The sequence below is a fragment of the Glycine max genome, chromosome 15, assembly GCF_000004515.6.
Source record: "Glycine max cultivar Williams 82 chromosome 15, Glycine_max_v4.0, whole genome shotgun sequence".
NCBI lineage: Eukaryota > Viridiplantae > Streptophyta > Magnoliopsida > Fabales > Fabaceae > Glycine > Glycine max.
Genome location: NC_038251.2, coordinates 3870685 through 4012563, shown reverse-complemented (window position 1 = coordinate 4012563; position 141879 = coordinate 3870685). Strand labels below are relative to the sequence as shown.

General features: G+C 31.1%; 17 protein-coding genes, 1 long non-coding RNA gene, 1 other non-coding gene and 2 pseudogenes across 22 annotated transcripts; 15 read left to right on the top strand and 6 right to left on the bottom strand.

Moving 5' to 3' along the window:
• Window positions 1–511: 511 nt before the first annotated feature.
• On the top strand, window positions 512–1952 carry LOC100170712 (NAC domain-containing protein 104). The gene is made up of 3 exons (XM_003547543.4): window positions 512–735; window positions 1048–1322; window positions 1576–1952. The coding sequence occupies exons 1-3, from the start codon at window positions 573–575 to the stop codon at window positions 1711–1713; spliced, it is 576 nt and encodes a 191-aa protein (XP_003547591.1). The 5' UTR covers window positions 512–572; the 3' UTR covers window positions 1714–1952.
• A 7654-nt stretch (window positions 1953–9606) lies between these two features.
• LOC100786745 (phosphatidylserine decarboxylase proenzyme 2-like) lies at window positions 9607–18179 on the top strand (annotated as a pseudogene).
• A 1249-nt stretch (window positions 18180–19428) lies between these two features.
• On the top strand, window positions 19429–20431 carry LOC100789419 (60S ribosomal protein L44). The gene is made up of 4 exons (XM_003547541.4): window positions 19429–19578; window positions 19810–19989; window positions 20078–20152; window positions 20238–20431. The coding sequence occupies exons 1-4, from the start codon at window positions 19576–19578 to the stop codon at window positions 20295–20297; spliced, it is 318 nt and encodes a 105-aa protein (XP_003547589.1). The 5' UTR covers window positions 19429–19575; the 3' UTR covers window positions 20298–20431.
• Window positions 20432–21509: 1078 nt separating this feature from the next.
• Window positions 21510–24834, bottom strand: LOC100812794 (putative clathrin assembly protein At1g03050). The gene is made up of 3 exons (XM_003547024.5): window positions 24644–24834; window positions 23592–24306; window positions 21510–22982 (listed from the first exon to the last, which is right to left on the bottom strand). Exons 2-3 carry the CDS (start codon window positions 24238–24240, stop codon window positions 21841–21843), a joined length of 1791 nt encoding a protein of 596 aa, XP_003547072.1. The 5' UTR covers window positions 24241–24306; window positions 24644–24834; the 3' UTR covers window positions 21510–21840.
• Window positions 24835–26675: 1841 nt separating this feature from the next.
• Window positions 26676–29937, bottom strand: PRX3 (peroxidase 43). Of its 2 annotated transcripts, NM_001361043.1 has the most exons (4): window positions 29583–29937; window positions 29220–29402; window positions 28895–29057; window positions 26676–27233 (listed from the first exon to the last, which is right to left on the bottom strand). In NM_001361043.1, the coding sequence occupies exons 1-4, from the start codon at window positions 29781–29783 to the stop codon at window positions 26809–26811; spliced, it is 972 nt and encodes a 323-aa protein (NP_001347972.1). In that variant the 5' UTR covers window positions 29784–29937; the 3' UTR covers window positions 26676–26808. The 2 variants fall into 2 exon arrangements, with proteins under 2 accessions (NP_001347972.1, XP_025981383.1); XM_026125598.2 differs by lacking the exon at window positions 29220–29402 and having other exon boundaries at window positions 26747–27233; window positions 29583–29891.
• Window positions 29938–36312: 6375 nt separating this feature from the next.
• LOC100785163 (serine decarboxylase 1) lies at window positions 36313–40719 on the top strand. The gene is made up of 6 exons (XM_003547539.4): window positions 36313–36525; window positions 37105–37457; window positions 38777–39008; window positions 39098–39291; window positions 39388–39524; window positions 40029–40719. Exons 2-6 carry the CDS (start codon window positions 37130–37132, stop codon window positions 40593–40595), a joined length of 1458 nt encoding a protein of 485 aa, XP_003547587.1. The 5' UTR covers window positions 36313–36525; window positions 37105–37129; the 3' UTR covers window positions 40596–40719.
• Window positions 40720–42265: 1546 nt separating this feature from the next.
• LOC100500486 (cytochrome b-c1 complex subunit 6-1, mitochondrial) lies at window positions 42266–45245 on the bottom strand. Its single transcript, XM_003547538.3, has 4 exons — window positions 45077–45245; window positions 44171–44255; window positions 42636–42725; window positions 42266–42554 (listed from the first exon to the last, which is right to left on the bottom strand). Coding segments are annotated over exons 1-4 (210 nt in total). The 5' UTR covers window positions 45079–45245; the 3' UTR covers window positions 42266–42521.
• Window positions 45246–51532: 6287 nt separating this feature from the next.
• On the bottom strand, window positions 51533–55440 carry LOC100811713 (vacuolar iron transporter homolog 4). Its single transcript, XM_041009875.1, has 5 exons — window positions 55307–55440; window positions 55094–55189; window positions 54852–54951; window positions 54649–54741; window positions 51533–52640 (listed from the first exon to the last, which is right to left on the bottom strand). The coding sequence occupies exon 5, from the start codon at window positions 52632–52634 to the stop codon at window positions 51978–51980; it is 657 nt and encodes a 218-aa protein (XP_040865809.1). The 5' UTR covers window positions 52635–52640; window positions 54649–54741; window positions 54852–54951; window positions 55094–55189; window positions 55307–55440; the 3' UTR covers window positions 51533–51977.
• Window positions 55211–57041, top strand: LOC102662515 (ethylene-overproduction protein 1). The gene is made up of 2 exons (XM_014768344.3): window positions 55211–56461; window positions 56675–57041. Exons 1-2 carry the CDS (start codon window positions 56208–56210, stop codon window positions 57039–57041), a joined length of 621 nt encoding a protein of 206 aa, XP_014623830.1. The 5' UTR covers window positions 55211–56207.
• Window positions 57042–57085: 44 nt separating this feature from the next.
• Window positions 57086–58933, bottom strand: CYP71D10 (cytochrome P450 CYP71D10). The gene is made up of 2 exons (NM_001249236.2): window positions 57998–58933; window positions 57086–57750 (listed from the first exon to the last, which is right to left on the bottom strand). The coding sequence occupies exons 1-2, from the start codon at window positions 58916–58918 to the stop codon at window positions 57139–57141; spliced, it is 1533 nt and encodes a 510-aa protein (NP_001236165.1). The 5' UTR covers window positions 58919–58933; the 3' UTR covers window positions 57086–57138.
• A 2660-nt stretch (window positions 58934–61593) lies between these two features.
• LOC100778206 (actin-101) lies at window positions 61594–64521 on the top strand. The gene is made up of 5 exons (NM_001358096.1): window positions 61594–61769; window positions 62399–62468; window positions 62596–62989; window positions 63251–63864; window positions 63987–64521. Exons 2-5 carry the CDS (start codon window positions 62409–62411, stop codon window positions 64050–64052), a joined length of 1134 nt encoding a protein of 377 aa, NP_001345025.1. The 5' UTR covers window positions 61594–61769; window positions 62399–62408; the 3' UTR covers window positions 64053–64521.
• A 2057-nt stretch (window positions 64522–66578) lies between these two features.
• Window positions 66579–69416, top strand: LOC100811190 (fructose-1,6-bisphosphatase, cytosolic-like; annotated as a pseudogene).
• A 1475-nt stretch (window positions 69417–70891) lies between these two features.
• On the top strand, window positions 70892–72326 carry LOC121173605 (uncharacterized). The gene is made up of 2 exons (XM_041009874.1): window positions 70892–71196; window positions 72087–72326. The coding sequence occupies exons 1-2, from the start codon at window positions 71002–71004 to the stop codon at window positions 72219–72221; spliced, it is 330 nt and encodes a 109-aa protein (XP_040865808.1). The 5' UTR covers window positions 70892–71001; the 3' UTR covers window positions 72222–72326.
• Window positions 72327–79143: 6817 nt separating this feature from the next.
• On the top strand, window positions 79144–83071 carry LOC100810649 (WAT1-related protein At1g68170). The gene is made up of 7 exons (XM_041009873.1): window positions 79144–79795; window positions 80050–80112; window positions 80815–80931; window positions 81039–81288; window positions 81560–81718; window positions 81954–82105; window positions 82589–83071. The coding sequence occupies exons 1-7, from the start codon at window positions 79602–79604 to the stop codon at window positions 82785–82787; spliced, it is 1134 nt and encodes a 377-aa protein (XP_040865807.1). The 5' UTR covers window positions 79144–79601; the 3' UTR covers window positions 82788–83071.
• A 9484-nt stretch (window positions 83072–92555) lies between these two features.
• LOC100810120 (WAT1-related protein At1g68170) lies at window positions 92556–98266 on the top strand. Its single transcript, XM_003547020.5, has 7 exons — window positions 92556–92912; window positions 93617–93679; window positions 95709–95825; window positions 95991–96246; window positions 96450–96608; window positions 96873–97024; window positions 97712–98266. Exons 1-7 carry the CDS (start codon window positions 92722–92724, stop codon window positions 98016–98018), a joined length of 1245 nt encoding a protein of 414 aa, XP_003547068.1. The 5' UTR covers window positions 92556–92721; the 3' UTR covers window positions 98019–98266.
• Window positions 98267–107580: 9314 nt separating this feature from the next.
• On the top strand, window positions 107581–109992 carry LOC100809587 (WAT1-related protein At1g68170). Its single transcript, XM_003547019.5, has 7 exons — window positions 107581–107867; window positions 108047–108109; window positions 108240–108356; window positions 108507–108771; window positions 108876–109034; window positions 109151–109302; window positions 109400–109992. The coding sequence occupies exons 1-7, from the start codon at window positions 107665–107667 to the stop codon at window positions 109653–109655; spliced, it is 1215 nt and encodes a 404-aa protein (XP_003547067.2). The 5' UTR covers window positions 107581–107664; the 3' UTR covers window positions 109656–109992.
• Window positions 109993–113347: 3355 nt separating this feature from the next.
• On the top strand, window positions 113348–116419 carry LOC100305956 (uncharacterized). Its single transcript, NM_001364414.1, has 3 exons — window positions 113348–113527; window positions 113837–113887; window positions 116042–116419. Exons 1-3 carry the CDS (start codon window positions 113404–113406, stop codon window positions 116068–116070), a joined length of 204 nt encoding a protein of 67 aa, NP_001351343.1. The 5' UTR covers window positions 113348–113403; the 3' UTR covers window positions 116071–116419.
• On the top strand, window positions 115881–115954 carry TRNAV-CAC (transfer RNA valine (anticodon CAC)). Its single transcript has one exon. It is a non-coding gene; the product is annotated as a tRNA-Val (tRNA).
• A 5398-nt stretch (window positions 116420–121817) lies between the features above and the next one.
• Window positions 121818–126187, top strand: LOC100814578 (tubby-like F-box protein 8). 2 transcript variants are annotated; one of them, XM_006597274.4, is made up of 6 exons: window positions 121818–122166; window positions 122493–122555; window positions 123072–123503; window positions 123640–123727; window positions 124652–124784; window positions 125244–126187. In XM_006597274.4, exons 3-6 carry the CDS (start codon window positions 123156–123158, stop codon window positions 125956–125958), a joined length of 1284 nt encoding a protein of 427 aa, XP_006597337.1. In that variant the 5' UTR covers window positions 121818–122166; window positions 122493–122555; window positions 123072–123155; the 3' UTR covers window positions 125959–126187. The 2 variants fall into 2 exon arrangements, with proteins under 2 accessions (XP_006597337.1, XP_006597338.1); XM_006597275.4 differs by having other exon boundaries at window positions 121917–122166; window positions 123155–123503.
• Window positions 126188–129233: 3046 nt separating this feature from the next.
• On the top strand, window positions 129234–130850 carry LOC121173604 (uncharacterized). Its single transcript, XR_005888764.1, has 3 exons — window positions 129234–129745; window positions 129967–130053; window positions 130184–130850. It is a non-coding gene; the product is annotated as an uncharacterized lncRNA (long non-coding RNA).
• A 1731-nt stretch (window positions 130851–132581) lies between these two features.
• On the bottom strand, window positions 132582–139235 carry LOC100809041 (protein FAM135B). 2 transcript variants are annotated; one of them, XM_006597272.4, is made up of 15 exons: window positions 138625–139235; window positions 138455–138540; window positions 137473–137627; window positions 137301–137362; window positions 136972–137166; window positions 136795–136849; window positions 136410–136625; window positions 136177–136310; window positions 135607–135799; window positions 135416–135475; window positions 135081–135326; window positions 134360–134618; window positions 134063–134268; window positions 133761–133811; window positions 132582–133144 (listed from the first exon to the last, which is right to left on the bottom strand). In XM_006597272.4, the coding sequence occupies exons 1-15, from the start codon at window positions 138804–138806 to the stop codon at window positions 132854–132856; spliced, it is 2391 nt and encodes a 796-aa protein (XP_006597335.1). In that variant the 5' UTR covers window positions 138807–139235; the 3' UTR covers window positions 132582–132853. The 2 variants fall into 2 exon arrangements, with proteins under 2 accessions (XP_006597335.1, XP_006597336.1); XM_006597273.4 differs by lacking the exon at window positions 136795–136849 and having other exon boundaries at window positions 136980–137166; window positions 138625–139233.
• Window positions 139236–141879: the final 2644 nt, after the last annotated feature.

Sequence of the window (141879 nt, the reverse complement as noted above, 5' to 3'; positions counted from 1 at the left end):
CATAAATAGATACACTCGGAGAGGTGGGACACCCTAGTTCAATTGGCCTAAGACCAAACCCATCTTAATGTATGCCACATTGACAACTGCAGGTGGATGATGTCAGCATGAAGTGTGATGATGACCCATGCCATCAAAGTCTTTCATTTAATTTAATAAATAAAAAGAATCTGTTGCCACGCAACACTCTGTCCCTCCAACACACTTTTGTAGATCCCGTTTAATTTCTTGAGCAAGTATTATAGTATGTCTATCTATCACGTTCCGTTATCTGCCGCCTTGCTTGCTTGGAGTTGAGTGCTGTCGTGCCAAAAATAAAATTATCAATTATTTGATGAAATGTATGTTTTGTACGTGATTAACGCCATCTTCAATTTCACGTCAGACCATATATATATATATATATATATATATATATATATATATATATATATATATATATATATATATATATATATATATATCAATTTATTTATTTATATCTATTCATTAATTCCTACCTTCTCTCTTTGCACTTTAAATACCATCCTTTCCAAACCCACCTTCATCCTCCCCTGCCTCTATTTGCTTCAATGGGAGATAACAATGTCAACCTTCCACCCGGGTTTCGATTTTATCCCACAGATGAAGAGCTTGTGGTCCATTTCCTTCACAGAAAGGCATCTCTTTTACCTTGCCACCCAGATGTCATCCCTGATCTTGAGGTCTACCCATATGATCCATGGGAACTTGATGGTACCACTCCTTGCTTTGGTTTCAACTTTCATTACACGCCTCTTTGTTCCATGCCTGCCATTTTGAACTGTTAAGAAATTACTATTGTATGGTCCAGAGGACCATGCAATATCCATTAATTTTCATATGACACGTATGAAAGAGTTAATAAAATTTAGTTACGTATGTGTTATGAAAAGATTAATTGAAATTATATGATCTAGAACCATATAATAATTTCTCATGTTTCAGAATAGATGCCAAATATATGGCTAATTAATTTGGTGTACTGTAGGTATATATGCATGTTAATTAATTTTCATCTGTGTACAGGTAGAGCTTTAGCAGAGGGGAACCAATGGTACTACTACAGCAGAAGGACACAAAATAGGGTCACTGGAAATGGGTATTGGAAACCAACGGGAATAGAAGAACCAGTGGTTTCAAGCACAAGCAACAAGAGAGTTGGCATGAAGAAATATTTTGTGTTCCATGTGGGAGAAGCCCCTGCTGCTGGTATCAAAACCAATTGGATAATGCAAGAATATCGTCTATCAGATTCTTCTTCCTCTACCAGATCATCCAAAAGAAAATCACAACCAAAAATAGTCAGTATACATATTTTCATACATAATCAGGAAGCACATCAAACATGAACTCTTCTTATAGTAAGAAATGAGAATTAAAAATATAAACTATTAGCTAATACATAAGTGATTAAAATTAAAAAAATACATATAACTTTTTTAAAATAGCTAGTCGTGTGAACAGTTACCACTGACGTATATTCGAGTTGGAAAACTATTGTACAACACATTGATTTGATTGCTGATTTTATTTTTCCTTTTGTGTTTGATTCAGGAATACAATAAATGGGTGATATGTCGTGTTTATGAGCGCAATGGCGACGATGATAATGGAACAGAGCTGTCGTGCTTGGATGAAGTATTCTTGTCATTGGATGATGATCTTGATGAAATTAGCTTACCAAATTATTAGCTATTAATGCAAGTGATCTAGCTAGCTAGCCGCAGTATACAACTGGATAATTAATTAAAATAATTGATGCTTGTTATATATATATCGTTGATGCTATTAATTTACGAGCCATAGTTAAATCCAGTGTAGGTGGCATTGTAATGATCAGTGAAATGGGTTTTCATAGCAGCCCTTCAAGTGGGGCACTATGTAAAAAATTCATGGCCAAACAATATGTAGTATGACGTTATGCTTTTTCAGATCCCACGTCACTCACTGGCTACCCCCCTCAAATTTCTTTGCCGTTTCTTCGGTATATATGGACACGTACGTCGATAATTGCCAGCTCAGTATCCATTCTCAGCCATTAATATATATATATATATATCAATCAACCTGCAAATCCGGATAAGATGCATTTAGTAGTAATATTTACGTATTTCATCACATAATCTTCACATCACCACTGTTGCATGAAAATTTCGTGCACTTAAAGGTATCCTCTTAAATCTAATAATAATGGGGAAAAAAGGGAGAACGAGATTTCAACAACAGAAAAAAAAATGTTAATAACACTCTTTTTTATTAATTATATATTAGATAAAATTACTTGTTAGTTTTACAAATGAAAGGTGTGTATTCAAATTATTAAACTCACCTGAAATTTCAATCAATAACAAAAAAGAATTATACGTATAAATTAATATTAAAGACGTGAAAAATTATAAAGAGATAGTAGAGCAAGAAGTGTAATTGTAATAGGTGATTTGGTGTAATGAGAGATGGATAGAGAGGAATAATGAATATGAATGAGATATTTACATTGTTGGAATATCTAGAAAATATTACTCAAAACATATATTCATGAAACGTGAGAAGAGGAAGAGGAGACTGTGGAGCCCAATAAGCACACGCTTGCAACTGAGCATTGGGCAATAAACTACTTAAGTTTTGTAGCTTTTGTCTACTTTGATGGTATTTGGTAGCTAGTTGTCTTAATTGGGTCACGATGCCAAGGACGATTTCCTTTTTTTTTGTTGTTGTTGTTATTTTGCTTTTCTTGCATATATGGGTGGCTGCTTAGGGAAGCATCAAGTCATGTGTGATGCAAGCACTCGCATGCTTCAAGCCCCAGCACGAGCACTATATTATATTATATGCATATATTGTCACCAAAGAGTGACAAACCATTCCATGATGCTTACCTTATTCTCATGGGGTTACAATGATTCTGAGTGCAGGGCTGTTTCCTTTGAGTCTCAGGTTTCTGATTGGTGGTTACCTTGTATCTATGCCTACTAATTATTGGTGTAGTTACTGTGTAACCATTATCACAGTGCCTGTTAACAGATGTAAATGGTACTTCTGGTACCCATATCATATTTTTATATTTATATATATACAAACTTTATTGGCCGATCAAAGAAACTTATTCTCATGGGGTTCTCTCTTCTCGTCTATATCCACCAGAAGTGAAGAGATAATTATGAGTAAAGGCATTGTAATTTAATGACAAAGCTGCCCGTAAATTTGGTGAAGAATGGATAAAAAACAGATTGAATCCAAGAAATGGTTGGTTATCTTTAGCATTAATCTAATACTATAATTGACATGATATGACACCATTATTTTGAAGCTAGTAAAATTTTGGGCCGAACGAAACCAATCATATATACTGTTTTTATAGAATTTGCACTTCGTCACTAGATCGAAATTAAAGCATCATTCAATTGCTGGGATCATCTTTAAAACATTAATACATTTCAAACATTATAAATAAATAAAAAGGATCAGTAACTGAGCTTTATATGTAGTTTTGCTTATATAAAGTGGGAAGATGCACTTTAAGTACACTCATTCACAATTATTGATTAAAAAAATTAAAGGTTGAAAATTTTAATAAAATCAAATATATTATAAAAAAATTAAAATTAATTATAATCTCAATTGTTGATTTTGTAATTAATAATTTTATTCTCTTGTGCACTTTCTTCACTTTAAACTAAAGACGTCAAATCTTGCTATAAGATTTTCCCTGCTTTCATGTATTTATATTTAATATGTCATCAAAGTAAATGATTTAATTTACTTCATTGTTAATATGAAACTGTATATTTATATTTAATGATATATTGCTACATTATTTAGAAAGTTTGATATTTCATATGATTTTTAACATAATTACTGCAGATAACATAAATATAAATTTTGTTAATAATATAAAAATAATTACATTAATGATGCATCAAATGAACTTTAATTAATAAGCTCTAGTTTAAGAACTACTCTCTTAATTAATCCAAAGGATCAAAATTGGTGGAAATATGTGAGGATATATGAAAAAGTCAAATATTCTAATCATAGCAGCTAAAAAAACAATTTCTAAAGATTTTTTTAAAAAAATATAGTGGTATTGTCCCATCCAATAAGCATGCTGCGCTTCGACGTTTGTGTTGTTTCCACGAGTTCATGTCTATCATAATTCACGAAAGAACTCCCTCCCACCCTTGTTTCTTTTTAAGTTGTAATATTATAATTAACTATACATTTCATTGCTTAACCAGATCGTAACCACTGAGCCTCTTAATCATCTCACCCGTGCTTGCTTAATTGTTAGCCTGCCCATGCGACTTTTGGTTTTGGAGAGAGAGAGAGAAAAAAAAGTGGCATGTGGTTTTGGCTACTTCAAAGCTTATTCCCAATCTCACATAAACTATATGCTCCCGATTGTACGTGGAAAGTTGAAAATGCCAAATCAAAATTGGACGTTATAATGATTGCCCAAGTCATGAAACCTTCCCAATGGGCCTAATTTTCAACTTGTTCATAAAGCTTTGGTTGATCGCAACAAAATTTATGTATATAAATAAAAGGGGAAGGCAGGTGTTTGACATGTACCCATCTATCCCAATGTTGGCATTTGGCTTGCTTGTTTCTTGGTATGATGATGATGATGATTTTTTTTTAACATTGGCATGAGAGAGCAACTAGTGAGAATTATTGTGAGGCCAATATATACCTATGTAGCTTTCGAATGAAGTTAATTATACCAATCGATCCATGCAACCATCAAAAGTCAACAAAAAGGTACAAAATAAGTCAACCCCACACAAAATGAATCGAAAGGGAAAAAGGCAATCAAAATTGAAAATCCTCTCAGTTTGGTTGCCAAAGGAAGAGAACTTGTCGCATAAGTGATCAAATTTCAGCACATAGAGGAAATAATAAGTGGAGAAAACTGTCTTGTGCTATGTGCTATGTGCTGAGAGTTCATGAATGAACCCGGCCAGTTGAAGGGAATAGAAAAAAGGATTAATACATGATAAAATATATAAAGTTCCTAACGTTAACATATTACTTAATTTGTCTCTCTGGCCATACCGGAGTAATCATACACCAGAAAAATATTTGGTTGACATAAAAATTGCTTCAATATATGACAATATGAAGACTAGTGGATGACGTATGAGTGACCACACAACTCACAAACCAGTTGCTTTTACATTTAAAAACCAATACAAGATAAAAATAGAATGCGATGATACATGAACACGGAATATTTATTTATTTAAATCCATATTTAATTGCACTATTGTAGGAAGATATGGAGAAATTGGAAGCTTAAGACACGTGTTTAAATTATCATTAGTCAACTCACTTCCGCTTTACACAGGATTGTTATACAAATTTATTAATATTAGATGTAATAAGTATTTTACATACCAAAACAAATATTTTTAAATATAATCAGTTAATTAATTAATCAAAAGAAATTTATATTTGGAACATATTAATATTACTCATTGAACTTTGAAGTGACAAAATGACTTAAGTTTTCCAAATTTATATTTGAAACATATTATTAGTATTACTCATTGAATTTAGAAGTGGCAAAATATGACTCTCTTTTTTTTTTTTTTTCAGAAAGTGGCAAAAATGACTTAAGTTAGCTAATACTTGATCAATGAAATGTAAAGCATGAATATTAGATTTGGAACGCGAATTAAATACGAGTCATTTTATTCTCGTTCCAAAGATTTTCTTTCTTTTTGTCGTCGTAGAAGCGATAATGACTTTTTCAGTCACAAGTACCTCTTCTATCACAATATTTGATTATAAAATTCAATTTAAAATATATATATTAAAAACATATGTTAACCATAAATTATAATTTAACCCATTATTATAATTTATGGCTAACATAAAATAAATCCCAATTTCATGAGTAAAGAGACTAGTTAAATTTAATGAAGAGGACATGTCTGAACATTAAAACAAGAAAAAGGGATAAAACTGTTTTTTCAGTATAAATTAACAATTCAAATTCATTAAGTTTTGCAAATTATTTTTTGTATTTTATTAAGACAAATGTTTTCGAATCCTCTAATATTATTTTGGTTTGGGTATCAGAACAACATCACCTGAAGTGATTCTGTTGAGAAATAGAATAATGTTTTTAAGTTACTATCGACACAAAACATAGTAACGTATATTTATATGGGGTTTTCTAACTAATCTATTTAGGATTGATTAAAAAATTAAAAAGAAATTTTTTTGATTTGGAATTATATCCAAGTAAATTTAAAGTCATAGATGATGACATCTTTACGCATATTAATATATATATAAAAAATTCTCTTTCATTTTCTTAATAGTGCTCTTACAACATTAAGTAGAATTTATATATATCACATTTAGTGCCTAAAAAAGAGTTACACCATCATTTAGAACGCGACAAAGTAACATTAAACAATCGAAACCCTGGACAGATGCTAGCTCCAGGTACAAGAAAAAATCATTCTCATAGAATAATGCTAAAATGAAAATTAAAATGCACAAAATTCATGCATGTTGCAAATTTATTGAGATTTCAGATACCGCATAGAAACATTATAGGCTTCATGTCCCTCCAAATCCTTGATTTTGCTTCAGAATCAATCTAACATGCAGCCCATACATACAACATAAATACATAATTTTTTTTACTCAATCCACATTTTCATTAATTAAAAAACAACATAAACATAGAAGATGGTCTTACTATGTGCCTCTCTAGGAGATGGTAATTGACAATTCCTCATGACAATCTAGACAAGTAATTTCCCGTCAAGTAACCGAGAATTAACACAAGACGAATGAAATTCATAAACATACATCTCAAAAAATAATTGAATTGACTCTTCATTCTTAAATTCTTTGGTGCAAATTCATATCCCCACACGAGAGGGGGTAAGACTCTCATGACTAACTCAGCAATATGTGCTGTAGGGGAAAAACGAAATAGTTGTACGTTTTGACAAGGTTTCCTTTGTTTATCCGCCGACTCAACGTCTCCGATTTGAGATTCTCCCTCCAGATATCGAGGAAATACAGAGTATAATAGTATATCCAAGAACTACAACCCAATAGGCGACACAAACGCACATAAATCCCACAATCTGAGATTACCGTAATCACAAGTAGAATCGTAATCATATTAACAAAGAAGCCCATTAGCATCATCTGGGCAATTTCACAATACGACATGGACATTAATTGGGAAATAGTGTATGTATCTAAGCTGGGAATACAAAAGAAACATAAATGTAGGGAGGAGTGAAGAAACTGATTCTATTCTGAATCTTCTGCATGTGAGTTTAGGTTAATTTATATTTGTTTAAAATGATTACAATTTGAAATCTCTTGATAAAGTGATTATTTCCCTTTTTTTTAATGGTTAACTTAGAGTAGATACAAATTATCCTTTTGATTATCCCTATCTTTTTTTTTATCGCTTAACCTTTCTATAACTGGACTAATTTTTTTTTCCTAATAAAATATCTATATTTATTTCTTTATTCATCCATTAATTACGTTTTTAGGGATTATTATTATTATTATTATCTTATATTTATTATTATTTTATTTTCTAAATTGAATTTAAGATTTTTAAAAAAAATTCTCAAATGGTTAAATATAATCTTGTATTACAATATAATTATGTATTATAAATTTAAAATACAATTTATATGTTTAAAAATATAACCTTGTATTATAATATAATTTATATGATTAAAAATATTTTCCCACTATTATATAAATGAGAATAATTGTCTCAGCTGTGAAAAGCTACTCTCTCTCCCTATTTATTTTTTATTTGTTTTAATCATTAAAGAAATATAATACTAATAAAATTTGATAAAAAATTATTTTCGTTAATAATCGAATTTTGACATCATCGGAACGATTCTATCCTAACTCCAACATGTTAATCATTTGTGTCAGATTACTTGATTGACTAACACAAATTATAATTATTTTTTTTAAAACACTTATTAAAGGTCAGACTTTAAGTTATTAAAAAAATATTTTAACATTAATATATTGATTATTCAAGTAAATATATTTAATAGTAATGACCATAGGCAATAAGTATATAGAATGAAATGAATAAAGGCTTATTAAGAACCGGATTCTCCAGCACAATATAGGAAGGAACAGATTTGTGGTCACGAATGTTTTGAAGTTAAAATACACTAGAAGTTGAGAGATCATTATTGGGGTGGAATTATCCAGATTTTTCTTCAGATATGTCCTGTTCTTGATCATGGTTGAAAAATAAAGAAATAAGAAGGAAATGCTTCCTATTATCAATTATTGATTTAAGAATATCATCATTTGGTTCTTTGGATTCTTTGCATGATCATTAAAGAGATCAACCTTCCATCAACTCATCAAGGATATCTTGAAATAGGTGTTTGCTGTTTTATGTTGTAATTTTTTTTTTTGGTGAATTCATTTATGTTGTAATAATATTGGAAATATTTGCTTATATATACTGACTTTATTCCATTGGTTAAAGCTTTGCAATTTTATCATGGCACCAGAGGAGCAAGGCTGTCGAAATCCAAAATAAATATAATTAATTGGGCATAGGTATATCATAATGAAAGCTTCAAATAATCATCAAAATAATATGACATAATTGACATATAATTTCATCTTTTAAACACGTGAGTTAATACAAAAAAAAAACTCTCTTTTGAACTCAATTATAAGAATTTTTTTATTGATTTAAATATACGAAATTTTTAATTACTTTTATCCTATTAATTGATGATATCATCTCAACAATTAAATTGATTGTTTTTATTCTTGATATCAAATGTTATAGAACGACACTTTTTTTAAAAAAAATGCTATTTTTATTTTTGAAGACGGGAAATATGCTCAAGATGCTAGAAATAAATTTCAGCTGGCTAGGGAGAATAACCAAGCGGGTCAAGGGTGGCAAAAACCTTCTCCAGATTTTAATTTCTCAAGTGTAATACTGATGTTGCAATTATCCCCCAAAGTGGTAAACACAGGTTTTGGCTTCTGTATTCCAGATGAATCAGGCTCCTTTCTTCAGGCCAAAATTGGTTGGATCAAGTCAGTTATGGAAGCTGAAGAAGGTGAAGCTTTTGCACTTTTGCGAGTAATGCAATGGATTGCAAACTGATAGTTGATTTGATAGACAAGAAGGAATCCAATTTGTCAAAGAATATATTGAAGGATCGTCCTAGTTTTTGTGTAGCTTTTGCTAACAGAAAGGCCAATAATGCAGCACATACTTTAGCTAGGAAGTCTGTTACTTTTCCTAATCCTTTTATTTCCCATTGTATTTCTCCATGTATTGCTATTATTGCAATGGAAATGATATGAGGTACTTCAGTAAAAAAAAAAATGCTATTTTTGAATGTGACTAGTAGAATTAAATCAAATTAACTAAATTTTTTAATCAGTACAAGTATTAGTTAATTTTGTTTGTATTTAAATTTAACTTATCTTTTAAAAATTTGAAATATTAAAGAATAAAATTGAAAAGAAGAAAGGATAGTGTATGAAATGAAATATGAAAATATCTGAAACTGAAACGATTGAATTGGGTTTGCTTACGTGGAGTGCACTAAGGGAAAAAAGCACATTCAATCGTGTATTGAGTTGATGGTTGAATATTTTGTGAATCCCAGAATGGTCGCCATTGCTGACCAAGCCTCAAGCCCTCAAGCCTCAAGCCTCAAGCCATGGGTCACGAGCACTCCAAGTTGTCGGAAGGAAAAGGATCGCGTCGTGCTCGCTTCAAAGAGCGTTTGCGTCTTCACTTTCGCCGCCGCAGAAGCGGCAATGGCTCTTCTGGTCACAAGCTCCTCAACGCCGATGACTTCGCCGGAATCGCTCTCCTCGCCCTCCTTCGCGTGAGCAGGCACATTACTAATTTTTTTTTTAAAATTAACGCAACTATCTGATTCTTCTACTTCTTAATTTGTTGTAGGCGGAGATGAAGTTCAAGGATAAATGGATTGCGTGCCTTTCTCTCGGAGAACAGACTTTCCGTACCAACACCTCTGACCAGTTAAGCTTTTCTTCGTCTTATCAATCAATCATGTTTCATTGATTCTGTTGTGTTGATTTTGTGTTATTGATGATGGTGCAGCACAGACAAACCACTTTGGAACTCTGTGAGTACTACTTTCAACAGTGACTATGCTTTCCTTTCATTGTTAGTTATTTAGTGACTCAGGGGGGGGGGGGTTGGAAGACGTGCACCATACGTACTTGAAACCTGTTTGAGTAATTGGAACTAGAACAGTGTTTCGTCTATGTGACTCATATTTTCTTCTACAGGAAAATAAACTTCTTTTGGAAAAGAATGGAGCTCATGTTGCAAGAATTTCTGTCTTCGAGGTATGCTCTAAGATTAGGACCTTCTCTTTCAATATGAGTTACCCTCAAACATTTTTTTTTGGGGGAAGATATGCCCCTTTTGTCGGACTAAAATGAATGTTGCTTGTTTTGGATATTTCTGCTGCATTTCAAGGGCATTTTTTTTTTCAATCTATATGAACTAGAAGGGAAAAAAATATGATCACGGTTGAATCCTGATTCTTGTGTATGGAGAAAATTAGGTTGAGAGGGGGCAACCCACCTTTGAGTGCCTTCAGATCCCCGAAGGTGAACAATTGGGGATACTCCTTCCAATCACATGTGTACCCCCCAATATATCTATAATAAAGTTTTTAAACTGTCTTCATTCTGCATCTCCTGTTCCCTAATTTTTTGTGCAATTGTTTTAACTTTAATACTGCATCTAAGTTTAATATTTTCTCTCCCTTAGACCAACAAAATGTCCCGCAATACTCTTGTTGGATACTGTGAGGTTGATCTACTTGAATTTCTGACCAAGGTGAGGAAATTAGAAAACATCAGTATGTCACTGATTTTAGAATTGTTCATTTATTGGTTTGTTCCATGCTGTTTCAGCATTATTAATTTTACACACTTTTGTTGTGAATGATATGATTGTGCAGGACTCTGATTCTGACGTCGAGGTATTCGACCTTTTAGATCCATCAGTGCCTGGAAAAGTGGTTGGCAACATTTCCATTTCATGCACTGTAGAGGTAAATGCCCTATGATATAAATTCTATTGTTGTTTATAATAGGGATTTCTAACAATAGTTAGTACAAACTAACAGGATCCAATTGAAACGGAGAAAGGCTTCGTTAGACGCATTTTATCTATAGTGGTAAGTTTTATCTTCCTCTGTTTTCTGATAACCCTTGCCTAATGTGGGCTTAAATAAAAGACATGATGGTAACACATGGAGTGATGATGTATAATTTCATTCCTGTACATGAGGATACTGATATAGTGATCTGAAACCATATTGTGCCTATGGTTGTTACTGAGTCCTCGTTCCAATATTAACACACATTTTTAACATGTTGTACAAAGTGCTATAGCTGGTTGAATACATATAAGAGTATTTGAAATCTACAAATCAAGGAAAGCGCAACATGTAATTCATTGTTGTCTAGATAATTTAAATATACTGAGCTCATGTCCTCTAATATTTAATATCAACCTGAGAAGTGATGTTTTATGCAGGACTACAATGAAGATGGGATGCTTTCACTTTCTGAATTTTCTGACCTGATTGATGCTTTTGGTAATCAAGTTGCAACCAGCAAGGTTCCTACCTAAGTAGTTATTTTGCACTTCATGTGTTCCTATTACTTTTTATTGTTGAATTATTTGCTTTTTAAATTATCTTTAATTTGTTTTTGTACCTGGATTTGGACTTTGATTCATATTTTCTGTCCTATTTTCAGATTCTATGGTTTATACTTTCTATAAACTAATATCATCTTGAATGTTAAAACTTAGAACCTTGAATTTGGTTATATTGAAGTCCAAATATTCACTACAAGCTGTTGAGGGACTCATGGTTGAAATAATGAATCTTTACCCTGTGAATCTTGAAATGAAGTTACAATATAATATCTAGTTTTATAATTATATGTATACACGCTTTACTCTGTCGTCAATACATTATTTTTCAACAGAAAGAAGAGCTGTTCAAAGCAGCTGACAAAAATGGAGATGGTGTTGTAAGCATGGACGAGTTGGCCTCCCTTCTTACTTTTCATCAAGAACAGTAATGACCCATCTAAATTACAAGATATAAAAGTTTTAATTTTGTATGCCTATTGTTGTCTTTTGCTCGAAGTGCCTCTGTGTTTAGTAATTTAACTGGTATCTCTATATCATTATTTGTGATTTGATGATTTATAATTATAATGTTTGACTTACTTTGAAGTTTGTTCTATTCTTATTTGCTTAGCTAGCTTCTGGTATTGCAGGGAACCATTATTGAATTGCTGTCCTGTGTGTGGTGAGGTTCTTCAGATTTCTGACAAGTTGAACAGCATGATCCACTTAACTCTTTGTTTTGATGAAGGGACTGGTAACCAGGTGATGGCTGGAGGATTCTTGACAGATAAGCAGGCTTCATATGGGTAAATTTCTGCAAGTTTAGGCATTGAATGATAGGGTATGAGAGAGAGCATAAGCTTTATTGACCTAATGGATTATACCCTAGTTTTATGGACTATAGTTATGTAATTTGTATCATAAGAAAATAAAAATCACTTTTGTATAGGTGGTTCTTCAAACTGAGTGAATGGGCGCATTTCTCATCTTACGATGTTGGTATTCGATCTGGATCAAGTGCATCCCATATTCTGGTATACAATATTTTCCACCAATTTCCTTTTCTTTTATTTAACATTCCAATTATATTTATATGATACATCAGACATGAATGTATGCTTCAAGTTATATCAGGATGTACAGGACCTCATGAAATTCCTTCTTAGGTTGCTAATTACTGAGTTTGCCCATTCACATCCACCATAATTAGAAAAAAGGCTTCCAGGCTTATTTACTAACATCTATGATTCCTGGCAGCCTTTTCATGCTATTTTACCAAATATCAAAATTTGTCTTGCACAACATTTTTTAAAGTCTTGAGAATTTGAATTGTATCGGCCTAACATCTCATCAAGGCAGATAAATAGAGATATCCTTAGGGTATGTTTGGATGAAGGAATTGGAATTATAGCTTAGAATTTTAATTTCAATAGCAATGGAAGTAAGGGCAGTGGTTGGGATGTTGTCAGTGAGGGGGAATTGACAATTTTTAGAGTGTTGGTTTATTGGAAATGACTCAAGGTAGTTACTATGTAATTCCATGGAATTGCAATGCAATTAGGATCTAGGCTTCTAATTTTAAAAGAAATTCCAACATAGAAATTAGAAAATACGATCAAATTCCAATTCCAATCTCCAATTCTATGGCTCAATTCTGGTAGTTTTAATCCTGTATTTGTACCTCCTCACCCTCTCAACTTGTTATTTAATATTTATTTATTTCTGACATTAGGTATATGATCGGAAGTCTCAAAGGCTTGTTGAAGAAATAATTGACAAAAAAATTGTATTGTCCATGAGAGCCATTTATCAGTCAAAAATAGGTCTTGGCTTAATGGACATAGGTATGAGTTTTTATTTTATTTTATTTTATTATTATTATTATTGAAAGAAGCTCTTGGCTACAGTTATATTTAGCTTTACCTGTCACCACTCCCTATTGTGGGCTCTGTGGCAATTGCTGAGGTGTTGTTGTTAGTAGAATTAATGCTATGAAAATATTGCTTGCTAAAAACTGCTGTACAGTTATATTTAGCTTTACCTGTCACCATTCCCTATTGTCGGCCTCGTGGCAATTGCTGAGGTGTTGTTAGTAGAATTAATGCTATGAAAATATTGCTTGCTAAAAAATGCTGTACAGATATGTTAGATCTAGCTGACATTTCTTTAAGCTGATTTGGTGCATTATAAGTAGATTACAAATGATGAAAAGTCCAATTAATTATTAGAAAAATATTTATCAAAATGCACCCTTCTGGCATTTGGGTCACACTTCAAACCTGGGCTTTGTAGCCAATATGAGATTCAGAATGGATTTGAATAATTTTTTCCTTCTTTATTGAGTTAGTTTATGTGTTTACATGAGTGAATCTATCATATGCAGGGGTGAAGGAGCTCTTGCAAAGCATTTCTGAAAAGCAGGGAGCACGAATGGATTCACCTGAATCATCTGCAGATATACCAAAATTTATTAGATCTTTTAAGGTGTAACAATGCTTGTTTTATTTCTTTGTGGATTACATACTTTGATTTTGACATATGTAAGTTTGTAGTTGTGTAGTGCTTCTTGATTCTAAGTTTCAACCACTTTTTCATTCATTACTGTGCCTCATATTTCAGCATTGTGGTTTTTTTTTTGGGATGTACTCCTTCTGTTTTTTACTTTAGTTCTTTGTGCTGCACTTGTGTTCCTATAATTACACTTACACCCTTCTTATAAAAGATGTAACTATTGTGTTGTAGGATCAAATCAATTTGGTTGAAGTCAAGTATCCACTGGAACACTTTAAGGTGGGTCAAACTTTGTAACGAGTTTAAGTTGATATGTTATTGATGCATAATTGCTCCTGAACACTCTTTGACCATGTTAGTTATGTAGGATGCTTTGCCTGTTCAATTTGATTATGCTGAATCTAATGGTGTTTCATCATATGCATACAGTCTTATGTCTTAATTTTGATAAAATTAAATATTATATGCTACCAATTTTTTTCAACGAACCTTATCGTTTCTCCTTTGTTTGCTTAAGCTATAGCCATGCTTTTCATTACTGTGACTGTGACCTCCAAACATTCCTGTGGTTTTTTTTTTTGAAAAGCATTCCTGTGGTTAATGGCTTTTATTCCGAATATAATATGTTTGACAATTACAGTGAATATAGCATTGTGTATTATCTTTTTACTTTAGTTATTTTTGAAATCTTCTGTTTACCATAATCCATATGCTTTTGTGGGTTGCATTTTTAATTGATTATGCTTGAGTATTAACTTTTTAAGTTTGTTTTTTCCCAGCCAGTCATGAAACCAACAATTTGAATACTTTTTTTAGTTTTCATACATATGCATGCATTTTATTATATGTATGTCAAACTTCCCTCCACCCTGACCATTTAAGTTACTTCTTGGTTTCAGTTAGATTGTTGTAGAATCCCTACTGCTTTATAGTTGAATATATCTTCTCTATTGATCCCAGCATAACTTGATCGAAGGGGGAACTGAAAGAATTTGTTTTCCATTGAGCTAGCAACGTGCATTTTTTTATTGTACAAGCAATTGGTGTGAACTGTGAAGATGAATGAAATTTCAGGGCAATGCCTGTGCTGAAAAGAATGTAGGACTTTATGATGGTAGTCATTATCTTGTTACATAACACCTATCTTAAATTATGTTCTGGGCAGACGTTCAATGAATTTTTCATACGAGAGTTAAAGCCTGGTTCAAGACCAATTGCTTCTGCTGAACGTGATGACATTGCTGTATGTGCTGCGGATTGCCGTCTTACGGCGTTTAAATCAGTTGATGATAGTACAAGATTCTGGATCAAGGTATTTTTTTTTTTCTTTCTTACAATTCTTAATTGAATATGGAAGGCTTCTAATCTCAAAAAAGCTGTTTTTTACAATATATGATAATCAAATTTTGAAATCTGCATTTAAGACATTTATCAGACAGAATCTGGAAACTGTTTCTGATTTTCAGGTTGGACTTGAATAAAAATGATACAATTATGACTTTACTCATTGAACTTGGGCCTGTTTGACTCACCTTACTTTAGGACAGAGGTGTGGGGGGAGGAAATGGTTTTGCAATTAGGAGATTATGATCTGAGGTTTGTATTTGTGATGTTGCTGTTTTGCATGAGTTCAAGCTTGATAGGTAACATATGAAACAATTTAGATGCTTAAACAATTTCTTTTTTGGTGCAAGCCGGTTGAACAATTCTTAATGATGAAATGACCATACTGTTTGTGGTAACTAGTAGCTACTACTATGTTCACTCATTTTATTTCCAAGAGGTTATAAATTATAACTTAATGATATAAAATTAAGCTAAGCCCATTGATGAAATTATTGCCAGCTAAGGAAAATTAGATTCCCTAAAATATCGGAATATATCTCATTCTCTTCTCCTTTAATCTTTTCAACTTTATTTATGTATGCCAACTGAAGTGCTTTTGGGATTATTTGTTGTTACTTTTAGGGTTGAAGGTTTTCAGTTCAAGGTCTTTTAGGGAAAGAAATGTGTTCCAGTGCTTTTGTTGATGGAACAATGGTGATTTTTCGTTTGGCACCACAGGTATTTGTTGCTCTCTTTCAATGTCATTTTAATTTTGTATATAATTTGATTTCAAATTTTAATTTTAACATATATTTGTTGCAGGATTATCACCGTTTCCATTTTCCAGTATCAGGAATTTTTGAGCAATCTGTAGATATCCCTGGATGCTTGTATACTGTATGTGTAATAATAACTTGAGGGAAATGATATGTCATATATATTGTCTATTTTCTTCTGTTAATTCTCAGTTGTGTTTCCCCCCCTATCGTGTTCTACTCCTCAGGTGAATCCCATTGCTGTAAATAGTAAGTACTGTAATGTCTTCACGGAGAACAAGAGAGTTATTTCAAGAATTTCAACTGTAGATTTTGGAAAGGTTAGTCATTGCAATTAATTTGTGTCTGAATTCTTGAGTTCGGGACTATATCCTGCTGAAATTTATGCCACATGTTTATGAAATGATATGAGTTACCTATAATTTATTGCCATTTTAGCTTATAGTTGTAGACATGTATTAACCATTATCTTATAATTTGGATTCAGGTGGCATTTGTTGCAATAGGAGCTACAATGGTTGGTAGCATTACTTTTACAAAGAAAAAGGGCGATTATGTTAAGAAGGGAGATGAGGTTTGGCAAGTTACAGTTGATTATCGTTTTTCCTATCTTATATGTTGCCTTTGTTTCTAAGTGGAATTTGTTTGTTTAATTTACAGTTTGGATATTTCTCATTTGGTGGAAGCACCGTAATTTGCGTTTTTGAAAAGGTATGTATTTCAGTTGGTTATCTTTATTTTTTAAGTAATTCTTTAGTCCTATTGTAAGAATGTTGGATATGGTCCTGTTCCTGATATTGCTGACCTTGATTTATATGTTTGGTACGATCTATCCACGGGGCACCTATAATTGATGCCAAATCACAAAACTAATATGTTTTACCTTTTAAAATTGTAAAAAGAAGCCTTTATTGAGTAGAATTAAAATATTTTACTTGAATCTATAAGTATAAACTATTTATATAAAGGCCAAGCTTTACAATGTGATATTGAGATTGACGGGGATGTCGCAAATGATTCTTTAAAATTCAATTTTTGATAGGATTGTACAAAATGAAGATGGAGTTGATGAGTTCAAGCTTACTATACACGGTTTCATTGAATTTTTTTAATTTTTGATTGCTTAATAGTTCAACTAATAAATAGATAAATAAATAAGAAAACATAAACCTAACAGCAGGATGTAGAGAGGGAAATATCTTGCTTTTAAACTCACATTTTTAGCAGCTGAAAATATATTTGCATATAGAATCAGTTAATTCAGTTCGAATCAATTGTGAAAAATTCTTCAAAAATATTAACTTTTTACAAATATTAATTAAGAAAACGACATTACTGAAGTGCACTATTTCTTTAAGTTATAGTTTTTTTAATGCAACAAATATACAATTGATTTTAATGAGTATATTTTTTCGAGTAAAGTAGTCAAGTTTATTTCCATTTTAAAAACTTCATCTTTAGTGAGCTTTAGATTTCGATTGAGATTGGAATATATGAACCCAGTGAAATCCATTTTTTTTTTTTTTTGCTATGCAGAATTCAATTGCAATTGATGAAGACCTTTTAGCAAATAGCGCCAGATCACTGGAGACCTTGGTTTCTGTAGGGATGAGATTGGGTGTCTCCACGAGGAAATTGTCTTGATATCTAGGAAATGTTGAAATTAAACTCTAATTTCTTTTAATCATGAATCATAGGCTAATCATGGGAGATGTTTTCCCGATTTGTAAAGTGAACCTTTTTCAACATTATTGTATGGTATTTACTCTAGCTGGCTCTATGTTAACTTAGAATTCTCCGGTTTGATCTATTTAGAAAAATCTGGGATATGCTTAAGCTATATAGAAATCCAATCTTCATATAAGGAGTAATGATGCCTGAGCAAACTTACAACCACCCGGCCCCCATCGCATATTTCCATCAAGTAGTGTAGGCATGAACATATTTGCGTGTCATTGCATAACCTCATTATAACTTGTTTAATGATTATAATTTTAGATTGAATATATCATCCACATGGGTGACATAAATAGAAGCAATTTGCATCTTTGACATTTGCTTAGTTTTTGGTGATTATTCTGTTGGTCATATCATTTGTTTTACTTCCTAAAGTAGTTGAGGATCTGAGATCTCAAAGAACGGCTTCTGAAATGATATTGTGAACATATCATGGCATTGTAAATTTAACCATTTTCAAATTTAATTTGCTTTATCACTTTCAAACTTTTCCTTTATATATATATTCCCTTTCTCTAAAGTCATTTTTATTGGACCTAAATTTGGGGTCAATGGTCAAAACCTGGGCTTATTAGTAAAACTACAATGTATCACTATTTTTTTATCCGATATCTATTTTTTTTTTTTTGCACTGTTTAATTTATTTACTGAACATTACATTATATAGTCTCAATTAACTTAGTTAACCTAATTTATCTGTACCTGTTTTTATTTAATTTTGCTTATACAAATTCTAAAAGTAATTATTTATGAACTCATGCAAAATTTATTAAAGAAAACACTTGAACAGAAAATAAGCATTCTCCCTATAAAAAAAGGATAAAAAAAATAAAGAATGTTAATGTGTTACTAATGAAATAAAATCAAATATAAAACTGATTAAGGGACAGATTTCAAACTATGGAGCAATTAGTCCCTATGCTATTCACTTGGTTGATTACGTTATAAGGAAGCAGCTGGATAAGCATATTTGGATTTATGAAAAAGAACTTATGTATGGTAAGAATTTATGTGAGTTTACGTAGAATGCATCGATGGTATAAAAGTTTTTATATTGTCAATCAATAAAAATAAAAAAAATTTATGTATGCTAATGTTGCTGATTTTTATAATAATTATTTAAAAAAATATATTTGTGATAATTTTATATTATTTGATGGTGTAAAAAAAATATTATCCTAACAATGCATAATATTAAACTCAAAAAATATATATACAAGATCTACAATAGAAAAACTAATACATCTATTTAGTATGAACTTTTTTAGGACTTAAAAGAAGTACTATTAACAAGGATCTATTGTAACTTGAGTGGATAAAAAGGGGCGTTGGATAAAATTGGGCCTTATTAGTAATTTTTGAATAAAAGAAAGCCCGGTCCAGTCCAGCCTCGTTTGCCTCCGTGTAACCCTAATTCCCAAAGCCATTAAAACGCATTGCATTGTCATTCGTTGCCTCATTTTCGCGGCGCACAGCAGAACTCTGCTTCTTCGGATTCCGATCGCACGCGCCGTCACCATGGTAACCTTCTCTTCCACTGTTATTCATCCGCAATGGTTAACATTGTTATCACCATCTCATCTACCCTAGGCTTTGTATCTGGAGTTCAATTGAATTTTGCTAAAGCCCTAACTAGCTAGCTAGCTAAGTGAATTAGGTTTGATTGAATTGGTTATTGGTTATTTGGTCATGGTTGCTATGCTGGAAAATGTTAAAATGCTTTTTTCTTTTGTTGTTGTGAATAATAAATAGGTGAACGTTCCGAAAACAAAGAAGACATACTGCAAGAGTAAGGAGTGCAGGAAGCACACGCTGCACAAGGTTACCCAATACAAGAAGGGTAAGGATAGCATTGCTGCCCAAGGAAAACGCCGTTATGATCGCAAACAATCCGGTTATGGTGGACAAACTAAGCCCGTCTTCCACAAGAAGGTTCGTTGGTTAAATATTTCGTTATAAGTGCATAGGAATTAGGATCTTTTTTTTTTTGCTGACAAAAATATATTTTTATTTAAAATAGGCTAAAACCACCAAGAAGATTGTTCTGAGGTTGCAATGCCAGGGTTGCAAGCATGTCTCCCAACACGCTATTAAGGTTAGTATATGGAAAGCAATGGATGCTTTTTTGGTTCCATGTGGTGTGTGGCTAATGGTTGTTAGTTCCTGTCTATGTTGTGCAGAGGTGCAAGCACTTTGAGATTGGTGGTGACAAGAAGGGCAAGGGAACATCACTCTTCTAGTTTGAGAATTAGGATTTAGAGCTTTATGTTTCAGCAATGTTGGAATGTTTTGTTTCTCTCTGGATTTTTTCTGCTAGTTATATTTTATTATTTTGCAACACCTTGTTATTGAGAAATTAAAACTATTTTGCTCATTTCATCGATTGCAATCTCTATCTATTTTTTATACTTTTGATACTACTACTATTCTGTTGCTTGGGTCAGTATCAGCTGCTCTCGGTTTACATGAAAAATCCCCTTTCGGGTGTAGTAGATTTTTATATTTTTTATAATGGATAGTAATTTTATAGTAGTACTACAATAAATAAAAATATTTGGCATTTTATGATAGAATCTGTTTGTTCAGGTTCAACTTCTGAAGAAAAAAATTGAAGTATATTTCTGATTTGATGTTGCAATTCTCATGGAAATCGCTTATTTGGGATGTAGAGATTGCCTTTATTCCTCTTTTGCTTTCGTATAAAGATGTCTTCTTGTAAAGTTTGGGACACTCGGGGATTGCTAATATTTTCTTTTTCTTGTGAATGTTTTAAAGCAATTCTTATTAACTCGTAATAGGTGGTTTTCCTTATTCCCTCACGTTCTAAAGTATCAACAATTCTAAAATATTGGTATTATTATTTTAACACTATTATAATATACTAAAATTTGTTGAATGTGTCTCACAATTTTCATAACACCTGCAACTGTCGTCTGTTAAACAGACCATAGCAAGAAACCAAAGAAGGTCCTTATTTTTGTAACAATCCCGCTCACTAAATATTTTTTTCTTCAAACATTTTTAATTTGTGTTGTCAAATAATTTGTAATTTATATTCAATATTTTTAATGGTCTAATGTTTTTTTTAGATTTGTATTTTTTATAGAGAATAAAAAAATTGTCAAAAATAGAAGGAAAAGTTGACCCAGAAAAGTTTAGTAAGTCAAAATTTCTAGAGTTTTTTTTGTCACAATTTTTAGTGTTTGTTGTTGTGTTAGTGTGTGCATTGTGATGTGATAAATTTTGTGATTTAATTATTTAATGTTATTTATTTTGTGACAGTAAAAAATCATAAAGAATTATGCAAGCAACCTTTTTTTAAAAGTATTCAAATACAATCACTTAAGACACTAAAAATGCACTTACAAATGATTTTAAATTGAAATGTAATAACGGATAAAAAAAATCTAATATATAATATGTTAACATTAATTAGATACATGGATCAAATTTAACTAATCTAATAAAAAAAGAACTCTTAATAGTAATTTCCTTTTTTTTTTGGGTGAATTAATAGAAATCTACTTTTAGTATAGAGGGAAAAGTAAAGACGGTAGTTTCTTATGATTTGTGCGAACGGGAAGATAGTGCGAACAAATCATTACTTCATTAGCGACTACTTGCTTTCTGAAGTGGGCAAAGAAAGACAACAATACCATTAGAATTTTGTGAATGGTATTGGCATTATTAATCTTTAATTTCATACTCTAATAAAAAAGATTGAAAACAAGTGTTTCTAATGGGGCGGGTAAGCCCCTCAAAATAAGGAAAAACCTTTCCTAGTTAACGATAATAGTTGCCATAGTTTTGTGGATAACCTCCTGTGTAAGAATTGTTATTATTGTTGTTGTTAGAGTGTAATTTTGCAAGTGCTGCTTGTCCTTGCATGCCATCCTTTGCATATTGCTGCCACATCATCTGTTCTTCAACCAAAAACCTCTGTTTCTTCTCCATCTCTGACATTTGCACGTAAGAAGGAGGTGCCACAGCCAATGAAGCTGCAAATGGATCTGAACTAATAGAATCACTACCACTCCTTGATGTTGGTGGAGCTGGCAGTGCAAGCATTGAAGGTCTTCCAGCTGAACCAAGTGCCACACTACTAGCACTTCCACTCACCCCGTACCCTTGTCCTTGCATGGCTGCATTCACTTCTCCTTGTTTATACATGCCATCCAACAACAATGTATCAAAGCCACCACCATATGTTGGCTTTTGGTTGGACAAGTTGGTTGCTGATTGCACCAGTGTTGTTTCCCAATCTGCTGCTCCTTCATCAAATGCGTGCCACGGAAGTGCTTGTGTGGCACCTGTTGCTGCTTCTGGTACTGCTCCATCAAACAAAGCCAATGCTAGTTTCTCCCCATGTTCTTCACTTGTCATCATATCATCGCCTAAATTCAACAAATCTCCCTCTGTCTGCACAACTTTTCCTTCCTTTGGCTCCTCCTTCACTTCTTCAACCGCTTCCTCGTTGATTTCCTCTGGTGGTGGTGGTAGTGCATTGGTTGCATTAACATCCTCTTCCGGTTCTGGTTCCGGTTCCGGTTCGTAAGCTACTTCTTCTTCTTGGGTCTTATATTCTATTGCTTCAAGTTTGTTGCTTTGTGCTAAGGCGGACTTGTCCTTGATAAACTCTTCCATGACCTCTAACTTCTTAAGTGTGACCCTTTCAATCTCAGGGTACTCAGAAGAGCGTGCAATTCCAATGCTCTTGGACCATCCAAAAAAGAGGTCTAGCTCATCAAACTGCTTTCCAACACGGCAGAAAATGTCATACACCTTAACACAGTCTGACACTTCCATGTCAGGGAAGCGATCAATTAAGATACTAAGTATTTCTGATATATCATAATATATCCTAAAACTCTCCTTCACAATCGGGTAGAGAGCCACTATCACAATTCGATGGTTCTTTGCACCTCCTGTTGCATTCAAATAAATAACCATGAGATAAATTGCCTTTATATGTGCATGTAAAGTGTAGACAATAAGAGAAATGATAATCACACTCTCTCTTGTACTTTCTTTCTAAGATTATGATTGATTAAAATTTATTGAAAATTATTATTTTTGATAGATTTTGCTTCTTATTTAATTATTTTTTCTCCTGATTTTATTAAATAAAAAATAAAATCTATCAAAATTGATAATTTTCAATAAATTATAACCAATCATAGAAAATTATTTTTAGAGAAAATACTGTTAACATTTCTCAAATAATAATTAGAAAAATTGAGATTGTCATTCATCACAGTGAAACAAGGACGTGAGGTGATTAATTTACATACATGAATGAGAATATTTGATTAAATAAAAATGTTTAATCAAGATGAAAGATAATAAATGATGCATTTTGAGTGATAAAAAAGGTATCGACAAACTAAAATGCAATTCCATAGATGCTTTCAGCGGTGTTCTCTGATAGAAATGAGAGTTTCATTTGAGTAATACATGTAGTAAAAGTTTGTATTAAAGATCAACATTGATTAGTGAGATGAAATTGTAATTCTGATAGGAAAGTAATTACAAACCTGTGGGGCGGCAAGCTAAAAAGCGCTCAAGCAGCAATTGCAAATGCTGCATTTTGGAAAAGATTTGGTCTAACTTCATGTCACGCACTGGTGTGGATCTCACAATGATTTCCTTTTCTCTTTCCCTTTCCTCCTCATCTTCATCTAAACCATACATGCTGCGCATTCCACGCCGGCTTTGCATCTTGTACTCAAGCCTTTCGTCTAGATACAATGCATATGTTCGCACAAATGCAGAGAAGTCCCAAGAATCAGATTTTGAGTTGTCACGAAAATCAGACATGTTGAGAAGGCGAGTCCCGCGTCGAGTTGAAAAGAAAATTTCCTGCTCATAGGCAGGATCACCTTCTAATAGCAACCTTTGAATCAAAACAAGTGTTTTCAAAGCCACTGTCCAGCTCTTTGTCTTGTTGAGACGCCTTGTGAGGGTATTAACACATGCACTGATGAATGCTCGAGAGTAACATGTTAGGCTCAGAATTTCCCTTATGTGCTTCTCTTCTGCTGGGTATTCATCGTGCCTTGTTGCCTTCACAATCGCCACATCAAGGTCAGCAACTGAGGTGCTGCTTCCCACCTTCGCTAGGCTTATGCTTGTTTGATCCTTCACTGCCCCAAGGGCTCTTCTGAATTTAGAGCTTGGAGCCATGCTTTCTCTACCTAGATTTTCTTCCAAACTTGCTTAATCTATATCACCCCATCAATTTACTACTCCCTGCAAATTTATTAAATTAGTTTCTCAAGTGTCTTAATATTAACATAGTATTTCAAATATGATAAGCTTTGATTTAAAAACAATAATAAATGTAAAAGACCGCCAGAATTTATACTTCTACCGGCATTAGTTTAATTGAAGGAAAGAATTAAATTGGTGTATTTTAAAAAATTTAAAGAACAAATTAAATCTTTTAAAATGATTTGAATGATAGTTAAATCCTTTCAAATATGACAAGTTTTGAATTAAATCTATGAAGGTATTTATAAGAAACACAAAATAAATCTGAATAGAAAAGTGTTATATAGTAAGGGATGATGGAAAAGGGGGACCCTACCTGCTTGAAGAGGACCAGAGGCAGTAATTAAGATTTCTGAACTGATAATTATTGTGGCACAAGCACTAATGTTCATGAATTTCTTTGCACATTTAAAGTGCATTTTATGTTTAATGCCAGATGTTTAGAGGGAAATGAAAAAAAAAAAAAAAGGATGAGGAAGGAAAAGAGAGATAGTTGATTCTATCCATCCTTTGATTCCTCTTCCCTTTCTTCTGTTGCTGTATCGGGCAAGCATTACAACCCAAGCTCAAATTGGCTATGCACTGTCCCTTTTCGTTGGCTAAAAACGTGGGAACCAAAGGATATAATTACCCATTAGAAATCATTTTGGCTATAATGATCGATGACAATCTTGGCTTTGCCATATTTGGTAGGAGAAATGTTTAGCTTGGATTTTCTCATCACTATTTGACTTTGACCTTTTCAAAGGCAACGTAACGTGACCACAAAACTTTTCCAACCACGAGAGAATGCTAAAATTTCCCACTTTTTAAATTAAGATTTTTCACATCGAATTGTTTAATCATGTTAAATATCAACTTGACCAACATAAGTTTTTTAATCACGAGTGAAAAAGGCTATTTCTCACATCATATATTCATATTCAACCGACTTTGGCAAGCTTAATTTGTCACTACGAGGAAGTCAACCAAAAGGAATGAGCAAATCAGAAAATTTATCGAGGTACCCACATGTGCTCGAACCTTCTAATGATACACTCTTTAATTCCTCAATTATCTCAATTTTTAAAAATTGTTAAGAACATTACTTATATAAACACTGATGCTCCAACAATAAAAATTATATAACTGATTCTTGAATTTAAGAATTTCATAAATAACTCCCAAGGAAGATGCTCTAACACATTCAAACCGAACATGATAAAAATTGACGAGTTTTGCCAAACCAAACAAGCCACGGGTGTGGGACTTTGCATATTTGTTCATTAACTTATTGTTCATTTGGGGTACTTGTGAGTTTTTATGGTTTTCAAATATAATTTTTAAAATAAAATGTGTTTAATAAAAATGAATGTGAAATAGTTTTTAAATTATTTTTAAAATACTTTTATACTCATTTTCAAAATCAAGAAAAAAATTTATAAACTTGATTTTTAGTTTAAAAAAATACATTTTTTATATTTGACAATGACATTTTTTGCTGTTACCACCATCACCATCCTCATTGTCAACGCCGCCACCATCACCGATATCAACTTCATCATCGCCATCACCTACACCAATGTCATCATTATCATCATTATCATTACAATAATTGGTTGTCACCATCACCACCATCATCGTCACTGACATCATCATTATTATCAACATTGTTATGACTACCATCAATGTTACTTTCACTATCATCATCATTATCACCACCACCGTCAGCATCACCACAATCATCACCAATGTCGTCGCCACTGACATTACTACCACCATAACCACCACCACCATTAATGTCATCGTCGCCACTACCGCAACCATCATTGTTGTCACAACCACCACTACCACTGCCACAATGTCACTACTTACTGCCACCACCTCCCCATCATCATTACTATCATCATCATCGTCACTGACACCAGTGACATTGCGACAACCACCACTAATATTATCTCTGTCATTGCTACCACCACCATCACTGGTTGTCACCATCAACACCACTACCACCACCACATCATCAATGTTATTACCCTCGATTCATCATCATCATCATCAATGTCACTTCCACCATTACCACTATTGTCACTATCGTCATTGACACCACGACCAGTCGATCACCAATGGTTTCTCTACCATCATCACTACTAGTATCATTATTATCATCATTGTCATCACCACCACACAAAAAAACATTCTTAAATTAATTTTAATATGATATAAAACTTTTAAAATGAGTTTATTTAAAATTAGTCTTATTTTAAAAACTGATTTAAAAGTTTTTTTAAACTAAAACTAAAAATTTATTATTACTTTTAAAAATTTTGAAGCTCAAAACTAAAAACTACCTCAAATAACACCTTAACGAGTTGGATTATACAATAACAATAGGTATAATGAAGTAAAAATAAATAGCAGAAGACTTCCACCCAAAAAATAACATATCTAGAAGCCATACATTTTTATTATGACCAATTGATCATTAATTGCATATTTACTTCAATTAAAAGCTGAACACACGCGCCTAATCTCTCCAAGGAAACCTGTCTTGACACCAATTTGGCCCATTTTCACAACTGACTCAACAAAATCAGCTTCAAAAGAAGGCCCAAACATTGGACTGAAGGGAGAAACGTAGGAGTCAATGACATTCTTGGTGGCTATGTCATCATTGAGTCTGGCATCAGATTCTAGCACAGCAAAACCTTCCCTTATGTTCTTCAAAATGTTTATGTCAAATTTCTGCTCACTCCCTTCATCAATAGCTAGGCGAATATTAACATCTCCATTCTGAGGGCACCTTGCCTTTAGCCGAGGGAGGAAGTTTTGTCTAATTGCTGGGTCTGATCCCTCACCACTTGGGAAAAAGTTGTACAGTCTTCTGGTCATAAAGAAGCACGCTGTGGTTCCAATTGTATGTGCACCTAACATTATTTTAAAAATGAATAAAATATTACAATATTACAAGTAAATAATTCTAAACTTTCATAGTCATCACCAGTTTAGTTTAATAGTATACTTTTCGTGACACATGGATGTTTGGAAAACCGATGCCAAGGCCCCGAACCCATATTAGATCCAAAAGTATGTCTTTTAATATTTCTTACTTTTGAAAACGTAAACTGGATTGTGGTACCGGCAACCCAAACACATTCTAACTGAGTTGTCATGTAGATCATAATATATATACTTGACAAGTTGCGTGAGACATTGCTAACAAAAAAAAAATTAACTCTATAGTTAATGAATAAATTTTTCCTTATTATAATATAAAGTAAAGACTAATTACTAGTATTTTCAATTTGAGAAACCAAATTATTGTCTCACTCTGTTAATAACATTAAGTAGCTAGTATATTTTCTTTAGTTACCCGAAAAAAAAGCCCGTTTTCTTTACTTGCTCATATTACTCTAGCTTATATTTGTCACTGTCGTGAGCGTCACCCAGCTATTTTCCCAGAAATCCAGTAAATAGGTTCTCAAGTAATCAGAAAGTATAAAATAATAAATATATAAAGAGAATCGGACAAACAAGCAAACTGATCTCTATCAATATCAATTAATATGGATTACAACTGTAACGTTGCATGTGCACCATTTGTAATATAAGAACTGCCATCTGCATGCCACGATTTTGCGTTCGGTTTGATACGAAAGTTTAGGCAGTCAATGAATTAGGTGAAACCAAACCAATGAAACGAAAGCTAGCACACAGAGAAATACAGCTCAAAGGGGAGCCTATTGTTACAATTACAATTTTTTATTAGTAAAATTAAATACTCCACTTATATTTTAGCAATCTTATTTTTCATTATTAATAAACAACATACTACAACTGATCGAATTTGATACACAATGACATGAATCAAATCAAAGTTCTCTCACACGCATCATTAAATATTAATAATTAATATACACATCTACTAGGTGATAGATCCTTTTAGCAAACATTATCCTAAATGGATGGATGGAACATATGGCACTGTTCAGAATCCTAGGTACTAAGACCCCTATTGCTTTATAATTTTATTAATAAATAAAAAAGGTAGTTGTTATGTCAACGTTTCTTGAATCCGGAAAAATTGTCAAAATCGAAGAGATATTGTTAAAATTTGATGATCTCATATCCTATATTTAAACAAAAGGATATCCTATTCATAAAACAAATTCATACAACAATTTATTTATTTATTTTTATCTTTTTCATCACACTCATCTTATCTCACACTTTCTCTTTCTTCTTATCTTACTTCTGTCTTTCTCTGTTATAAAAGTAATATAAATTTATTGTATAATTAGAATTTCTCTACGAATAATTCCCAGGACTTCACCATCTATTTTCCAAATTGGGAACAGAACTCCTTCACTTGCTTTCATTGTATTCTAAAGCGGAGTGTAGCAGTTATATCATATATTTGGTAATTTAGCTATTGCATGTCTAATGTCTTGTAATGGCCAAGGTTCATATTACTTTTCCTCCTCAACAACCATGATCTCACCTATTCAGCATGACAAAGATGTATGTGCTTTTGTTTGTGTTCGGGGGCTGTGTGTGTGTGTGTGAAAGAGAGAGAGAGAGAGAGTACCACTAAGAAGAACAAGGTCTTTCACTGTGAGACCTTTGTTGAGAAACTTGGTCTTGAGTAGCTCAATCGAATCACTAACATCTGGCATGTCATCTGCAAGCGAAAGATTGGAAACCAACCCATCTCTCCTCCCTGTTGGAACTTGATATGCTGGCCCATTTGCCTGCATGCATGTACATAAAATAAAATTTCATCCTAACACTTTCAAACATAAACATAAACATATATTGTGTAGAATCTTACGTAACTTTTTTTAAGAGATATAGAAAAATATGAGCAACAAGAGAAAAAGCATGAATTAACTAATAATGAAGTTAGTTAGGACCATGACTACAGCGTCTCTGGCTGCCAAAGCCACTATGTCTGCACAAGAAACCAAGCCGGGGCAAGAGCCTTCCAATTGTGCCTTTGCTCTTTCTATCACTTCAAACCCTCTAACCCCCTGATGTCCAAATGCATGTCTCTCCGATTGTGGACCATTCTCAATCAGAATTGAACCATCACATCCCTGATCCAATCCATATGTATCACCAAATAGAAACAAAAAAGGATGAAAAAGAAACATCAACGTACACACACACACACACACACATATATATATATATATATATATAACACAAGCTAGCTATACAATAAATATTATTAATATACATGCATAGAGAGAGAGAGAGACAGAGAGCTCAATTACCTGAGCAAAGCAATCGTGAAAATGAAGTCTGAGTAAGACAGCCGCCATATTGGGGTCAGAGAGAACGGCGTCTCTAACAACGGCACGGATAATGGAGTCAACTTGAGGACATGTGTTGGAGTAGAAACCTACTTGAAGCTGACTCTCGGAACTCCCCATTAAGAATGAGAAGAATAAGAGAGACAAAACAAAGAGCGCCATTACTACTATGCAAGTATGCAACGGTATATGAAATACACCAAAGAGCACACTAACATATATATAATATACTAATAGGTATATGTCTACTCTACACAAACGGTAATTTTAAAATGATGCTAGTGTAGAGGAAGAAAAGGGGAAGGGTGAACAGTACAGTACTTATCAAGCTGGTGGGGCTGAAATAAATACACAGTAATTCAGATTGCAGACGGCAACTTGCCAATTTAGTTGGCAACGTGTCAAGCATGAGTGCATGACACTTGTGATGTCTTTTTTTTTTACTCTTCTTCTCTTTTCTAATGTAGTGTTTGGCAAAGTAAAATAAAAAGAATGAAATGAAAAATAAATTGACATAGAAATTTTTGAATTAAAATAAAATATCAAAGTGTAAATTGCTTTTTTCGTTATGTTTCAACTCAAGAGAACGGCTCCTAAATCAATTTTGCATGGTCTTCATTTCTCTTTTTTATCAAGAACTGCGTGAGTCAGCTGCACGCACTTCAACCTCTATAACCAATTATAATTTTTATTATTTTTTGGAAAAATTAGGTGTAATAATTTAGATATTTGTAATATTTAAAATTAGTAGAGTTTTTCTTCAACAATCCGCGTAATAAAAGTCAAAATTAAGCTTCATTAAGTATTAGTCTACTTTAAGACACTTTCTATTTTATTTTTCTTAAAATACATGTAAGCAGAGTTTCTAATTTTAGACATGTAATCAATGCCATTTATGAGAAGCTGAAAATATTACGAGGGTGATGAGTCGAATCAACGTCAATATACATATAGACCATCTTTATGCCCCTTTAATTAATGTTATGGAGTCTTGGTAAGTGCCACTTTCCTAAACAAATTGAATACGTCTTAGTTGCTCGATTCTAATTACTGGATATAGAGAAGACTGCGTGATATATACAGCCCTCCTTATCCCTTTATCACACCAAGATCAGGCAATGGGTATTTATCTTAGACTTTCTGACCTGTAGGGCAAGCCAAGTAGTTTGTCCAGCACTTGCATGCACGTTATTTTATGGCCTATCTTATACTCAATTAGTTTTGTGTCAGGGTTAAGAACTTGCACGTGTTAGAGTTGTCTCTTCAAAGTATTATTTCCCGAAGTCCTATGTAGGCATAAATGTAGTTCAGCATAAAGTTGCTATTTCCTCACACGACATAATGATAGAGGCTTCATAAATCATAATATTATGGGTTTAATTAAGTACTATATCTTTGTTCTTCTTTATCAGAATTAAGTACTGCTAGTTGAGCTGGTATAATTGAGATGTGGTAAGTGGAATGCAGTAACGTTGATATCAATGTGTACACATATACTAGTATGTTATTTGCATTTTATTCTTGCAAGGAGTTGTTACCGAAATGATACACTTTTCACCCTAAATTCAATGTTCGTGAAACTTTTTTCATAACCGAACGAAGACAAGCGCGCTGGTTTTTTTCGACCGTCAATATGCGATTCATTCGAGTATCATTTGGGTTTTGTTAATGTGTTCTAATTTGCCAAAATTATAAAAAAAAAAACATTAAATGTGTTTAATTGTGTCATCCTTTAATTAATTTGCTGTAGCCTCTTGTCATTTTTTACTTTACCACCTAGATCAGGTTGCTTTTGATGGGATCGATGGTCTAGAAATTAAGAAAACTAAGTAAGTTGGCATTCTAATATTAGGATACTTTTTCTAGTTAGTTACTGTCTTTTAATGTCATTTTACTTTAATTGCCTAAGCTAAGCTAAGATGATGCCACTGGTTTATGGTAGTTTAATTCGGGTCACTGGTTTTTGGTTGTTTTATCTTTTCGTTATTCCCTACCGTGAGGAAGAACCAACATATGCCACAACCGACCAATACAGGAAAAGAGAAGCATTCCGTTGCAATCAGAATGAAAATTTCTAAAAGTTGAAAATACATCACCTTATTCAAACAGGCTACAGAAGAACTACTGAAACATTCCCATCTAGCGTAAAGCTACTCAATCAAAATGATATAATTTTTTGAATATTGCATTCATTTTGAGTCTTATCCATCTAAAATCCACCTGAACATTTTATAAGGCTCCCAGAATGCAATTACAGGGTAAAGTCTGCAATATCTCCCAAAGCATTAAAACAAGTAAAAAGATGAGTAAACGACTTAATAGATCATCCAACCAAGCTTCAATAGGACGGATAAAATCAAGAGAAAATCTGTTACGGAATTGGATCCTTGAAATGCCTGTAAAACTTGAACAGTTGTCATATATATGAAATGAAATGATACCTCCAGACTTCCAGCATTATAGAAAGCACTGTATAGCTTATCATTTCTATATTTCATCAATGAAACTAGTAGCAACACTTTCTTATCATTATTCCTTTTTCCACTCTACATAAGTTTAATTTTCTTAAACAAAATCTTTATTCATTTTTCCAAAGATCAAACTGGACAGCGGAAGAGCGAATACAATGTCAGAAATGATAATGGACATACAAAATAACAAAGGCCTTCAGTTTTAAGTTTAACCCAAACAAGAATAAAAAAAGACTGTCTATACCCGTTCTTTTCTAGGATGGCTTCTAAAATATCCACTATCACAAACAAGAATTAAATGATTGATAAGGGACCCCAACATTCAATTCCTAAATCCTAACTCATTCTAGCAGATAACTATCTAAATTTGATTTAAACTACGACTTCTCCTACTATACTTGAAGAAATAGCGATCTGGTTGCCCATTGCATCGTTTTTCTGTATGCAATGCAGAATTGGGTTGCCCATTGCATTGTTCTTCCGTGTGCAATGCAGAATTGGGTTGCCCATTGCATTGTTCTTCCGTGTGCAATGCAGAACCTGGTTGCAATGCACTACTATACTTAAAGAAATAGTGATCTGGTTGTCCATTGCATCGTTCTTCCGTATGCAATGCAGAATCTGGTTGCCCATTGCACCTCCTACTATACTTGAAGAAATAGCGATCTGGTTGCCTAATGCATTGTTCTTCCCTATGCAATGGGGAATCTGCTTGCTTGTGATCAAGTTCCATGCCACTATCTTCACTGAAGTTTATCAGCCGATCAGAACAGCTTCCCTCCCCTTCATTCAGCAACTCTTCCCCTATCCCTTCACTGCCAAATTCAGCTGCACGTAAACCAGTTTCCATGCCACTTGTGCCCATGCAGAGAAGATTCAGATCAGTTAAAGAACCACTATCCAATGCTGCTCCTACAGAATCGTTGGATATTTCATGCTTATCACGATCACTAGCATTCCTTGATTTTGATGTCTTGCACGACAAATCAACACTAGAGGTCCACCGCTTTGGGGTATCCAAGTAACTTACATTCAATAAGCAGCAACTCTTTGAAATCCTGGGCAAGCTATTGAAACGTGGATGCAACTCAAAAGTCAACTCGGAACCATCAAGAACTTTAACAGCATCCATCTTGGGAGGCAGATTCAGACTACTCTCCTCCCTATTTGCCACTAAACTCAAAGCATTGTTTGCAATCTCAAGAGCACTTCTAGCCACCATAGCCTTCTGCATTGCCTCATCTCTAGCCCTAGCAGCAGCCTCAACCTTCTCCCCAACCGCACGTTTTGCATCCTCAACCAAATCCTCCATTGACCTCACCAAATTTCCACCCCCAAAAACCCTAGGACTGCCCTTCTCTGGCATAACCCTACCATTTTTCCCATTCTTAACTCCTATTTTATTCCTTCTTCTGGAAATTGCCAAGTGTTTAGGAATCCAACAATCCACACAGACAGAAAATTCAGAGCCCAAACAAGCATAGGACCACGGAGCAGCGTTTTTGTACTTTAAGAAACATGATTTGTGCACAGAATGCAGACACTGATTGCAACGAAATGACTCGGGAGACGCTCCGGAAAAACAATAGGAGCAGATTTGGGAAGATTCGACGGAAGAAAAACATTTCTTGCAGAGAAGAACCACACGCCATTCGCTATAGAGGGTTCGGAGTCTGTTCTTACCTGTGCAGACGTCAACCTTGAAGCCACAGGCGTGGCATTCGGTCAAGTTTGGCAAATCCCTAGTTTTCTTGTGCGGGGGATCGGTGTCTGAAGGGTTTTCCGACGACTCTGGCCGTGACTCTGCTCTTTTCTTGGATTCTAGGAGCTTCATCGCCGGATTGTTTAGATTGAAGTTTTTTATTTGGGAGATGAAATGTTTAGGGTTTCCACATTTTGGAGATTTGGGGTTCGTCGTCGCATTGGGCGTCAAAGTTTCGCTCGTATGGGATGGGACCCCTCAAATGAAATGCTCAATCAGATGCTACCCGCTAACATTGTGAGTACCACTTTTAAGTTTTAAAAAAAACTATATTAGTATATTGCTTCCATGGGGTAAAATAAAAAAAACTAATGCAGTAAATCACTAATTAAGTCCTTAGATGTTAAAAATAAAATATTGATTTCAAATTTATCAGTTGAGTCCACCTAGTATGCGTCAACGTCACGTTAATATGGGTTTAATATTTGGAACACCTGATCAGGGACCAAAATAACATAAACAAAGACTAAATTAAGATTGTATTTTAGAACGAAGAGAAAGAATAGTTGATGCAAATTTTACATTTTTTGTGGGATTTATATATTTTACATTTTATTTTAATTTCAAAATTTATCTTTTATTTTTATCATTTTCATTTCTATTCTCTAAAACAAGCGCCACACCCTAAAACTATAAAATGTAATGGTTATTTCTGCTATTTAAACACTGAACACGAGGTGAAGATCTATTTTGAAAGAGGATAATAGTTTAGTAATTGAAAATCTATTGGATGATTGAGATGGGTGGCAGAGTGGAATGTTTGTGACACTCTTAAGCAAAAATTAAAAGAACGAGAGAACTCTAAGTTGTAGTTAGCATTCAATATGTGATCATGCAAAAAATAAATTTTATGCAGATAGAAAATTGTGGTTGTGATGCCTTAGTCTAACTTGAGTTTTAATTCCAAACAAGTACTTTTAGTGGTTGAATTATAAATAAATCATACTTTAAAGTTTAAATTAAACAAAACTAATACAACAATATAATCCCAATATAACCAATATACGGTCGAACAATAACATGTTCTATCCAATATGTGGCCAAAATAACCTATAACATAATTTATTCATACTCTGCATGGTAATGGAAAGTGATAATAGCTACCGTAACAAGTGTCATGGCTTGTTCAGGACATAATAAATTGCTTAATTATATGCCCCAATGTGCTATTCTATATTACTAGCTCCTTCAAAGAACATTTGTCAGAGTCGTTTTTTTTAAAAAAATGTATTTGTGTTTAAAATTCAATTTTATTACTCTTTTTATAACAGACAACAACACTATGACACTTATTGAAACCTTTTAGTCCAAGAGGTTTTGGCAATAGTCCATTTAATAAATGAATTGTGCTACATAATAGAATCTAAGGTTGGCTTCTTTCTTCTCGATGTAATTATAAGTTTTCTAAATGAATGCTTATCTCACAAAACAATCTTATAATCAAAAGGTCATTTAATCTAAAATTATTTTAAGTCAAACATATTTAACGATAAAATTTTTAAGTGATAAATTATTAAGAAGTAGATGTATTTTATTGATAATTATAGTATTAATAAACTCCTTTTAAGCTACCATCAATTGTATAATTCCACATTAACAAAATCTCTAGATTCTTTCATTTCAATATGTATGTGATTTATTCATGTGCCTTTCTCATTAGAAGCATGTTAGGATGTTAAACAAATAGCAAAATATGAGAATGAATATGGGTGGTTTTGGAGAAAGCCAAGGCATGTGTGCAACCTTTGATGGAGAAGGAGCATGTCAAAGCTTCTACCTTTTAGGGATTAGATTACATGGCACAATACCTAGATGAGGCATGTGTCAATTCTAGATTTTTTATGTTATCCAATGATGTTTTAGTCATTGATGAGAAGTATTATGAAACTCAAGAAGTTTGGTATGATGAGAAGAGTAGAATTTGAAATTTTCATCTTGATAAAGAAAATAGTGGAAAAGGTTATACCATAAGAAAGAAGTGAGGATAGTTTAGAAAAAAATATTTTTTTTAAAAAAAGAAAAAGAAGAAGAAGAAAGGTGTATTAGAGAAAAATGGAGTTGTAGATTAATTCCAATGCTATTCTCCTCAATAGTGGGCTGGGTTGATAGGTTAATCCATTTTGTTTGTCTTACTTACCGTCTCTTCATTTTCTCAATTATGTGTCATTTTTAATGTGTTCTTTTTCTCTTATTTAGATGTATATTTCACCCTCTACTTTTCAACTCATAACTAAGCAAAAAATTTCTCTCTCTCAACCATATCAAATTATTTGTCTTTTATCTTTGCATGTATACTTATTATTTTCGACATCATCACATCTTCTTTTCTCACACCGCTGAAAATTATTTATTTTTAAAATAATACTATTAAATAATTTTCAAAATCAAAAAAGTAAAAGTATAGTTCAACACTTTATTATAGTAGTATTATTTTTTAAGAAGGAAAAAAAAAAGGGAAAGAGATTCTAACAGAGAGTTTTGTAGATTCTGAAATCTTTGTGGGGACTGCGGCGTTGGACATGACAGAATGACATGCGTGTCAGTTGAAGCGCGTGAGGGAATCTGATGAAGGCAGCTATATAAGGAGGCAAGTTGAGTTGCGTCAGCCTCTTTGCCCCGTTTTATTGCATCTCAGAGGCCGATTCTTTCGCCGCTTCTCTCTTTCCTTGTGGTTAGTTTCTCTTCTTTCAGATCTATCATCTTTCAACCATGCTCCAGCTCCTACTAGATGCATTAACCATCGTACCTATCCCATTCTTCTTTCCGTGATTCTGGATTTTGCTGCATCTCATTGCTTAGGTCGCGGTTCTCTGAATTTGTATATTTTATGCATATGCATGTGATTCATATATGCTGTGATTCTGTGAATGCATAAAATATCGCAAAAACGCGTTGATATTTTTCAATGTGCTTGAGGAATGAATACTCACTGCTATGGTTCTGGAAGTTGAGCATTTTAACCTTGATCTTTGTTCTGTTTCCGGTGGCTGAGTTCCCTATGGTGGCCTGTATAATTTATTCTTTTTAGAATATGGATTTCAAGGAAAATTAATAGATCTGTGTATGAAGTGTTGTTTCCGGTCAAGGTGCTGTTTCCTTTTGCGCAGTCTTGCTTGCACGCCAAGTATTTGATTTAAAGTGGAAAATTTATTTGTTATGTATTGTGCTCCTTAAATATACTAGGAAAGGAACTGAGAGGGTGGCTGGGTTTCATTTTTTATAATTCACTCCTGCAATCCATTTATGTCAGGTGTTCTCGTGTTGCTCGTAACAAAATGGTTGGAAGTGTTGACGCTTTGAATGAGGGTTTGAGAATCAACGGAGCAGTTGAACCGTTGCCTGAGGACTTTGATGCAACAGCTGTAATCATAGATCCCGTGCCTTCTGCAGTTGTAGACAATGGCATTCTGAAGGAGGAGGCGCAGATCAATAAAGGAAAAGAAAAAAGAGAAATAGTACTGGGAAGAAATGTTCATACCACATGTCTAGAAGTCACAGAGCCCGAGGCAGATGACGAGATCACTGGGGACCGGGAAGCTCATATGGCAAGTGTGTTGGCCAGATACAAAAGAGCCTTGACTGAAAGGACAAAGCACCATTTAGGTTTGACAATATTTGCTCTTTTGATCTTATTGCTTTCTTGACTACATTTATGTTACGTTCTATTGGGGAAACCAACCAAATTATTCAGATCATTATACTGCTTTTATTTTTTTCCCTTGGGATTTTGCTTAATTCATATGAGAGATTTGGCACTGTGATTTATGACTAGACAATTGACACACGGCAAAGTCAGTTAGCTCCATTGGTGGTGTCAACCTAACCCAGCACCAGCGCTCACCAATTGGCACTGTACTTGTACTTCATTCTTAGCTCACCTACTTCCCTGTCATCCTCTGATTGGCTTATGTTCCACTTTTATCTCTAGTGGAAATCCCATCAAGTTTTTGTCATAACTTTGTGGGACACATTTAACCTACCTGTATTATTCAGGGTCAAAAATGTTTCACAAATCTAATGTAAAAACATTAAAATATATATATAACAAAGAATACAGTATGGGATTCTGTTTTCACCCATTAAAATATGCTACAGCTCACAATATGCTAGTCCATAAAAAACAACTTCTGTACTACAATTTTAGTGGTAATTAGCATAACCATGAAAACACCTTAGAATTAGTATCATCTCTACCAAACGCCTAATGTGTGTCCTGAAATCTGGACTTACCTGATGGTTCCAAAATTTGACATTCCAAAACCCCTGATGGTCGTCATGAACTTGCATCCCATCAAATTTGAATTGAACTAAAATCTTAGGATGAATCAATACAATGTAGGAGCTTTCTATGCATGGACATAAATTCAAATCCTGGGTTTTCAAATTGTGAGAGATACTTGGATAAACGATTCTCAGTGTTTCAAGGTTCATGGATGCATATCAATTTAGTTGGATGGTCATTCACTCACATAGTTTTATTTCCCTCATCATTTTATACTGGGGAGGATAATCTATGATTTCTAAGTTTTAGGAAGGAGGCTTGATTGTGTCTGCATGAAATTGCAGTGTTTGATACTTTGACATTATGTGCCTTCATTACTAACTAATCTAGCTTCTTCTGAAGCTGAATAGCACCTGATTTTGAAGTCTCAATGTTGCACCAAGAAAAGCATTAAACTCTTTTAATAGACTCTGCCCTTGTTTATTATTTCTTATCTTCTGCTCAGAATGAATTTATAACTTCCTCTATGATGTTTCCAAATTCTCTTGGATATTGCCTTGGTGCACTGAGCACACAAAAGGATACATTAAGGAAATAATTTTATTAGGATTTTGCATAACTTTTGATGCCAATATACTTCTTTGACTAACCTCTGGAGTTAAGTCTACCTCGTACTTAATTTATGAAAAATTTATTCCAGGCTACCCCTATAATTTGGATTTCGATTATGGTGCACTCACGCAACTTCAGCACTTTTCCATAAACAACCTTGGAGATCCATTTATTGAAAGCAACTATGGTGTCCACTCCCGGCAGTTTGAAGTTGGTGTTTTGGATTGGTTTGCCCGATTGTGGGAACTGGAGAAAAATGAGTACTGGGGCTATATAACAAACTGTGGTACAGAAGGCAATCTCCATGGCATCCTAGTTGGGTTAGTTTCAGCTAATCTTATCTAGTTTAACTTCAAAATTTGTTAAGCTTGTAAAGAATATCTAATATGGTTATATATGACATGAGCAGGAGAGAGGTCTTTCCAGATGGGATTTTGTATGCCTCACGGGAGTCACATTATTCTGTGTTTAAAGCTGCTCGAATGTATAGAATGGAATGTGAGAAGGTTGATACTCTTTGGTCTGGGGAAATTGATTGTGATGATTTCAAGGCCAAGCTTCTTAGTCACCAGGATAAGCCAGCAATTATAAATGTGAACATAGGCAAGTTTCTTCATCATTGTTTCTCTCTCTCCCATCCCATGTCTCCCCTCCTCTTCACTTTGTTGATTCTGGCTCATCCAACTGAGACAATTGCAGGTACAACTGTGAAAGGGGCTGTGGATGATCTTGATCTGGTCATAAAGAAACTTGAAGAAGCTGGATTTTCACATGACAGATTCTACATCCATTGTGATGGGGCTTTGTTTGGTCTCATGATGCCTTTCGTGAAACTAGTATGTGCAAATGTTACCATAATGATGAAATTTTCATCCGCTATCTTCATTTGTTCTATTAGAAAACTTTGATGTAAACTTTGTATTAGTGAACATCATTTTGGTTCTTCCATGCATAACGTTTCTATTTTATGGTGGCTCATTTTATCATGCATTTTTCACTCCTGGTATAAAGTCATAATTTTTAAATGATAGTAGAAACATGTATGCTTTAAAGTTTGTTGATCAACCCACTTTATATAATGTATAAACATGATTGTCATTGATTATTTACATACCCATGAAACTGCACCATTTTTTTTCCTTTCATTTTCAGACTGGGAATGTTCATTTTGTTCTAAACCGGTTATATTTAAAAATGGACAAGATTAAAATTTCAGGCTACTTGGCCAACCCATCTTATGTTTTGGACAGTTTATCTGAGTAGTTGCTAAAACAAGAAAAATTGAGAGCTATTCCTGTAATTATGTGAACCTCACCATATTCTATATTATTTGCTTTCAGGCTCCAAAAGTTACTTTTAAGAAGCCTATTGGCAGTGTTAGTGTTTCTGGCCACAAATTTGTAGGGTGTCCCATGCCTTGTGGTGTGCAGATAACAAGATTGGAGTATGTAAATGCTCTTGCCAGGGATGTGGAATACCTTGCTTCTAGGGATGCCACGATCATGGGTAGTCGGAATGGCCATGCTCCCATATTCCTTTGGTATACCTTGAATCGGAAAGGATATAGAGGTTTTCAGAAAGAAGTACAGAAATGCTTGCGAAATGCCCACTACTTCAAAGGCCGCCTTGTTGAGGCTGGGATTGGTGCAATGCTTAATGAACTGAGCAGCACGGTTGTGTTTGAGAGGCCACATGATGAGGAATTTATACGCAAGTGGCAGTTAGCATGCAAAGGGAATATCGCACATGTGGTGGTGATGCCAAACATCACTATTGAGAAGCTTGATGATTTTCTGAACGAGCTTCTGGACAAGCGTGCTACCTGGTTTCAAGATGGAAAGGATCAACCTTACTGTATATCATCAGATGTAGGTGAAAAGAATTGCCTTTGTGCTTTGCACAAGTAATTGCAGCATCCCATCTAGAGTTTACTGCTGTAGTTGGTTTTTGGAGTGTTTATGCAGTTACGTCACTATGTTCTATCAGGATTTTGATGCAATTAATAACATTTAGAATCGTCTTTGCTGTCAATATTCCCTTGCCTCTATTATTATTGTTTTTGCCCATTACTTGGCCTGTTATTAACATACTGTTTGGTTTCCCCGTTGAAAGTAATTGTAACCAAAGTAAAGCTAAAACAAAAGGATGAAAATTTGCAAAAAGAAGGCTTGCGTAGGAGATGCTCTGATTTATTTCGTTTCCTTAGTTTTAAGTCAAAGATAAAGCAAATATAGAGACCAGAAAATCTTAATTAGAACTTATGATCATATATTTGTCTTAACCCATAGGCACTTCATTCTATAACTTATATGTGTAGTGGTATTATTGAGATATTGAGACATTTTTACCACGGTTTTTAAAATTCAACAAATGTTAATAAGCGTTCTCCAACCTAAGTTATTCTTGCGAAGGCAACAGACTTATAAGAGTGCTTATTATTTCATGATTTTCTTTAGGCAAATACATTTTGAAACCATGAACAAATTGATAATAGAAAATTTTAATTAACAATTATGGAATTTTTGTATTAAAAATTAGGATGGAAATGCATTAGAAATCATGAGATCACTTCTTCGGCCCGCAGCCCAGCAAATGTAGGTTGGGATATTAAATTTTGGAAACTGTTATTCCCAACAGAAAATTGATATTCCCACAATCTCAACTAATATGTTTGAAATTCCAAAAATACCCTACAGAAATGCAATTCTTTGGAGCAAAATACACAACAGAGACATTTGCATTGTTTTAAGTGATAAACTGAATACACACAAACGTGTTTCCATGAAACAAAACCTTTTAAGACACCATAAACATGTTTTCTATATTTTGCTCCACATAAAATTTTCCTTAAATTTTTTAAGTTTCATTTAGACTTAAATATATTTTTTATAACTGTAATATATCACTTTTCAGTTTACTACATCATACTTTCACACTTTTTTGATCTGTTAAGTAATATTAATGTGATAAACTAACAAAATATTACATCATAAATTAACTAATAATGTGAAAGACTAATAAAATATTATATTATCACTTAATAAACTTAGACTAATGTAGGTACCAAAAATAAAATTTTAAAAATATTAGGTAGTAAAATAATTAAAAAATAATTTTTAGGTAATAAACTATATACATATATAGAGAGAGAGGATAGAGAGAGAGAGGTGTATCAAAAAGATATTCAAGTCTTTCATTCAAGTCCCTAAAATTAATTCTTTTTGTCTATTTTAGTCCCTAAACATATTTTATTATTATGACTGAGTGCCTGGACTAGAGATCAAAATAAAAATAAAAAAATTAATTTAGGAACTTAAATAAAATCCTAAAAAAATTAAGGACTGAAGTGAATTATTCTTAATTTCAAGTACTGATGTGATAGCAAAATACAATTTCAATGACTAAATTGGCCATTTCCTGAAACAATAATAATTAATGAGGCACTCAAGAATCTCTGAAATGCCACCTATAGTTTGTTTCAAGTAGATGTATTTGGAGGACTATCTTATGGTGCAGGGCTACGTTTTTAGCCAGCCAAGTAAACAGAAAATAAATAAAAAAATCCACACTTGAGAACTTATTTCAAAACCCAATAACAACGTTGGATCCATCCAAAATACGTCCTCCCAAATCTCGGAAGTTGAAATTTGGCATAATGTTCTTATTAAATCATAATCTAAGGTCTCCATAGGCTCAAAACTTCACAGTAAACACAATATTATCCATACAGGACATATAGTTTGGTTATTATAACATTGAATGTTTAGACGAAGTTATCTGGGAATGAAAACAGAACAGAATGCAACGATAATAAGCCATCAAATCCTTCTCCATTACTTCAGTTTGGTGAATAGCTTCGGTGCAACCTGCATTACAGGATTATGATGTTATACACAAGCAAACCAAATGACTCGATGCTTATTTACTAACTAAAAAATAATACTTACACATTTGTCAATACAAGACCAATAATCAAAATATTGTCCAGTGCAGTGTTTCTGCCCAGAATCATCACCATGTATCCTTTTAATGCACGCCTGTAGCAATTCAAACAATTACTTTTCTCGGCCAAGCAAGAACTTAATTTGAAGAAATAAAAAATTAAGGCATAACAAAAATTTGACAATTTATCACTCACTCAGGGTGTCAACTATCTATTCAACTAACAAGTCAAAATCTAAGGTGCCACAAAAGATAAATGAGCACTAGTTCTCTACTACAAAGAGGGGAGCCGATTAAAAAAAAAGAGGGAAGCCCCCACTCATGTAATCTTTTACTTTTTTCAATAAAAAAAAATGAGCCTAAAGATCTTCACCCTAACCCCAAGTCCTCAAAGCTGTAATTTTGAGGCCTTGCTTCTTATTAAGTTCCTTTTGTAGTTTTGTGTCAACTCTCCCATAATTATGTGACAAATACTTAGGGTTCGTATAGAAGAGCTTATTTACAGCGTATTTAGACTTATCTTGTGACAAGTACTTGTGCAAGAGATTACAAGAGGATTCAGGATGCATGCCACAACCTCGACACCCATAGCAGTTGCAATAGTAAACAGAGTTGCGACCCCAGATGCAAGGAATTCCGCAATGCAATAGTGCTATAGTGGCTATTTAACAATGCTGTTTGGGAGAGCTTATGAAAATAGAATAATAGATTATATTATGTCCATAAGCTGTTTTCATCTAATTTAAACAAGCTCCCCAGCATAGATAATGAAAACAATTTAACCCAATTTCCTCTTCAATTGTAGAAACAAGTTATACATAAGTACTTAACAGATAAGCACTAATTCAATAAGCTCTTAATGAAGCTGTTTACCCTAACTGACCCTTATTCACATGCTAGCAATCCAGCTACCAGCACTTATGTACAAACTTTCTAAACGTGGAGCAGAATCTACCCCCCCCCCCCCCCCCATACACACTGAAGAACACGGCAGAAGTGTTGCATTCGCCATAGAGTATGAGAGTAAAGAACACAGCAGAAGTGTTGCATTCGCCATAGAGTATGAGAGAGTAGCAAAATACATCAGAATAAAGGAAAAGTAGCAAGGATTATCATTGTGTAGCTTAACATAATAATCCAGTTTCATCACTATCAGGCCCACTCAATAGCTATCAAACATTCAGATAATAAGATCATATACCCTAAGCCAAAGACACCAGAAAACTCCAATATTTTCTTCACTACATTGCATTTCTTTGTTCTCTTCACTTCTTGAATCTTGCTAGTACTCTCTTCATCCCTTTTTTTCTTATACATACCCCACTATAGATTCTCAAGATATATATATTAGTAGACCATGTCATAAATTATACTACTCCAAAAGGGACAATATAATTAGCCAATAACTGTAAAGTTCAATTACAGTGACAGTCTATCACTGATTTTAAAATCCAGAAAATAAAAGAATAGTGTTTAAATTAAGAATAAATATCATCTTCAAATGATACAGCTTATTATTCTACACTTCAAAAAAGCACACCTGGTATTCCAGTAATGGTTTTACACATTTTGGTTTGCAAGACTCTTCAAGATATCTCTTCTGATCAACAGGTTCCTCGTCGGCCCTAGAATCATGACAAAATCCAAACATAAATGAAATGCAATAAATAGGAGAGAATGCCATAAAAAAGAAAATAACACAAGCAGAAGAACTCAGCAGGCAGCAGAAGCTATTGACCGTGACTCCACAATTACATTGAAGTACCAAAATTAAACCAACCAAATTCCAATATATGGCAAACTTTTCATAAGCAGACAAGCTAATTGGTGACACATTAATTATTAATGTGGCAACTTTAAATCGGCACTAGCAAAACCATTAATACAAGGGAAAAGAAAAAAAAAAAACTCAAAGCTTTCGCAACCAAGTGCAGGGAACCAGGTATATGAAACGGATAAGAGAGAACTTACCAATGAAAAGGGGTCAAGTCACTCTATTTGTCTGGGTCCTATCCTAAGAGATTATGTTTATTGAATCGAGCACCCGACCATCAAAAAACTCATTCAAAGCATCATTTTAAAAGGAATTTATCCCACACACAACATAAAGTAAATCAAAACACGAGCAATCATTTCAACACAAACACCGAATATATAGACTATTTATCACGAATTAGGTAGCAACAAACAACATCAGTGGCAATCAAATTCAAAGAGAACCCCCAAATGACGTTCGAATCCACACAAAATCTGTGGCAACCAAGCGTGCGCTAAATAGCCCATTATTGCAATCGGTTAACAAAGGAAAGGCCTAGATAAAAAAGAAGGAAAATTGCAGCGAAATTTCGAAACCCTAGATTTGAAAAGCGAGGACATATATAATCAAAGAAAAAGAATAGATATAGCAGATGAGAAATGAAAGAAAGAGAGAAGCTTGGAGGCTTACATTGCAGAGCAGAGCAGTAGGGGTGGTCCGTGGAGCTGTTGTTTGGGTTTTGAAGAGCTTTGTACTTCTGATCAAATAATACCCCCACTTCCCCTGCTTGCTTGGATTCAATTAGGGTTGCATCCGATTTGCCAGTTTTGGTCAAATTATACTTCAATTACATTTTTGTGCCTCTTTCTTTCTTAATTTTACTTTTTAATTCATTACAATATTTTTTATGGTCATTAAATAAAACATATACAACTAAAATATAGAGCGGGAAAAAAGGGGAAATGCATCTCACTTCTCTCTTTTTCTTAAAAACAAAAACAGCATAATATTTGTCTAATTCAGATTTAAGGTGTTATACTGCTTGCATCATATCAATTATGGATATTAGAAAATAGAACCAAAGTTTAAGACTCTTTTTTCGATAATTATATATCATTCCACTACGACAACTTAACTAAGACTTCGAGATTGAATTGAAACAACTTTTATTAATACCAGCATAAACACATACGTCTACATTTGTATTTATATTGGACTAAAGTTTATATAATTTATTTTATTATTATATTATAGTATAAAAAATGTGAATAATATATATAGATGTAAAAAAGTTATAAATATTAGATAAATTATTCTTCGTTCCATAATGCTCAATTTGATCCATTTATTTTTAATAGATTTAATTAGATTTCTTATTTTTTAAAATAAATTTCTTTATTTTTAAAAGTTTAATTAGATTTTATGTTATGTAGAATGAATTTAATTTCATTTCATTTCATTCTGTTAACTTCAAACATTTAAAAAAATGCAGTCAAATTTAGTTTTAAATATTACTAAATTTAATCAATTTTTTTAAAAAATAAGAAACTTAATTAAAAACTTTTAAAAATAAAAGGACCAAATTAAATATTTTAAAAATAAGAACCTAATTAAAATTACATTTCAGATGAACAGTAGAACTACATTAAGTAAAAAAATTATCAAATAAAAATCAGCAAAAAAATGGATTTAAAATGTCACATTTAGAGGGACAATGTATTTACTATCAGTAATAGAATTTATGGCATCTGATGAAAATTGATTCACTGCATTATTTTCATATGCTGATGGCTTACTGGTGTCATGTTCATTAGCAGCAGCAAACTTCCTTAATGCTCAGTGGTTCCATCAAACAAAATTAAAGAATTTATATTACTAATAAGATAAGATTATTTGATAGTGAAAATACAGACTGAAAATGTATTCTTATATTATATAAAATGAAGAGAAACATCTGCAATACATTCATGTCCAAGGGAACAGTTTAAGTAAAAAAATAAAAATGAAATTAAGGAAAATGTCCTATCAATCTTCACTCCACCAATGGTCATTGTTCTATTTTTACTCTCACCAAGAACATGCTAACTGACAGTGCATCAATACTTACAAATTAAGAAATGCACATCCGAAAAAGTAACAGACAATCAACCAAAGCACACACATAATCTAAATATGTAATATTATTAGAAAGAAGAAAAAAAACGATGAAGAAGGAAGCGCCATCAACAAGAAATTAAGGAAAAGAGAGTTTTACAGAAAGAAACGAAGAAGAGGGTGTGAGTGAGAGAAGAGACCAGTTTCACGCAAAGAATGAAATGTATTATCGTGCATAGTAGTAGTTATAGGGAGTCTTCAAAAACCAGTGGATTTTTTATTTGCGAATTGAAAACTCGAAAATCGTTGGCAAAAGAATTTGTAACTAAATGTTCATCCACTCTATGCATTCTGTTGTGTTGTTGCGGTTACACATGAGCTGATAATTTCTTGATTAATTTACAGATAAAATTGACTAAGTAAAAATGGACACTAAAAGAGAATATCCATTTTATATATTGTTATTGATAAAGGTACGTGTGTAACCTATAGACTGTAGCCGAATGATGAAGAAGAAAAAGCCAGTTCAGCAGTTTTATAAGCAGTAACTATCTTTAAAGTTAGCATTACTTTTCAAAAAAACACTAAAGATGACTTTATTGTGGGCTCCCATGTTATTTATTTTGTGAAAATGCATTACTTATCCTTCGGACACTCCACCACCAAAGAATAATATATTTACAAGGCAACTATAGAAAACTTTATTTATAGTATTAGCTAGCTTTTCGATATTTTTTCATTTCACCTATTCCTTGATAAAAACAAGAAATCAGTTATCAGTTATCACTTAGCATATTTCTTTTTTCTTCGGAGTACATAACAATTGAGAAGTTAGAGCTTGTGAAACTAATCAACCATACATAAATGAAAAAACACAATGAAAAGTTTCACTGGTTTTCAAAATAACAATATTTTCTCTAAAAGATCAAATGTTTTATCTAAAATTAAAGTAAATAATATAATATTTAAAATAAGTAGTGTAATATTAAAAATGGAAAATATTAAAGAGGCTAACTTGATTTCATTTCCGTGTTGGGACAGAATATGTAATATTTAGAGGAACTTTTCACTAAAAATAGAAACATGATAAGTTATAAGGTTAGGTATTATTAATTTCAAGTAGTATTTGGAAAGACATTATAATATGAGTTGTTACTTAAAATCACACACAAAGTATTGGATGAGAACAAACAAACAACACTACAGTATGGAATAACAGAAATAAAATATGGAATTTACATTATTTGACATCACTTGTCCATGCATACAGTAACACTTTAACAAAAATACTCTCTATTTTTTCAAAATAAAATTAAAAGCTTTTCATAAACAAAATTAAAAAAGTTCCTCAAATTAATTGGTATATCACCTTACAAACTCATGTCTAAATTAATCAAGACTCAAGAGTTGCCACAAATGATACCGTTTTTCTTTCATACTAGCAAGGTATCCGTGTGAATGCACCAAATATTCCCGTTTTAACACATATTTAAAATATAGTTATTTATTAACTTAAATATTCATATTAGACAGACATAATTAACTAATTAAGTTCTTTAAAATAATTTAATATAAAATTATTTTAATTTCAATTTTGAATAATTATATTTTAAATTATGTCCATCATTGCATAATTATATATTTGATCAAATAAATTATAAATTAAATCAAGTACATTTATTCATTATTTGATTAATAATATTAATTTCTAAATTAACAGAATCTTATTAATATAATTCAACTCAGTTCTTCATCTTGTTTATGTTTATGTCGAAAAGATTACAACATTTATGTGATTTCTATACATGTGATATCAATTATAAAAAACTTATGATATTATTGACGAAGTATAATTTTAAAAAATTATAATAAAAATATTAATTTTGATATATTTATTAATCATAGAATCAAAAATAATATTTTACAATAAATATATTAAATAATTAGATTTAAATTAATTTTAGTATAAAATTTAACCTCATAAAATAAATATTATTCAAAAAATATTTATTTATAAAATTATTTAAAAAAATTCTTTAGTAAAGGTAATTTTATAAGATTTAAAAATAAAAATATTATTGAGTCTTAAGCATGTAGTTTGGTTAGATATTCATAGCAAAATTATTTCGTGTGAAGAATACTTATGGTCTCTATCATAAAAAAATAGAAACTACTTTAATTTAGGATATTATTGGAGAAGTAATTTTAAATTATTTTTTAATAAAAATAGATTTATTAGATTAGTTATGTTGTATTTATTATATGCTTATGTAAAAAATAACATTATTTTATAAATATTAATAAACAAAAATTTCGTATGTAAAATTATTAAACAAAGAGATTTGTAATTCATAATGATTAAACCTAAATCATAAAAAATGTTGAGTCTTAAGTATCAAACTGTATTAAATAGATTTGTAGTTCATAATAATTTTACTTAATTCGAGTAGAATTATCTATATTAAATGTTACATATAATTTCAACAAAAAAAAATTAAAATTAGTTTAATTGTGATATTATTAACGAAGAAATTTTAAATTATTATGTAATACATATTTGATAAATTAATTTTAATATATTTCATCATATACTTTGTAAAAACATTTAACATTATTATATAAATATTAATTGATAAAAATTTTGTAAATAAAATTATAGACATAGAATGAAAATATTATTTTGTAATAAATATATTAACTAATTATATTTAAATTAATTTTTAATACATAAGTTTTGACATCATACTATAAGTATTAATAATTATAATAATATTAATAATAAATAAATTAATGTATCAAATAATATAATTAAATAAAATTAATATTAAATTAATAAAACAATATAGTTATTACATATAAATAGTCATGCAACTATAACATAAAAAGATTAAAAGAAAAAGGAAGAAAAAAAAAAGAAAAGAAAAAAGAAGATAACATAAAGAAAAGAAAAATAGGTATAAAGAGAAGAAAGAGAAAAAACGAGTTGAGATTGGAGAAAGAGATAGACCTGACGGTAGAGATCATAATTTTGAGCGGTCAATTTTTTAGTAAATTTTATTATCAAAGAGAGACAGGTGTCCTCTAACTTTCTCAATTTAAATTGTTAATTCATTGGTAAGTGTGTCAATTTGTCAAAGTAGTAAAGTTAAAATAAAAGTTCGAATGTCGAATTTATAAAGATGATTTGTACTAGCGTTGATAAATACTCAATTTATGAGCAAGAGATAAAAAATTACAACGAATAGAAGAAAGAAGGATTTGAAATTAAAAGGGCAAAAGAAACAAAAATTGCATTAATAGATAGTAAAAAAAGTTGCATTACAAGGATGTTAGTTGTTAGGCCCCAAACAGAAGGATTTTAGCCTCTCATTATCATGAGAGACTTTACACTTTAGGAGTTGATGTGGATAAAATAAAAGAGATGGATAGAGGAAGAAAAAAGGGATAATGAACGTAGAAAGAAGATTTCTCCCATTAAAGATAAAGAACATAGAAAGAGGGATTCGCGCTAAGTATTTTTTCGTGGACTTCTTCGCGCTAAGCGTGAATTAGCTGCTAAGTGAGAAAACGTGTTGAGTTTGTCTTGTATGCTAAGCGAAATGTTCCAATTTTTAACTTTTCTTTAAGACTTTTTTCTTCTAGTTTTTGTATCAATTTTCCTTTAAAACACTTGAAATTTTCTTCTTTCTACTTCTGCTCATAAAAAATTATAATGATATTAATTTCTTCATTATTTCATTAAAAATAACATTAAAGTGAAGAAATTATAATCATTTTTAATTAAAATTAACTATCAATTTAACTCAAATTTTACCATTATCATAAGTAGAAGACATGCTCTTAGTCTCTTAGGCCATCTCAATAAGGATAATGATTCTTGGAAGGAGATCTTAAAGTTAAAATCTGATCTTCTTAAAATTTACTATTAGAGTTGACATCCAAATCTACACTGATTCCATGTGAAAATTTGATTCTTCTATAAAAACCACCAAGATTTGTACTGTTTCAAAAAAAATAAAAAATTTATCTTCCTATCCAGCAAAGACTTACAGGTAACAACTGTTATGAAGGAGAAAAAATAGAAGGAAAGGAAGGAAGGAGATGAAAAAAAAAAACTAGTAAAAATGAAATAAAGAAATTGAAAAAAAAAGACAAATTTGGATTGATGAACACCCAATTTGTCTCACATGTTGTTGATGAGAACATAGATGGTAGTCGAGAAGGGGAGAAAGGAGAGTGTGGGGGGTCACGTTGAAGGGAGGAGAGCATGAGGGTTTGTCATGCGGCGGAGGAAGGTGAGGGTAGGGGTTTGGGATAGAGGGAGGTGAGGGTGGTGGGGTTTGCGAAGGGAGCAAATGGTGGGTAGTGCGACGGAGGGTGAGGGGCCGGAAATATGAGAGAAAGCAGAAAGAGAAAGGAAGAGAGTGAGTGGTGGGGAACATGATTGAGTAAAAAGAAAGGAAAAGGAGGACAGGGTGAGTGATGGGAGAGCCTGTGAGAGAGAAAAAGAAATAGAAAAAAGGTGAATTTCTTATGAAACTTAAAAAAAAATATTTAAGATTTTAAAATGAGATTTAATAAAAAAAAGTGATTAAGATTTCAAATTAGAAATGTCCTTATATTTCGTCTACTTGGACACATCAGAGTCTTCATCAACTCATTCTACAACGACATCTATTTGTGGTGACCGTTAAATGACTTTTAACTTTTTTTTTAACAAAGGAATGATTATTCTGTGTTATTCTGTTTAATTGACGGTTCTCGAAACTAATATCAGATTATTATCTTCTATTTAGTTGTGCCATTCACCTTTCTCTTTAGCCAATCATGTCTAACTTTAAAGTGTGCTTCTCTGTTTGAAAATATAAAATAGAAAGTGTTTGGAATCAATTTTGTGACTTCATATCACATACAAGAGTGAAAAAATTATCTAGAAATAGCTTCCTAAAGAAAAACTACGTACTGTATACATGTGTTTCTCCAACAGGAATATTGGAGCACCTGCAATTGCTTATGATCACTTATTTTTTCATCCATCTTCTTGTCTATTTCTATTTTTCTTCTCATCTCTCCCTTTCTTTCTCATTACCTGATTTATTACATCTTTTACTTTCCTATCTATCCAAAGTTGGGGTGGATGTTCAACTCTTTCCGGTTTCCATATAAATCTTTATGAAGTATGCTTGAAACCATTATCACAATTCTCATTTCGATCAGAGTCCCGCTGTTTCACACGAATACATGTGCACATTTTCTATTGGTTAATTGGAAGTTAAAAAAGAAAAAGAAAAATTAGGGTGTTTTACTGTAAATCACGGTGAGTAATTCGTATATTTTTTATACCAAACAGTATTACTCATTTCATAAACATACACTTGTAATTACCAAAGAAAGAAAGAAAAAAAAATCAAATTAATAAAACCAGATCTTATAGCTAGCTAGGCAGAGGCATATAGAAAAGAAAAAGGTGATGGAAATCACGAGCATAAGGATCAAATCAAACTACTCCAAGTCCAAGATGATCAACAAGCTTTGTTAAAGCAAAAGTAATTGCCATGGCCATCCAACCCCCAATCAAAACCCTGAAAGTGGACTTAACCCTGGGTGCTTTCCCTAAAAAGGCCCCCAAATCTCCAAAGACAATCAAAGCAAGGGTGACAACAGCCGCCACCACAGCCAGCCTAGCCTTATAGCTATTGACAAAGGCAGCACCAAGTAGTGGCACCCCTGCCCCAACAGCAAAGGCAAGGGCAGAGGCAAAAGCAGCATAATAAGGGTTTGGCAACTTATCCTTCTGATCCATGTTTCCCTCTCTTTTCATCTGAGCCAACTCAATATCATACTGTGAGTAAACAGAAACAAACTCTCCAATGGCCATGCTGCATGCTCCAGCCACCAACCCTGCCACCCCAGTTAGTATCATGCTCTTAACATCCTTCCTCACAGCTCCAACTCCCATCATGAGGGATGCTGTTGAGAGCAACCCATCATTGGCACCCAAAACAGCAGCTCTAAGCCACTGTGCCCTCTTCGCATAGTCAAAACCCTTCTCCTCCTCCCTCAACTGTGCTTCCACGTCCAAGTTTAACATCTTTGAAGGGCTTTTGGCTTCTCTAGGATCAAGGTCATGACATGGTTGAACATTGTTTGCCATGGCTAGCTGCAAGAGAAATATTAATAAAAGTTATAGGAGGATATATGAAGTGTGGAGAGCACACGCCTTTGGATAAAGAAATTTAATTATAGATGGAGAGCCAAGAGGGAAGGAGAATAGGGTAGTGGGAGACAGGTAGGACACTGAGTAATTTTTGAATCTAATACGCTTCATACTTAGAAGGAAGAGAACCCCAATGGGTATACGAAAGATATATAATAAATGCTTTATATGATATAATAATATCAGAGAGTCGAGATTCTCATCTTCTCTTCACTCATATTTAGCTTTAGCATCTCACGGCTCTCACATTGTGTCATCAAAAGTTTAAGGTGTCGGAATTTTTTTAAACCGTGTGTTGTGCACCATGAATCATAAAAAAAAAAAATAATATTCACAATTTAAACTTCTATTACAGTCCAATAAAAACTTAAGTCTTTGCCAATTCGTCATATACAAAATATAATGCTAACATATATGTTCTTTCATGTAAAGGAAATGAAGGAAAATTTAATGTTCTTTCACGATCTACACTTTTTCTTTTTTCTTTTTGTTGAATCACAATGCACACTTATACTATCGTTGTTTCGTGTAAGGTACGTGTGCGTATTGACATTAAAAATTACAGTTGTTATTATAAAAATCTCAAATATGTACTCATATTTTGGTGGAAGTAACATCTGCCAAATTGCCGAAAATGGAACTATATTATATACATGAAACCAAAAAATGGTAAAGGAAAATAAATAGTGTCCATCCCCAGGGCCTTTTCAAATAATATTCTTCTATAATTGCAAATGTTCAACAGGCACATTAACCTTCACATCAACAATACAACAATCTTATCAAGGTAGAATCTTAGTGGCTTTAATGCCCTCCGGGTGTAATTTTTTCCTAATTTATCAATTGGATTATTTTTGAATTATTATTTATTTTTGAGATAATTCTTAATAGGTGTTATAACTTTTTTTTTAACTAAAGTCATAAATTTTTTTATGACTTCAATTATTTTTTTTTATTCATGTCTTTTGAAGTCATAATTTTTTTTTACATTTATCACTTTGAAGTTGTAAATATTTTTTTAATTTAATTATTTAATAAATTAATATTTTTTTACTTTTCTAATTTTATTTAATATTTTGTATATATTTTTATATGATTTTACTTAATATTTTATAGATTTTTTGAATATTTTTTATTTAATATTTTTATATTTTATATTAATGTTAAAGAATTTATTTTTTTTGTAAATGAAAAAATAATGCAAAATACTTAAATCAAATAATGAAAAACAAAATAATGTCCTAGGAATTAGGACACTAATTAATATATTATATTTCTCTTTAATAAGTATTATTCATTTTATATTAATATATTATGTTGTTTTTCATTATTTGATTTAAGTATTTTTTATTACTTTTTTCATTTACAAAACAAATCAAATTTTTTAACATTAGTAAAAAAATTATAAAATATTAAATATAAAAAATATATTAAATAAAAAATACTAAAAATATATGTAAAATATATTAAATAAAAAATATTAAGAAATATATAAATATTAAATAAAATCATATAAAAAATATTAAATAAAACTAAAAAATTAAAAAGAAACATTTATTTATTAAATAATCAAATTAAAAAGAAGCATACCTCAGGCTCTTATTCATAGAACTAAAAAATCAAAAAGAAGCATACCTCAGGCTCTTATTCATAGAACTAAAAAATCAAAAAGAAGCATACCTCAGGCTCTTATTCATAGAAGCTATAATACCATATCAAGGACCAAGTCAAGCTGGTACTTAAGCTGTTCCCAAATGACGCTAAGATCGCATTCAATTATGTGATGTTCATATGAGCTACACAATATCGGATGATGAATATTTGGTTATTTACAAAGAAAGAAGGATGACTCTGTTTTCAATGCTTATGACTAGATCAATCCCCACTTTAAAGCAAAAATATTGGCACTACAAAAAGCGTATTAGAGGAAAATGATTTAACCATGTTTTACCCTTGTACTTCATGCAGACTTGGAACTTCTCTATCTATGGTCATACAGCAAGAATGAAGAGGAATGTGGATTTTGGATGTCAAGATCTATCCCCTACAACCAACATACACAAAGCAGATTTTGAAAGTTAGCTGACATGAATCCACCCACCAAAAATCTTTTTTTTCAGGGGTGGTGGTGGTTTATGACCAAGAAATGTTTACCTGTCGCATCTGATTATTGCTGGGCATGGACGCATGGTATGTGCTTTGGATTATAGGCTCCTAAGTAAAAATTTCTTTAGTTGATTTTCTTTATAATTTTCTATGCATATCAAGTGAATGAAATGATTAGTGGAGACATTGTAAGCAGATATATAACTACAGACCAAAAGTTGAGAAGTAACAACAAAAATGCAAAAATAGCTCTCATTCTCATAGACAGTAAGAAAGATAAAAAGACCTACTCTGGTATAAAGTTCTTTGGGCTTTTCCAAATGAGTAGCTTGTAGCTTCGAATTTCTCTTCTCAACTGGAACTGCTGCAAAGTAGTTCCAGTTTCCCTATTCAATTCATAGGCAGGGTATCAAATAGTAAATATATAATTTATTTATAAATAAGAAAAGCAAGAACTGATTTTGAAGTTGGTATTAAAAAAAATCCCTAAGGAAGGATCATACCATTAGAAGTGAAAGTGACTTGTTGAAGCTGTGGTTGAAATCCTTTACACAAACTGAGTGTGTAGCTTAGTTCCATCTGCCTCTGCAACTGATAAAGCCAGGATTGGCTCCAATTTCCACCCGAATTATTGTGCCAGCACTGTCAATCAAAGTGTGCAGCAATTTTTTGTTATACATGCCAGTAACCTTCATTGTCTAATAAGTGATAATTAGAAACTCCAGACCACATGCTCAAAGAGAGCAGTAGGCCTGTTGATTGTGCAGTATTGTGCTCAGCTGTGTGCACAGATATATCACCATTATCGTTAGCCATCTCAGAATTTTCTTCCTCATCCAATTCCCTCACATATAGGTGGCCACACTAATGCTTCAACTTGAGGGATAATGAGCTTGTTGGTGTGTGTTCAATGGATTGTGGTGGTTTTGTTCTTGAGTGTCCAAAGAAGAATTTGGAACATGGGTTGAGTCCTTGTTCAGTTAGTGATCACTGCTAGTGTCAGAAAGAGCCAAATCAGAAAACCTGCACTGAGACTGAGAATGTGTGTTTGTTAGATGAGGAAAGTGACGTTTTGTTCTGTGTTGGGAGTGAAGAAATCAGTTGTGTTAGGTGCAGGATAGCTTCACTTTCAGACCCTTTTAATGCTATGCTCTATGGTGGCTTTGCTGAGTCCAACATGGGAAAGGAAAAGGAAAAGGAAAAGAGTTTTGAATCAGATGTTGCAACTGAATTGGATCCTCCCTTTCATTTCTATATAAGTATAGAGCACTGGCAAAAGTGGAAGAGAAGCAGATAAAGGAAGGGATTATAGAGTTAGATAGGTTCATTGGATTCAAACCCTCCCCTGATTGCTTAGAATTGAGAGGTTGGTTGTATGTTGCACTTGAGGACTATGACAGTGCAATGAGAGATATTAGGGCACTGCTAACCATTGAACCAAATTACATAACTTCACATGGGAAGATCAAAGGGGAATACTTGCTCCAACTTCTAAACTATGAAGTTCAGCAAAAGTGTCAGGCTGATTGCTGGATGCAGTTATACCAACAATGGTCGTGTGTTGATGATATTGGTTCTTTGGCTATTATACATCAGATGTTAGACAATGAGCCTGGAAAGAGTGTGCTACAGTTTCGTCAGTCTCTACTCCCATTGAGGTTAGTATATCTACAACTCAACTAAAAATATCTCCTCTTTAACTTTGAATTCTCACTGTGTTTATTGTCACATTGTCAAGGATCCTTAGGACTTGAGTATGAATGCTTGACAATGACTAGCTTGTTACATTTACAATGTAGCTATTTTATGTATTCAAATTTAGTTCTGTTTTACAATGTCAAGATAATTCCTCACATTTGTGAAATTCACAGATTAAACTATCAAAAGGCTGCAATGCACAGTTTGCGGTTGCCCAGAAACCATTCTAGCCCAATGCAAGAGAGGCTAATTTATGAAGGATGGATCCTATATGACACTGGCTATCGTGAAGAAGCAGTGGCGCGGGCTGACAGATCCATTGCGATTCAGAGATCATTTGAAGCTTTCTTTCTAAAAGCATATGTGTTGGCAGATACAACTCTGGATCCTGAATCTTCTTCCCATGTTATTCAGCTTCTAAAAGAAGCACTTAAATGTCCTGCAGATGGTCTTCGAAAAGGACAGGTCAGTGTGATCTATGATACTATCCTTTTGGAACCACCGATGTTGAATGCGCGTCGTAGAATACTATTATATTAGTGTGTAAATTTAGTTATAGACATTGTCCAATTACAAAATGCTGAAAGTAGTAAAAGATAAAACTTAAATAGTTTATGACATTAATTGTTCATACATTTTAAGGTAGACGAGTAATGGGAATCAAGCAGAGGTCATTTTGTCTTCGTAAAGTAATTCCATTTGACTCCGTCATGTCAAGTTCTTCATTCTTCATTTTATTGGGAAGCTTCCAATCAAAGTGGTAAAGTAACTGAGCAAGTGGCAACTCAATGTTGGGTATGGCAAATGTAATGCCGGGGCAGATCCTCCTTCCAGCACCAAATGGGATAAATTCAAAGTCTGTGCCCCTAAAATCAATGGAGCTATTAAGAAACCTCTCAGGTTTAAAACTCTCAGTTTCACCCCAATACTTAGGATTCCTTCCAATTGCCCAAGCATTGATAATGATCCTAGTCTTAGAGGGTATCTCATATCCATTGATTTGGCACCTTTCTCTACTTACTCTAGGAACTAACAATGGCACAGGTGGATGTAACCTCATGGTTTCTTTGATGATGGACTTTAAGTATATCAATTGGTGCAATTCTGTCTCATCCACATATCCCTTGCTATCATACACTCTTCTCACCTCTGCTTGTGCTTCTTCCATCACCCTCGGGTTTCTTATCAATTCTGACATCCCCCATTCCACAACAGAAGATGATGTTTCGCCTCCACCAATGAATATGTCCTGCAAATAGATTAATATTGTTTAACTAAAGTGGAATGCATATTTTCTTTCACACAACCAAGTTATAAATTGTTTGATCTTCTATCTAAAAAGTTACAAGTCGAACAATTTAATTTCTCGCTTTGGTTTGAGGTTACATAGGCAAAATAAATTATTTGTTTGAATTATATATCTATTTTATTATTATTGACAGAATTATTTCTTAGAGTAAGTATTTCCCGTATTTGACAAGACAAATACTACTAACCTGGATGACGGCTTTAATGTTGTCATCAGTCAAGCGAAATTCCGATTCCTTTTGAAACTTGAGAAGAACATCAACTAGATCTTCCACTGCTTCACGCTCCTCGCTGCTTCTGTTTCTATTTTTGTGCTCGTCGATGATGTCTTGCAACACCCTATCTGTCACTCTATGCACTTTTTCAAGTTTCCCCGTCGCCCCCATCATTTGAAACACTCTACTAGAAGGATAGAGATCAGCAACAGAAAACCCTCCCAGAAGCATCAATTGTTTATGCATGTTTGATATGAACACTTGTTGGTATCTGCTCTTTTTACCAAAAGCCGCTCGTGCCGCTATCCCAAAAGTCATTGAGTAAATGCTCTGGGTGAGATTAAAAATGGACCCCCCTTCTTCACTTGCAGTTGCAGCTATTTTTTTAACTAGTTCTGCCACCTCCTCTTCTCTTATGGACCGAAAAGACTGCACGCGCTTTGCTGTTAGTAACTCTACTGTGCATATCTTTCTTAGTTGCCTCCAATAGTCTCCATGTTGACTGAAGACAATGCCAGAACCGTTGTAAGAAACTATTCTAGACAATACAAAGTCTGGCCTATCAGAGAAGTTGAGATCATGTGTCTTCATAATCTCTTGGGCCATTTCTGGGGAAGTGACTATGATGTTGGACACCTCTCCTAGTTTTAGATGCATTAATGGACCATACTTATCTGCCAAATTTTTTAAGTAGTAATGAACCGGCAGTGAGCCAACAATCTGGTGTATGTTCCCTATGAGAGGTAGTGTCCTTGGTCCTGGGGGCAATTTGCAGGTAGAGGAGGTTTTGGAATCCGATCTTTGAACTAATTTGAAGAACACGAAGAAAATAAAGAGAATGGAGGTAATGAAGTAAATAGAGAAAGGGGTGTGGTTGTGAAGCTCCATGACCATGATGATAGATCTAGGAGGAAATTAACTAATGTGCAATGAAAGATGCATGCATAGTCTAGATATACAAAGGAGTACTTACGTATGGAATGATACTGAAATATGTGGTGTTCAGCATTCACAGAGAGCGGACAAATTATTTAAGGTGATGATCGCTCCACGATGTACAATCTGTCTTTTGGTTAGAAGCATGAAAGCTCCGATATGGATGCGTGGCACCCGGTTATCACGGTAAAATTTATGAGTGCAGTTAACCTAAATATTTATCTCCTTTCGCCGCTAGCTATATATTACAATTACTCAAAGAAATACTCAAACGAGTGTAGTTGAATTCTCAACATACAAAGTTGAGTTTGTAAGGGTGATTTCCGTTTGATTTTCATAAAATATATCTTGAGAAGAAATCATTCTTTTTTATCTCAAATCAAATATTAATTCATAACTTACTCAAAGTGTCAAAGCTTATACAGATTTCATCGGAAAATCAAAATCCTAATTATTAATATTAAAATAAAAGTTATATTTTTTTATTAATAAAAAAGTTATATACTACCAAAATATTTATGGACCACCGGTGAGTGGTGGCTTCGATGTTACAATGTTTCATATTCAAAACGAATATAATAATTTAAATAAAGAAATAACTTAAATAAATGCCTTATAGTGATTTTTTTATAAGCCAAACATATAGTATATATAATTCTATTGAAATGGTACAAGCTAGTACAAGGGGTACCACCGATATACCAAAATAAGAATGTAAAAACAGGTTATGGAATTCACCCACTACCTTATCCTACGCGAAAACAGTAGCTATGGCAAAACAATTAAAAACACCACTCGAACCATAAGCCCTGGAGTTTATTTATAATTTCTTACAATTTCATTTATTTATTAAAGGTGGTAGCAAGATTCAAATGTGGAGACAGTTCAAAGCGATTTTCATATATGATGAATGTGCATGCAATCACGATGACTTAAAAACATGAGATAATGGATAGTTATCATTACGGAAAAACAACAAATAAATGTCAATTATATCATATAAATAGTTGAAAAAACAATGTATTTTGGTTACCAACCAAATCAGTCAAATTTATCTTATTTCAATAATTTATCTTTCATTTATAACTTTATTTATATATATTACAACACTTTTAGGTGTAGCATAATTTAGTCAATTTAAATTCTACAACTCGTAAGAAGCTTTTTGAAGTGAATTGAGAATTAATCTAATTAAGAACAAAATTTCCTCCTTAAATCTTGATTTTGATTTAAATAATTCCATAGAAGGGTTGAATAATTATTTGATGATCAATTGATCGAGGAGGTGGATCTGATGGGCAACGGAAAAACTTTTAAGAATTGGTCGGCATTAATAGGGTCCACGGGCCTATCGTAGCCATCAAGGGTGACGTGGCAGCAGACCAAACACACCGTCCAAACGAACATCACAAACAATGGACGGCTGAGAACTTAGTTGTATGGTAATATATGGTTCGGTATAGTTGAGTTTGAATATCTGGAATTCTGGAATATTCAAATTATTTGAATATACGGTCAACTTAAATTTATTTATTTTTTCTATTTTAGTTTTTTTGGTGAGTTTTTTTATAGTTTAGTTTAAAATAGTTATTTAAATTATAAATTTTCATATGTCTTTTTAATGTATTTTTAATTTAATAATTAATCAAATAAATTAACTTAATGTGGAATTTAATAATTACGTGAGTTTTGATTCACTCGATCTTAAACGCTATTTTTACTTAATCATGAATAATAAAATAATAAAAGATTACAAATAATAATAATAATATATATCATGGAGAATATTTATAACTGAATCCTTGACTTGCATAGTCAAGACATTAGTTCAGGTCAAATTACATGTCCAAGTTTTATTCTCATCACAATTCTCAAGTAATAACAATACTTTTATCGATTAAATAAACATATTTATATACTATTCCATCTATTCCATAAAAAATGCACGATAACTTTTTTTTTTTTAAGGAAATGCATAATCACTTGCTTGACAGCAACAAATACAATACAATTTTTAATAAAGGAGTATACTCTAATATTAAAATAGTTTAGAGTGATCTTTGTTTGTTCTTTCTTTCCAATGAAGAAAAAAATCTATTATTAAATATTTATATGGAATTAGTCATATTAATGTCAAAAACTGATAATATAATATAATTTAAATGTCCATAACATATAAAATTATATACTATCGTTCTTTAAAATACTATTACATTAGAGTTCGATAGAGGTAAAGAAACGAATCAGATTTTATATGAGAACATAACAGAAAGAATAATATATAAATATATTAAAAGTGCAAAATAGTAAAAAAAAAAATCAAATCTAACTAAAATGAAAAAAATGTGATTTTTAAATTTTTTTTAATTATGAATTTGATCAACTTTTGAATTTAAAACAATTTAATCACTTTTAAAATAAATTATTTGAATTTTAAAAATACTTCATTTACTAGATTCTAAATAAATTCAAGAACAATGATTCGGTTTAAAAAAGTCAAGACTTTGTTTTTCTGTTTGCTGTTTGATGTCAGAAAGAAACCATTTTTTTTCTTTTCCAACATTTTCCACAATAGTCTCGCGTTGCTTGGAATAGATTTATCTCGAAACCAAACACTCAAAACTGCGTTGTCCAAGTCGAAAGTTAATTTGCATTTGAGTTTCATTTCACTCTCATTTAGTTCTCTTCAATGAATATAAAAGCTTCCTTCTTCAGTGAAGCTCTTTCGCGAAACACTCCCCTTTGCCGCTGTTGTTGTTGCTGCACCACCGAACAACTTCCCCTGTAAATCGCGTTTCGTTTGTGCAAGGTGCGTTTCAATCACCAATTCTGTGATTTGTGCTTTTCACCTGATATTTTGGATGAATTTTTGTGCTTACATGCTGTTTTTGGTTACTGGATCCGTAAACTTCTGTTGTGTTTTCTGGATCGAAATTCTTTTGACTTCGTTTGCTCTTGCTGATGTGGATCTACTTCGTAGCTGCATCTTGTGTGTTTAGGTTTCGGTTGTTGCTTAATTTTGTGGTGAGATGTTTTCTGATGCATCGGTTTTGATTTTCGGCTTGTTTTTATGCGATTTATAGATGATCAAATTGGAAGATGACATTCTTGCTTAGCTTGTTAATTATGTGTGTATCTTTTATTTTTATTTACGAGTCTTGTGGATATGTTCTGCTATGCATGCTTCCGATCTTTCGAGTGTGTAAAAATCTTTTTATTGCAATTGCATGAAAATGATGGTATTACTCGTTCCTTTTCTTGATTGAACGAAAAGTGAAATAATTGTGAGTAGTAGTTGATGTAGTTTTGCATAACTGAGTGATAGTGAAAAAAAAAAGGCCTCTCTAGAATTTTAAGCTTTTAATTGTTGCATCATATTTTCTTTGGTTTCGTTCTTTTTTATTTCCTAAACAACTTCTTTCCCGTTCTCTGCTACAGGTTTTAAAAGATGGCTGATGCTGAGGACATTCAACCTCTTGTTGTTGATAATGGAACTGGAATGGTCAAGGTTAGAAGATGTTTTGCCAATTGATGAGTGTTTCTTGTGCCATTGAAGAAGACTGTTCACTCTGTGCTTGCTTAGTATTCATTGTTAAATATGATATTGATATATATATTTTTCTCGATGTTTGCAGGCTGGTTTTGCAGGTGATGATGCTCCTAGGGCCGTGTTCCCCAGCATTATTGGGAGACCACGCCATACTGGTGTAATGGTTGGGATGGGTCAGAAGGATGCTTACGTGGGTGATGAAGCCCAATCAAAAAGGGGTATACTCACCTTGAAGTATCCTATAGAGCATGGCATAGTCAGCAACTGGGACGATATGGAGAAGATTTGGCATCACACATTTTACAATGAGCTACGTGTTGCCCCTGAAGAACACCCCGTACTTCTTACCGAGGCACCACTCAATCCCAAGGCCAACAGAGAGAAGATGACCCAAATTATGTTTGAGACTTTCAATGTGCCTGCCATGTATGTTGCAATTCAGGCTGTCTTGTCTCTGTATGCCAGTGGACGTACTACAGGTTTGTTTCTGTGATTGATCTTGGATTTACTATTTACTATACCGTGGACATGTGATTTCAATTGGATTAGGTCAGCTTATTATCTGAGCAAATTCCTGTAAGTTGGCTGAGTTCTGATTTGATATTAGGCAGTATTCAATTTTGTTTATACAGCAGGCTTAATTCCACACGTACAAGAGTGGGATATACATGCATTTCTACATTAATTATGACCAGCATTATTTCCTTATTGGTTTGTCTTGTTATGTTGGTATTAAACAGGTATTGTGCTTGATTCTGGTGATGGTGTGAGCCACACGGTGCCCATATATGAAGGGTATGCTCTTCCTCATGCAATTCTTCGGTTGGACCTTGCTGGCCGTGATTTAACAGAGTACTTGGTGAAAATCCTTACCGAGAGAGGATACTCCTTCAGCACCTCTGCCGAAAAGGAAATTGTCCGTGATGTGAAGGAGAAATTGGCATACGTGGCCCTTGATTTTGAACAAGAAATGGAGACTACTAAGAGTAGTTCTGCAGTGGAAAAGAGCTATGAATTGCCTGATGGACAGGTCATTACAATAGGTTCTGAGAGATTCCGTTGCCCAGAAGTACTGTTCCAGCCTTCTCTGATTGGTATGGAAGCTACTGGAATTCATGAAACGACATACAATTCCATCATGAAATGTGATGTTGATATTAGGAAGGATCTGTATGGAAACATCGTGCTTAGTGGAGGGTCTACTATGTTTCCGGGAATTGCTGATCGCATGAGCAAGGAAATTAGTGCTCTTGCACCCAGTAGCATGAAAATCAAGGTGGTTGCACCTCCTGAGAGAAAGTACAGTGTCTGGATTGGTGGTTCTATCTTGGCATCACTTAGCACCTTCCAACAGGTTTGTACTGATGTTTTTTTCCTGCTATTCTCAACATCCCCCCCTCATTTGTTCTTACAAGTAAAATGTATTAGTTTATGGAAGGCAGGTATTGAGTGTGTACTTTGTTCTCTTATATGTAGATGTGGATCTCCAAGGGTGAATATGATGAATCTGGGCCAGCCATCGTTCATCGGAAGTGCTTCTAAAGTTGGGTCAAGTCGAGCTGGATGGTGATCAAGTTCTTCATGCACCCAGTCCTGTGCCATATTTCAGTAAAGTTTGGTTGACTTATTTGGTATTTGAAGCTTTGGGTTTTTAATAGATATATCTAGTTTAATGAATGGATTTGTAAGTTGAGTATGTTATAAGTTTCTCCGTTAGGTCACCTTGGAAGCCAGACTTTTTATGCAATTGGCGGATGGTATTGGAACTTTGTAGGTTCTGCTTGGTTTGGTTTTTCCTTTTATTCGATTTTCATGTTGTGGCCAAGAATTAGGTGCCTCGAGTTAGGAGGACGATAGTCTAAGCATCTTTTCTCACAGGGATTTTTGAGTCAGTTTCTGTTTATATTTATTATATGCATAATTGGTTTTTATGTTTGCAGTACACTCAGAAATCAGAATGTTTTTATTGTTTGAGGTGATTAATCGTTTATACACCATATGATTAAATTTATTTGTATGAGCCTGTGGCATGTATTTGACAAGGAATCGAGGTTTGTCAATACAATAGTGTGTGTATGCACCTTGCCAATATTCGAGAATAAAGTTCATTATGAATAAAAAAATAGACCCTGCCTTGATGGGGCTCAAGCCCGATCCATCAACCTCACCTTGACATACGGTTAAACCCATCTCATTTGGTTTACCCGGATTTCCCCCCTTAATGAATCATTTACCACTTTGGTAATAATTAAAATAATGAAATGCTCGAGCTGTATTTGAAGTCAATTATTAATAGGGATTTACTACAATTTACTTGAAGTGTATAAGTTTTTATAAAAAAAAATGGAAAATGTTATAGGAACTTGTTAAATAATCTTTTAATTAATCTAATAATGATGTATAAGCTTTGTTTATTAACCTTATTTTATTGTTCTTTAAAATATATTGTTATAATATTTTGAAATGATTTATTAATTAGTTGCTGAACGATTTTAAAAAAATTGAAAATTAAACGTATTTAATAATTACAATACTTAACATATTTAAAAAATTAAATTGTATATTTTACAATTTTTTAATAATGTACTAAAAATATTTGTTAGTATATTCTTAAATTTAATTCTTTACTATATTTAATAAAAAATGTTTCAAAGTTTTATGGAAGTGTTAGATGAACTGATAAGGATGGTGTCATTTAAACTATGCTCGCAATTTCGTATATATGAATAATTTTGTGAAAAATGTGTTATAAATATTTATTTAAATAATGTTTTTTAGATTATTTTTTAAAAATTTATATACTAAAATGAGAAACTATTATTTTTAACTTAAAATTCCTGAAAATTAAAAAATTTCTTCCTATCAAATGCCTTCTTAGTGTTTTTTTTCTTACTTCTGTTCGAATTTTATTTATTTAAAAATATTTTTAGCTTTTCAATATAAACTAAAAATTTATTTTTAAAAGGTGATTTGAGGTATTTGTTATCAAATGATTAAAAGGACGATGATTTTTAAGATTCCGTTTGTTTGTAGAGAAAGAAAATAAAAAAGAAGAAAAATGAATCTTACAATTATATGAGACACATTTTTATATTTTATTTTAATTCAAAACTTTTGTTTTATTTTATTTTATTTTTCTCTACCAAATGGATCCTAAAAGATGAGGTGGAAATTGGAAAATATATGTATTTTTTGACAAAAGGAAATATCAAGCATTTCGTGAAGACTGCTTACTGTAGCGTTGCTTAAAAAAAAACACCATAGCTTAAAATTAAAGGAACAAATGATTTCATCTATTATGTCACTTGCAGTCTAAGCTTTTTTGAGCTATTGAGTATTTCTTTTTTTCAGTCAAATATATGCTCACAAATTGCCCGTGTATACTATTGGAGTTATTTCCCCCGTTTGGACATCAATGGACAATCATAAACAAATTAATGGAAGTTGATTTGGGTGAAATGACAAGTGTGTTTTTTATTATTATTTTTGTTCAAATTGTTGTATATGTTTTCTTTTATCAAGTAGCACCTGGCCTTTCCTTACTAGATTTGCTTAATTCTAATCACTTCTATTTTTCTATAATCTTTCGTGGAAGTGGGGGTTAGCGTGACCCAGACAAGGCGAGGAAGTTGTCATTCTAATCCTGATGAATATTAGGATTCAGTCAGAAAAATAGAACGTTTGATATTATTAAAAATATGAATTCAATTTAAATATATTATTGACTAATAAAAAACTGTCATGTTATCTTTTTTTTTTTACATTGTTATCTATTATCTAATAAAGAACTGTCATGTTTAATAAAATTATTGACTTTTATAAAAGTTATACTTAAAAGATTATTTATAATTAATTGATAATATAACAAATTTACACTGAAATTACATAAAAATTAAAGTATGGCATTATTGATCAAAGAGTCTTTGATCAAGCTGTTGGATGATAAAAATAAGATGAAAATATAGGTAAGAAAGAAACAAATAGAGAGAAATAATAAATGTTGGTGAGGTATTTAAGATTAATAGGTTTTTATGTATCATTACTCATTAAAAAAATCATTCATGTGTATCTAAATCTCTTATTTGTTTCCTTCATGCTAGTATTTCTTTTCCTTCTCACTCAAAGCTATGCTATGAGAATAATTCGTTCATAATATAACAGCTTGGTACCCATGTGTCATTCCTATCATCTCGTTGACAAAACTTGAGTTTCTTATGCCCGAAATTCTCACTTTTTCCACTGTTCCCTAGGAAATATTTATTCTCATCTTCATCCTCTACACCTCTAAGAGTTTTGAATCCCGAAATATTGGAATAAGTCTTATACCCTTATCATCTTCTTTCATTCATTTGCATATATTGCTGCTACAGAAGAAGGACAAGAGGGAATTCATAATTTATTGAGAAAGAGAGAAGGGAAGAAGAATGGATCACCAAGCTGACACTAACAGAACTGATTTGATGACTATCACAGGCTTTGTTCTGAAAGCATCCCGAATCACGTGGCGATTTCACCATCCTTCTCAATCACATTCTTCTTAGCTGCAAATTCGTTTGTTCTGCTGTTAACAAGGTATTTTTTTTCCACTACTATATCCCATCATAAACACTGGACTAGGTAGGGAAAACAATGTTAATATGTTATGTTCTCATGTTTTGAAATTTTCTTCTTGGAACATATTTTCATGACCACTTTTTATTGGCAGGCGGGATTGGCGAAACTCCTATGCTGGAGAGACCAATGCTAAAGTGAGTTCTCTGTTTCTGATTTCGGAAATAGTCATTGATATGACTAAAATAGTGTTTATAAGTAGGGCCAATTATCACTTTTGAGTTTGCTCTTGTAACTGAGTTAGGTCCAAATTCAAATTTTAATATGATATCAAAGTCTATTTTTGAGATTGTTATTAGGCTTGTCGAGACATCCATTATTAGGTTGTTATCTGCATATGCTCAGTCCTATAAACTTCATGCTTGAGATTTCACATTGACTAGTATTATGACTAAAACAGTATATATAAGTTGGACAATCCTCGCTTTTTGAGTTAGATTTTTGGGATGATCTAAATACAAAATCATACGATTTGTTTTTCTATATACACTATTATATTTAAGCTTTGGTGTTTTCTCATATTTGAAGTACCTTTCTGTAGGGTGAGGAGCAAAAGAAATTGGATGTGCTTTCAAATGAATTATTTGTGAAAGCCTTAATCAGCAGTGGACGCAGAGTAAGTAAGTCTGTTTCTAGTTGTTGCTTTCTATGTTATCCTTTTTCTTGATATGAATTTGAGTTTGATTCATATGCAACCCTTTTGGCATCTTTTCTTGCCTGATTCGCGTGAAATGCAATTTATTGTCTTTTCAGTGCCTTCTTGTTTCTGAAGAGGTTGAAGAGGCTATATTTGTGCCATCATCACATCGTGGCAAGTCAGTTCAAAGCTCTAGAACCAACCAACACTCCATCTTTTAGTGGTATTGTTAAAATACATTATCTTATCAAAGTAACAAATTCATTTTGATTTGCAGATACATTGTTGTGTTTGATCCTTGGATGGATCCTCAAACATTGACTGCGGGGTTTCTATTGGAACTGTATGAATTTTTAATTTCAATTGCCAAACATAATTGCTGCATTTGAAAACTGCAAAACAGAAAATTATAATAAGTAACCAACATTTTCCCTGCTGCATATAGATCTTTGGTATTTACGTAGTGAAGAATGAGGCTGAAGTAAGTCTTGAAGATGCATTGCAACCTGGGAACCAAATGTTAGCAGCTGGTTACTGCATGTATGGAAGCTCTTGCACGGTAAAACACACACCAATGTATGTATGTATGGAAGCTCTTACTACTATATTTTTTTTAAATGGAGGCTGTTCTCTTTTTCTAGTCACGAATATCTGATGCTGATTGAATTATGGAATTGCAGTTCGTGCTTAGCAAAGGAAATGGAGTGAAGTTCATATTGACTCACCCAAACATCAAGGTACATACATACATACATATATATGTGTGTGTGTGTGTGTGGCAGTTAAATTGGCATATCAAGTTATTAGAATTTTTCACAGGAAATTCTAAATGTTCTTCCATGTAATGGGACGTAGTAGCAGCTTCAAGATGTGTATATGTCACTCTAGAGTCCTTTAATCCTTGCAGACATTGCATATATATATATTCTTTTTTTTTTGTTGCGTGTCAGTGTTTCAAAGTTAGACTATTAAATCGAGCTTTGAAATTTGTTTAATTACTATGTGTTTCTTGCATAGATACCAAGTAAAGGAAAGATTTATTCGGTGAATGAAGGAAATGTGTTCATTCTAACATTGATGAGTAATGCAGTATGGTTGCTGATATCCATCGAACTTTGCTTTATGGTGGCATCTTCATGTACCCTGCTGATGTAAAGAGTCCAAATATGATCTACTTTGAATTTGCTTCTCTCACCCACACAGTTGCGCATGCAACTTTCCAAATCTAGACTTGTTTTCTGAGTTATATGACTTATTTATGGAATTTCACTGTGAAATCAGGCTTCTCTATGAAGTCTTTCCAATGTCATATTTGATGGAGCAAGCAGGAGGTCAGGCTTTCACAGGAAAAAATACATGAAGGATTACCAGTATTCCTTGGCAGCTACGATGACATGGAGCAAATGAAAGAGCTTTATGCTGCATCCAAAGAAGATGATTACTAGTTCTTGAACTCTTGGCAGTTAATTGGGTAGTTTAGGTGGAACATTTGTGTTTATTTGAAAAAGGTTAAGGGGGATTTTTTTTGTCTTTAATTTAGAACATCCTTAAGTTGCAATTATAGATCGATAATCATTCAATGTGCAAAAGAATGGAAAAAAACTTGCCACGACGCAGCTAGCACAACATTATAAATCCCTCGATTTGGGTTGCATTAATTGGGTTTTTATTATTTTTTTTCTTAAAATTCGACCAAAATCAACTTAATAATCCAATGGCGATTACCATCACCGTCGCGGATCAGAGCACCGAAACCACTATTGCTTGTCATAGGATGCTGATGTTCATTGATAAACAGCCGCCACCGTAGACAAGAGTAAATGAGAGATCTAATAAACAATGTATACATTTATTTTTTAAAACAAAAGAAAATTAATGGGATGATCAAGTTTGTTCGGATTAAAAAATATAAATTCAATAATTGAATTAGTTATAATTGATTTACTTTACATTTAAAATAAAATTAGTATTTTAGCTTTTAAAGTAAAAACTATGATAAATTAACATCTTTGAATATATAAACTATATTTTAGATTTATAATCACAAACTTAAATTGTAACATAAGACTATTTTTAATCATTAATAATTTCTTTAAAAAAATATATTTAAATTCAATTAAAAAAAGAAAACATATTAAAAGAAAATATATTGATTTTAATATTTAATGCTCCTTAATTCTAATAATTTAAATTAAATACAATTCAATTGATTTTAATTTAAAAAATAAAAAATAAAAATTAATTAAACGAAATAAAATCAATTGAATTAGATTGGATTTAAATTATTAGAATTATCGAGTCAATCTATTCAAATGGGATTTATAACGTACGTATCACATTTCTTGTTACCGCAACAAGGGGTTACATCAGTTTTGCAAACCCCAAGGAGTTACACTAAAATGAATGAAATTTACCTTCGGTCAAAATGTAAAGCAATAAGAGACTGTAAAGCGACCTTGCGACATTTGCGGGAAATTTTGGAAAGACAATGCAAAATTAAAATAATACAAATGGTCTATCTACGACGCATGCATATTTCTTTCTTTTGTCTTAATCCTTTGCTTCTTTAACGAAAAAATGATTCTGATTAATACGGTATTTTAACTTAGAGTTAAATAAAATTTGATCAAAAATTAAATTTAAATATTATATAAACAATTCAACTTTAATTTTAATATATTAACGTTGATATTCAATCACCTATTATAACATAAAAGTTAGAAAAAAAGATAATGTCATAAAAAATAATATAACATACTGACATGTAAATCAAGTGATTATATACAAATAATTAATATGCTGAAATGAAATTATTTAGATTATATCCGAATTTAATTATCAAAGAAAATAATTCTTAATTAATAAAAAAGAGTGCGTCGTGTTTTCATTTTTGTCATGAAAAACCATTGATTGGTTAATTAACTACAAAACCCAGCCTGTGATTGCCAATCACGCAGCTGTCAGGTTCAAACTTCATAAAAAAAGAAGAGTTAATAGCATTTGCTAAATATAAGGCACGAATTAAATATGGGCATCCTAAAAAATTTGCATGCCACAAAACAATAACTCCACCACCCAAAATGTCCCAAAGGAGCCTTATAAAACTGACGTAGGAATTGACATGCAAAAACATTCCTTGTCGATAATCTCTTGTTTCTCTCATAACCTTAGGGAGGACAATCAATCAAGAAGAGACCTTGCTTGGTTCGTTCTCCCACATCTAATAATCTAATAAATTGAAACATGGGCAACTGTGCTAGCTACCCCAAGACCAACGAAGGTGAGGCCCCAGTGCCTGTGCCGGTGCCAGAACCTGTCGCCGAGGAGGTCAAGGTTGAGCAGCAAGAGAACAAGGCTGAGGAAAATGTCGTCGAGGCCAAGACAGAGGAAACCCCTGTCGCCTCTGCTGACAACTCTCTTGTCACCTTGCTCAATGAGGTATATACATTAGTTACATTTTACACTCTTATTCTTGTTTTATTCTACCAGTTACATATATTAGATAGAGAATTAATGTATATAATCTTTGTTTTACAAAAATTAAAATTAAGGTGAATGCATATTAATCATAAGTTATACACTAATACTGGATTGAGGAAGCATCTTACCATGTGAACCTCATTCACTTCTCAAATGCAATTGACAAGAATATGTAATATTTAATGAAATCCAATATCTATTATATAAAAAAAATATAAAACAGTTTTATACTGTTATTTAATCACAAACTAATATTTATAATAATTTTGCTAACTTTTACATAAATAACTTAAAAATCACATCAGGGATAATTTTTAATTAATTAATAATATAAAAAATTTTACATTGATATTATATAATCATTTGATTCTAAGTATTATATTTTGTTATAAACATATCAATTTTAATTACTTAATTAGGAAGACTTGTTAGGATATTTGTAATCATTATTGAGAATACAAACATATATTGGAAAAGGTTTCGTTGAGAGGAGTTATTTATTATTGTGGAGATGATCTGATAAGGATGGGTATACTCAATTAAAATGGGGTGACTGATCAGGGTGATTATAGGATCCAATCCTAAGGATACACAACCTTTTAGTCTCAAGTATGATGTGCATAAGGGTTTAGCAATGAGGGTTGATACATGATCCAATCTGATTCGGAAAGTATTCCATCCTCCATCCTCTAAACATAACCTCAGGCATGTTGTGTTTAGAGGCTGAGGGATAAAGATCAATATAAAATTTGATCCAGAGGATACATATATATATACTTTTAATTTGATCATTTTGAGGGGTTGTATATTCATGTCATGAGATTCTCAAATATATAATGTATGGACAGAATGAAGAAAAGAAAGAAGAGCAATTTGAGGCCAAGGAGGTGAAGGCTGAAGCCCCGAAAGAAGAGAAAGCCCAGGCAGAGGATGCAAAGCCTGAAACCAATGAAGAGAAACCCGCAGCCAAGGCTGAGAACTGAGAACGTGCAAACGTTGTTAGTTTAAACCTAAAAGGATTGTGATGCTCCAAATATACAAATGTGTTTCTTTTCCATTTTGTGCTTAAAGAGGATTCATTAAATCAATTTATTGTGGAGATTCGTTATTTTTTTTAAAAAAATATTTAACTATATTGTATTTACATGACCACACAGCTGGGTAGGGTAACGTAAGATAATGAGAAATGGAAATGAGACGTTTGTTTGTTAATTAGCACAACACAGAATTAACGTGAAACAAAAGTAAAATAAAAAATAAAGAGGGAATATAATAGTTACCAAAAGAAAGAAATGGGGTGAGAACTTCAAAGGGTCAACGTGCGCTCTTTTGTGTTCACAAAAAAAAAAAAAAAGAGTCTCTTTCTTAAAGGTAGAAAATATCTTTAATGAAAGGGAAAAATACAATATTGATTATTTTTATTTCATGTGATGTAACAAAACAGTACGTATTTCATTGTTCTTTAAATTCTTCACAACCACCCACTCGTATCTAAACATGTAAATTTGGATAAGAAAATGCAACAGAAAAGCGAGGGAAACATGCTATTGTACAATCAAAATTGGCTTTGTTATTAATTTAGACATGCTAGTTGCTACTTTATCTTGAGTGTGCAAGGCAATACATTAATCGAAATGGTAAGTGGACATTTATTTATTATTTGGTTTTGTACTTATTTTACCATCGTACGTTTTGCCACTTATTTATTACTGGATTATATTGCTTACCTCATTACTTAATCACGCAAGTGTACTACAGTATTTCCCTATTATTTTAAAATTCTAATTAATACGACACTAGTTACCATTCATTTACTGATCAATATAAAAATTAATGATGTGAATATAGCATAAGTGAATACACACGAAAGAGCTGGGTTTGATAATCTGATCACATGTTATTTGTTTCATTTAAACAGTTTAATTATCATCACTATCATGAAGCCACCACGTTTTGTTTGAGTGAATCATCACTCATTAAGTCATTCTACACCCATTACTTTATAGAGTTTCAAGGGGTTAAGATGGGAAGATCATAAGATAAATTTGGAAGGGACAGGTCAAGGAATAATACTTTTGATTGGAGATTTCCATGATCATGACGAGTTAATCTCAAAGAAAGTTAGTAAAAAGAAAAACGAATTAGTTGTACAAACACACGAGTTTAAGAGCAAGGTACGTAGATCTCAAAGTCATCTAATTAGTTCCAATACATTTTCATATCTCTAGTCTATCATGAAGGTGCTCTTCACAATAAAAGCATCTTTTGCATTTTAATTTCTTCGTCCAAAGCCTTCCAAACCACATAATCCTTCTAGCTGTCAAGATTAATTTCGTAGTACAGTACTACCAATAGGTCATTTTATTGAAGTACCACGAGTCTATAAATTAAGTATTTCACTTATAATACTTTTATTTACCAAAAATTGAATAATAATTAAATTTTAGCTCTAAACATTTAGAAACACAAATAAGAAAATATATATTTGATTTAAAATGGCTTTATTATTCGTCAAAAGTTTTAAAAAAAATTTAAACTTTATTTATGTTAGGCATGAATAAGATATAAACAAGATGCCATAGAACTCATTCTATATTAATCAAGAAGTACAGTAGTTTGATATCATTAAGTTTTTAAAATCAATTAACATGAAATTGTTGTATTTTAACTTAAGGGTTTAAAATAATTTAAGTTATTAATACACAGTCATGTTAAATATTCAAAGAAAAAAATTGTTACTTATAAAAATTCCATTCAGCTTAATTAAAAAAATTAATTATATCCCATAAAAAATCAATGATCTTAAAAAAAAAGCATCTGTTTCATGAGACTTGAATTAAGAGTCACGCATGATACTTATTATTAATAGCAGTATATCGTTAAAAAAATATGTGTGCTAATCATTAAATTTATTCAAATTGCAAAAAGAATTTCAATTTTTAAACTCAGTGCAACTATTTAATACTCATTAATATAATATATAAAATTAAAATAAATTTTGGAAAAATGATTATATAATAATATTATAAGAGTAAAATTGAGTCAAACTGAGTATAATTTATTAATAGTAATTTCTAACCATCATACTAATTTTAAAATAGATCTAATTTTAAAGGGTATAAACAAGATGAAACACAATGATATTTATATGAATGATTAGCACACATATCATAGATATATCGTTTGCCGTACGCCGCACTTTGCTTCATCAAGGATATTTATGTGAAGAGCTTAGACGGAATCGCCAAACCAATTAAAAGAGAATGCGCAGTGTCTAAACTCTAAACGTATAATGAAGACCAGCCATGTGATGAGGAAGGAACTAAACAATTTTTCCAATTTTAGTTCTTTCTCCCAATAACATGCCAATGTCTTTTAGTGGCACTTGTAAGTGTGCACATGCTTATATCGCTATCAACATCATTCCAAATTCCAATTAATTGGAAGCACGTCAGAAGCTGCAATAGATAGCTTCAAAACACACGCCCCTCTTCTGATTCTTGAGGAATTAATGGAATTCTAAGATCCCACTAACCATAGCCTTTCTGCAACCTTTCATGTCCTTCGTTCCGGTCTAGTGTGTCTTCATGGATGTTATCCAAATCTGTGTGCTTAACATCCAAAGTGGTATTTGCTTCTTATATTTTAAGGTAGATTAAGATGCATACGACAAACTCCAAATATTAATTGTCCAAAGACCCAAAGACACTAATTAACAAAGTACTAGTGTTATAGGTTTCCTTGAGTATTTTTTTTCTTCTTCTTCTTCAAAATATTAGTCATCTTGAAAAATTAAGAAATCATTAATTTTTTTTATATCACCTTTATATATTTTATGTAAATATTTTTAATAAACTTTTTTTTGAAAGGATATTTTAATTAACTTAATTATGAGTATATTTTAACTTTTTAAATAATGATACCCTTGTCAAATAAAGATATTTTATCATAACATCCAAAAGGGCATTTCCTTCTTATATTCCTATGGCAGATTAAGATGTAAATGACAAACTCGAAAAATTGTCCAAGACCGAAAGAGACTAATTAACAAAATAATATTTATTGTGTTTTATATTATAGGTTTTTTTGTCCGTCAGTTAAAAAAAAAGGGTTTAATTTCCTTGCCTGTCAAAGTTTAATTTTAAAGACTAAAATCAAGTTTCACAAGTACAAAGCTGAAAATATATTTTACCCAAAATAGTAACAATTAATCTTCCTGATCTATTGTCCTTCCATGCCTTTTAAAAAAAATTTGATCTACATTTTTTTATTCCATTTCATTAACATCAAAACTTGAAGGCTAATTTTAAACATTTAATAATAATACTGAAATTATATGTTGTTTTACATTTTCATATAATAAAAATTTTCCTTCTAATAAAATCTTTTTACTTTTAAATATTTAAAATTAGATCTAAAGACTAATTAACAGCAGTATTTTATTTATTTTATCTTATTTTTAATATTTTTTTCTATCATTACTCCCGAAGGCTTTTAAATAATTAATCTCTTAAAAAAATAAAATTTAAAATTATTCTAAATGTTTCTTATATTTATATATGGATTAATTAATATATTTATCTTTAAATTATTTGATTTTTTTAAGTGGATTCATTTATTTTAAAAGTTCATAATTGAATCCCTTATAAACTTATAAATTATACTTAATTGGGTTTTTATATTAGGCTTCCGTGAAATTAAACGAAATATTATTTCCTTACTTTAAAGTATATGAGTTAGTTAAATAGTTTTTTTTATCATTATGATATTGGTGCGGAATATCTATAAGGTTTTTACTAATTATTAACTTGTGTCAAGAATTTAACTGGTCATCTTTAATGAGATCTTCATTCTCAATTATATTTTTTTCATTTACAAGATTTTTGAGACTTTAGTTAAGAAGACGGAGTCTAGGACCACTCAAAACAACTACTTATTAATAGTTAAATAGTTTAAGATTAGATAAATTATTTAATAATTCAGATGTTTCTTAAATGATTTAATTTATTAAAAATAAGCCTCCATATCTCAGCCAACTTAATAGAATCTTAGGTAGTACTTGATTTGTTTTTATTTTACTTTTCTTTTATTTAGACAAAGAAGTTAAGTCAACACACATCTTATAAAAGAAAAGGAAAAGTTGAACTAAACTTCTAAAAAACATAAAATAATTTTTTCATAAAAAGGGAAAATTTAATTACAAACTATTAAATAAACCTAATTACAATTTTTAAAAAACATATGGATCCATTTAAAAATTATCAAATATTTTGTAAAGTAATAAATTAATCCAGTCTTTCATTATAAATATCTTCTAATAAAATTTCCACTTCCAATTTCTTCAAGTAAGTCTTAAGTTTGTTTTATGACATTATAATATTGATGTAAAAAAATTTATCAATTTTATTAATGATTAATCTTTGTCAGAAAATTTGGTCAGTCAACTTTAGAGAATTCCATCCCAATCATGTATTTTTATTTATCCATATCTTAAAAAAATTAAATCTAATATAATTTTAAATTTCTTTTAATGAGTCTTAAGGTTGATATTGATAATTTCTATTATAAATTAATAAAAGAATAAAGAAATAATAAATCTTCAATAATGCTACATTTTTTAATAAGTCTTCTTAATATTTTATAAAGTAAATATTGAATAAAAATAAATACATTAAATTTTGGTTAACATAAATGCATATAATATTTTACTTAATAAATAAAAAAATATAAAAAAAGAAGAATTATAGTTTTTCGTGTACTTTTATATATTAATTCCTTTAATAAAAAATTAAGTATTTTAAATATTTTCAAAATATTAAATATATTTATTTAATACTTTTTAAAAAATATTATATGAATTTTTTTAATATATATATATATATATATATATATATATATATATAATATTTAAAGTAGATTTAAAATTTGAAACATAATAATTTATGAGTTTAATAAACATGTAATATAATGTTAGTATATCGTCAACCTATTAAAAATAATGTTTAATAAAAATTTTAAAATAATTATTATAAAAATAAAGAAATTTATCATAGATAGTAGTTTAGGATAAAAGTATGTTACACTGTTAATCTATATTCTACTTTCTCGTCATTTATATTATAATGTTTTTTCTATTTTTTTTTATCACACTTTCATTACATAATCAAACTTCTCTTCTTTTTTTCTTCATTCTAAAATTTATTATACAAATTATGATTTTTTTAGAATTATTGTAAATGACAATTTTATCTTTAAATATTTAACATAATTTTAAATAATATAAAAGGTGGGAATAGGTCAGGTCAGGCTTTCAAAAGCCTGAGTCTAGCCTACGATGAATCTTTGAGGCCTGAGCCTGGCCTATAGCCTATCAAAGACTTTTATTTTGACTCGGTCTGACCTTTTTAAAAGTCTGTCCTGACCTGATAACCTTTTTAAAAGCCTTCTTCTTCATAATAAATATCTAATATTTTATGGGGTAGGAACATAATAGGAAAATTAAAAAAAAAAAGTTAGCTCACACCTAAATTGTAATTAAAGTCTTTGATTATAGGAAGGAGCAGTAATGTGTCATCAAATTCTGATAGTTCAAGGAAAATTAATTGTATTCAAAAAAATATTATATATTGATACCCAAAAAATAATATATATATATATATATATATATATATATATATAAGTCGACCTATCAGACTAAGGCTTTTTAATAAATCTAAGCCTGATCTATTTAATTTAATAGGCTTTTAAAAAAGTCTAAGCCTAACCTTTAATTAAATAGGTCAGTTCAGGTCATGCTTTATGTAGGTCAGGTCGTAGATCCCTGTAGACCGGTCTGGCCTATTCCCACCCGTAATAGCGAAAAATAAAAAAGAAAAGAAAAATTATAGACATAATAGAATTCATAATATGATATGAAGGAAGAAAAAAATGAGATATTTTTTTAAAAGAAAAAATGAGAATTATTAGTTAAATATTTAAAATAAACAATGATTTGTATATTATTAGTCCGACTAAATTAGACCAACCTTGCCTGGTGGTAACTTTTAATTAGGGGTCGGTTTGGTTTTTCATAATTTTTTTTTTTAAACTCAACTCAAGCATTCATTAACTATTTGATTTGATTCAAAGCAACGAGTTACCTATTTAAATTTGATATTTTTTTTAGAACTACTATTTTATATCATGATTCATCTAAATATCTAATACAATTAATATAATTATCAAATGTATGAGAAGTAGTAAAATTAATTCATTTAATAACATAAGATAATATTCTAGAATAGAGTAATATAAATTAAAGCAAAATATTCTTTAACAAGATCTATGACAGTGTGAATCATAATTATTTTTTACAAATTAATTTCTTACAATAAACTTTGTTCCAACCATATTTGTTTTAAACAAATTTGTTGAAATAAATGAACAAAATATGATCTACTAATATTATAAACATAGTAGAAAAAATAAATATGAAAAAAAGGTGATACAAATAAAAATATACTTAAAAGTAATATTTTGATAAGTTTTAAAAACATTAGTAGTGTGAACACTTGACGTTCCAAGAATCCTTTGAGTCTTAATATTAGTAATATTTAAAATCAAACTAAACCACTTTAAAAATTTTGATGGAATTTATAAATCTAAACTTGTAATCCCAGCTATACAATCTTGATTGATTCAATTAACTTTTAACCCAAATACATAAATAACTAAACTCAAATTATTTAAATCTATTTATACCCATTCGTAAACACCCTTCCTCTTAATGGATTTGGCTTCTCTCTTATCCTTTTTCAAAGTGTCTCTGTCCTACCCATTCATAATTTTTATAGAGTAAGTTCCCGATTAAATGTTAATACAAGTGTTTTGCAAGTCTTTTTAAATGGGTAGCCCATAAATAGTTTGAAAAGGTAAAAAAAAAAAAGAAAAAGAAGCCAAATCCGCTTTTAACATGCTACTAGAGAAGTTCACCGAATACTGACGCATGTTAGTGGCAGCAGGGAGAAGCGCTGGACCCACGAAGACGCTTTTGGCAGTGTCAAGCAATCGTGTGCTATTTTGACAGTAGTACGTACGTAGGGGGTGAGGTGAGGAGGGAAACAAACAAACGCTGCCTCTTTCATCTTTGGAACCTGCATTGCGCATAAATATCCCTTCTCCCTTCATCTACTGCCTCACCAACACTCCTCGTTTCTCTAATTCTCCATTATTACACTTTACTCTAAATATAATTAATAACTTAGCTAGCTAGCAAGTTTGATTCCCACCATATATATATATATATTGTGACGCTGCCATTGGTGGGAGGTGGTAGCGTACTGCAGTGATCATAATTTAACAAATTAATTAGGGAGGAATTAACGATGAAGGATGTGTGCAATGTGGTGCAGGGGTTGAAACCTGTGCTGCTAATGGTAATGGTGCAGATAACATTTGCAGGGGTCAATGTCTTCTACAAGCTCGCCGTAAACGATGGCATGAGCTTGAGGGTCGTTGTTGCCTACCGCTTTGTATTCGCCACAGTTTTCATAGCTCCACTTGCTCTCATCGTTGAAAGGTTCATTAATTCATTAGCTGGCTAGATTCTCACAACATCTTTATTTGTTTTAGAAATATATATCAATTAGGCACCGCTATATGTTTTAATTAATTTGTTAGTTGATCGATGGAACTATTAAACTCACTTTGTGCATGCGTTTTGATAATGGATTATTTGAGCTAATAGCTGGTTGAAAAAAGTGATCGAATAAGAAGCAATAATGAAGACAAATACCAAACTGATTTTGTCGTTGATGCATGTATGATTGGCAGGAAGAAGAGGACAAAGATGACTTGGACGGTACTGTTTCAGTCATTTCTTTGCGGCTTATTTGGGTATGTCTTGTTTATTTATTGATCTGCTCCTTCATTATCGTTTCCTTGAGGATGCTCTTCTTTCGGCTTTAGTTTTAATCAAACTTAATTAATTTGCAGCGAAAACAAAAGTCAATTTCAATATCAGTTGGTGGGTGAATTCTTAATTAAGCATGCGTGACTCTTTCTGCACCATCAGTTTCTGTAATTGTAGCTTTATTATATTTACGCGATCCTTCTTGTCTAGAGTTTCAATATCAAACCATATTTGCTTCTGCATTTGTCTCCCATGACGCCGCAACTTTTCAGGAACTTTCTACGATTAAAACACCATTTATATTTTATAAAATAAATCAACATATTACTCTTTTTTTGGGTTCTTCTTAGATATCAGATCAGTCGTCGAAATGTGTGAGTGTACTTTTTAATAATAGAAAAAGATTAGTAAAGAAGAATGCTTATTAATTAAAAATCTTAATTTATATATCTAAAGTAATTTATGTTATAAACTAATAAAATGAACTTGTTATAACTTGTTAAAAACTAAAAAAAAAAGAACCACTTCCCCTGAACAACAGTCAACCAACACATGACATGCAAAAATTCTCACTACCTTAACATATTTTTTCCTTGTCTTTAACAGGGGATATTTTTTATTTTTAATAATTGACTATATTATTTCACTTAAAGTGACGAGGTGCTAGCCTATGATTTAATATGCAGGGGATCATTAGCTCAAAATTTCTACTTGCAAGCCCTGGATTTAACTTCTGCAACGTTTGCATCTGCAATGTCTAACCTTTTACCAGGCATAACATTTATCTTGGCCGTTTGCTTCGGGTAAGTATATATAGCCTCAAATATTATTATTTTTCGAATAATTCTCTTTCAAAATTTATATATTTTGCTAAATGGAATATTGTGTTATGTTATTGAAATGTTATCAGTTTAGAAAGATTAAATTTGACAACAGCAGCAGGGAAGGCCAAAATAGTGGGTACATTAATTGGAATTGGTGGAGCAATGGTACTTACTTTCGTTAAAGGTGAGGAAATCGAATTGGGGTCCTTTCATTTGAACCTTTTGCATCCCCCAAACGGAACGCACGCACACGCTACTACCGGGGCTCATACCCTCTTGGGTTCTCTGTGCGCCCTGGGTAGTGGCATCAGCTATGCATTGTGGCTCATCATTCAGGTCCATTTTCATTTTGCAATTAAACCCTTTTCTTGTTCACTTCTCATTCTTTTAATTACGTGCTTAACTTATACAACTATCTGTCAAAGTCACAGTTAAGATGTTTTAAGTAGGATGTGTGAGTTAAATCCTCTTACACTGTCTTTGATTCTTACGTATCCAAAAAAAATCTCACGGGTCACAACTCTATCAAAGGATGTTGGGCAAATAATTAGCCATTACTAGTATTATTTAACTTTTTTTTACATTATTTTGAATTACTTTTGTGCAGGCCAAGATGATTGAAAGATACCCTAGTCCTTACTCAAGCACGGCGTTGATGTCACTTTGGGGGTCACTGCTGTCCATTGTGTTTGCACTTTGCGTTGAGAGGGACTGGAGCCAGTGGAGGTTGGGTTGGAATATTAGGCTTTTGACTGCAGCATATACGGTATGCTATTTGCTTATTAATAATAAGTTTATATAATGCTATATAATTATATTTTTTCATATCAAAATAAAGATAAAAAGCATGTGCATTGAAATGTACGTGAGTTTTTTTTATTAAAAAATCATTACCTAAAAGAATAATGTAAAAATGGTGTGTAATGAAAATAATTTAGAAATATCATTATTGGTTATGTTTTATATGACTAAAGATGAATCTTGTGAAACGTCTGGTGTAGGGTATTGTGGTTTCTGGGGTGATGGTGGTTGTGATTTCATGGTGCGTCCACATGAGAGGCCCATTGTTTGTCTCTGTTTTTAGCCCCCTGATGCTCGTGATGGTGGCCTTGGCTGGTCCTACGATGTTGAACGAGAAGCTACACCTTGGATGGTATGTGTGCCTTGTTATTTTCAGAATTGCAATCATTGTAATTAGTTTTAAACAGTGCCTTATAACTTAATTTATCACCCACAAAGTGCAATTAACAAGTGCTTAGGCCGGCAATTAATTAGTAGTTACGTACGGTTGATAATTATTCATTTAATGGTTATAGTCTTAAGAAAATGACAGCTTAATACTGCGTATGTACATAAATAGTATCTCTTATATCTAAAATAATTCATGTGCACTATTATAACCTTCAATTGAAGATGTGGGGACCTGATTAGTGATTAGCCATTTCATTCATGTAAAAATTCTTCATTCATCAAATTGTGTGTGTGTGTGTGTTTGTTTGTCTAAAACTATTTTTCACTTACGTTTATGATTAAGGGATGGGATTAAGTACTATACTATGGTTTCAAATTTTCATGTTTAGAAATTAATTTATATCCACGATCGATGACCGTTTTGTATAAATGAATTTGTTTTCAGCGCTATTGGAACAGTGCTGATTGTGTGTGGCTTATATGTGGTATTATGGGGTAAAAGTAAAGAGATGAAGAAGAAGAATCAATTAGTGCCAGCACAAAGCCCCCATGACAATGAATCTAATACGGTCGAAATAGTGGTGAGGCCTGCACAAGAAGATAAAAGCAACCGAAATAAACCCATGAAATTGTTGCAAAAGTAGGTAGGGATAATAACGATTCATTGGCGGATGGACACCAAGAGCATTGCTCTTGTTCACATGAACAAAATCAGGGAAACAACGGAGGAGAAGAAGAAAATTCTAATGCTTCACATGCCCAAGTTTTTAACATATGATTTTAAATTCTACGAATAGATAGATTAGAAAAAACAAAGGAAAGCTTGCCATCCTTCTCCAATCAAACCAACGTGCTAAGCATTTTTGGTAGTGTTGGAAGATGGAAAGCACTTTTTAATCAGTAAGTTAAAATATCTTCATTGCTTAAATATTCACACATGGCTTAATGGCTTTACTTAAATGATTCATTACTAATCTAACAATTAAGTTTTGTGCTTGTTTGATATCATTACTAATATGACAATTAAATACAATTACGATTAGATATATTAAGAAATGAATAAAATAAACAAGTAATATAACGTATTAGGAGAACACCAGTTTACATTGTTTTAAACAAGAGCTTGTTAGTTTTGACAAGTGAAATTGTATGTAATAAATGTACTTTTTCTCTTTCTTAGTTACTTTCATTTATCTCAAAAGAAATACGCAAAAATCCAGTGTATATTACATATAAGATATAAGATATGTGATCCTCTAAGATGAGACCTTTCTTTTCTACAAGAAAGGACCAAAAATCAATTAAGTATAGAAAAGTAGCCGTAATTATAAAGGAGAAAAAGGAAAATTACAAAATGGGATACAAATGATGGGATGGATTTATTGTGTTTATGACAATCTAAAGGCCCAAGACTAACATCAAACTAAAGGCAATTGCTTCCTCACCTTCATAATTTCTTCCTACACCTTTTTAACCTTTTAGAAAGACTAATTTAGAATGTAATTTGACATTCCAAAATAGCCTTTTCAGAATATAATTTGGAATGCAAAATTTCGCATTTGAGAATGATCAAATCTAGAATGAAAATTATAACCGAATCTGGAAAAAATATCTTGAAACTTACCTCTTTGACACAAAGATGACGACATCGAATCATGACCCATGGAGGAGGAAGAAGGAGTAACAGTTTCAGACCGAGGTTCCACGGATGACAGTCCTGGGAAATTTGAAAATAAGGAGGTGCTGCTAGCAAAAGGATGAGGTATGTGGGGAATCAAATGGGTCCCATATCAGGTGGATAAGTCCATATCCAGGTTCGTTTGAAACGCATGATGATGCTAAATTATGGGGTTAGATAACGACGGGCTCTCGTTTTTCTATCTCTTCCCAGAAGACTTCTCTATCTGCCTTTTACCTTTTAAAGGGATGAGATACAAAACACCTCTCATGCACACTCAGCTTGTGAATCTCTTTAAGATCTCAGGGAACAATATGATTGAGTGAGATTAAAATAAATTAAAGAAATCTTGTCATTTTGGTCCTACATCATTGGGCCAATCCACTTGACCTTATATATTGACCCAATGGGGACTTAGTCCCTTTAATCAGGGATCCTACAGAATCCAAATTCAGACGATCTTACTTTATATGAGATCAAAGTTATGACTAATTCATGGGTTATATTATTTTTAAAAGTATTTATTTTCAATTGTCCCAAAAAAAATTTAAATGAGTTTGTTAGTTTCAATCAATCTCAACTAAGTTTATTTGCAGTTGACCTCCGTTAAGGTTATTTTTAAACGACCTTGATAAAAAAAATTTCAATCAATCTCATGCACACCCAGTTTGTGAATCTCTTTAAGATCTCACGAGACAATGTGATTGAGAGAGGTTAAAATAAATTAAAGAGCTCTTGTTAATTTTCTCATTTATGGAGAGGAAGTTCTCTTATTTTCACTCATAATTTTAGTCTATTTGATGCTATAGAATCACGGTACAAGAAACCTTTATATAAGTAGGCATATACAGGGGTGGAGCTACCTTTGCACTCTAAGGTCTATGGTCTAATTCTCAAGTTTTTTTTTTTAAAAATTTTATATGCGATTTTTTTTTACATATATACTAAACAATAACTTTTATCAAAATACGGAGTATATAAGACAGGATGATAGAGCCTTATCAAAATTCACTCAATTTTACAATTGATAAATCACTCATTATATATAAACATATATGTATGTGTGTGCATATATTATGTTATTTATAGACAAAAAATTACAGTACTATAAAAATATAAAGAAATTTATATATATCAAGAGGAAACATTACTTTTGAGTTTTTACTTCAAATTGTAATTTTATAATTGAAATTTTTTATAACTTTTTACATATACATGAATTGTAGTGTCATTTACAAATATTTTTTAGTTGTGCTAATATTACTCCAATTAAAATTAATTTTTCAAATTAATTAAACTTGTTCAAAGAAACTTGTGTGTATAAGAAAATAGTTGGAGAACATTGTCTCTACTTTTCTCACTAGTTTTTATTCTTACATAATATATAGTTATTTCTTTTCATATCGATGTCAATCATGCATATAATTTGTTCCTAAATTATATTTAATATCTGAATATCCAAACCCAAAGAATTAGGAAAAAAATGTGGGAGATAAACTACGTGCTAACTTCTGGTCAATTCAATATCGGATTCATTGTTCAGTTTTTTTTTGTGTAATATGAATACTCAATTTTATCTGAGTATTTATTTTATTTTATTATCATTAAAAATCAGTTTTAATCTTATAAAAAAACTAATGAAGAAAAAAAAGGATGAAAACTAAAAAAGAAAAAATGCATGAAAAAAAAAGGCAGCCCAAATTCTTATTTACCAATCAACAAAATTTTTACAACCAAGGAGGATCAACAAAACCCAGCATTTATAACTGAACCTCTGCCAAACATGACATGAAGCCCAAGCTTCCGTGTCCCTTAGTTTGTAGCTAGTCTCCACTTTCAATTACATTTTTTTATCAAGACACGACTTGAAGCCTATCCAAGTAATCCACTGCCACTGCAAAGGAACACACAACACAACATAGATGCCCTAGCTACAATAATGGAGTGTGGTTGAGCTTGAAAGGAAGGAAAAGTGTAAAGAAGGAAGACACGTTATACGTGGATTGGGGCTTTGCCACTATTGGTTTTCTTCTCCCACAAAGGTCAAGGCCCATTCTTGAAAGTGTTTTGAAAAGAAGACGTACACACAACAAAAGAAAGGAAATGATTCTTTTTAAGGGTGAAGAGGAGTCATGCAAAATCCCGGAAAAAGTAGAAGGAATGTAGTAAACAAGAGGAGTTGATTTTCCTTTTCCATTGAACATTTTATTATCTAAAGAAAAAAACAAGCAAAAAGAATTTCAGGGAAAAGAGAGAATTGGGGGGGACTTCGATCTTTTTGTGTATTTTGAGAGTTGGAAATTTTGGTATTTTGAGGAGATTACCAAGCGACGGGATAGAAGCATCAGTTTAGCAATTAATCCTTTCTTATTTTTAATTTGTTTGTTCCACCCATACTCTCTCAAGAAACTTGATTAGTTAAAAGAACTATGTATAATCATGCATTTAATGTTCCATGCGTAGTTTCTCTTTATTTTCATATTTTGAAATAACAGAGAAGTAACTTATTATTGGGAAAATTCCTAAACCGATTAACAGTGAATTACTAATTTAGTCTCTAAAATTGCATTGCATTGTTGTATTGCCCATAAAACTAAAAAAAAATCTTGAAAAGTTGTAGGATTTCATTTAAGAGGCCTCTGAAATTAAATACTTTTTTTCATTTTGATCCCTAATCCAAAGATTTAAATGATAATAACATATGGTTAGGAACTAAAAATGAAGCAAAGTGATTAATTTTAAGAATTTACATGAAACCTTAAAAAAATTAGTCATTTGTTTGATTTCTTTTTTAGTTTCAAATATTAATGTGACAGCAAGATATAATTTTAGGAACTAAATTGATCATTTAGTCACCAACAAAGTTATTAATCTTTGTAGATGCTCACATTTGTATTATCATAACCATTTGGTAATGATATGTATTCACTAGAATTGGTCTAGTGGTAAGAAATCTGGATAATTTGAATTATTTTTTAGGTATGAACTTGATTATTGTCATTGTACAAACAAAATAGTTGTGAACAATATTTTAATGTTAAAATTATTGTTTGAGTTATATCCCAATATGTTGTTTTGTGAATGTCTGGAAATGTTGTGATCACGTTGAAAAAACCGTGGCACCCTTAAATAAAGTTATTTTCTAGTATGGTAGAAAATTATGGTGGGACGACATGGTTTTTTAAACTTCACGGCCGATCCAAAAATACTTTATTTGTCAATTTTCCTATTTTCAATTTTTCTTTATCAATTAGTTGCAAATCGATCTAGTTATTAGGGAAATGCTTTTTTATTCTAGCAAGTCAAGGTCTTTTGCTAAACCAGTTTGATTATATTTCTCTATCTAATACAAAAAACTTATGGTGATGGACATTTAGTGACAAATGATGCATAGTCATAGCATGTTAATTTCAGATAATGGCAATATAAAAGGGTTAATTAGAAAGTGTGTATACGACTTGGGAGGAGATGAAATTCATGTCTGTTATCTTGATGGGACGGGATCATAAAAAATCAAATGAGGGGATGTTCCTCTCTGCCCAGTGGTTAGAGCCGATTTTTCATACAATATCATCTCTCTAAAATATTTAACGGGACGACAGTTTTATAACCATCAGATACGACAAATACCCTTCAGTTAGGCACCAGGTGAGGGCATAAACCATAAACATCAAAAGATTTAACTAAACACATACAAGTGGCTAGGACAATTAGGAAGAACATGTATAAGAGGAGTGGGGAAGCCCCTGTCATAAGCACGCGCATTACTATCCCATTCTATATACATTAGAAAGGATGTTTTGAAAGTACGTACGAGCAATGAGATGTTAAACATCTTAGTTCTATAAGTATAGTTGATGTAAGTATATTTTATTTATAAGTACAATGGTAATTGTGATAATGATCATGGTGTAGTTAGAATTATCATTTTGGTTATAGATCATTGGACTAATCCACTTGACCTTACATAAATGACTCAATGGGGACTTAGTATCCTTAATGAGGGGTCCTACAGGATTCAAATCAAGACAATCTCATTTCATATGGGGTCAAAGTTAGGACTAATTCATGGGTCATGTTATTTTAAAAAGTGATTTTTTTTAATTGTCCAATTTTTTTTTAAATGAGTTTGTTGGGATTAATTTCAATCAATCTCAACTAGGGTTATTTGCAATCGATCTCGGCTAAGGTTATTTTCAAACAACCTTGATGAAATTTTTTTTCTCTATCTCGGCTAGATTATTTTTAGTTGACCTCAGCCAGAAATTTTTTATTGACCTTTGTCAAGGCAGTTTTTGACTGACCTTGTTAGGGTTGTTTTTGGTTGACCTTGGCAGGGGATATTTTTTATAAACCTCAGTTATGGCTATTTTCAGTTGACCTCGACCATGACTATTTTTAGGCTACCTCAATTGAGATTGTGTTTTGTTGACCTAGGCCAAGTCTACTTTTGGATGAGCTGGGTTGAGGTTGCTTTCGACTCACTTTGACAATGCTATTTTAAGTTGACCTTGACTATGGTTATTTTCTACTGACCTCGGTTGGGGTTGTTTTTGGCCAACCTTGACGAGCCTCTTTTTTGGTTGACCGAACTAAGGTTAATTATGGTCAACCTCGACTAGGATTGTTTTTTGTTGACCTCAACCAAGGTTATTTTGAGCTGACTTCATCTACAATCAATTTTAACCTACCTTCATTAGGATTATTTTTGGCCGACCTTGATTAAGCATTATAAATCTATCACTTTTAATATTCTCTACACAAAAACTTAAATAATATTAATTTAACAATTATTTACTAAAAAAGAAAAAATTATGAAAGAAAAATTACAAATTCTTATATAATTTAACGCACAATTATACTCATAATTAGTATCAACTATAATGATAACGAACTAATGACAATCTTGAAAGAAATTAATGTTATAATTGAGATATTTTAGAAAATAATAATTAAGGTATTTTATAAATTGAACTTTTATTTAGAGAATCTTTCATAAATTTGATAATTACATTATGTTCTAATTTGAAGTCTTTAAGTAGTATTTTAATCTGAACTGTATATTATTATTTTTAAATTTGATCTTATAGTTACCTTATGTTCTCGATCACATAATTTGATCTTGTCCTTTTTGATCTTTTTTTTTTTGTTTCACCTTTCTTCCACGGCTCTTCAAAGTTCAAACCCATCAACTAGTGGCTGTTTGTTGTGACGCATGCATGGATGATTGGATCAGTACGATATACAGCTTAACTAGATTTTAGGATTTCAGAATCAAGCCAATTAATTACCAGATTAAGGAGGATAAAAAGGCAAAAGAAATTAATGAATATTGAAAGGAAAAATAGACTAGGGAATTGGAGGTTGGGGTTGCGGCACTAAGTTTTCCACTCGTGTACATGCATATATGCATGAAGCCAAGTGGCTTTGTCATTCATTTGCACCATAAGGTTTAGGTGGCAATTGATCACTAAACTATTTACCAAAGAGTTATTGCTTGTAATGGAATAGGCTAAGTTTGCTTTTGTGGGTGTAGTTGCTCGTGCATCAGGAATTGATAGAAAATTAAGTCCATTTAAATAGGGTTCCTTTGTGGCGAGTGGATGCTGACCGAAAGAGGAAAGGTACGTATGAGTGAAGGACCAGCATTGATATATGCTATTAAAAGAAGGCTGCCCGGCCGATATATACACTAATCTTTTTAATAACATATAAGATGATCAAGAAAGAAACAAAAAGAAGATAGATTGTTGGTTCAATTTTATGCTAACAAAAAAACTAACAACTTAACAATTAATATATATATATATATATATATATATATATATATATATATATATATATATATATATATATATATATATATATATTATAGTTACTTAATAAAGAGAATTGGAAAAAATTATTCATTTATATTGCAAAATTAAAAAAAATTAAATATTTTTTAAAAGGTCATTAAAAAGAAAAATGATGAACCTATTTAATTCAAAATTTGTTTGAAACTCAATTTAATAATTAATTTTTTGACTTAGTTTGTGGAACTAATGAACTAAAAATTGAGATAGTTAAATAAATAAACTGAATTTGAGTCATGTGTATAATTCCACTTGTTTAATTTAGGTATTAATTTCATATAAATTATTAAATAATAAATTTTATTATTGAATAGTATACTCACATCATTGATCCATATAACTTTGAATTATTCTAATATTAATAAATAAATAAAACATGTAATATAATTATAATTATAAATCGAATCAGGCTATCAATTTTAAATAAGCTGTTTGCAAACATTATTTGAATTGAATTTGAATTTTAAAGAAGAGTTTATATCAAACTCGAATGAAATCGGATTGAATTGAAATTCAGTTGGAATCAACTCATTTCCGGTTCTATATATTAAACGTGTATGATTAAGAGTTAGACAGTTTTTCCCATCTTAGTTATTAAACGTGTATGATTAAGAGTTAGACAGCTTTTCCCATCTTAGTTCTTTTTAACTAGAATTTACCAATATGTATTACTTATTGGCATTTACAACCGCCTTGCATCACAATCAACGCCACTCTAATTGGAAGCACATTAGCTAGAGGCTACAAAAAGTTTTTCCTCTCTTTAGTTTATTCAGAAACAAAATAATGGAATTCTGAGATCCCCACTAACCTCAGCCTTTGTCTGCTGCTTTACACGTCGATCTTTACCCTTTGGTGTGTACAGTATATTGTGGTTTAACAAAGTACTACTATATAAGATCCAGATTGGCATTTGCTAGCTTCTCCTTTTAGATTCCACAGTAGACTATGTTGAAAGTGACAACCTCTAACTATTGTCCAAAAAACACTCGGCGATTAAATAAAATATTTTACGTGGCACGCACTTCAAAAGGTTTTATATTAACTTATCAAAATAATAACTATTCATTCAAATTGTTTAAACTGGAGAATAATATAATTTCATGGTGAATTGTATGTACAATTAACAAAGCGTATCAAAATATTCTCATTTGATATTTGAGGTTGAACCCGAATAGAGATGAGGTGCCGAGAGAGACCTCTCAATAATTCATAATGGAGATTCATGCAGCTGCTGTTGACTTGCACTGTAGAGAACTGACGTTGATCGCACAAGGTCATTTTTCCACTTGTTATTGACATTTTCTTTTTCAAATGATCTTGTGTGTTAGCCTTTTTCTTAGTAATATCTTTTGTTTGCTTCTTAAAAAAAACTTTTTCAAATGATTTATCGTATGTTATAATATTATAAAAATATTTTTTTAATTTTCAACTTTATCGTCTTTCTTTAAATTAGTGCTTAATAATTATTGTTTTTAAGAAATAAAATATTAATACCATATTTTTATATAAGAGTAATTTTGTCTTATCATCATTTCTTAAAATTTTAAATTTTCTCAACCTTTATTCAACACTCTGACAAAAATTACTTATTACTAGTTAGCAAAATCTCTCTTTCTCTCTGTCTCTTGATAGGTATTAATATTATGCGTTTCACCATTTTGCTTTTGGTTTACTTTCAATTTTACTCATTACGAGGTTCTGGATAGGCAACTGCTCGAAATAACCATACAAGCTATCGTTGGGTCAAAGATCATAGTCAAGAAGTTGAAATTAAGTTTCTGTTTTAAAGTATATTTAGTATTATGCCAACGTCTTTTTAGAAAGATAAGTGTTTTAAACCTTCTGATTTTTTTTATAAACAACTAGTATTTTATCCTTTAAATTATCAATCAACCTAATATATTAAGTGCAAAGGATAACGTTGAAGAAATCAATAATAATAGTGCGTAGTGTAACTTTTTTTCTTCTTCTAAAACTACCACGTTTGGTCGACCATATTTCAATACTACTTATTTGATAAAGTATATATTTATTATAAAACTAAATTTACAACTGATGATAAACGCACATATTTGTTTTTTTTAATTCTCTATAAAAAAAATTAAATGGTAAATGACCAATTTAGTTTATGTAACTTACACTCGTTGCTATTTTTGCTTTGTACTATGAAAATTACCTATTTAATTCATAAATGTCTTTAACATGGATTAAATACTAAATAACTTGCTTTGTTAAGGATTAATATAGAAGATAAAGTTAAAAAAAATATACTAAAAACAGATTGTTTATTGTATGTTTATGATACTATATACATAATACGAAATAAACAACTTTTATAATTTTGACAAAATAAATAATATACTGTATATATATAAGAATAGATTGATGTAATCAACACAAAAAGTAGTAGAAAAGTTATTAAAAATACAAAATAATTTAACATAATTTATTATTGATTAAGAGTAAATTTAAAATAAATTGTAGAATTTAATATTTTTATAATAACTTATTTAAAGAAATAATAATTTTAAAAAAAAATTGACTTGAAAAAAGATAAGATAAAATATTTTAAAAATTATTCTCTGTATTTATTACATCTTAGAGTGATATTATGATAATAAATTAATTTTATCTTATACTTCTAAATAAATAAATAAAAGTACAATTTTCTTTTAAAGGCTTAAAGAAATAATTATGACATTTGAACAGAAGAAATTATATCAATCACTTATTTTATTTTTTAAGTGTATGGGTATCCAAATACTTTTTTCCTTAAATATCCTTAAAGAAAACAGAAGAAATATTATTATCATTTGTTTCTCTTGCAACATCTTTTCTGCATTGGAATCTACAGTTCTAGACTGCCCATAAATACATAATACTCCTCACAGCTGTGATTGCAAGTGCCTTACACGAATTAACGTGTCTCTCTTCATTCTTTCTTTCTTTCTCTTGTGTGTCCTCTAAGTCATCAATTTAAACTATTTTGCAGCAGTTTGTGACGCCGCCGCCGTTTGTTGTGGGGGTGGCGGTGACAGCAAGATGGATATGTGTAACGTAGTGCATGCATTAAAACCAGTTATGCTAATGGTGCTGGTGCAGGTTGCAAATGCTTGGGTCAATGTTCTCTACAAGCTCGCGCTTAACGATGGCATGAACTTGAGTGTCATTGTTGCTTACCGTTATGTTTTTGCAACTGCTTTCATTGCTCCACTTGCTTTCATTCTTGAAAGGTTCTTCTTCTGCTCATGGTTTTACGTTACGGTTATTCAAATGATCGATATTACAGACAAATATCATTCATGATCAGCTGCAAATTATATATATAGAATATTCTTGTAGATTCCACATGCTTAGTTCCTTATTTTAACTGGTTCGTCTTTTGTATATATAATACTATCAATTTTTTATTTTATGATTGTGCATGTTTTAATTAGCTATCATATATATATATATATATATATATATAATAAGTTGAATAAAGCAAGCCATGGATGGCAACTTTTACTCTATTATTACTTTTTTCTTCTGTAAAAAATGAAAATCATACATATGGAGAATGATAGAAACAGAAAGAATGATTATTTTTTTCAGTCAAATAGAGAGATTCGATAATGATTGTTTTGCTTTTACTTGTAGTTAAAAAGCCTTAGAAGTTTTAGTGGAGACTGCTATTTGAGTTGAAGAATATAATCAACCCACTTAAGATGCATACATACATAGGAGTTGAGAAGTTTATTTGTATGACGTGTCTTTTCATTTTCATGACTGTTTGACATAAATTCAGAAGCAATAGCAATGGTAGTTAAATGGTACCTACTCGAAGAAACTAAGAAGATGTTTAAATGTCAAACATCATGAAATGAGAGAGAGAGAAATAGGGATGAAGATAAATAATAATAAAATCGATGTGGTGTTTGTTGACAATGATTTGCAGGAAGACGAGGACAAAGATGACTTGGAGGATACTGTTTCAGGCATTTCTTTGCGGCTTAATTGGGTAAGTAATGTGTTCTTTATTGATATGCTCCTCCAGTATCGTTTACTACTCTTCTTTACTGTTGTTCACTTTGGCTTCCAACGAGTCCACGTAGACTCGTAACCGTGCGTAACTCTTTAGGACTTTCAGTCAATTAATTGGTTTTTCATTTCTCTTTACATAAAGTTTTCGGAAAGGAATTGGCCAAGTTATGGATGAGACATATTTGGCTAGGGTACATGCATGCCCGAGTTTAAATACAACACCTATTTGTGAGATAAATTATTAAAAAAAATTATAGGGAAAAAATTTATTAAGTCATGCTCCATTTTCCATTTCTAAGTCAACGTAGCACCAACTTTAGTGTCTATTTTTTTTCTTCTATTTTATGGTATTTATTTTTGTATTTTATGGATACCTAATTATCATGAATCTACCCACACTTTGGTTAACAATTTTTTTGTTATTAATATCTCAAATAAAGATAAAGTTATTAAACAACTAATATGATGTGACATGACATAATTAATAAATAATTTTATTATTTATTTAAGTATGTGATCATGAGTTTTATTATTAACTTGTATGTATGAAAAAACATCTTTTTAGAAAGATGTATCCCTTAAATAGTTGTAAACTTTAGGACAAGAAACACCCTTAGTTCACAAAAAAAAAGTTATTAAACTGCTTCAAGGTACTAGGAAAATTAGAAAACAATATGGTAGCAGTTGTGCATCATACATAGCAATAAAGACAAATATATTTGACAACAATATGCGTTATTTATTCCGTCTCATTATAATTATCAAATAAGAGAAAAAAATTATCCCATAATAATTGTTATTTTGTTTTTTAATATATCATTAATTATGTTTTTCACTTATATGTCTTATAATATTAATGACGAACAACAAAATTTATAAATTAATATTTTTTTTCATCTATTTATTATTATTTTTGTTATGTAAAACATCTTAAGATAACTATAATTTTGAAATAGAGGGAGTAGTTTTCAATTTTTTTAAGGCCAAAATATTAGTAATTAAGATTAGATTTCCGAACGACTATATCTATAAGGCAGAAATTATAATATTAGTTTTAATTCTGAATTTAATATATAAAATAATGTGTATCTATGCCTCTTGTTTCTAAACTCTGCCGCATCTTGTGTTAAATTTGATGTTAAGTTAATAATATATTCATTTTGATTATAAAAAATATTGAAAATAATGTGAGTATGGGATATGTTAGATTGTAGCCGTACCGTATCATCTCTTTTATTCAAGCTCACATTTATTAAGTAGGCAATTATTCTCTCTCAATGTAGTAATTTTTACGAGAATCTATTAAGTTTAGGTCTAATTATTATCCCTAATTATCATTTTTAAAATTCAGCTGTGGACTATATATCAATTATTATTTGTTCCATGTAGCCATGATTTACAACACGTATCTAGATTTTCAAAGCTAGATCTCTTTGCCCTTCTTTTCATCGACGAGACGACAACTTTAACGTTGTTCATATAATCAGAGCAACATATTGAATGATCTGTAAACGTGTGATGCCATAGGAATAAATAAAGGCTGAAATTATTATAGAATATATGTTGTACCTAACGTCATTTTAGACTCATTCATCTTCATGCTCAAGGCTGGAGTGCCATATAGTGTATAGTATACCTTTCAATTTTGGACTGACTTCATCCCATGACCAACCGATTGACTAGACTAAATTAACTTGTACTGATCTAATTCGAATTTGAGTGAATTTACCTTCATATCTCAGTTGTGATCATTAAGGCATGCATTATCAAATTCATGGTGTCGATCGATTTTATTTTAACTTTTATATAATAATTAATAGGTTGGAACGACATGTTAATGATTACTTCACTCATAAGTTAAAAAAAAAAAAGTTCCTAAAATGATATAGTATTGCTTGCGTTAGAGGTCTTGGTGTCCTATTCTGTCTGATGTACTATATTTGTTTATCATCAATTTGACGAATATATGTACGTAGAGTACTTACGTTGAATTCATATATATGCAGTGGAGTATTGCCTCAAAACTTAAACATGGAAGCGATTGCTTTAACTTCAGTAACGTTTACAACCGCCATATCCAACCTCATTCCAGCCATCACTTTTATCATATCCCTCTCCTTCGGGTAAGAAGTACTGTCTCATATAAAATTATCCATAAACATTTTTAGACCTATTATTTGTTTTCTTTTCTCTATGATTTCCACCTTACGACAATAAGGTATGTTGCAGTTGTGCTAACTGTTATAATAATGTCTTTGTTTTTATTTCGTTGAATCTCTTCAATTCAGATTGGAGAGATTAAATTTAAAAACAAAAGGAGGGAAAGCAAAGATAATTGGAACGATAACTGGAATTAGTGGGGCAATGATACTGACATTTATTAAAGGCCCAGAAGTTAAGATGTTGTCTTTCCATGTAAACCTTTTCAACCACCAAAACGGCCATGTCGTACATTCACACGCTTCTTCAGGCCTTATGACCATATTTGGTGCTCTCGCCTCTGTCGCAAGCAACGTCTCTTATGCCATGTGGCTTATCATTCAGGTCAGGTTATTCATTTTATGTTGCAGCCAGCCAGCTACTGTGGTCTAGAGAATGGAAGGTTGATTGGATGATTAAAAAAATCAATAATTTGATTTTTTTTTATTAATTAAAAACTAATAAATTAACCGTTAATATTTATCGATAAAAAAAACATCAATTATATTATAGTATTTCATTAATTGTCGATTGTTACTGTAGTGCAGGCAAAGATGAGTGAAAGATACCCGTGTCCTTATTCGAGCACAGCGTTGATGTCCCTAATGGGGGCACTCTTATCCATTTCATTTGCTTTTTGTGTTGAAAGGGATTTGAGTCAGTGGAGGTTGGATTGGAATGTCAGACTATTGACTGTGGCTTATGCGGTATGGTACTCCATTCTTTGTATTCACTTTTTTTATTTTTTTTCTTTGGACATTCTAGATGTATATAATAGCATATTTTCTTAGATGGGAACATGGGAACCCATAGATCAATCGTGTCTGGTGTTCTTTGCATTGACTTTAATGATCTGTCATTGAATATATATGACCATAATTTGGCCAATTGAGACCACATACTAAGGTTACATCGATCTTGATTATATAATTGATGGCTTAAGAAAAATAATATGTGAATTATTGATGTAGGGTATAGTAGTTTCTGGAGTGATGGTAGCCGTGATTTCGTGGTGTGTACGCACGAGAGGTCCACTGTTTGTCTCCGTTTTTAGCCCTCTAATGCTTGTCGTTGTGGCCTTTGCTGGATCCACTATTTTGGACGAGAAACTATACCTTGGAAGGTATATATATATCTGCCTTAATTGTTATTGTTGTTGTCCTTTGCTTCATCTTTACAATAACTAATGCTTTTGTAATAAAACACATAGAGTCTAATCTTTCACTACAAAATGAATTTTACATAAGTTTACTTTACAATATCAAACGTAGTTGACTTACATGTGGTTAAGAATGTAATTGTTTTCTCTCAACTTTTTTTATCAATAAATATTAATTTATCATAATAAAAAATTTATTAATAAAGGGATTGAACCCAAATTTATTAATCATTCAATCTATCTTATATTTTTATTTTTCTTCTTTTCCAATTTCAGAGTAAGCATGTTTTGTGCTCTCAGAGTCTATGCTAAAAAACAACAATAATGCAGCTATTTCCCCTATTTATGTTTTTTACTGTTTAGGTAGAATGGTTGGATTATGGTAGTAAAGTATAGTTTATATATATATATATATATATATATATATATATATATATATATATATATATACCATGAATGGTTGATGCAGTGGGAAAACTTCATGACATACATGCATGTAAATCTTTGCCAAGGCTTTTCCCTTGTCAAGTTATTAATAACATGTGGTGTCAAGCATATCATAATTTTTGTTTTTTTTTGTGGTCAAAATTTGTAGTCACATACTGTTTATGATTTGCTTTAACTATAATTATTTACTTCTTTTAATTTCAGCTTTATTGGATCAATGTTAATTATTTGCGGATTATACGCGGTTCTTTGGGGTAAGAGCAAAGAGATGAAGAAGAATCAATCTGTTCCGCCAGAAAGCATCCATAAATCTGACACAGTTGAAATAATGGTCAAATCTCGCGTAGAAGATAAAAGCAACAATAAGAGCAATACCCTCGTTAATTCTGTAAATGCGACTGCGGATAATAAAGATTCATGGGAAAATAGATGTGAAAACAATGTAACACATATACACTGCTGCAAGGAGCGAGAAGAAGAAGTAACATCTCAGAATGGCTCACGTACCTAAACATTGCATGCATGTAAGGCACTAATTGCACAATGTAGATAGCTTGCCATCCTTTTCCAACCGCCCCAACATGCTGTGGGCATTTTTTTGTATTGTTGGAGAAGGTAAGGCACGACTAGAATGTCTTCTTTTCTCTTGGTCCTTCCTATATGTTGTAATTGGGTGCTTAAACCCAAATTGCAAAAACAAAGGTTGTATTCAAGTTCAACTTAAAAATGGATCTGCTGAGAACGCCATCTTTAGTTTCATCTTTTTCTCTCTCATTATATATATCACGTATCACAGTTTGAGGGTTTTCTGTATCTCCTTTTTCCATCACTATTGTTTCAGTTTTTTCTTCCTTTTGAGAATTTTAAGTGAAGCCTCCATTCAAGGCTTATCACATTTTACATCAACTCATTGGTTTAAGGTTGTTTTTTATTTATAGATCTCGAGGTTTGATTTAAATTGTTTATCAATTTAAAGTTTGGGGTTAGTGCTTTATGATGCAAATTTGAATTTGCATTCTAAATGAGTTTTTTTTTTTTTTTTGAAAGATAAAGTCTAAATGAGTTTTTTTTTTTTAAAGATAAAGTCTAAATGAGTACGTTGAACGAGTGAAATACTCTGATTAGAATTAATAGGATTTGTGATGCTTAATCATTATTTTGTGGAAGCTCTCCTTCCTTATTTATAATAGATTTAAATGCAATTTTAATTCTTTTATTTTTCAAAAAATATCGTAATTTTGATTTTTCTTATTTTAAAATAAAATTATTTAATCTTTCTATTTTATAAAATTTATAATTTTAGTATTCTATTTTAAAATAGAGGTATTTAGCTTTCTACTTTTATAAAATCTATAATTTTAATTCTTTATCCAATTAATATTATCTTCATACAATTAATACATTTGAAAATGAATTTATATTATTATAATTAGAGCTAAAAATGTATCTATTATTTAAAATATATATAATTTTTTTATTTTACCGAATAATGAACCTACAAAATGTATAATTAGAGCTAAAAATTTATCTACAATTAACAATATCAATAATCAACGTAAAAAAAGATCAGTAATCATAAATAAATTTTTATTTTATCAAATAATTTTTTAAAATTATTTAATATTTTTTTGAAAATAACTATTTAGGTGATACTTGATATATTTTATTAATACTAGATTGTTAACCGTGCGAAATATACAGGCAAATTTGGAGAAAGAAATTTTATGTATAAAAATATACATTGACAATTTTTTTAAATTCTTATATTATTAAAAAATCCAAAATCAATTCAATGTTTTACAATATAAATTTCATTGATGAAAAATTAAATAATACAAGATAATTAAATATGCTTATTTTTTAATACAACTGTAATTTAAATTTCACAATATTATTTTCTTGAAGTCAGAGGAGTTTTTATAAACAAATCAAACTCTGTAACAAAGATTAAATAAAAATAATAAGAAAATTATTTTTAACCAACACAACTCACAAATTATTCCATTATTAATATTATTTTTACGGAGCTCATTAATTAAAAATCCTATAAAAAAGATTGAAACCAAAATTATTGAGTGAATGAATGAGACAATGTAAATTTAACCACACATATTTAAATTATTAGAAGTTAGTCCAATATTAGATATCACATTGTTAATTTTTATATGATATTGTAATATTAGAACAATGCTTATTTGTTATATACAAGTCAAGCCAGTAAAATAAATATATAGAGTGATTGATAAAAATTCTTTATTATGAACTATCTAATGTGTTCATCAACAATTATATGGCCATGAACTATCTAACGTGCATAATATACTATCTATACTTAAAATATAAAAATAAATTTCTACAATTACATTTTTTATTTATAAATATATGAAAAGTTTAAAATCTGATATATATATATATATAACTGATCCTTTTCGAACTCTTGAATCACTGGACCAATCTGTATGAATAGTTTTTATAAATATTTATTTGTGTCAACACGATTTGGTTTCTCTATACTCTGGAATCACTGACACAATTTTAATGGATCCTAATTTGATCCCAATAATTCTGGAGCCTGTCATTAGTCGTCAGATTATCAATAGTTGGTCGTCGGCTATGAGCTATGAGCTACTATCAAATATCAATAATCATTAGTTATTAGTGATCAGTTTAGAATATCATTCGTTGACTATTAATTACCAAATATAAAATCGCATCTCTCTAAAATTCGATACATAGTGAGAAGTGAGAACTACTAAAACAAAAAATATAAATAGTTTAAGCTGATAATATAATCTATGATACTAATAAATAGTTTGTTAGTATACAAAAGTATATAGTAGTATCATGATTATCATCTGTGTTCAACACACTATATATTAGCATAGACTAAAAAGTGTCTATATCAATTGGTCAAATTTAAATTCATTATGGTCAATTTAATGGGAAACTTTGTCTTGCTACTGTAAAAAAAAAAGGTTCAATCTTAGATGATGATTATATTGATTAAACCGAACTTAATTAAAAAATTTTATTTGTTAATTAGCATTCATTGAATATGAATATGATAGCTCTAAAAAAATTGAATACTCGACAATGAAATTTATTAGTCGAACTCTACTTTTTTTTTTTGGATAAAAAATATTCTGCTGATTTTATACACGACACTGACCTATTGGTAGCATTGAAATAATTTCCCCCTCATTTCTAGCATGAGTTATACAATCGTTGCACCATAAAATTAGTGGTGAATTGGTTGGTAGTGCCGAATAGGACAAGGTAATGGTTACTAGCCAAGTTTTCAGGTATAGTTTCCATGTCAAATTTTACGACTATTGTCCGTTAATGTATCTCATATATAATTGGTTTCTTTTAAGTCTAAAGCAGCTTTTGTTAAAAGACTAAAGATTTGAGTACCAAAGTTTTAGGAAGATTACGTATTCATTTTGATATTTGCAAATCATTTTTTATTATCAATCAACACTGCAACAAAATCATTGTTAAGCCAAGATTGTGTAGTCGTCCCTAATAATTAAGGACCAGTAATGTTAGCAGTTTTGAGTCATATATATATATATATATATATATATATATATATATATATATATATATATATATATATATATATATATATATATCACATAATTAAATGAGTTAAGGTCATTATATAATTAATCAAAATATTAAAATGGTCTAATCAATATAAAAGTATAACTAAGGACATATATGTTATGAAAAGATAATTATGTAGATACTAGTGATATTATAATTTGATGAGGGGTTAAATTATAATTATCAAATTTAGAGTAATTGATGGCCGTGGGTTATGGTTCCCATTAGTAGAGAGCAACTTAACGCAACATAATCCGTCCAGTTTCTAAGAGTAAAATACAGAGAAGAAAAGAGAAAGACTCTCTACAATTGGAAGATCATAAAAAATAATTTTCTGATCAACCTTTCATCATCATCATTCCATCATGACTAATCTAGTTACGCTTCCGCATCTAGTTTTTATCATGAGTTTGAATATGGGAACACAAAAGAGTTCTAGTTCTATTTATATCTGTGTACAGTAATTTTCAATAGAAAAGCATGTGCTTAAAATTAACAATGATCTATTAGAATAAAATTTGGCTAATTGATTGAATCCCTATATTTGAAAGTAAATCTCAACAAATAATGCTTACAAAAATAATTTTACTATGATCCTATTTAATGATTGTGTAGACTTCATATAAGATATTATATTATTCATCCTAAAACTTTGTTTGGAAAAAAAATACATAAATCCAATCACATTCAAATATAGGTAGCAACTTTAATCTTTTTGATCATATTCATTAAATATTTATATACCCATATTCATACCGGTTACTTATTACCTACACAAAATATATAAAATTTAATTTAATATATTTATCAAATCTCACTTTATATTTTTATCAACTATGAAAGTATTGTTGAAAGTTTTATAATTAAGTGTTTTAACATTTCACTTTCAATACATAACATGACATTCATTCTATTTATCCTTTAACATAGTTAATATCAAATAAAATTTAAATATTTTAATTTTAAACAAATGACATTCAACAATAAAAAAGTAAAATAAATTATATTTTAGGTCCTCTTAAAATTAGTAAAACTCAGATTTGGTCCTCTTAAATTTTTTTTATTATTTTGGTGCCTTTAAAATTGAAACCTAATTATTAGGTCCAACTTGCCAACTCCATCTGAGAATTAGCCTACGTGGCTAACCGTAAGACACATGTCATTCGACAATTAAAGTTTTATAAAATCATGTTCGTTGTTCGTTCGCCAATAAACCTCTTTGACCGTCATTCGTGGCTGTTGGAGGTGATTTTCGACAGCGACTCCCCTCTCTTTGGCGAGAACTGTAAGTGAAAGAGAAGGGTGAAGGAAAGGACATTGTTGGGGTAAGGAAGAATCATGAAGCGAATTGAAGTAGTGAAACAATCGAATCATAAAAATATTGTTGTCATTTCAGAAGTCATTAGTGTGGTAAGGAAGAATCATGAAGCGAATTAAAGTAGTGAAACAATCGAATCATAAAAATATTGTTGTTGTTTCAGAAATCATTAGTGTGGAGGATGCACTTTCGCCTGAAATCACCTTTGGTGACGGCGAGCGATGGTTGGTGGCAAGGATTTAGAAATGATCTGGTGTGGTGGATGTAGAATAACATGCTATTACGAGATCAATCCAACGATTTAGAAATGATCCACAATTCCCAATTGTTTTTTATTTTCATTTTAAAATTTACAAATTTCAAATTAAATAAAACTTTAATTTTCAAAAGTGACGTGTCATACCGTTAGCCATTTAGGCTAAGACTCAAACAAAGTTAATAAACTGGGCGGAAAAAAGTAGGTTTCAAAATAATAATAAAAAACAATTAAGAAGATCAAATTTAAACTTTACTAATGTTAGGAGAGCCTAAAATATAATTTACCCTGAAAAATAATACAAGTATTGTCAATAATATGTTAGAAACAATATATTTTCCTTAAAAAAAATGAATTTAAAAATAAAAAAATTTATATAATTTAATATTTTTGCTTGAATATGTATTATTTTTTAAACTCATAATATTTATACTAATCATTTAATTTTATTAAATAAAAACTATATAATATAGATAAATTTAACATAACAACTTTTTTTCTATATAGATATTTTTATATAATGATATCGCTTGAGAATTTTTTTCTAGAGGAGGGTACTGTGCAATTCGGAAGTAGAACATGTTCATATCACCATTGGGACTTATTTAATTTTAGCAGTGGCAGTGGAACTCCTGTTTACATTTAGATAGAACATGAACATTGACACATTGTTGTAACTAAAAGTTATTCCCTTATCAAATCATGACTTTGATACATTGAATCATAGTGGTTACATCCTTGCCCTTTGAGGGATACATTTGAGCAGCTTACCATTTTATTTTATTTTATGGTAAATTTTAATTTGGTGAAAAATAAAAACAGTTTATCGATCAATGATCAACAGTTCTTTGAAATATGTAACGATTAAGGGGAAATTTTTAATTTTATACATGGTGAGTAGAAACAGATTATATTATTAATTAATCACGATAGAGGGACTGTATCCCATGTAGCGACTGAGCCTTAAGCTTGATGGTCGACTAACTCCTTAGTCACAACTGCTTGTGATCTCTTAATTAAGTAGGCACCAAAAGGGATATATTTCAAACCAAAAAGCAACACAACAAATTTAAATGCTCTGGTTAAGTCTCTCAAAATCCCAAAGAAAACTCATAACTAAACAAGAACATATTACATGCACGGGAGATTTTAAGATTCTTCAAAAAAAAAAGTTTGTTAAATTAAACGCCTACTACTAATTAAGTTAAAACATTATTATTATTATTATTCACGGATCACAGCGTTCTGTTATGTTAATTTAATTATTTCAAGTGTGCCGACAACTCTACAGGCTTTGCAATGCACGCTTAGTGAGTACACTAAGAATTTAGTTGTAAAACACTTTTGAAACATCATGTCCTGCTTGACCAGTCATAAACTAGTCAATAAAAAATGAGTACTTAATTAAAGCTAAAATTTGATTTGTAAAAAAATGTTGCTCAATTTTAATTAAATTAGTCAAATTTAAAATTTAAACTTCATATTTGTTTGAAATGTTTATGATTTAATTAATATTTTTAATAGTTTGTTATTTATTAATCTATATTTAGCGTATTTTTATTAAAAGATAAAGTAAAATTATAATGCAATATAATTTTATATTCATAAAAATTACTTAAATTTTTTTAAAAAAAACAACCAACATGGTATATTTCTTTGTGAAAAATTACAACTATCTATTTAAAATACAATTATTAAAAATTAAAATTAACTACATGGTATATATAAGATAAGAATAAGAAGGGATCTCACTTTGGTTGAACAAGAACAAACTCTATGATTTATTGTAAACATTCTTATTTATCAATTATGTGTGTTTATTCATAAGTTTCTAAGTCTTGAACATGGGATCTTACTTAAATGAATTGAGTTTAGTTTTACATAAAGCAACTGAATGTTGGTAGTTATTAATTAGTTAACAATTTTGTAAAACTTAAATGACTCATTTAAATAATTGACTCTAATTTTATGCTTAAACTTATTTATTTAATCATATAAATGAATGAGTTTGATTGGTTATTTATTTAATGACCAACAAAAGTTGGTTGGTAAAAAACAATCTCATGTCTCAAAAAAGATGCGAGTTTGATTTTTATGGTTGATATGAAGACTCTTTTTTGATGGATAATATGCAAGTATTTTTATAAGTTCATTGAGCCTTGAGATCTATTTTGACTCTAATAAGTCCCTAGGACCTAACTCACTAAACTTTTTGTAACAAAAAGCAAAAAATTAAGCTTTTAACAAGGATATTCTTAATCGATAATTAGAGATTAATTCTTTCACTAAGAGATCATCAAAATTGATTTTATCTCTTTTAATAAAGTTTTCTTCATACACCTAATAAGATTGATAAATATTTTTTAAAATAATAAATATTTTAACTACTTAAACTCTTATTGAAAAGTTATCTTTAATCCCTCATAAAATAAAACAATCTTATAAAAAAAATTATTGTATATCGTTAATTATAGTAATTAATCATTAGTTTTATTATATAAGTAATCATTACTAATATATTAGTTATTTGTTAACATGCATACAATTCAAACTTTATATTAACATGACATGATTGATAGATAATATTATTTTTTTAAGCATGTAATCAGATATTCAATTAATAATTTATGTGTATGAAAAAACATTGATTAAAAAAGGTCAATTCATAAATTTTAATATCTTAGAAAATGTGTGCCTAACTTTCCGTCGAAGGATATCCGATTAAAAAAACAACAACTAAAAACTTTATACCATTGGGCAGATTCTCTGAAATGAGATATTTATTTGTTAACTTAATTATCTAAGTAATAATCAAATGTTTCAAATGCTATAATGTTTTTTTAGGAGTATTAATGTTTAAAATGTTATATTTTGGAATATTAACAAGGCATATATTGGATTACTCATAGGATAAGGGTTTTGGTCTTGGCAAAAGGTTTTGTTCCTTGGATTTTGTTAACTTGTATGCGAGAGACGCAGGGGGAATCGGGACGTGGCTCCACGGACTACTGCGAAAAATCTGCCCTTCAAAAAGGCAGAGTCAAATGTACCAGATGAAGTGAATGTGTTTAACGTGTATTTTTATTAACAACTTGTGCTAGCTATCACTTTGTGTGGATTGTAAAATGAAAACTTATATTTCATTTGCCAATAATAGTGAAGTCGTTTTTGTACCAAATATAAGTTGAATTCATTCGCACGTCCTGTCACTTGCTAAAAGTCTACAGATTAACCCTGAAGATATTGCCAGATATCAATTATAAGCTTCTCTTTCTAGGATTTGATACGAGTAATACTTAATTTCAAAATACTTATGCAAAAAATTATTAAATATAAACATTAATTAAACGGTATGCAAAACAAGTTATTCCTTAATATATAGTAGGCAAAATCATTTTAGAAAGCCAAAAAGATACATGGAAATTTCCATAAAGCTATAAAACAAGATATAGCCAAAATAAGACAAGCATACCAAGACTTTTCAAAAAACGTGAAGATACATGAAAATTTTCGTAAAGCAATAAAAAAAAGCGATTTGCCTGAGCAGTGAATTTAAAAAATAAAAAATAAAGTTACAATCATTGATGAAAAATTAATTTAAAATTGAAAAATGCACAAATATATGATAAATTACCATACTTTTGTTTGTGATGAATAATTATAATTATTCCCTTTCTTTCTTTGAATGAACGCACAAATCGCTTTAAATGTAACATATTCTAAAACATGATATAACAACCAATGACTATGAATGTAGCATATTCTAAAACATGATATAACAAAAGAACGACAAACATTGAAAGACTAGTAGGATAAATATATGATGGTGGTAGTAGGGCATGGCTGAGTAGCTAATTAATTGAATCTGTTCAAAGGGTTCAAGTAATCTCCCCACAGGAACTGGTCCAGTTTGTCTTCCACTGTCCAGTGTATCTATCTATCAGCTTCAACGACAAGCAAAGCAACGCCAAGCCAAAAGCGTAAGGTCCAATTGGCAAGACGTCTCGATTGACCTGTGAATCTTATTATATATTATGGTTTGCACGTGCCAATAAAACTATGAGTGTCCCAATGCTTCCTTGCCAGTCTTATGTAAAAGACTGACTTAGACCACCAAATAATAACAATAATCTCCTCCATATGTTATATATTCTTTTAATCCCATCTTACTCAGTTTCAGATGGGATTATATTTCTTGATTCAGTTTTTAATATAATTGATATTTATTTAGTTTTCACCATCATCGTATTATTGTTTGACTTTAATAACTTGAAATTTTATTAAATATTAATTAAATTTAAAAAATAATTTATTTTATATATATTGCTTGTACAAAATATATATATATATATATATTAAACTCTTTAAAATTTACATATATAAGTTATGATATTGATTCTTTCAATATAAACAAACAAATTTGTACTTTGAAAGGTTTGAAGATACAAGTCAAACCTTGATATCAAAGCAGTCATATATAAAAATATCCACGGAAACATAATATTGTCACGTTTATGATATTTGTGCCATACGGCTTGAATTATTTTATACCATTTTAAAATAATAAAATTATTTTAGTTCTCTAAACATATATACTTGTATTGCATGCATTAAAACATTTACAAGAGTAGTTTGTTTGAGCCAAAATTTTGAAGGATAATGCAGCGTGGCAAAAAGAAACTCGGTAGAGATTTGTTTAAAATAAGAACACATGGTTGGGTATATTTAATTATCGATTTCTCAGTTAAAGTTGTACTAAAAATAATATAAAATAGTAGTGCGTAAATAATTGCCGAGGTCCCTGGATGACAAACACTATTTGGAATCTGCATCTTCATTCTTCAGTCCCCCTATAAGTATAAATAGCCCTTTGCTGCTATTGCTCGCTACATCTTCTAAGTTCTTTCATTTCATATCGCTCTCTCTCTCTCTCTCTATATATATATATTTCTTTGTTATCGATCTGCAAACACAATGGTAGAAATGAGGGGCATATGTAATGTGTTGCATGGGTTGAAACCAGTGTTGCTGATGGTGTTAGTGCAAATTGCATATACTGCTGTCAATGTGCTTTTCAAGCTCGCCATAAACGACGGAATGAGCGTAAAGGTTGCCACAGCATATCGCCTCGCTTTTGGATCTGCTTTCACTGTTCCTCTCGCACTCATTTCTGAAAGGTCCATCATATTAATCACTTCCACCTTCTTCTGTTTCTCATTATTGTTACTTTCAAACTCAAGCAATAAATACACTTTATTTAGCTTTTTTGGACCTGATATTATAGCACAGGGCAATATAGATTAACTTATTTGGCGGGCTAATTAAAATGGTTTTTCTTGTCTTTTCTTCTATACAGGAACAAAAGACCAAAGATGACTTGGAGGGTGCTTTTCATGGCATGTCTTTGTGGCTTATTCGGGTATGTTATGTAAACTCATTAGTATCGAAATTGTCAATGAAAATATGTGTACTTACGTTATATTTTGTCAATGGTAGTTAATTAATTAATTAACCAATCTTATATATATGGTTATGTAATGGTGTTACAGGGGAAGTTTATTTCAAAACCTTTTCTATGAGTCCTTGGCTTTAACATCAGCAACGTTTGCGTCCGCTCTCTACAACCTCATTCCAGCCATTACCTTTGTCTTGGCCATCTCCTGCGGGTAATTAATCCTCAACACTGCCTTTTCTTCTTTGTAAAATGTTCATCACTCATGCAATAAAATATTAAACAGTACTACTGATTAGTGGAAATTGAAGTATCAGTAATAACTTTGGTAATTTTGTTTAATTTTTCCTTGAATTTTCTGTAGTTTCGAAAGGCTAAATTTGAAGGCAGCAGCAGGAAAGGCCAAGGTGTTGGGAACTTTACTTGGAATTGGAGGCGCAATGTTGTTGACCTTTATCAAAGGGGCAGAAATTAATATCTGGCCTTTCCACATCAACCTTATGCATCCACATCAGCACCAAAACGGCCAAGTGGCGTCATTAAATGCTGACTCTGGGAATAATAAATTGTTGGGGGCAATTTGCTCCCTAGCAAGCTGCTTCTCTTTTGCTTTGTGGCTCATCATTCAGGTCAGCTTAATTAATTAGTTATATTTATTTTTCACAACACCAGCTCGAGATTTCTTAATTTAGCATTTTTTTTCTCTTTATTGACGTTGGCTCTTGTGGCACAGGCTAAGATGAGCAAAGAATACCCTTGTCACTACTCAAGCACGGCTCTGATGTCTACAGCGGGAGCAATACAGGCCACTGCTTTTGGTTTCTGTTTTGAGAGGGATTTGACTCAATGGAAGTTGGGTTGGAATATTAGGCTACTGGCTGTGGCTTATTCGGTATTGTATTCTTATGTTAATCATAATCACCATGGTTGTTGAGTTGTAACTTCATTTATTTTTATATGTAAATTAGATAAGAAAGTTTTCATGTGAGTTAAATTTTATTATTGCAGGGAATCGTGGCCTCTGGAATAGTGGTTATTATTACTGCATGGTGCATACAGATGAGAGGGCCTCTGTTTGCGTCTGTTTTCAACCCTCTAATGCTTGTGCTTGTGGCTATTACCGGTTCTTTGATGTTGAATGAGAACTTATACGTAGGAAGGTATGCACTAAATGTTGACTTTGATGAATTATATATTTTTGGCCTTAATTATGCATACATGTCCTTAACATGGTTTGGTTTTGCACAACATATGCAGTGTGGTTGGAGCAGTGCTGATTGTGTGTGGGCTGTACATGGTTCTGTGGGGTAAAAGTAAAGAGATGAAAAATATTACTCAGTTGGTGCCATCAGAAACCATCCGAGAAGCTGAAGCCATAGAAGTTGTCGTCATGCCCATGTCCACACCAATAGATTATGAAAAATGTGACCAAAACAACCAAGGAGAAAGGAATGTTGACAAAGAACATTGTGACGATTTGACAAAAAACAAGGAAGATGATATTCGCATATAGGGGCCGAAGATGATGATTGCATTGCATGTCCTACCTTAATAGTTGTCTATGCTTTTGTCTTCGATTCTTTTATTCCACAAGTCAATGAACTACAGTTTATTCATGATTTTTCTAATTTTGTACCATAAAAAAAAGTTTAACAATTAGATTTCAATACAGCTTCATGAATTTCCACTGCCAATCGGCCCAACTTCTGGCTCTTCAAGATGCTAAGGACCTTTTGTACCGAAGTAAATTGCTATGGGCCTCTAGGGTGACCCTTTTCAAATTTGGGCTTTTAGCCCATAAATATGTATGCATGGGGGGTAGATTTTTTATTTATCAATCAAAATAAATAAATAAACATACTTTTCACTGTGACATTGATTTTGAAATTATTAATATAAATTAATATTTATTTTATGATGTAATAATTCAGTTCAACCGACACTCTTACTTTATTTTGAAATAAATGTCGTTTGAGAATATCGCAAAAGAATTAAGAAAAACCTTAATTCTAAGAGAAAACTTATAATATTAGTAATTTTCTTGAAAATCAATAATTCTGATCATTAATTTTCTCTTAAATAAAAAGTACTTTCTGAACATTAATTTAGAGAGAAAAGAAAAATTTAGAAAAAGTAACAAAAGACTTTCTTTGTATTATTAAATGATAGTGTTAACTTTTTTATAAAAAAATTATTAAACCAACACTTTTTTTAAAAAAATAGTGACCATATCACCAAAGGAAATATGCTTCTAATTATATTATTTGGGAGTTGGACAAAGTAAATTGTCTAGAGTCTCTTCGAGGGCAAGGTCCCTCCTAACTACACTAAGCTTTTATTTTGAAAATGATTTTTCTCTACTCTCTTATTCATGCACGCAGTATCCTTCTATACAATGGAGTTTACGTTGCTACATATCCTGCAACTAACTCTCTAACCGTTGAAAAGCCTAGCTAACTAACAGCTTGTAACTAACTAACAACCTTGCTAACTAACTAATGGTCATGCATGCAACTTTATGTGAGATGTCTTCCTTGTTCTCTCTATTGTTGGTGCTATCATTATCCCACCCTGGGAAAATCAGCTTGTCCTCAAGGTGATAGGAGTGACAAAAATTATCCCAACTTCTCCTAAGTGGACTCTTCTGGCGCAAGACCCACCCATTGCACTAAGACAAAGAACGGTGAGGTCGTAACATGGAGCCGTGGAACATGGTGAGGGTGTATTTTGGATTTGGTGGCTTCGGTGGTGGTGGTGGATGTGGTGGCGGGTGTGGCGGTGGACGTCGTTGCCGATGACAGACGGAGCAAAGCCAAGTCTTGACGACGAAAAGAATCCAAACCAAGCGCAGATGAATATGATGCTTTACGACATCGTCGCTGAGCATGATGGTGTCATTACCGTAAGGGATTTTGCAGCAAGGGTCGTGAAGGTAACGACAGTGGGCGATGCGGAGTGATAGAGGCAACGGACGACTGAGTCGGATGTGGCGGTTGTTCAAATGAAAGCGGGGAGGTGGCAGCGGAGCTATGGGTGCGACTGTTTTGAGTTTGGGATGGTGGAAAACATTCAAGGGAGGTGGAGCTGACGTGGGTGCTATTGTTGGTGGGGGTTGTGCGGAGGAGGACGAAGTTGACGTGAGTGTTGTTGGTGGTAGTGGTTATGTGGAAGAGGATGGAGCTGTCGTGAGCGGCGGGGGCAACAGCGGAGTTGGCATGTTCGTGGGTGTGACAAGCGTGGGTGACGAAGTTGGCTTGAACGGCGAGGGCAGCGACAGTGGTAATTGCAGGGAGGAAGAAAGGTAGTGGTGGCCGGATCGCCGAGGCAATCTTAGGAGAAAGGCATCCAGTGAGGATTTGAGGTGGCGTTGAGCGGCGACAAGGTTGGCCAAGGCGGCCTCAAGGCAGTCCTCGACAACCATGGAAGCTTTGTTTGGCGAGTGGAAGGCAGCCATGAAAGTTTCGTAAGGCGAGTAGCGGAAGGCAGTCATAGGCTGCAGGTCGGATCAATTGTTATGAGTGAGAGGAGAAGATAGAGATATCCTTGATTCGAGGGTAAGGTCTCTCCCAACTACACTAAGCTTTTACTTTGAAAATTGCTTTTCTCTACTCTCTTATTCATGCACGCAGTATCCTTTTATACAATGGAGTTTACGTTGCTACATATCGTGCAACTAATTCTCTAACAGTTGAAAAACCTAACTAACTAATAGCATGTAACTAACTAACAATCTTGATAACTAACTAAGGTCATGCATGCAGCGCTTTACGTGAGATGTCTTCCTTGTTCTCTTTGCTGCTGATGCTATCAATTTGCTTTTGGAACAAACTGGAGTACTGGACTGGCCCATTTGGAGCAAACTTTTTATATTTTTATAATACCTTTTTATTTACTGCAGATATAACTTTTATAATATATTTTTCTAGAAAATTAAATTGAAAAATGACTATAAATAAATAAATATATATATATATATATATATATATATATATATATATATATATATATATATATATATATATCGTGTACAAAGAGTGGAAAATTTCACCAAAATATCAGCCCCGAGTTTTCTGGATGCGGTCACCGCCAGAACCGAACTTTGTCAAATCCACGTGGCTCGATATTAATCACACGCAATGTTTAGGGTGCCCGAAATTAGCATTGATAATTTGATTACTCCCTCCGTTTCCCAAAATAAGTATTTGTCCAATTAATAAATAAAATGAAAAGAACGATAATTTTCTAAATCTAATTTTATTAAATAGATCAAATAGAGTAGTATTAATATTAGATTCAAAAATTAAAAGTAATATTTTTTTAAAATATTAGTAGAAAAAAATAATTAATATTATCTTAAAAAATCAAATGTAATACTTATTTTTGAGATAAATTCTTCCCAAATGTGATATTGCTTCTTAATTTATATATAAATAAAAATAACTATCTTTTTGTTAATTAAAAAATTAGTTAAAATTATTTAATTTTATTAATCTCAAGTAAAAGATAAAAGTATTTTTAAAATGATTTTCATTAAAATTTAATATTATAAATAAAATAAAATTCTTGGAAATAGAGTTTTAATTGAATGAAAAATATTTTAAAAATAATATCATAGGAATGAAATTAGTTAAGTTTGTTTATATTTAAATAAAAATAAAAATAATTTTGTTTATTTACATATGAATTCTGATACATATTTTGGCACAGAGATAATAATATAACTGACACATATGCCTGAAAAAATTTACTCATATTAATATGAGGGTCCACATAATATGAATATGAAATTCTGAATGGATAGAAATCCATCCACGCAAATACGGACAACCGTCAAAAATGTTGTCTGGGCATTCAAGGAAATTTTGTTATAAAAAAAAACACATTAGATCAAGTATTGCTTTCAACGGCTGTGATTAAATTTTAAATGCAATCATAGCAACTAGTAATAATTTTGAATTCAATCAAACCACTTATATACAAATTTCTTAAGAATGTCTATCTCTTTTTATAGTACATAAAAATTGACATATCCTCCAACAGTGTTAGGCCCAAAAGAGAGAAAACGGGATGGATACTCATCATAGGTCAAAGTTGGTGGCTAATTGATAAGAAGCGTACATGTGCTTCTTTATGTTATGTTGAGATATGGCTTGCCATTTCCGTAATTTGATCGAGTAATCATGGTCATTTCTTTAGCATAGAGTTGATAAATATCATCAAGACAGAACTAGTTTAGTGTTTTACGAGTAAGTTAAGATAAGATGAAGAAGATGGTGGTTGCAATGATGCTTATATTTCTTCTAATTTCTACGCAAATGGAGAGCGTTGAGCCCGATGCTGCAGATTGCTTGGATGGTTGCACTACTGCCTGTGTTCAAAGCGACTGTAAGTGATTATCATTATGGTTTCTTCAACATGATTTTCCTCTTCACTGTTTTTTTTTATATATATTAAATGTTCTTTTTTAATATAAAAAAACATCTTAATTCATTCATTTACTTTGAATTTAACTTTTATTGCTCTTTAATTATGCAATACAAACTATTTTCGTGTTTTTATTACATTTTTAATTCACTAAAATTATACCAAAAAAGTGTGATGCTTGGCAAAATCAAAACAGGAAACTAGTAGAATGAAATTAGATGATATAATATGATCTGGATGTATAATGCGAGCTGAAAATGTCACATGCAGCGAGGCTTCAAGCACGGTGTGATCGCAAGTGCAGCATTAGATGCGGTCCAGGTAACCAACCTAATCCCAAATATTTCTTCTTCATACTTACAATGCTATATATCGATATTTCATGGATGGATAAAAAAAAAGAAAAAGACAAAATGATATTTTGTCTTTTGACCTAGTATATGTGTTTGTTTGAACAATTGAACTAATTCAATGATGTGTTGTTTAAATTGATTAACATAAATGAAATATAACATATCAATAGGAAAACAATCTTAAGCTAATAATTTAAAATGAAATAAAATAGAATGGATTTCATTATTTTGAATATCTTTTCATCTAACTTTTTCTTAAATTTAAAAGCATTTAAACAGAATTATTTTAATTTTTATTTGAAATTTGTTGAATTATACTTTTTTATCCATTGGAACCTAAAGGGCTAAACGCCTAAACCCACTAATAATCATATTATATAAAAGCACCAGGGGTACAAAAAGCAATAACATAAGAGAAAAAGCAAAGAACCCGAGAGCTATGAAGAATAAAACACCACCTATACACGTTAGAAAAGGAATTTTGGTCTATACAATTGCATATGCATATGAAAAGATTCAAATCCTATAGAATCGGCATGTCATCAACAAATACTAGCTGGATCAATTTGCCATTGTTGATAGGAGATATCAAAGTGGCTCTGGTAAGCCTTCAACCATGCCCGCAAACAGAATTTTGTGTCATAGCTTCTCCAAATCAAACTCTATAGAACTCCATCCAACTGGCCATCATAGCTTAGGTTTCTCCCCTTGTAATCCATGTGATCTGTGAGATATGCCTTAAATGATCAATAGCCTTTTCAGGGGGTACTGTGTGTGTGCCCAATAAACTGGACCATTTCCACCAAATGGCTTGTGAATTTTGCACGAAAAAAAGAAACATGAGAAGCATCTTCTTGAACTTGATTGCACATGACACATTTTAAATACTCATCTTGAACTTGGATGTGCCTCTTATGAAGGTTATCTTTTATAGGTAACCTATCATGATGTAAGATCCTCCAAATAAAAAACGAGACCTTTTGTGAAATTTTGATTTGCCAAATAAATTTGAATTCATCCACCTTATGTAGATTTGACGGTGAATTTTTTTATGAACCCACGCACCAAATCCATTGGTCACCACCTAAACCCACTAAATGTGTGTTTGGTTTTGGTATTTTCTACAAGCTAAAACTATTCTCACATGTCATTGACGATCCTTCAACGTATACAATCAAGCATGTTCCCACTTGAACCTCTTGCTGCAGCATCTTCCATTTTCTGGGTTTCCATAAGTCTAAATATATATTTTGTTATCAACTTCCCCCTTCCTTACGCACAATGATTGGCTATTTAATTGGCTTGTTCACTTCATGGTTTTCGCTAAGTTTGTGTTTTGCTTCCGTGTTAGTATAAAAAAATTTGGAAAAATAGGTTATATATCCAATGTGTAAAACAATTTTACAATAAAATATAATTATAAACTATTATTATAATAAGTTGGTTAACTTTTATAATAATAATAATAATAATAATAATAATAATAATAATAATAATAATAATAATAATAATAATAATAATCTGTGATACTATGATTATATACATTGTATTATCATTCTGATTATTTTTTATTACCATATTTGATTTTTAAATATTTTCCATTATATTTTATGAATATATATTATTGTTAAAAATATCAATGGACAAATAATCTTTCATATCAATATCATTATACCTTGATTTATATTTTTTAATATTGTATCTTGTTATTTTTTATAAAAGGGAGGCCAATGCCTTATATTGTAATTATACGTGGGAATGTTGCTCCAGCAAAATCACCCCACAACAAATGTTTACATTCATAAGGTGGTTCATCAAACCAATGTATTATTCCCCAGGATAACTGTCATCAACATTTAATCAGCAGCATAATTGTCTTAAAATAAAATCTTCTTTGTCTTCAAAGATACACTCCAGGTTTAAACTATTCATTTAAAGACAATCCAAATGGTGACATTCTCGTCTGGGTGGTGTAGTTGGTTATCACGCTAGTCTCACACACTAGAGGTCCCCGGTTCGAACCCGGGCTCAGACATTTCAATATTTTGTAGCCCATGTCTGTAAATTACTTTGAGATATGTTTTTAGGTTTTTTTTTAATGCTTTGTAATAAAATTTTACAGATTCCACAATCAAGGAGGACATGGGTTGAGTATGTAAAGTCACAGCGCAAGCAAGCAGTGTCTGCTTGACCAACACCGTGTCTTTTTTAGTCCTTGCTTATATATGATATAACATTTTAAAGTCTTCCCGATGCTGTAGTAGCATCCAAATAAACATGGATGATAGACAGCTTTTTAAGATCAAATTTGTTAGGGTAGATGCTTTGTAACTTGAAGGAATGTGATATGAATGAATGTTTCATTATGGCAATAAATACATCACTGCCAATGTGACTATACATCTACAAGAAACTACTATCTGTGCTATCAAGATTTGTTTTTGAAAAGTAAGGACAATATTGATTAGTATATATTTCTCTAAATTTTGTGCTTTCTCGACATAATTTATATACTTTTTTTTCTCTTAACTTTTCTAGTTCGTTTAGGGAAATTTAACCAAAAGATAGATAAAAAATGATCAATAATTTTGTGTTAAGGATTAAACTTGGGTATTATTTAAATAATTTATCTTTAATTTAAGATATTTGTGCTTAATCATATGGTTGAATGAAAGCTATTTGAGGTTGTTAAATTGAAACATAAGATAAATATGTTTTTGGTCTCCCAAATTAAAAAAAAAACATTTTTAAATTTGATGAACAAAATAAAAATCATCTTTAAATTTGGAATTTTTATTTAAAAAATCAGTTTTGAGTTTGGGACCAAAAGAAAACTTGACCAAAAATCAAGGGACGAAAAAAAAAGTAGTTATCTAAAAAATATAAATACAAATTTTATTCTTATTAAATAAACTCGTGTTGCATAAGTTGATGTATTCTTCATTAGCCTCTTAAGAAATCTTACTAAGTGTGTATTTGAATTGACAACAATAAAATTAATTTTAAATGAAATTGATTTTAATAATTGATTTTGGTAGAAGTAAAAGTTATTTCTATTTGCTTAAACTCTATGGTGACTTTTTGTATTATAATTGATTCTATCATAATTTTGAAAACAATTCAATCATGTGAAATTTGATCAAAATGAAGATCACCTCACCATATTCTACCATGATTTTAGAGGTTATCAAAACAACACTAACTTTGTTTGGAGATAAGGATTAAAACATGATTTTTTTTTTAAAAAAAAATTGTGGATTATTTTTAAAACTTGGGAACAAAAATTGGTTTACCCTAAACTAAAAGACTAAAAACATATTAAACCTATATAAAATTAATTAGGAACAAACTGATTTTATTTATTAAAATGTTAAATGTAACTTTTACAATAAAATAAATGTTAAAAAGCCGTTTTTTTTAAATAAATAAACTTAAAATCTAAAAAAATACACTATGACAAAGAAAAGAAATAAAATTATAATTAAAGTTACAACACTAGTCATTTGATATCTTGCAATTTTTAATTTTAGTAATAATTAATAATAATATAATATTTTAATGATTCAATGTTTACATTTACAAACTCAAAGAATCACTTTATATGATTTAGAAATGAGGTTTTTAACACTCATATTCACTAATATACACTTTCTTCTAGTTAATTATAACTCTAAGTAGTTGCTTTTTTGTATTTCTATAGATGCCAATAACTTATTATCCATCATGTTATTATCATGTAAACTAAAAGTATAGGAACAAATAGTCTTTCTCATTCTTTAAATTTTCATTGTTAGTTATGTTTTATTTTCCTTTTAAAATTATATATATTTTTATAAATAAAACATACTCTTTATCAAATGAAAATTTTAAATATACGACAATATTTATTCATTAGACATGTTATTAAAACTATTCAATGATCCAATCATGTTATTGTAATAAAAAAATATTTTTATTTCATGCAAGTAAAAATATAATATATTTGTATCCATGTATTTATTTTTTTATTATATTGAATTTTATATATGATATATAAAAAATTAACTAAAATGATTTTAATTTACTTTAAAAATCAAATAAAATTATGTTAAAAAAGTAAAATAAAAAAGTGAATATAAAACTATACTTAAAATGCTAATAGTATAAAAAAAAATAAAGAGAAAGAATTTCAATAAAATATGTTCGGTATTTTTTATTGATAAAATAAATTTATATTAATAATTTGTGTGATAAAATTTTAAATTAAACATCATCATAAGTTTTTAAATAAAATCTTATTTTAATTAAATAATACTCCATTGAAAATACATATTTAAAAAACTGATCGAATTCTAGTTTTCTCCAAAAACAAAATTGAGCCATCGTCATTTAAGCCCCATGATGAATAGCAGGAAGATTTTGACCAAAACCAAGAGTTGTTGGGCGTAGATTATAGAGTTCCTCATCTCATAATGAGGGGACGAATTGCAGGTGCCCAATAGCTTCAGAAAGAGGAAATGAGGACCCCACGGTACTGATGAAACATATGGGAGTGAAATAGAAAAATGCTTATGGTCGAGGATATCGAAGCACCATTTTTAACCTATATAAAGTAAAATTATTTGGTCTTTGAAAATGTAATCTATTGTGTGTTTGTGTAGATTAGTTTTAGTTTTTAATTTTCATTACTTTTAGTTTTTAATTTTACATAATTCAGAGAATAAAATTAGCTATTCTTAATTGGAGTTTACTCAATAGTAATATCAATATGCATGTAATAGACTGCTGGTGTGACTGAAAAAAGTAAAAGTAGAAATTATAAAAAACATTATCCAAGTTACAACTTCAACTCAACAAAAAAAGAATGATAAGGTACGCGACGAAGCAACGTATCCTACGCTACGAAGCTTCAATAATGATGAATGAGCATCGTCAAAGTCATACTTTGACACCAAAACTCCAACCGAAAACAATCAATCATTAATATAAAGTTGAACAAAGAACAAAACAGTGAATGAAGGTTGGAATTAATGGAACGGAAGGTATCAAAAAAAGAGGCTTCAAATAAAAAGCTCTCAAAGTCTCTACTCATTGAAATCATTGTCAACCTATAAACTATACAATGCATGCGTAATTTCGGGGCTTCTACCTACGTGTTTATTGTTATTACTGTAGGGGACTTTCCTTGCAATCACAGTTCAGGATAGAGTAAATAAACAGATAGGAGACTACTACATTATCATTACCATACTTTATTTTATTTTTAAAAATACTAAAAACACACCTTATTATATTCGCATGTAGTAGAATAAACAACAGCGAAATGAAAAATGACTTAAGATGCATGGCATTGTAATAAAAAATATAAATTCATTAGGATAGGCTAGTAGTGGAGAGTTTATATATATATATATATATATATATATATATATATATATATATATATATATATATGCGTGCGCATTGACAGATTCGCGGGGTAAGTATGGATTTTTCTCCCTCTTCTCTCTATATCCTTTGTATATATGAGAATAAAAATAAATGGAATATTAAATTAATATTTGTTATATTTATAAAGAGAAAAGCTAGTACAGGACATTGGACATTGCTGCATCAATATATCAAGAACATTGTGTTGGAAATGTACGAGTAAAAAAACAAATAATAAATAACAAAAAAATAACATTATTTGGAGCAATAAAAAAATAATGAGAAAAAACATGACAACCAGTGGATGGATCACAACATCATGCATGTAAATGAGTGAAAGCAGACAAATAAAAAATTAAATATAATTATACTCTATGTAAAAGTGTAATTAATAATATTTTGGGAATTAGAAGAAGATAAAATACAAAATATAAAGCTAAAAGCTAAAAATAATGTATAAGGGAAGGCACTACAAACTATAAAAAAATATATCAAGTACTACTAATATAACCCAACAATTTTTTTAACGACTGAAAAAACTAAACATTAACTAAAAATGCTTACAAAACGTACAACTTAAATAATGTTAAAATATGTAAAAATGATTGTACTTTTTAACTTTTGTTTCGGAATAGAAATAAAATATCATAGCAACTTCAATCATTATTTTGGAGGAGATAATTAAGTCTTTTAAAAAAAGAATTTAATGATTAATTTGAAGTTGGATAAAAGGATAAGTAAAATTTGATTAATAATTATTTTTATCGAAAATCAAATTTAAATATTATTTAAATAATTTAACTTTAATTTTAATATATTAATAAGTTGTATCTAATTATTTATTTATTTTAAATAAATTTAAAAACTGTGACATGATACACTCGGATAAGATTAAAAGAAATAACTGCCATATCATTTTTATGTTTTATTTTAGAAATTACTACTATTAATAGAGTCTTGCTAAGGTCAATCTCGAGAACACTGATTAAAGAGTATTTGCTGAATTATTTAAAAATAAATACTGAATTTTAATAAATATGTTTACTTTTATTTTTTGTTAATATTAAGTACCTTTATAAATTTAAAATTTGTAGGGTTTTGCACTTATTTTGTATTTTATAAAGATTATTAAAATTCCAATAGGAGGTTCTCACTCAAAGTCACATTCTAAGTTTCTTGTAGAATTATTCTCTCAAAAAGATCGAGAAGAATGTGATCTTTCTTGTAGGTATACACATTATGACTTAATTCTATATATTAATTAACATAAAACACGAAATAGTTTTACATCTTTGATGGTATTTTATCTGAACTTTTCATTGGAAATTTATCATTCACTATTGCAATATTCTTTTTTTCTTTATAAAAAAAATATTTTTTAAGTTACAATTTCGAGTCAATAAAAATACACCAATTATTGATTTTTTTAGTATCTTAAGATGACAATATGTTGTAAATTAAATAAGTATGTTCATATTCTAAAAAAATTCAAACAAAATTATAATTTCCACTATTGCTAGATGATCACAAAAAATCAAGGGGGTTGAAACTGGAAACAACATCAACAATGCAGAATTTGCCGTGATGAAAGCGGTAATAAATTTTACAACGTTACCATTTCAATAAGATAGGGCTGATCTGCGATTTTTTAATCAATAGAGTAAATATTAAGCAATCAAAATTAAAATATATGAGCTACCAAAATAAATAAATACACAATTATTGTCGATACCGAATCAAACTATATTATCAAATTCAAACGGTTTAAAATAGGAATAGACATTATCGATAATCTAGAAACCTCCATTTCAGCTGCCTTTAAATATCTTTGAATCCATTCCATCATATAATCCTTTGTTTTAATAAGTCGTTGGGTTTTCCTTCTTAATTAATTTGATTTTTCGTTAACGATTCGTAGAAGGAAAAACAACTTTACTTAAGGAACATGTCCGAAAAAAACAACAGAACAAATAATTTTTAATATTTGAAAGAATATAAGATTGACTTGATAGATTTAAATTTTTTCATTGAAAAAATAACATGTTGATTAAAAAATTCTTAATATTTAAAAGATTTAATAATTGATTTAATCCTCAAATTATTTTAAGTGATTTAATTTGGTTATTAAATTTTAAAAAAAATTCAATTAAGTTCTTAAGTTTTAAAATTTTAAAATATTTAATTTGATTGTCAAGTTATTAAAAATAAATTAATTTAATCCTAAATTCTTAAAAACAAATAAATTTAGTTTATAAATTTAAGAATCAAATTAAATAATTTAAAAATAAAATTAATTTATTTTAAAAACTTGAGAATTAAATTAAATTATTTAAATTTTAAAGAACAAATTAATAATTAAATCTATTTAAAATACATCCGAATAAAACATAGGATAATGGAAGAGAGAGTGAGCACATGACATTAGTTGCCGGTTGCCGCGACCTTTATGGTACGATTTATTCACGGAGACCAAGTGGCTACATTAAATTTCTCTACATCAGAATTACGTTGATTATAATTATTAAAAGATATACAATACTATATTTTATCTTTAAATAAATAAATAAATAGTGGAAGTAGATTGCTTTTGCTTTTTTACCTCACGAACTAGATTTAACGAAACTTTGGAGTCCGGACATGAGAGAGAAAGATGAGGAGGGAGGTGTAAGAAACTGGGAAGAGAAGGTGGTGGTCTTGTTGCCATTCTGATCTAAAGCTTGTGTCTTTCTGCTTCGTTTGCATCTTCTGCTGCGTAAAGTTGATTCTTTTCTGATTCTTCCGTAGATTTCATCTCTGAAACTAGTTCTAATACTTTATCTACAGATCTCTATATTCTAGGTATGTTGTCTCCCAAATCCAAACTGTACTCTCTCTCTCTCTCTCTCTCTCTCTCTCTCTTCATTCAAACAATCTGAGGAGGGTTTCTTCAAATCTGGATCTTTTTATTTTTTTATTTATTTATTCTACTTGGTCTCTGTTGAAAATGCTGGGGGCGAAACTCATGGGTTTTCAGTTTTTCCAAGTTTTTGGAAGGAAAATGGTGGGGCTAGAAATAGGGTTATTTTGCTTCCAGTGTTTGTGGGAGGCAAATCTTAAAGGAGATTGTGGGATTTGGAATTTTGATTACTTGTCTTCTAAGTTCTAACTCTTTTTATGCGTTGCAGGTGAAGGTTTGCTTTTGATCCGGCTTGGGAGTTTTGATAGACTTGATTTTAACTCTTTAAGAGGTAGTTTCTCTTCTGGTCCTTGGTGTTGGCAATAATAGCCAAAGGAAAAGAAAATTGAAAGCTTTCTATTTCTGTACCTGCAAATTTGGCCGGTGAATTGGTGATAGCTTTCCCATATTTATTGTAATTATTTGGTTTTGTGTGCCTATTAACGATTTCCATATAAATTCGAATTATGATCTATAAATAACTAAATGATGGCTTTTTTAAATGGTTGATACTAAATGATGGCATTTTTGCTTCTGTAATTGCTACCATCTCATCATGATAATGCTATATTGAGCCATCCTTTTCGATGATGAGCGATGACCAAATATCTATCTAGTCTTTGACACGTGACATTTCACCATCTTCTGTGGCACCCTATTGACTTGAATTGTTGTAAATACCTCTTGCATTTAGTTCATCTCATCACTGATTGATGTATTAGATGGTGTCTATTTTGGATCATAGTTTTTAGAGAATATTTTGGTTGGAAAGATGAAGAATAATAACTGTAACTTTGCTGAATGGCAGCCATATGCTCACAGTGGTCGGATATAGTACATCAGAAGTTCACACAAGAGATATATATAATTATTCTTGGGTACCACCTGCAGAATGTCATTCCGCAGCATAGTTCGTGATGTAAGGGATAGTTTCGGGAGCTTATCTAGGCGTAGTTTTGATGTCAGACTTACTGGGCATCATAGAGGAAAATCTCAAGGATCAGTGCAGGATTTGCATGACCAACCTCTAGTAATTCAAAATAGCCGTTGGGCCAGCTTACCCCCGGAATTACTATTTGATATCATTAGACGGCTAGAGGAGAGTGAGAATACATGGCCTGCTCGAAAGCATGTTGTTGCATGTGCTGCAGTTTGCCAGTCTTGGAGGAATATGTGCAAGGACATCGTTAAGAGCCCAGAGTTTTGTGGCAAACTTACATTCCCTGTGTCCTTGAAGCAGGTTAGGTTCATTATTTTTCATAGCAGACTGTTTCACTTTTATTAACCAAACTATTACATTTATGTGGTGATAACAATGATAGTTGATGTTATGGGTTGAAGCAGCACCCTGATTGTTTGCTCCTTTCACTTTTCAGCCTGGGCCACGGGATGGAATCATTCAATGTTTTATCAAAAGAGATAAATCTAATTTAACATACCACCTATTCCTTTGTCTCAGCCCTGGTAAGCTTTCTATTTATACATTAAATTATCACTTGGTTTTGTATGGTTGTATCGATCTTGACAGTTGACATGCTATAAAAGCACGTGATTTTTTGTGCAAATGTTGATTCTGTCTGCATGTGTGTATATCTTTGCATGGATATGATTTGAGATCTATATGGGATGGCGCTTGCAATACTGTAATTTTCCCTTGAAACAATTACTACAGGGTCTTGTGGGAAAATTTTGGAAATGGGTTTTATGGGTCAAGTTTCCACTCATATTTTGTCATTCTTTGTTCAAATCAGCCTTCACTTGTTACTCCTGGCATGAAAATCAGTTAGTTGACTTAGTTGTATAATGGTTGGTTCTGTGCGTTTATTTATTTCCCTTATGATTGATTTAAGAAGAAAGCAACATCTTGTTTGATAATTGATAGCCATTTAGTTGGGAGCAAACCTTGTTTTTGTTGTGTTATATATGAATTATAATGGCTACCTTCCTCATAATTTATTAAGGTAACTGTTAATAATATAGTCAGCAAATGACTTTTTTTTGCCGTTAAATAAGGTGGATAAAGTTTATCAGTTGTATTGTTTTATGCATTGTTGCTTCTCCTGGTGTGTTGGGTTAGTTATTTTTAGATGTTGACCAGATGAAAGTACAAGTGATCTTTGCACTAGCTGGGGGTGAAACTTGAGTTATTTACATTTTGAAATGTTGCTTAATTCTGTTAAATCAAGATGTTGATTAGCAGTTTTTTGAAGTGTGTATGAGTCATTCCCATCTTACTAATTGCTGCCTTGGAAGGGCTTAAATCTGCCTGTATGTTATGCAGTAAATATGGGACTCAATCATAGTGATATTTATTGCCATATTCTAGTGCATACAGTGCTCATTTAATTTTCTTTTCCATTTATTTTTTAATTACTTTGAGTTTTGCAGCTTTGTTAGTTGAAAATGGAAAATTCCTCCTTTCTGCTAAGAGGACAAGGAGAACAACTTACACTGAGTACGTTATTTCCATGGATGCTGACAACATCTCTAGATCAAGTAACACTTACATTGGAAAGCTGAGGTGAGTTTTCTGCTAGTAAGTTTTAACATCCTCTGATTACATTGTCTTTATTGAAGAAACCCCTTTTTGTTTGTCTTCTAAAAAAACTGTTAAAATATGTTTTAAAATTTAGAGTAGGTGAGTGCTTTCTAACTCTCTGAAGTATAACAGCAGAATTCACTGTCAATTTCAGTTGGTGAGAGATGTAAGCATGTTGACCTTGATATGTTTTAATACGAAATTCTTTGAAAAAGAATTGTAACCGTTATTAGCAAAAAGAAGATGATACTTTTTCAAATATCTATTTCAAGCTATAGTTTAGATTCTTATTCCATCATTAATTTCCACTTATGCCTTGTAGATTTATCCTATTTTGCTTATCAAGGCTTCAAGCCTATTTACTTGGTATTTTATTTTTATGTTCTGTTTTATATCCCTATCTACTCACTTGTGATATTTTCTTTGACTTCCATACACCAGATCAAATTTTCTTGGTACAAAGTTCATTATATACGATACACAGCCTCCATACTCTTCTGCCCATATATGCCCTCCTGGGACTGGGAAGACGAGCCGCAGATTTTATTCCAAAAAGGTCTCGCCTAAGGTCCCATCTGGGAGTTACAACATAGCTCAGGTAACATATGAATTAAATGTGCTTGGGACTCGAGGACCAAGAAAGATGCACTGCGTTATGCATTCAATACCAGCTTCAGCACTAGATGCAGGTGGCACTGTTCCTGGCCAGCCAGAGCTTCTTCCCCGTTCCCTGGAGGACTCGTTTCGGAGCATCTCGTTTTCAAAGTCTCTAGATCATTCTATTGAGTTCAGCAGTTCGCGATTTTCTGAGATTGGGGAATCCTGCATCGAAGATGATGATGGCAAGATGAGACCCTTGGTTCTGAAAAACAAGCCTCCAAGATGGCATGAACAGTTACAATGTTGGTGCCTTAATTTCCGTGGACGAGTAACAGTTGCGTCTGTTAAAAACTTTCAGTTGATTGCTGCCACCCAACCAGCTGCTGGTGCACCTACACCATCTCAACCAGCTCCACCGGAGCACGATAAGATCATTCTTCAGTTTGGCAAAGTTGGGAAGGACATGTTCACCATGGATTATCGGTACCCTTTATCTGCATTCCAAGCTTTTGCAATATGCTTGAGCAGCTTTGACACCAAATTGGCTTGTGAATAAGATAAATCATGAATCAGAAGGGTTATAAGTGAGCTAATGAAACAATGATGTTGATGGTATATTTCCCTTTGTTTTTCTTTTCTTTTCCTATTTTCATTATCAGTATCATGGGAGTAGGCAATTGTTGTTACTCAGCTTTTGTATGACTAAATTGTAACCGTAGTGCATCTCTGATGTAATAGGATTTTAGAGCATTTTTAACATACAATGTTGCTATGTTTCTTTCTCAGTTGATTCTACCAACAAACCATCATTTAACATATTTTAGGCTCTGCTGCAGTCTACATTGTCTGGTACATGTTTGGTAATTGAGAGGTATATATATTCTGTCACATGGTGATTGTATGTACTTGTACCTTGTATGGTGGGTGCTGAATAGATTGATCTTAAGAATTGTTTGGGAATCAGGAAAACAATGATGCTTGCCTGGTCTGGATGTTGTGCCCATGCCAATAGAGATGTTTCACTTGTTTTTGGAAGATACTGATCATGTTTAAGATGGCTGAACAAATTATTGTACTCATGTGAATTGTGATGTGATGATGACTACATAACATGACTAGAACGGCTTTCGTGAATCAGTTAACAAGTTAGCCAACTGATTTATTAAAATCTATTTGAGTTGCGAGAATATCATTTATCTTTTTGTTTTTCATAGAAATATAATAGAAGTTACTATTTTTTTATTTCTTATTCTTATTTCTAAATATTTGCATTAAAAAAGTATCATAAGAATATTATTTTTACTGGTTTTATATGATTTTAAAGCACTAAATATAGAAGACTTAAGTAACATATTTTCGTTATTGTCGTTTTAAATTTTTTGGAACCTTATAAATTGTTTTTTTTTTTACATGTCTAACAGCCTTTATACAATTGTAAATTTTAACATACGTTTCTTTTGTTCTAGAAGATTTTCATTTTATTCTTATATTGAAGTATTTTTTATTTTAATTCTTGTTATTGAAGAAACAATATCACTTGATAGCAATTTGTTAGTCATACTATCACTTAATAGTTAATAGTGAACAACTAAAATAAAAAAGGATTTTTTTAATAAGGACTAAAACAGAATTTTTTTTTAAGATTAAAATATATTATAAAATTAAAGAGTTATTTAAGCCAAATATATAAATAAAAACTCTTTTTACCTAAATAATGGATTCGAATTACAAATCAGATAATTATGCTATGTAACATTGCTCATAGTAATATTAGTAATGACCAAACAAAAATTGCTCAGCATTTACCAAAGTTTTAATAGAAAAAATAAATACAAAAGGTTATTTGGAGAAAAAATATTCTAAATGGTTTGATTAATTCTTAATAACTTTTCATTTTAGTTATCATCTTATAACCTTAATAAGGTTTGACTATTGAATTATATCATATTAGGAAAATCTTTTATAATATAAAGTAAAAAGATTTAGAATCTTTTGTATTACTGATATTATAAATCTTTTTACTTTATCCTTCTACTAATCCACCAATGTTTTGTATGGTAAGAATTGAATGTGTTTCATATTTTTAAGATATTAAATATATTTATTTTTTACTTAATACTTTTCTAATAAGGTAGTAGAATGATTTGTAAGATTAATCGAAAAACTGATTTATAAGAAAATAAAAAAATAAGATATAATATTTCTCTCTATATTAGAGAAGTGTCCAAAACCAAATCAACCAGTTTTAAAATGTGAAATTGTTAAAAAAAATATTTAGTTTTTATTTTTTATTGTAAAAATCAAACAAAATTCAATCAAATTGCATATTATATTATATTGATTTTTCTTTTATATTCTTATAAAATTTCATTATCATTAGTCACAACTCAGTTTTTTTAATGATACTACGTGATTTCATATGTATTGAACATTTGTTTATGTTATATTATGAGTTTATAACATTAATGTATGAATGATATCTAATATACTTCATTTTATAAGAGGTTTAATATATATATATATATATATATATTCTCATGTGGTTTTTTTATTACTCTGTTACTTATAGTAGTGTAAATGTTATTTTCAACGACTGATTATAATTTAATTAACTATTAGGTTTTGACAAAGACATTTCAGTCTATTTTTAGTTTTTTTTTACTAATTAAAAAATTTGTTTGATTGGTTGGTAAACAAATTTTTTATAATAATTTTTAATATTTTTTGAAACATTATTTAAAATAATTTTTGTTAAAATGTTAGTTTAGTTTCTTATATTTTATTTTATTTTTATTCTCAATATATTTATACAATTTTCTAATTATTCTTTTTTAAATAAATTATGATTTTATTATTTTTTTTATTTTACACTTATCAACTACTTTAACAGTTAATTTTACGAAATATTAATCATTTAATAAACCAATTTTTTAGTTACTAGATAACTTTTTCCGACTTTCAACTAGTTTTATTGAATATAGTCTTAGAATGTTTATTTATTTTGATAGTTTTCAAATTACTATATTTTTTTTACAATTAAGGGGATGACACCTAATCTAAGATTAGAAAAGCTTTTGCACTTAGAACACTTTTACAAATATTAACATTTACATAAAAACAAATTAATTTTTTTTTTTGGGTAGCAAATTAGAAATAATTTTAAAGATCGTAAAAAAGTAATTTTTTTAATAATAAAAACTGCCTAACTTATCTTAACCGATTAGGAAAAAATTGGTTTGGTTTAGTTGAAATTTAAAATTATATTATTGAATCAAATTAAATCATATATTGCTTTTATATTTAATTCAAAATTCAAATACCTCTTCAAATATCGGGCAATAACTTGGGGCATACATTAGTCAATCAATCAATAGGTTGGAATAAAACTTATCCTTCTCGTATCATTTCTTATTTCTTCCCATTTCTAATTTATTACGCTCTTTTAATATATTTCTTTTTTGTTGCTAATGGAGTTCTTTTATTATATCTATTTCTATTCAATTTGGACCACCAAAATGAGCCTAAATATTTCTATGCAAGAAAATTATCTTTATTTTTTTTGGAATCAAGAGAGTTATCTATTTCATTCCTTTTAGACATCTATAATAATAGATAATAAAAAAAATACTATTTGTACCAACTGTTTGTTGGTCTCGATTTTTTAAAGATTATTTTATCCTTTAAATACTTCAAAAACAATTGTAACTGCATACTCTATATTGTGGGCCTCATGTCTTTCTCTCATATTTTTTTGTTTATTGTTGTACCACTTAACACAGAGGAAAAATAATCTATGTTCACTTTCATCTCTAACAATAGATAAATGAAATATTATTTGCATCAATTATTTTTTGTTCTCCACTTTTTAAAGAACATTTTGTCCTTTAAATACTTCAATTGTAACTACATGCTCTATATTGTGGGCCTTATGTCTTTTTCTCTTTTTTTTTTTTTTTTATTGTTTGTACCACTTAAAAGAGAGGAACTATAATAATAAATAAAAAGGATACTATTTCTACCAATTGCTATTTGGTCTCCACTTTTTAAAGATCATTTCACCCTTTAAATACTTCAAAAACAATTGTAATTGCATACTCTATACGGTGGGTTTCATGTCTTTTTCTCTTTTTTTTTTGTTTATTGTTTGTACCACTTAAAAAAGAGGAAAGAGAATATATGTTGACTTTAATATGACAGAAATATACTTTCAGTTTTGTAATTGCATTCTCTTCAACGTGTGAGTTTTGTGGTTCAGAAAAATGTAGAGACAAAAAGTTGAATTTCACGTTTTTTTTCTTCCTGTAAGTGAAGTCTCCTTCATGCGTCGTCGGTAACTACACACGGTTGGTGACTTTTTTTTCTTCTTCTTCAAACTGTACAAAACGGCTCCCATTAATTTTTTTTCCATTTCCCATTAATCTTCGGAACAACATGGGATATCTTGTAGGCTTTAACTGTTACATGTAACTGTACATTCTTTCGATTTTTATTCATTCATTTTCTGAAGGTTCTTTTTTTGCATTTGGCTTCTTCTCTTTCTTCCTTTTTCCGATCGCGATACCAGTTACTCTCAACAGCGAAAATGAAAACGATGAGTGCGAGTGAATGGCACAAGAAGAAGCTTTATATGTTTAACAAAATTACAATGTCTGTGAGTATATTATTCTTTTATCCTCTCTTTCTCTCTTTAATTTTCATACAATCATACACTTTTCATCATAGTGTAGTTATTTTATGTTTTTGGCAATGACCGGATGGTTATTTAATTTGCTGTAACTTAGTTTGCAGAGCCAAATTATTTCAAATATTTCTACAGTTTTGAAAAGAGTCTTGGGGCCAAGCAGGCAGCAATAATGCTTCGTAGATTATAGATTGAAGTTTTTAGAGGTATGCCCTGCAAGCTTTTGTATCTCATTCATTTTCTTTAGTGGCCTACACAACTGCTTTTGAGGTATATCACCATGTTAGTTACTTTCCAAATTATAATATGCATTCAATTTTCATTTTTCAAATTATGTTTGTAGAAACGTTCAAAAATTGAAATTGGCATATATACGGTAATTGTAACCACACTTTAACTGAACTGGTTTCTAGCTTCATATGACCCTCACAAATCTCAATCTTGCTTCTTTTCTTCTTCTTTTTTTTTATTAGTTTTCAATCTTGCTTTTAATATTATTGTTGTTCCAATCATTTTTAACACTATCACATTTGCAAGTAACTAATTATTGTTAATTTTCTATTTATGTTAATCTTTAATTATCCTCTTTGTCCGACCTCTTTAATTATTCTTACTGTCAATTAATGTTTTTCTTTATAATTTAAGCCTTTTTTACTGCCCTATCTGGAAAATTATAATTTAACCAAAATTTAAATACAAAATTTCAAAAGATATAGAAAATAGAAAGAAAGAAGGCTACGCTTTTTTCATTTTGTTTTCTCAAACTAAACGGGTCCTCAACCATATGCTTCTAGTCATATAATTATACAAAAAAAAAAAAAAATTAACTTGACTTTTATATGTTTTCTATTTTTTTGTTTGATTTTAAATGACACCCACAAAAGCTTTAGTTACTTTGATGTTAAGACACTATCGGAAAGTGGTGGTTGATCGATAATAATTTTTGCTGCTTTAATTCCTTTTCTATTTCTACTCAATCTCATCTCTCTCGATAATTTAAAAAATACTTATAAATAAACATATATTTTATCTGATGGAATAGGTAAACATATATTAAAAAATGTTACTGTAAAACTAAAACTAATATACATGTTCATAATACATACATCAATATATATAATAAGAGATATTATTGTAATGTATAAATTTTACCACAATAAATATACATGCTTGCAGGGCATCATTGATCATCAAATGTAAATTTTTTTGGAACATGTACATTTTAAATCTTACCACCATTTTGGAAGAAGAAAGAGTGACTAGAGATGCGTTTAGCTGCTATAAAATTATGATGCTATGATTATTTCTATGGATAGTTGTCTGAGTAAATGGTTTATTATGCTGCAATTCGGTTTAGTTTCTTTTTTGCTTTTCTTATCCTTTATTATACTTTTAATCCCTTTAATTTGGATTACATGTGATTTTGGTTTTTCAAATTTGTTTGAGCCAATTAAGTCCCTCTATTTTTAAAATGAAAAAGCAAATTAGGTCCATTCATTGATTTTCTTTTACCTAAAACTCTTGAACTTTCATTTTCTACTCAATCTTAATAATTTGAATTTATTAAATTATTTTAAACCTTGTATGCAAAACTCACCAACCAAAATATCAATTTGACTTAAATATATTTTGTCTCAACAAACACGGCAAACTTTTTTAGTTCTTTTATTTATTTATTTTTTATTCCTACAATGCTCGATATCGCCTATTTTGATCTCAGGCCTGACTTGTCATCAGGAAAAAAAAACCATTTTATGCAACCTGCCATCACATCAAAGACTAAAATAAGTTTTAAATGGAATAAAATATCTAGAGGGGCCATCTTTATTTAATTTTAAAATAGAAAAATCCTTTAGTTTGATAAAACTTGAAGGAACGAGTAATTTTTACAAAATTTAAACTAAAATAATTAAAAGGAAAATTATTCTTTTATTCTAGAATATTTCCTTTTTGGTACAAAGTAGTGCATGATCTAGTATAAACCTTTTCGTACCAAGTGTTGTTGACTAGCGAATTTATATATTTTATTCCAGCAAGGTATTAACAGCAACTCAGCGAGTATAAATAAACCTTTTTCCTACCAAGTGCAAGATATTGAAGGTGGAGCTGACGATATCGGTTAAAAATTAAAAAATGAGCTGAAAATGTGTGATATTGTCAACCTTTTTTGTTGTTAATTAACAAACCAAGGAAGAAATTTTTTAAGTGGAGACAATTCTGCTTTTCTCTGTTGGAGATGATGAATTGTTGAAAACTGAAGTAGGAGGGAAGAATTATTTATCCTTTTTGGAATCTTTAATATAATTGCACATGAAGGCGTGTGTGTGTAGAGTAAAAAGACAAATTAACGGTGAGGGGGCGCTAATTGAGGCAGTTGATAGAATAAGCATCAGTGTTAGACCGTAGACAGCGCCAAAACAATTGGCATCAAAACAAACAGTTGACACGACACTGAACCAACAAGGCAAAATTACAGTATAAAGTGTATAACACATAACTTTGAATTTCAGCAGAAATTTCTTTGAATTCCAATTGTCAATTTACACCATTTTGCCTAATTAAGTTCCTAATCCTACAGAACTAACAACTTGTAAAAAAAATTTAACTTTTAACCGATGTTGTACACACGTGCTGTTGGTTGTGCATGCCAGTGCAAGAAATAATTACATTGGCATCTAATGATTGCTTTGATCACAATGCAGTATTGTCACTGTGTTGTGTAACAGTGTAAGTCTAATTTCATGCAAATAATTCCCTTTGTTTACTAATTCTAACTAAAGAGCTCTGGGAAAGACCACATTATGAACTTGACAAAAATGTCACACTCCAAGAATTCAATGTGAGCAGCACGTCCAATAAGTGTGTTGAAGCTCCTCCTGCCGTAGGAGGAGGTTTCGAAGTTAATGTCACAGCGCATGACTATACGATGCTCAGAGTGAGTTCTCATTTGGTCCAAGCAATTGTTTAACATCTCCAGGAACACTTTCCCTTGTTTAGAAAAGTCCAATGTAGCTGCTGGACACAGTTCTATTTTGGCAGAATGATATGGAACATAACCGTCCTGACAGAAGCATTATGATACAAGCTTTAGAAATAAAAGGGAAACGTGGCTATATACTTGTTGACATAACACTTTTTATTCATCTAAACTAAAGTCATTTTGCATCTAACTATAAAACTCGTGAATATCATCTGATGCTTTAAAACAACGGCATGCATGTTTATGACTCATGTGCAATACCCTTATACTTGTTGACATAACACTTTTTATTCATCTAAAGTCATTTTGCATCTAACTATAAAACTCGTGAATATCATCTGATGCTTTAAAACAACGGCATGCATGTTTATGACTCATGTGCAATACCCTTTTCATGTATCAAGAAAAATGTTCAGATAAATACTTCTAAGAAAATCAGAAAAAAAATTGCCAATCATGTTTTCATTATTAGTACAAATCCCATAAATGTAATCTTACTAGCTTTCATATTTCCTTCACTTGCTTATGTTTCTCTTTCTCTTCGTGACACATAAGTTTCAATTTATACTCCTAACAAAATGATCCAGTAGATGAATGGCATATGTTGTGAAGTAATGAAAGGAAGGAAAGTTCTGTTAATGTAGTTTTACAAGCTATGCTAATTAATTCCGTGTTATAAGAATATAAAAGAAGTTACCTGAGGAGAGGATAACAGAATCACATTCTTGAAGTTTGCAAGTGTCTTCTTCTGCAGTACAAGATAAAGAACTTTATTATACTTTAACAAAAACACATCAAAATAGCACTTGTATCCCTATGCCTAAATCCTGAATTGAACAGAAATTTTCAAGATGACAACTGTTCAGCAGCCTTCTCTACTAATAACCTCCAATCCAAACCCCAAAAAGCCTCATAATGTTTAGAGATGAGGGAGGAGAGAAGAAGGGGGGTAGGGAGGGACCAGCTATAAACAGGGGTAAGGTAATATGCATTCAATACCTTTGAAAGATTGTAGATGAAGGTATTCTCAAGATCATGATCATCTGTGAAAGTTAGTTGATGGATGCATTGTGTGCCCTTGATCTTCTTCAAGAGCCACAATCCTGAATTGAATATAGAGTTCGAACTATACATATAACCTAAGTGTGGACCAGATATAGAAACATATGTATACAAGTATCTTAGATATGGCTCCATGATGCTTTCTGAAATTAAAAATAAAAAAGGCACATTACTGTCCCAATATTAGATTTTGATGGGTATTATTCTCCATTGTTCAAAACTATATGTAAATACCTGCCAAAGCAGCTCTGATGATGAGATTCCCAATAGAATGGCCAACAAAGCTAAGCTTGATATCTTTTAAGTTTCCAACTCTTGAAGCTTTATCCATCTTCTTTTTCAGGAAAGAGATAACTTCCTGAGCAAGCCGTGATCCCATTTCTCTGAAGTCTTCAGATGTTTTATCTTCGTTTGTCTCTGACATAAGAACCTGTATTTTGGGGTCTATTAAAAGCCACTGGTTCCTAATAAGCCGTAAATCTAAATGATGTCCCTGTTTGTTTGAGTAGCAAAGGGTGTCTTAGTCAAAGGATCCAGTCAAAACAAGCACAAACATTAAACAAGGAATTTCATAAACTTCTGTAACTAGTAAAAAGGCAAACAGAATCCCAAAATAAATCAGGCTAGAGTAGAAGTAAAAGACAATATCATCAAAGCAAACGGCAATAACTAGAATAAAAAAGGAAGTAATATTGCATGTCTCCATGCTTCTCTTTGAAGGCCAGATCTAAATTACCAATTACTCATGAATTTTGAAAACTGGGGATTGGTTGATTTAATATACACTCAAACCTAAACAAAGCCAACAAACCAATGTTTACCATTGTTTGCAGAAGTAGTTTTCTTTTAAAGATTAAAAAAGTAGTTTGTTAATCCCAAAAATTAAAGTGCACAAAGTAACAAGAAATCAGGAAAGAAAGGCTGAAAGAAATTAAGGATGCCAAGAATGTCATGCCTGAAACCCGTGAACAAAAACAACTACTCTCAAAACGTGCTCATTTTGTGGGGGGCTATTCCCAGGCAACTTTATTATGGCTCTAGATCCATTTTCCAGGATATGTCTAGCTTTGTCCTCCAAAGGAAGGAAATATGACTTCACACTGGCAGAACGGTGCATGTTTTCCAAGCATTCTACAATAATAATAGGAACACGCAAAGGATCTCCAAATATATACATGTCCTGAAGTGACCGGTCGTTGATCTGCACGGAATTTGTATGACAAAAAATACAAATCAGCAAGAAAAACAAAAGTTATAATTATAAGCATTCCATATGTAAACAACTATTACCCTCATTTGTGCTATACCACGCCTGTGAAGTTCGGCTCGCATTGTTGCAGTTTGAACAGGCTGAAAAGGAAAAGAGAGACATAACATACTTGAAGAATTTGTTAAGCCAATTCATATGAAGGCAATAAAATGATTAACTTCAAACTCAGAAGAAGTTTATGGATCTTATATAGTGTATACTGGATAATTACATCATCATTAGAACTCCTTGTACTTGACGATCTCCCACGCAAGCTACGGTACAATGATGTCCCCTCAACTCCATTACTCACGTACTGGTGAGGCATATCAACCTTGGAGTACACCATCCATATTGAGCACTCAGTTCTTCGATCGTTTGCCCATGAGTTACGGAGAAATTCCAGTATGTTTGTTTTATTTTCCCTGATGAAGCGATGAGAATAAAAAGGAAGAGAAAAACCATGTCGTTGACTAGAAGGAATGCTTAATATTATGCTCAAAAGATATTTAACTGAGTGCATCTTTTCTCATAAGATACATAACAACCTTAATGTTACAGGTAGATGCTAACAATGCATGTTTAGAATATTTAAAAGCCTGTAGACCAGGCTCCTGTATGCCTAATTATATTATGCAAAAATGAACACAGAAAGCAGCCTTTTCCAGATACCATAATGGCCATAATGGATACACAGACACTGGCATGAGTTTATTGAAAATGGGGCTATAATGACCTGTACAGTTTCTGAACTCATGCTAATTTGGATGTGTAACTACTACATAAATAAATTTAAGTATACCTATGGAATTTCAGAAATGTATTCCAGAGATATAAGAGCTGATTCCCAATGAACTGGAAGAAGTTTAACATATCATCCCAAGAAAAAGATTGACACAATTCCTCAGTAACATGATTGATGTATTGAATAACTTTCTGTTGAAGGTAAGACAAAATTATTGTGTGAGCAATAAATCTAAAACATCAAAAAGGCATAACAGATAATGAAGCATTCACATTGCCAGAATTAAGAACCTCAGCACTGATTTGTGTCCCATCAGACAGTTGAAGTGATGCTTCATCATCAGCACTTTTTTCATGTGCTGGTGAAGTAGAATTGAGTGACTTAGTAACATAAGGTTCAAAAGTAATTCCAGTCAAATCAATAGCTTGGTTAATTCCTTTGCTTATTCTTCTCAGGTCATCAAGCAGGATATCATGGGCAGCGATCAATGCTTTGATGAGTGCAGCCTGATTTGAAAGAATAAGATACAATAGTAAGCAAAAATGTGTTGAGAAAAAAGTTGTAAGAAATTAGGAATCTTAGCCAATAATGTAAATCATGATTTATTAACACTTAAATAAAATAAGAAGCACTGCTATGAAGTTACAAAAGATTTTCTACTGTAACAGAACACACCTTGTTTGACCTAACATAGTCTTCACCATATGTTCCTTTAGAAGCCAAAGAATAACTATTACATTTAAATTATCACCTTTCAGAACAGAATAGTATGAAACAATCTAACATAAGTTATGGCAAAGCAACGGTTACTAGGGTATCCATTTGAACCATAAAATATGAATTCTGACAAACCTTGGTACCTTCAGTTGTGGTGTGTGATAACCAGATTTTAGTAGACTGATATGAACACTAGTATCAACAAGGACAGCATGGAAAGCATCAAAATGTACAGGACAATACGAATGCAATCCCAAAAGAGCTTTAGGAGGGATTCTATACTCATGAACTGAAGCTGCACATCCATCCAACGAACTTTGTAACTCAGGCCTGCTCAATTACATAAACAGTTTCAGAAGTCACAACCTCTAATCATCATCATCATTAACTCCAGTTCAATCAGTATCCCAGCATGGAACTTTTACTCAATGAACAGAAAAAGAGAAAGAGTAACATTAACTAACCGCATTTCAGGTGTTGGAGTGTGAAAGAGCTCAAACTTCAAGATAACAGCAGAGGATTTCCCCTGTGGATAAAAATAATCATTAGCAAAGATATTGTGACCTAGATGAAGAAAAAAAGGTAGAAATGTTATGGTTTATACATAAAGTAACAGAGAGAGAGAGTAGAAGTGACCTCGTATCCACCATAAGATAGATAGAATGAGATCATGATAGCAAGAAATACGTCCTGCCTTGCATATCTAATCCGGAATGATGGTGTTGAAAAACTGTTGTCTTTATCATCAATCATCCAAACTCCACATAAATTGTCAGCACCCACTTCAGGAGCTGCAGCTCAAAGGAAAGACAGATTCAAAGATTTTATCGATCTAAGAAACAATACCATGCACGACGGCAAATTAACTGGGCAAAAAAGTAAATGCTCAGCATATCCAGCATGCTAGTGCTAGTGTCTCACTAAAATCAAACAGTAAGGAAGTTCAAAATAGTAGGCATAAAGATTTTGAGAACATATCCCAACCATTCAATCAAGGCTAATATGAGGTTGAAAACAGAGAAATACACAGGCACTGGAATCCCCATTCTGCATTTGTTTTGCACACTGAACTTATCTGAGGAAATGGTGAACAAAATTGGAAAACTCGTTTCGGGAAAAAAAAAAGAATAAGTTTGAAATGGTTAAATAAAAATTATGAGAAGCTCAAAGTCTCAAACCTTATTTGTTCGTATAGTAAAAATAAAAATAAAAAGGAAGAAAAAAAAAGGGAAATAACTTCTATTCTATGTTCCCTAAGCTGAAAATGGATATAAACAACAATTTAACGCTTATTTTCTTTAAAAAAATTCAGTCCTTTGTTTCCAAACTAAATAAATAATTTCCGCAACTTCAGCATAGCACGATGAATGATATATATATATATATATATATATATATATATATATATATATGTTTACATGTAAGAAAATGCTTGCGCGGAAGTCCCAAACACACTTACAGCAGAGAGCCCTTAACAGGATCTCAGAACCAAAAAATTTAATGTTTCAGTAAACTAAATTAGGTTATTCCAGCAAACATAAAGTCAACAACAACAAAAGGTAAGGTCAGTTACATGAAACACTAACACATCAAAATATCAGGAATATACTAATTTCACCTTCATACTGAACAACCCGTGCAGGAATCCCGGGATAGGAGTCTTCACCGTCCTCCCATCTCAAGGTAACCTTGATTCTGTACCATCTGCACAACAATAACGAGAATAAAAAAGAAGTTTTAAAATGTATAAAAAATAAAACCACCCGAACAGCAGAAATGAAAGCTTACCCTTGTTCAAAAAGGTCGAGATTGTGAAACCTATGAATGTAAACGGCAACTTCGTGAACAGCATCGAGCATAGGAAGTTGGTGATTTGGCCTAGCAGAGGCAGTTTGGTCGGCATTGAGCAACCTTTTGGTTGCTAAATTGTTTTGATTCAGACCCACGAACCATCCTAATTTCCGAAACATATGTAGTGTGTAGTGCTAGAAGACACAGAAATAATGAATGAATGCCCAAATGATCATCCCTTAGCATTGAGCAAAAGCCCACAAGTTCAGAAAAAAGAAAGGAAGCGACTTTGTCATCCCCACATGGAAAATGTAAAGGTTGAGAAGAGAATAGCAATGTGGGCGGAGTTAGGAAAAGTTGGGAGGAAAATGGAAAAGGGAAATAATGGAGTGTAGGCGTGGAAACAACAAGAAGAAAGGCATAGTAGTAAGTAATAGTTTTGTTTTTGTTTTTGGATTAATAATTAATAATTGATGGTTTCGGTTGGCACAAAGGAGGGCCCCAGAGGCAAAGGCAAAGAGCATCATTTTCGTCAACCCTTTATCGCAATTCGCAGGTGGTTTTTTAATCCCAAAAACGATTGAAAAAAGGCAACTTTGAAAATGGTACCAGGGCATGGCATGTTTCTGTTTTCTACTTTTCGCTTCAATTCAACTCTGTAGATCGAAATTCACGGGCCGTTTACTCTTCCCATTTTGTAGTACTCTGTTACTTGTGCAAAACCAAAATCCTCTCTTTTTTTCCCTTTTTCTAGGAAAAATCATACTACAACATTTCTGCTTCATTTCATTATTTGAACCTCTATTATTTGTTATTTGTTATTTGTTGCATGATGGTCATTGAATTTATTATGATATTGTAAATGGATTTGATTTTTTTTATGTATTGTAAAGCCTCCTACATTTTTAATTAATTAAAAATTATCTTGACTATTTAAGTAATTATTATAAAAATTAATAATCGTATTATATATGTTAATAGTATAAAATTTTATTGTGTTAATGTATCTAAACTAAATTTTTATATATGGGCTTTCTTTTCATAGTACTGGTATTTGAATATTTTTTTTATGTTGAAATTTTTAGATTTAGAAAATAATTGACATCTAAAAAAGACTAAAGTGTCATATCGATAACTTTAAATGTATCTTTAATTTATTTAATCTATTTTAATACATATGCATTATAATACGCAGTTTTAAAAAAAATAGGATTCTTATTTTCCTCATTCTTTCAACTAATTCAGTATCTATATTCCCTGAACTTGGAAAAGTAGTTTTTATTCTGTTCCTATTCTTAAGGGATTTCTAGTTGTTATATGGAGGCGGAAAGAGTTCATGTTTTGATATTAATAACGTTGGTCGTTGAGTGAGGTTAGTGTTCATTTTGGTATACCCCGTTACTTTTTTTATGTACCCATTTTTACTTACCCTGTTACTTTGCTCTGGCTTCCCAGTGCTGTGCTGAAGGCTTTCTTTCTTCTTTTTTTTCAACAAATATTTAATTTATTTGGCTATTTTATACTTGTAAATTAAAATACATGATTTAAAAAATAATATTTTAATTTTTCTCTTTTCAACTAACACAGTTAGCAAATTAATGACGTGTTGTCTATGTCACTTACATGATTGTTACACGTCAAGTGAATCTTTTTTGTTTCTAAAAAAATAAAAAAAATTGATGCTCATCCCTATAAAATTTAATTGTTTGATTCCAATTGTAGTAAAATTCAAAAGTTTAATTTTGTTCATCATAAAGTAATATACTATTTTCATTTTTAATATAATATATTAAGTAATATTTAAAAAATAATATAATATTCATAACTTAATAATATTATTAGTAGGAAAGAACATGGGACGTGTTCCAGTAGATTTATCTTTGTTTCTACCCGAAATTTATTTATGATCATTTATGTGGATCCAAACACATTTCAATCAAGACATTGATATATGGAACAATATTGGGTTAACTCGTTTTAGTAATGTAAAATATCAATATTTACAATAGTCTAAGAAGTTTTCTTTCTACGGACCTAATTTGAAAGTTAAATATCATCATGTGAGGATGATTCACTTTGATCCTAATTTAAAACAAATATCTTTTGCTAAGGATTTCATATTGCTACGCAATAATGTGAGAGAATCTCTTAGATGAACGGATCCATGAAATTTGCCTTCGGGCAATTAAGTTGAGGCTTTTTGTCCTTCTATTTGGGGCCAAGAACGAAGTAATGACTCAAATTCCACCGCAAGGGAGTATCACAACTTGGTTTACACCAATAATTGGAAGACAAATGTTATATTCACTCTATTTTTTTTTTAAGTACACTTCCATTTTATTTTAATTTAAATTTTTTACTACCATTAATATTTCGAAAAGTAATTTTTAAAATGATGTTTTAATTTATTCAATTTCAAAAAGTAATTTTCGGAATGCAAATATGGAACAACATTTCAGAAAAAAGAACAAAACCTATCATGTGTTGAGCGTTTGAAAGATAAAAAAAATCCTAATGTTAGACAAAGATACCAATCAAACAAGAAAGACGGGAACAAGATATTGAATTGGAGGTTATAAAGGAAGTAAAAGAGAGCAACAATTCTAATAAAAAAGAAGAAGAATGTGTGACCATGTGAGAGAAAGAATAAGATTTGAAAAAATGTCATTTAAGTTATAGCCAAGATAAAATAGAGAAAAAAAATATACCTAGAAAAAAAAGGAGAGTGGATATTTGCCTAATTGGAACCCTTTTAATCGACTTTATTTCTTAACAAAATAATTTTAAAACAAAGTGCTTCTTTAAAAATAACTTAAACAAACACATAAAAAGATTAAAAAAAAGTGCTTATTTTATTAAAACTATGCTTAAAAAATAAACAAACATGTCACAGTTATTAGGTTATAAATACATGTCACAGTTATTAGGTTATAAATATTACATGATTTTTTTGTTTTGCCAATTCGTATAAATTGAGTACTAGAATAATTATATCAAATTATGTATCTTATTCAATCAATTAAATTAAATCTTCTTATGTTATTTTTGTTTAGTTATGCCTAATATATTATATTAAAAATGAAAATATGATATTTTACGATAACAAAAATTAAGTTTTTTAATTCTATAAGGAATAAAATTAAACTTTATACTAAAATTAAGATTTTTAATTTTATAAAAAAAAACATTGAACTTTTATTTTTTTTAGACAAAAGAAAAATTCACTTGTCACAGGATGACATAGATGTCAAG

Excerpts from the sequence above, each read along its gene's own strand:
- LOC100810649 (XM_041009873.1), top strand. The coding sequence starts at position 79,602 with ATGAAGGATGTGTGCAATGTGGTGCAGGGGTTGAAACCTGTGCTGCTA. Across the intron at positions 80,932-81,038 it reads ATCTTGGCCGTTTGCTTCGG|TTTAGAAAGATTAAATTTGA; the intron begins GTAAGTATATAT and ends AAATGTTATCAG. Across the intron at positions 81,289-81,559 it reads CATTGTGGCTCATCATTCAG|GCCAAGATGATTGAAAGATA; the intron begins GTCCATTTTCAT and ends ACTTTTGTGCAG.
- LOC100811713 (XM_041009875.1), bottom strand. The coding sequence starts at position 52,634 with ATGGCAAACAATGTTCAACCATGTCATGACCTTGATCCTAGAGAAGCC.
- LOC100778206 (NM_001358096.1), top strand. The coding sequence starts at position 62,409 with ATGGCTGATGCTGAGGACATTCAACCTCTTGTTGTTGATAATGGAACT. Across the intron at positions 62,990-63,250 it reads TGCCAGTGGACGTACTACAG|GTATTGTGCTTGATTCTGGT; the intron begins GTTTGTTTCTGT and ends GGTATTAAACAG. Across the intron at positions 63,865-63,986 it reads CACTTAGCACCTTCCAACAG|ATGTGGATCTCCAAGGGTGA; the intron begins GTTTGTACTGAT and ends TCTTATATGTAG.
- LOC100814578 (XM_006597274.4), top strand. The coding sequence starts at position 123,156 with ATGTCATTCCGCAGCATAGTTCGTGATGTAAGGGATAGTTTCGGGAGC. Across the intron at positions 123,728-124,651 it reads ATTCCTTTGTCTCAGCCCTG|CTTTGTTAGTTGAAAATGGA; the intron begins GTAAGCTTTCTA and ends TGAGTTTTGCAG. Across the intron at positions 124,785-125,243 it reads ACTTACATTGGAAAGCTGAG|ATCAAATTTTCTTGGTACAA; the intron begins GTGAGTTTTCTG and ends TCCATACACCAG.
- LOC100500486 (XM_003547538.3), bottom strand. Across the intron at positions 42,726-44,170 it reads AACCATTACTGGAATACCAG|GCGTGCATTAAAAGGATACA; the intron begins GTGTGCTTTTTT and ends GAATTGCTACAG. Across the intron at positions 42,555-42,635 it reads GGTCTTGTATTGACAAATGT|GTTGCACCGAAGCTATTCAC; the intron begins GTAAGTATTATT and ends CCTGTAATGCAG.
- LOC102662515 (XM_014768344.3), top strand. The coding sequence starts at position 56,208 with ATGAGAGATATTAGGGCACTGCTAACCATTGAACCAAATTACATAACT. Across the intron at positions 56,462-56,674 it reads CAGTCTCTACTCCCATTGAG|ATTAAACTATCAAAAGGCTG; the intron begins GTTAGTATATCT and ends TGAAATTCACAG.
- LOC100809587 (XM_003547019.5), top strand. The coding sequence starts at position 107,665 with ATGGTAGAAATGAGGGGCATATGTAATGTGTTGCATGGGTTGAAACCA. Across the intron at positions 108,357-108,506 it reads GTCTTGGCCATCTCCTGCGG|TTTCGAAAGGCTAAATTTGA; the intron begins GTAATTAATCCT and ends AATTTTCTGTAG. Across the intron at positions 109,303-109,399 it reads GAGAACTTATACGTAGGAAG|TGTGGTTGGAGCAGTGCTGA; the intron begins GTATGCACTAAA and ends CAACATATGCAG.
- CYP71D10 (NM_001249236.2), bottom strand. The coding sequence starts at position 58,918 with ATGGTCATGGAGCTTCACAACCACACCCCTTTCTCTATTTACTTCATT. Across the intron at positions 57,751-57,997 it reads ACATTAAAGCCGTCATCCAG|GACATATTCATTGGTGGAGG; the intron begins GTTAGTAGTATT and ends ATCTATTTGCAG.
- PRX3 (NM_001361043.1), bottom strand. The coding sequence starts at position 29,783 with ATGGCGCTCTTTGTTTTGTCTCTCTTATTCTTCTCATTCTTAATGGGG. Across the intron at positions 29,403-29,582 it reads TTCACGATTGCTTTGCTCAG|GGATGTGATGGTTCAATTCT; the intron begins GTAATTGAGCTC and ends GGATTGGATCAG. Across the intron at positions 29,058-29,219 it reads CCAGAGACGCTGTAGTCATG|GCAAATGGGCCAGCATATCA; the intron begins GTCCTAACTAAC and ends ACATGCATGCAG.
- LOC100170712 (XM_003547543.4), top strand. The coding sequence starts at position 573 with ATGGGAGATAACAATGTCAACCTTCCACCCGGGTTTCGATTTTATCCC. Across the intron at positions 736-1,047 it reads TGATCCATGGGAACTTGATG|GTAGAGCTTTAGCAGAGGGG; the intron begins GTACCACTCCTT and ends ATCTGTGTACAG. Across the intron at positions 1,323-1,575 it reads GAAAATCACAACCAAAAATA|GAATACAATAAATGGGTGAT; the intron begins GTCAGTATACAT and ends TGTTTGATTCAG.
- LOC100809041 (XM_006597272.4), bottom strand. The coding sequence starts at position 138,806 with ATGTTTCGGAAATTAGGATGGTTCGTGGGTCTGAATCAAAACAATTTA. Across the intron at positions 137,628-138,454 it reads ACGGGTTGTTCAGTATGAAG|CTCCTGAAGTGGGTGCTGAC; the intron begins GTGAAATTAGTA and ends TTTGAGCTGCAG. Across the intron at positions 135,327-135,415 it reads GTGGTATAGCACAAATGAGG|ATCAACGACCGGTCACTTCA; the intron begins GTAATAGTTGTT and ends AATTCCGTGCAG.
- LOC100785163 (XM_003547539.4), top strand. The coding sequence starts at position 37,130 with ATGGTTGGAAGTGTTGACGCTTTGAATGAGGGTTTGAGAATCAACGGA. Across the intron at positions 39,292-39,387 it reads AATTATAAATGTGAACATAG|GTACAACTGTGAAAGGGGCT; the intron begins GCAAGTTTCTTC and ends AGACAATTGCAG. Across the intron at positions 39,525-40,028 it reads TGATGCCTTTCGTGAAACTA|GCTCCAAAAGTTACTTTTAA; the intron begins GTATGTGCAAAT and ends ATTTGCTTTCAG.
- LOC121173605 (XM_041009874.1), top strand. The coding sequence starts at position 71,002 with ATGGGCAACTGTGCTAGCTACCCCAAGACCAACGAAGGTGAGGCCCCA. Across the intron at positions 71,197-72,086 it reads TTGTCACCTTGCTCAATGAG|AATGAAGAAAAGAAAGAAGA; the intron begins GTATATACATTA and ends ATGTATGGACAG.
- LOC100789419 (XM_003547541.4), top strand. Across the intron at positions 19,990-20,077 it reads AGCCCGTCTTCCACAAGAAG|GCTAAAACCACCAAGAAGAT; the intron begins GTTCGTTGGTTA and ends TATTTAAAATAG. Across the intron at positions 20,153-20,237 it reads TCTCCCAACACGCTATTAAG|AGGTGCAAGCACTTTGAGAT; the intron begins GTTAGTATATGG and ends TATGTTGTGCAG.
- LOC100810120 (XM_003547020.5), top strand. The coding sequence starts at position 92,722 with ATGGATATGTGTAACGTAGTGCATGCATTAAAACCAGTTATGCTAATG. Across the intron at positions 93,680-95,708 it reads TTTCTTTGCGGCTTAATTGG|TGGAGTATTGCCTCAAAACT; the intron begins GTAAGTAATGTG and ends ATATATATGCAG. Across the intron at positions 95,826-95,990 it reads ATCATATCCCTCTCCTTCGG|ATTGGAGAGATTAAATTTAA; the intron begins GTAAGAAGTACT and ends TCTTCAATTCAG.
- LOC100812794 (XM_003547024.5), bottom strand. The coding sequence starts at position 24,240 with ATGGCTCCAAGCTCTAAATTCAGAAGAGCCCTTGGGGCAGTGAAGGAT. Across the intron at positions 22,983-23,591 it reads TTTAGCTTGCCGCCCCACAG|GAGGTGCAAAGAACCATCGA; the intron begins GTTTGTAATTAC and ends TGAATGCAACAG.
- LOC100305956 (NM_001364414.1), top strand. The coding sequence starts at position 113,404 with ATGAAGAAGATGGTGGTTGCAATGATGCTTATATTTCTTCTAATTTCT. Across the intron at positions 113,528-113,836 it reads TGCCTGTGTTCAAAGCGACT|CGAGGCTTCAAGCACGGTGT; the intron begins GTAAGTGATTAT and ends TGTCACATGCAG. Across the intron at positions 113,888-116,041 it reads CAGCATTAGATGCGGTCCAG|ATTCCACAATCAAGGAGGAC; the intron begins GTAACCAACCTA and ends AAAATTTTACAG.